This window comes from Scomber scombrus, chromosome 11 (assembly GCF_963691925.1).
Source record: "Scomber scombrus chromosome 11, fScoSco1.1, whole genome shotgun sequence".
Classification (NCBI taxonomy): Eukaryota; Metazoa; Chordata; class Actinopteri; order Scombriformes; family Scombridae; genus Scomber; species Scomber scombrus.
Genome location: NC_084980.1, coordinates 12,914,918 through 13,040,355, shown reverse-complemented (window position 1 = coordinate 13,040,355; position 125,438 = coordinate 12,914,918). Strand labels below are relative to the sequence as shown.

At 40.2% G+C, this 125,438-nt stretch overlaps 10 protein-coding genes across 21 annotated transcripts in view; 4 read left to right on the top strand and 6 right to left on the bottom strand.

Annotated features, from left to right (window-relative positions):
* Positions 1 to 11,276: 11,276 nt before the first annotated feature.
* Positions 11,277 to 18,932, bottom strand: slc25a42 (solute carrier family 25 member 42). The gene is made up of 8 exons (XM_062428961.1): positions 18,566 to 18,932; positions 14,490 to 14,652; positions 13,674 to 13,785; positions 13,464 to 13,489; positions 13,125 to 13,291; positions 12,900 to 13,016; positions 12,260 to 12,411; positions 11,277 to 12,106 (listed from the first exon to the last, which is right to left on the bottom strand). The coding sequence occupies exons 2-8, from the start codon at positions 14,568 to 14,570 to the stop codon at positions 11,781 to 11,783; spliced, it is 981 nt and encodes a 326-aa protein (XP_062284945.1). The 5' UTR covers positions 14,571 to 14,652; positions 18,566 to 18,932; the 3' UTR covers positions 11,277 to 11,780.
* Positions 18,933 to 19,220: 288 nt separating this feature from the next.
* On the bottom strand, positions 19,221 to 24,386 carry armc6 (armadillo repeat containing 6). The gene is made up of 7 exons (XM_062428971.1): positions 24,009 to 24,386; positions 22,173 to 22,258; positions 21,520 to 22,090; positions 21,246 to 21,391; positions 21,027 to 21,158; positions 20,775 to 20,912; positions 19,221 to 20,671 (listed from the first exon to the last, which is right to left on the bottom strand). The coding sequence occupies exons 1-7, from the start codon at positions 24,127 to 24,129 to the stop codon at positions 20,459 to 20,461; spliced, it is 1,407 nt and encodes a 468-aa protein (XP_062284955.1). The 5' UTR covers positions 24,130 to 24,386; the 3' UTR covers positions 19,221 to 20,458.
* Positions 24,387 to 25,179: 793 nt separating this feature from the next.
* mau2 (MAU2 sister chromatid cohesion factor) lies at positions 25,180 to 30,700 on the top strand. The gene is given in 15 exon segments (XM_062429226.1): positions 25,180 to 25,381; positions 25,498 to 25,515; positions 25,695 to 25,760; positions 26,232 to 26,327; positions 26,373 to 26,467; positions 26,563 to 26,590; positions 26,933 to 27,088; positions 27,896 to 28,068; positions 28,301 to 28,391; positions 29,237 to 29,256; positions 29,367 to 29,478; positions 29,582 to 29,672; positions 30,386 to 30,462; positions 30,464 to 30,514; positions 30,626 to 30,700. Coding segments are annotated over 15 exon segments (1,350 nt in total). The 5' UTR covers position 25,180.
* Positions 30,701 to 38,400: 7,700 nt separating this feature from the next.
* Positions 38,401 to 57,613, top strand: LOC133990187 (transcriptional repressor p66-alpha-like). 10 transcript variants are annotated; one of them, XM_062428389.1, is made up of 11 exons: positions 38,401 to 38,529; positions 46,782 to 47,356; positions 49,825 to 49,957; positions 50,219 to 50,347; positions 50,459 to 50,536; positions 50,635 to 50,754; positions 51,252 to 51,404; positions 54,318 to 54,576; positions 55,083 to 55,477; positions 55,566 to 55,818; positions 56,319 to 57,613. In XM_062428389.1, exons 2-11 carry the CDS (start codon positions 46,785 to 46,787, stop codon positions 56,456 to 56,458), a joined length of 2,232 nt encoding a protein of 743 aa, XP_062284373.1. In that variant the 5' UTR covers positions 38,401 to 38,529; positions 46,782 to 46,784; the 3' UTR covers positions 56,459 to 57,613. The 10 variants fall into 10 exon arrangements, with proteins under 10 accessions (XP_062284373.1, XP_062284374.1, XP_062284375.1 ...); XM_062428390.1 differs by lacking the exon at positions 38,401 to 38,529 and adding an exon at positions 38,627 to 38,788; XM_062428391.1 differs by lacking the exon at positions 38,401 to 38,529 and adding an exon at positions 38,805 to 38,950.
* Positions 57,614 to 59,215: 1,602 nt separating this feature from the next.
* ndufa13 (NADH:ubiquinone oxidoreductase subunit A13) lies at positions 59,216 to 62,311 on the top strand. Its single transcript, XM_062428384.1, has 5 exons — positions 59,216 to 59,341; positions 61,037 to 61,115; positions 61,193 to 61,264; positions 61,360 to 61,429; positions 62,067 to 62,311. The coding sequence occupies exons 1-5, from the start codon at positions 59,248 to 59,250 to the stop codon at positions 62,184 to 62,186; spliced, it is 435 nt and encodes a 144-aa protein (XP_062284368.1). The 5' UTR covers positions 59,216 to 59,247; the 3' UTR covers positions 62,187 to 62,311.
* A 2,918-nt stretch (positions 62,312 to 65,229) lies between these two features.
* Positions 65,230 to 68,755, bottom strand: cirbpa (cold inducible RNA binding protein a). 3 transcript variants are annotated; one of them, XM_062428498.1, is made up of 7 exons: positions 68,676 to 68,755; positions 67,855 to 67,965; positions 67,615 to 67,721; positions 67,192 to 67,324; positions 66,950 to 67,097; positions 66,787 to 66,845; positions 65,230 to 66,162 (listed from the first exon to the last, which is right to left on the bottom strand). In XM_062428498.1, exons 2-7 carry the CDS (start codon positions 67,952 to 67,954, stop codon positions 66,149 to 66,151), a joined length of 561 nt encoding a protein of 186 aa, XP_062284482.1. In that variant the 5' UTR covers positions 67,955 to 67,965; positions 68,676 to 68,755; the 3' UTR covers positions 65,230 to 66,148. The 3 variants fall into 3 exon arrangements, with proteins under 3 accessions (XP_062284482.1, XP_062284483.1, XP_062284484.1); XM_062428499.1 differs by having other exon boundaries at positions 65,230 to 65,512; XM_062428500.1 differs by having other exon boundaries at positions 67,213 to 67,324.
* A 3,948-nt stretch (positions 68,756 to 72,703) lies between these two features.
* LOC133990818 (midnolin-like) lies at positions 72,704 to 77,344 on the bottom strand. Its single transcript, XM_062429225.1, has 7 exons — positions 77,112 to 77,344; positions 76,896 to 76,983; positions 76,719 to 76,781; positions 75,932 to 76,444; positions 75,675 to 75,780; positions 74,375 to 74,605; positions 72,704 to 73,452 (listed from the first exon to the last, which is right to left on the bottom strand). The coding sequence occupies exons 1-7, from the start codon at positions 77,342 to 77,344 to the stop codon at positions 73,280 to 73,282; spliced, it is 1,407 nt and encodes a 468-aa protein (XP_062285209.1). The 3' UTR covers positions 72,704 to 73,279.
* An 8,900-nt stretch (positions 77,345 to 86,244) lies between these two features.
* LOC133990817 (uncharacterized) lies at positions 86,245 to 94,982 on the top strand. Its single transcript, XM_062429224.1, has 9 exons — positions 86,245 to 86,361; positions 90,402 to 90,547; positions 90,752 to 90,813; positions 90,917 to 91,079; positions 91,163 to 91,343; positions 91,432 to 91,575; positions 92,551 to 92,749; positions 92,839 to 93,040; positions 93,122 to 94,982. Exons 1-9 carry the CDS (start codon positions 86,245 to 86,247, stop codon positions 94,980 to 94,982), a joined length of 3,075 nt encoding a protein of 1,024 aa, XP_062285208.1.
* Positions 94,983 to 97,045: 2,063 nt separating this feature from the next.
* On the bottom strand, positions 97,046 to 116,046 carry stk11 (serine/threonine kinase 11). The gene is made up of 11 exons (XM_062429332.1): positions 115,795 to 116,046; positions 114,015 to 115,027; positions 105,546 to 105,629; positions 105,172 to 105,261; positions 104,698 to 104,830; positions 104,036 to 104,172; positions 103,662 to 103,789; positions 102,144 to 102,201; positions 101,741 to 101,934; positions 99,353 to 99,603; positions 97,046 to 98,586 (listed from the first exon to the last, which is right to left on the bottom strand). The coding sequence occupies exons 2-10, from the start codon at positions 114,296 to 114,298 to the stop codon at positions 99,395 to 99,397; spliced, it is 1,317 nt and encodes a 438-aa protein (XP_062285316.1). The 5' UTR covers positions 114,299 to 115,027; positions 115,795 to 116,046; the 3' UTR covers positions 97,046 to 98,586; positions 99,353 to 99,394.
* Positions 116,047 to 117,056: 1,010 nt separating this feature from the next.
* Positions 117,057 to 125,438, bottom strand: part of sugp1 (SURP and G patch domain containing 1) — an 8,873-nt gene continuing 491 nt past the window's right edge. Inside the window, exons 2-14 of the mRNA XM_062429092.1 lie at positions 124,691 to 124,862; positions 124,425 to 124,528; positions 123,564 to 123,812; positions 123,288 to 123,411; positions 123,095 to 123,195; positions 121,856 to 121,979; positions 121,411 to 121,739; positions 120,924 to 121,030; positions 120,540 to 120,717; positions 120,329 to 120,435; positions 118,957 to 119,102; positions 118,247 to 118,376; positions 117,057 to 117,606 (exon numbers count right to left, since the gene is read on the bottom strand). Coding sequence (XP_062285076.1) covers positions 117,580 to 117,606; positions 118,247 to 118,376; positions 118,957 to 119,102; positions 120,329 to 120,435; positions 120,540 to 120,717; positions 120,924 to 121,030; positions 121,411 to 121,739; positions 121,856 to 121,979; positions 123,095 to 123,195; positions 123,288 to 123,411; positions 123,564 to 123,812; positions 124,425 to 124,528; positions 124,691 to 124,862 — 1,898 coding nt within the window. The 3' untranslated portion in view covers positions 117,057 to 117,579. The remainder of the gene's footprint in view (positions 117,607 to 118,246; positions 118,377 to 118,956; positions 119,103 to 120,328; positions 120,436 to 120,539; positions 120,718 to 120,923; positions 121,031 to 121,410; positions 121,740 to 121,855; positions 121,980 to 123,094; positions 123,196 to 123,287; positions 123,412 to 123,563; positions 123,813 to 124,424; positions 124,529 to 124,690; positions 124,863 to 125,438) is intronic.

The following is a 125,438-nucleotide window of genomic DNA, read 5'->3' as shown; positions in this document are numbered from 1 at the left end:
GCTGGTAATTAAAACGCTGATTTCAGTCATTAATAGTAATTTAATTGAGATGATATTTGATACTAATAACACTTTCTTTGTTACTCTATTATAAGCAATCAGAAGACTAGGATGAAGTACCTGTAATTTAACTGCAGTGGACAGATTCAACTATTTTTCTATCATTAAAACACTTTCTGACAGACTTGATCTTTAAAGGCCATCTGTGTATAAATGTGACATAATCTGAAGGAAAATATGGAAAAACAAAAGATACAGTGGATGGGAGGTTCTTATCCTTCGAAATAAGTTTGCCATCAGGCAGCGCGCGCAGGCAGCTATCCTACTCGGGGTCCTCATCTTGTGAGGGGGAGAAGACACGTATATACAGTAGGCAAAGGTGCTAGCAGAGATGATTAGCGTGGGCAACCGCCATCGCTTCCTCTGCTCATTGTTGCAGTGCTGCATTAATGAGCCCAGCGTGCATCAGACAATCTGCTCATGATACAAACACGCACATACACAATCTAAACATACAAAGCACAGACACACACATCAACACTTGTCATGTACTTGATGGTGATTGGTTCATTCATTAATTACTGATTTCAAGGAGAGTCCAGGTCATATCTCAGGGGGTTTGAAACTCAGGTGAAAGTAGAGCGAGAGAAACTTTGTGACACCCGCAGAGAAATGCAAGCTTTGACTCAGAAATAGTGAAAGGAAGAGAGATAGAGGCCGACAGAGGAGGAGGAATCAGAGTATTATACTGTGGCCTGGTTTGTGGTTCCAGAGGGATAGAGACACTTTCGCATTTCCCCTGCAAAACGAGATAGGATGAGCTCTTTTAACACACACACATGCGTGCACACACACACGCTCACACACGCACACACACACATGCACACACACACCTTGTTCCCTCCGTCTAAGTGAGCCAGCACTCAGTTCGTGCAGCTTTGTTGTTGAGGCAGCAGGAAACTTATTGCCCCAGATTTAAAGCAAACCTCCTTCACTCATGCAGCAGTTGACTGTTAACACACTTCAACTGAATCCACCTCAAAACAGTTTCAAAACAATATCAGTCACTTTTTTTTACGTGTTTCGTTAATGATCTGAATTAAAAATATCTAGTAAAGTTCATGTGTGTGTATAGATATACATGTGTATGTAACAGACAGCCTGACCTCTGACCTTGTCCTGCTGTGAAGCTTTCATTCCCATAGGCTGGGGGCTGTGGTCGTCTACACACACACACACACACACACACACACACACACACACACACACACACACACTGTTGGCTCTATTGGTATAGCTGTCCCTCGGCCACCCATTCAGGGCTCAGTCACGGCCACTTAGAGCGCAGCAGACTCAGGGATTCAGACGAGCTGTGATCCAATGACATGTATTTATAATGAGGGGGCTGCGGGGACGTCTTTGTTGGATGGACACAATGTCAGTATAAGGGTGTGTGGGTGTTGGGGAGGGGTGTTAAATACAGAAAAAGAGGGGAAGTGGAGGGAGAGAGAGTCCGGTAGACCTTCAATTCAGACTTTTCTTACTTTTCAAACTCTTTCACACACATACACACTTTCTTGCCTTCTTGCCTTCTTGAATCTGTGGAGAAAAAAACCATCTAGTTACCATGACAATATCATTTAAAGACTGACCTCGTCTAGCAGAATTTGTGCAGTTTGTTTTGTTTTTTTGGGAAAGACACAATAAGTTCAGGTTTTCCAAAAGCAAGTCAAAATTCTATACAAGCAAACTGAAAATCGAGATTTTTCAGTATGCTGACTATTAAAATGACTCAGAATTTGAACATGGTTACTGGTTACCATATCTCTTTGAAACACAAAACTAATAATGAAACATTTAAGACGTATGGCTGAGGACTGTTAATTAATGTCCGAATTTCTTTTTAATGTTCTGGGATTTTATACAAGGTCAGAACTTAAATGTGCTTGTTTTCAAGTCCTAAATCAAAGAGAGACCTTAGGGAGTCAAGTGTCACACCAGTCTGGTCTAAGTCAAAGTCTTAAGTTTACAGCTCTGATTAAAATACATTTTGGATAAATGAAGGACATTCAAATTAAAACACATCACGATTCTTCTTCAGTACATCGTAGTTTATTCAACAAATGCTTTCAGCTATCTTGCCTTCATCAAGGTGGTGTTCAAGGTTACAGTCCACCAATCAGTCAAGTGACTTCTAGATCACCATAGATACTAGGTATACAAAATAACACGGCCATCATCTTTTTAAAATAGTTTATGATGTAGGATGAAGGCAAGATGGCCAAAAAATGTTGGAGAATAATGAACAGACGGTGTCTTTTTAATTTTGCTGGATGTACCTGCATCTCACAAGGTGCATGTTTTCATTTAGTATTAGAAATTGATAAATCAACAGCAAAATACATTTTTTGGTGTGTAGAAGAAACAAAAAAATGTTGTCTGATCACAAAGACTCTGTTGTTATTTTAGGATTTAATGAGAACGTACAGAGGAGGGAAGCAGAAAAGGCAGCAGGAGCAATACATTAAAATAAGTCATGTTTGGAAATGGTCCATCCAGTTCTATTGACCTCCTGTATCTGTGTGGCTCTTATTATTCTTATTGTAACACTTTTACATCAGTGAAGGGTCACTTAATCTAATCAGTGCTCTGACCTTTTCACTCCACACTCCCGCTTGATGTTTCACTGAGACAGGAAATAAAACTTAAATATTTAACAGTCTTTGGAAGTTGTTTCTGTGTACTAACAGTGTGCCTGGTGTGGAGACGGGCCTGTAGGTTACCCTCTGCATACATTAGCCAGTTGTCGGGACAGTGTGGGCAGAAGAAGAGCTCTTGAAAGCCCTACAGGCTCAGGAAGGCCCCTCATAATTGCCCAATGTCTGATCTGCTGCATCTATCCAGGGATTACAGTCTAGCTCCTCAATCATGACTGCACCTCTACACCTCCTCACAACCCACACACACCTCGACTCTCGCCATCCATCAGTCTGCACTGTTTGAGTAGAAACTGCCACCTTCAAACCTACAAACCTAAAGTCATTTTAGCTTTTGGTTTTGCTGAATACTTAAAATGTACAGTGGGTCTCGTATGTTGTCGTTTCCTTGTTGCTTTTGCTTTCATTTATGATCATGATTAAAGTCTGGACAAATTAGGATTACCTCCTTTATCACAGCTAGTTGAGTCCTTATCTTGTTCAGTCATGACTGTGCAAAACCAGTGTGTGTGTGTGTGTGTGTGTGTGTGTGTGTGTGTGTGTGTGTGTGTGTGTGTGTGTGTGTGTGTGTGTGTGTGTGTGTGTGTGTGTGTGTGTGTGTGTGTGTGTGTGTGTGCGTGCGCGCGCATGGGGTTCCCTGCTGACTGTGTGTCCTCTTGACGCTCCAGACTCAGAGGTCAGAGGTGGATGAGTGTAGACTCAAACGCAGACAGAATATTGGTAGTCATAAGGAGGGAGTCCCTTCTGTATCTCAACCCCCTTTTTTTTCTATTTGAGTCCAAAACTGCTGTGTCAGTCCTGCAACGTGACGTGATTATATATATATATACACACCTTTAAAGCTCAGGTGCAGTCATATAGCTTTGATGGTGCTGAATGTACAAAAATATATTCTGTCTCTTCATTCTGTGTCCTAGTTCTGTCACTAATTTCCTCTGTCGCCTCTTCTCTCGTTGCAGATTGACGATGTGCCTGAAAACCTCTGATTGGCTGAATAACTTTGGACGCAAAGAGAAAACGATTTCTGGCCCAACTGGACTGGATCCATTTCAGTGATATTTTTTTTGCTGTGCGATTAAAGCTTGAATATTTTGTGATAAACAGTGATTAATGTGGAAACACCAGATAAATGTTTTTCTACCAGCTGTGTCTTAAGATGTGTTTTTGTATCTGGGTCAAGAATCAATTTATTAAAATGTAAAATGTTTTAATGAATGTGTTAATAGATATAAAGCTACATGTGACACTGATTTCTGAATATAGCAATTCAGGCGTCACTGCTGTATTTAAAACTGATACTGAAATCCTCTTAAAAATGAGTGGAAGAGTTCATTTTTTAAACTAAAGAATCAGAGCTATCACCACCAGATTTTGAGGTTTGACTCTGCTGAAAATGCGCTATTATTTGAATCATTTAAGTCTGAATTAAAACAGAAGTAATGTTCAATATGTGTGTCCTAACTGGAATTCTGTGTGTATATATTGTATAAATGTTTATATATATGGTCAATAAAGATAACATTGACTTTAACATCATTCTCTTGTGAATTGATTCAATTTTCATATCAAATATATTTTCAAACACATAAATATCAAACAAGCTCACAACTTTGACATAATGACCTCACTTTGATTACAGTCCATTTATGCAGGACAAATGTTTATTGTCTATTATCTTTTATCTTATTTTAGCTTAGATATTTCAGTTGTAACCATTACATTATAGAGCTAGCAGTGTAGCAGTGTTTACTTTGCAATAAAATGTAATGAAGATAAACATGACATGAAAACAGACACCATTTGCTTTTAAAGAAACAACAAATAATATGTGAACTAGAGACTTCTTACAGTATAATTTCAGGCTTTACTGCTATTACAGCGCCTACATACAGCGGGTATTTATTAATGTTATTTAACCATATATTTTGGCAATCCCCCCATTATTGTGTAAAACAATTAACATTTTTTACCAATCAGAAATATTACAAAACCCAGGAAATCTATCGGTAGGCCATGTATGTCACCATAAAACCAAAAAATCATAATTTTATTAAATATTGAACAAGCCATTAGGGCAACATTGCCATAAAAGTGATGCCTCGTGTTTTAGAATTTTGTTTCCTTTTTTTTTTACATGCACCATGATCTCCTTTTATAGTATAATTTGATGATCAAATTTAGGCCTACATGAAACTGTCCAAAGGCCGACAGCAGATCAGGCTTTAAAAAATGTTTTTTTTTTGTATTTTCGATAAATGAAGAGGGAAATGTTTATCTGCTCTTTTTTGTTAAAATTAGTCTAGTTCTATAGATTAGATTCAAGTATAAATAAAATATTCAAATAAATAATGGGGGGGGGGGGGTCCTCTATAGTCTCTCAAATCAGATTTTGCTGTGTGGCATCATCAGATTAGCAGCCTAATATTAATTTTCACCTGAAGAGCACACGTCATTCTCATCAACCACAGGTTAATGTTATACTGCATTTACATATCAGTTTTACTGGATTTTGTATGAAAATAAAACTAATGAACAAATAATGAATTAAGATCATTCATTTAGTTAAATCATTCAGAATTAAAGATTTTATTGGAAGAAACTATTGTTTTGCTGCATGTGTATAACTATAGGCCTGGAGAGAGAGAGAGAGAGAGAGAGAGAGAGAGAGAGAGAGAGAGAGAGAGAGAGAGAGAGAGAGAGAGAGAGAGAGAGAGAGAGAGAGAGAGAGAGAGAGAGAGAGAGAGAGAGTAGTGCTTAAAGCAGTCATCATCTGAATAAATGCAAATTGGCTCTGCCTCCACCTGGCATCTTGCCAAGTATCTATAGCAACCACATCTTCTGACAGTCTCTCTCCATCCCTCCCTCCTTCACTCACTAATTAGTCCTATATCTTCCCTATGGCTCCTTTCTTCCAGTGCTCTTTTCTTGTTCTTTTTCTCCCCCAACGTTCCCAGAAATCTTTGCACAAAGAGTCGCAGCTTCATGTCTGGTCCAATCAGAAAAAAAACAGGATTACAGTGAATTTCACCCGATTTACAGCCAAAAGCCGTTCAGTGAACACATATGGTAAAATACCCTTCAGATAAATCTAGATTTCATTTCTGGAAAATCTGGATATATGTGAACCTAATATGAAGTACGCTGTGAATTTAATAGACCTAATATAATTCATCTTAATTGGTTTGGTGTGTTATCATTTTTGGATGCTACTGTGTTGCGTTCACGGTCAAGTTCAAAGCGGCTGCACGGTCTCAGAGGAGCATCTGACCCAGCTCACCTCCATGCTCGCCTCCTCCGCTACCTGCGCCGGGCTGCACCGCCAGCTACCGGCCAACGGAGGAACTACAACCCGAGGAACCTCACTCATTTATGGCGATGGAGCCTCCTCTAGCGGCCACTTAATTTCATTACATAAAGTGTGTGTTCAATTTAACAAAGAAACATCGTTGACTGTCAGGGCCATAAAAGAACAGTTCGGAGCCGATCATGGTCTAATTTGCAATTTATACAAGACTATTTAGGTATTTTAACTTTTTTGTGGAAAAATTATATTTGACACAGTTTATTATTCAAAGCAGAGTTATTTATATGTAATAAAATATCTGGATGGGATCTTTAAATGATCTGAGTTAGATAACCATCCCTTATGTACACATTTTCTATTTCTTTGTTTTCCTTTTTTGTTTTAATTGACATTTTGTGCTTGGTTTACTTGATGTATAAATGAACACATACACTGTTATACAGTGGCGTGCACAGACATTTTGGGGGGCAGTTGCTCAGTGAAAAATAAGGGCACTTTGTTCGGCATGTGGAACTGCCGGCTGCCTTATTATAGCAGTGTAAGATTTATCTCCCTCATCTTCCATGCTAGTAGATGGCCTATTGCAGTACATCACACAGCTGCTTTCCTGCTGTAGCTGCCTAGAATAGAATAATAATAGTTTTAATAATAGCTTATTTTTTAAGTTTTAATAATAGCCTATTAAAGTAAAGATTAGTGCTCATTGTAACATAGAAATAACTTCAATAGCTTCATACCTGATTTAGTACCGCCAAACCCCTTTTCGTCGTTAAAATAAAATGTGGACAGCTTTTAAGATATTTCAATAGAATTAGAGGAACAGTTCAACTTTAAAATCTGAGCTTTAAAAGGCCCTAAACAGTTAACATGACTCTGGTCTTGACTCTGACCTTTCATCTTCATCTTCCTCTTCCTCCTTGCTGCTGGTGGATGCTTTTATCCAGGAGAGAAGAGAGCTGCTTCCCTGGGCCGCCTGCTGTAGCTCCCTTTCTTTTTCCTTTCTTACCCTCTCCTTTCTAGGCATTATGCTGCAATAAGTAAATAAAAAGAGACCAAAAGTATGAATAAGACAGCTTGGTGACAACAAGGCAGAAGGCTACTTTTTCTGCAGGAAATTGGGAATTGGGGCGTATATTGGGGCATTATTATCACACGCTTTTAATCGTCAAGTATTTATAGATGATCATGTCAACATGGGCCAGTAGACTGTTAAAAAAAAAAAAAAAAAAACTTTCAAAAGAGCACTTGCTTGGTCCAGAGGGCAAAGGGCAGGTGCTATAGCACCACCTAGTGTCTATCTGTGCACGCCACTGCTGTTATATGTTTTAATCTGGTTCAATTTGAAACGCAAATTCCTCTGCTGCCTTAAAAATGTTTACTGAACTTCAGTTGATAAATTATGGTTATTTAGTGAGTTGTGAAAATGTACAAAAACAAAACAAAAAACCAAGATCACCACAGACAAAAAGTTCAATAAACAAGACAAAAAGTTCAATAAACTAAATTTGCTTTCCTGTTACATTTTCTCAGTTTGAGGAGTCTGTTTTTCATTTGACATAAAACAAACAAAAAAAACTGTCAGGTGAAAATATGCAGACTAAGCACAAAATAAACATGCAGGGCTACTTTTAATCTTGAGTGTACGAGCTCTGAACAGGAAACCAAACCCCAATCCTGGTCCGCATTGTTTTCATCACTATACACAGTAAGTGTCCATAAAAGCATGCCTTCTTTAAACTACAAAATTGTGGTTTTCTCAAACAATGCATGCTGCTCTGCCAACACACTGATCATGTTTCTTTTCAAACTTTATTTAAGGAGTTAAATGAACACTCAGCAGCACATTCAACTCATAATTTCAAGTCTAAAGGCTTCAAGTCAGATAAACTCATGTTTATAAATTCAGAAATGGTCTGACAATGGAATAAAAACATTTGAGTAAGTGACAAAAAATTGGTTGATGCCACTAATGATGTTTTACAGTGTGCTGTGAATCTTAAAGATATGATAAAGATGTAATGGAGGTGTGGTTCTGATGTTTCTGCCACCATGCACACTTAATGTCTGAGTTGTATTTCTAAAGTTACCTCAGAAGCAAACGCTGACATTGTGCAAGTACACAAAAACAAGTATTGCTCTTTTGTCAACATCAAGTTTTATTAGAGAGTGACATTTCAAAACATTCCTACAGATACACCATCATCAATACAGACTGGACGCAGGGTGGGATATTAGTAGGTAGATATACATTCAGTTGGCACAAATCACTAGGATTTACAAAACATTAGGATCATACAAGCCATTGTGTTGCTGCTGCACTGAAACAAACACATACAAGATGATCTATTGTTACCATGCAAATACAGTAGCGTTGTGTCTCTGCATGTCTATGTGGGATTACCCACAAACAGGGTCAAAACAAGTCAATTTTCTTTTCACGATAGCAAATAAATTCACGTTTGTTGTTGTAGTGTTTCAGTATCTCCTCTCACTAAACTGACAGGTTATCAACTGAAATTATTTTGTTTTAAAACAAAACACTTTATTTGGCATTTCATGATTGACAGGGGGTTTTCAAAGTTTATAATAGACTCCCTGTTATAGTGTATTTCATCATGTATCATCAGCTTTGATCTCAATGTTGATCGACAGGGAGACAATAAGACCACGTTACACTTCAAGTTAATCCAATTGAACTGGTTGGAATGGATTCGTAGAGAACCAGGGATCATGTATCTCACCCCAGGCAGCAACACCCTGCAAGGCAGTTTATAATGTTACAAAATGTACATACAAAAACTGGATACATTCAGTCACAATGCCCAAACTTCAAACCATCTGCTGCCCCTTTAAAAATCTGTAACTTCAAGAATGGAGCAAGGCTAGAAAACAGCAGCAACCTTCAAAAAGGTTAGTAAAAGTAGCTCAGTCATAGTAAAAACGTTACTATTCCTTACTAGGCACTTAAAGAGTCGATAACGACACCTTAACTCAGCTTTCAGTGACTCTGCACTTTCACCCAAGTAGAACACCTGCAGGTTTCAAGTTGTCCCTTGATCTAAAATCAGTTACACATATATCTCCCTCCCGCTAAGGCAAGGGGGTAAAGATAACATTTATGTTAAAAAGACTACTGCTTTTACATGCAGCTGAAACGAGACAAAATAGCTGTAAACTGACAGGAAATGAGTGCTGCAAGGCGTCACAATCTGCAAAGCAGAGAGAGAGAGGAAGCAGTACCAGTATCATACATCAGCCTTTTCATTCTGCTGTAAACCAGAATGCATCACGGTCTCATACTGTCTGCTGATGTGGATGTGGTCTGATCAGGTTCTGGTGTGTTTAACCAGAATGCTACGTGTGTCCCGATTGGTTTGACTACGGATCACAATCGAAACATCCATAAACAGAAAGAGAGCTGAATGAGATGATGACGGTCGGACAAGAGCAGGTCACACATCAGCTGTGCGTTTAATGATGGAATAGAGCCGAGTATCAAATCTCTTTTTTAATTTTTGGTATTGAGCCAAGTATCAAGAGCTGACAACAAATTCTTGCTGAGATTTGGAATTTTTCTCATATTTTTGATCAGACAGTCTCGGATGCAAACTATTTTATTTGACCAAAGTTCAAGAACAACTGCTTTTTTTTTAAACAATAATTAACATTTGAACTTTGGCTCCTTTTGTTACTCTCCTCAAATTAGGGTATTAAAAAATGATTGTTGTGGCATTAGTGCAGAAACTCAGGTATCATGTTGGCATTAGTATAGAAATATTTAAAATGATACCAAGCACAAGAGCTGAACTAATCTATCAATAAATCAATTGTGAGATTCACAAATTTAGTTTATAGTTTTAGGTTAATATCATAAAATTGATATTTTGGGGGTTTTTTCTGCATGTCAGAATCATTTTTAAATGAATCAATAAGAAATAATCATCTGTGCAGCTCTAGTAGAGCGTTAAAGATGCACAAGGTATTGTTTATTGTTTATTGGGTTTCAGTTGAGATCTTCAGGCCTGTTTAAACAAAGAAATCTTTATGCTTTATTCTGATGACACTGTCGTGCCCTCTGCTCCACTTGGCTCCGCACTTAGCTGCTCACTCAGCTCAACCGTCCTGCCTGCATTTGTGTGCTCTAAGTATAGAAACTATTGACACTCCTCAACACCTGTAAGCCGACATCAGCACTGTTGAAACGTAACACTGCTTCATGTACATCTAAATGCAAACCAAGTCCTGTTTTGACACAACTCCACATAAAACATTTCATCAACGTTTGCTTGTGTTGAGGTAAGTTAAAATACTGAAAAAACTAAAATTACATCAAACTACCACAGAGAACTCAAATCATCTCCTCACTAGGCATGTGCATATTTCCAGTCAAGTTAATTCATTAACAAAAACTGCTACAACCCTATGATGAGTGTTTAAAGGAAAAATCAAGTAATCAAAGTAAGGAGTTTGTCACAAAAGTTTTAAACACAACAGACATGAATGGCAGCAGTAGACGTCCTGCAGCTACCTCACTGACAGCAAACCGAAGACGATGTTTATGTATCTGTGATTCCATGACTGATTTATATTTGGGGACAGAATATTGGCTAAACTGCACAATATACTGCAATCAAAAACAATAACTCTCAAAAACATACCAGAGCTGAATCAACACCTCTCAGTGTCAGCAACAACATTATAAACTTTGATATGATGAATTGAAGGGCTCTTAGATTATATTATATTGTACTTGTGTTCCTAATGAAATGTTGAATTACTGTAATCTCATGTTTGGAATAACCTGTCTGAACTGTCTGCTGTCAGATTTAGATGCTATTCTCAATTATTATCCTTTGACTGAAATCTGTCTTATAGCCTTTATCAATAATTCATACAAAAAATCAAAATATTTTAAAATGCCCATGATATGATTAGTGAAAACATAGATAAAATAATATGGGCACTCTATACACTCCATTTATGTTGGCACTGGCGTAAAAATGTTGCTCACCTGTAAAATAAAGTTTTTTTAAAATTCAATCTGTAGGAGAACAACAAAAGACCCATAGTGATTTGAATATATTCAACTCCAAAAAAAAACTGACTGTGTGACGGCAGTAACGAGGCTGTTTCCTCGGTACTGGGCAAGAACGTTTGTGCTTAAATATACAAACACCACATATAATCTGCAGCTAGCTCGTATCTTCACCTTTGGTATAATTCCTTAAAACAAACTCAATCACAACAAAACAAAATCTCAAGGGGGCATATTTTACTCTTTTCAAATCTAATGCATTTTAAAAGTTAAATGAGTGGCAACCTGCATTGCATTGGAAGGTGTCAGTTTTAAGCAGATACAAGGCAGTTGGGAGACGTCAGTTTGTGAGTGTGAACCTTCAAACTCTGACTAATGGACACACTCACAGGCCTGGTCCACGAGGGCGGGAGTGTTATAATAAAGTGTACACACATATGCACATAAAATCACTGAGCATATTGCACTTAGATGTCCACGACAACAGTGTGTACAGGTACTTGGTACCATCCAACATTCCTCACATCTACAGGGACTGTACTTCCCCTGCTTCACACAGACAAAGTGGGAGAATACATTAATATTACCCACGCATCCTGAGACAGTGTGTGTTTTTCCTTCAATCCCGCAATCCACACTCATCACTTTTTCATTTTCTCCTTACAGGGTCTAAAGGGATGCTCCTCCTCATCCCGCTATCCCTGTCATCCTCCTTTCCTCGACATTATCGAGCCGTGTAGCCCATCTGGTGTAGCTTCCTCAGGAGAATCTGAGTGAGATCAAAGGTGGTGAAGCTGATCCCCACCGCAATGGGCCCTTTGACCCAGTTCATACTGAGACCTTTGTAGAGTCCGCGGATAATCCCTTCCTCAGACATGATCTCCCTCATGGTGCCCAGGATGGTGCCGTACGTGTGACCTGTGACTCCTGCAGTCTGCATGCGTCGTCGTACCACATCCAGAGGGTAAGATGCCGACTGACCGATGAGACCTGCACAAGCTCCAAAGGCCAGACGTTCATAGGAGTAGGGCTGCGTGCGACCACTTTCCTCTATATGAAAGAGGAGCATTGAAGGTATGAGGTTTGAGGAACAAGTGTTTGTATATATAACAACAAGCCTGGAGGTGACTGTGCATGTGAAGAAAGAAAGTGATTGTAGGGAAATGCATGGATACACAGGACACGGTTATGCTAATGTAGTACCTGCATGTAATTTCTTCAGTGTCTCATAGGTGAAGAAGCTGAGACCAGCATAGGGGATAACACCCAGAATGGTGGGAGTAAAACCTCGATACAATGTCTTCAGTCCCTCTTCTCGAGAAATCCGCACAAACACGTGCAGGATGTTACTGTACCTAAACAAGAAACAAAACCAAAAAATATGAGTATGGACTTACTAATCATCATTTCCCCTTTAATACTAATACAATTTAAAACTAATAATTAGTGGAGGTGGTCAACGCAGTTAACTCATAGATTTGGACTGAATCTGTGCTACACACAGTCTGGCAAAATTTAAGACCAGCAATCAACTCTTTAGCAGTGAATATTGGTTAATTATCAGTACCTAAAATTACAAATGTGTCAGCAACAGAAGCATCGTTCCTAACAGATCTAGGACCTGATAAAAAAATGCTGGCTGCAATGATTGCACTATAACAATTTTATGTCAGAGGGAATCACTGTGTAGCATCATGGCTTCATATTTCATCCTAAACCTGAACGCTGTAGATCCACACTCACACCAATACATACACTCTTGTGTTGCTTTGGTTTAGTTGGTATTGAGGTGTCCTAACCCACCAATAACTGTGTGTGGAGAACTAAAAAAAACTGGCCTTACATTTCCTTTGGCGTTACAGCCATCCTAGCTCGAACCATGTCCAGAGGATACGTCAGCATGGCTGCTGTGGTGCCAGCCATAGACCCGGCCAGTAGCCTTGGAAATGGAGGCAGGACCCTGAAACACAGATGAAGACAATCATCAGCCTTTTAAGTTGTTATTACTCAACATGAAACATTTTAAAAACTATTAAATAAGCAGCATTAGATTCTACCTGACACTTACTTCCCCTGAAAGCCGTAGTAGCCTCCCAGTAACCCTTTGTACTGCTCATGTGCACAGAACTGGATGGCGGCGTACGGGATGACGCGCACCATGGTGGCAGAGTTCCCCCGCCATAGACTGAATAAGCCATCCTTCAGGTAGGTGCGGTAGATCAACCTGTAGGCTTCCTGTAAACATATAAATACTCACAGTCAGACAAAGATGATGTACAGTCTAATGTGAATGTGTAATGGATGTAATGGATGTGTATATGGATAAGAAGTAGACAACTGTTTTATTAAGCAATTGGCAGGAAATATTATGATGAAATATATTGATATGATACCAGATCAAACCTACCTTGGCAGAGAATCTCGCTGAAGACACTGAAAAACAAAACATACATACAACAGAAATTACACATGTGCTGTAGTGTTCACACTGTACTTTAAGGAGTTATAACATGACATAAAGTCAAGATAAAACCAACGTCATCAATGTGGGTCATTTAATCCACAAAAATGTAAAAACTGCTTCCACTTCTACGTCAGCAGAGATCATCCAACTTGCCTTGGAAAATGATTTTAGTCCTGTCCAAAGGGGCGACAGCTGTCTTGGCCACAGCTCCCGCTAAAGCCCCCGAGAAGAGCGAGTTGAGGATAGACCGAGTCTGCCTCAGGCCCTGCGCAGCGATGGAGGAATCACATTTAGTGTCACCAACAAAGTTAATTCTGTTAAGTCTGTAAATACAGCTGTCCTGATGTGAAGAAAGTTGTGTCTGGGTTGCTGTAGATCATTAAACTAGAGTTGCATCAGGATAACAGACAATATCTGACTTACGGGCTCACAAACAAATGTGACCTGATGTCCTTAAATGAACGAAAGAGCTTTGAAGCCACATGGTTTTTCTCAGATAAAACAAACAATGAGATCATTTTTTCATTACTCACTTTTAGCAATGTATTTAAATTCCCTAGAAACAAGCTGATCATAAAAATAAACAATGATAAAATCAAAATAGAACTTTATTTTAATATTGTGGTGATTTAACAGTTAAGTCATCATCTACACACAGAACTCTCTTTTCAATGGTTAAGTGACGTTAAGCTAAAACTGAAAAAATACATTTTGATCCTGAAATACTGGCTGTCTGGGCTCAAACCAACTTTTAGATTTCATTTGTGATAATTCAAACAAACTAGAAAATCACCATGACTACATTGACATCTAAGGAGTTGTTGCATCATTCACTGTTAACTGAGCATCTCATCCATCTCTAGACGAGACAATTGACTAAAATTTACATATTAACTTGAGCTGTGGTGCATTTTGTTTTTTTGTGTGGGAGGAAGTATCGTGTTTAAATGATTTCACATTGTCGCTCACTTCTAACGGAGTGGACGAAGCCTGGGGTAGCACTTCTCCCTGTGTGAGTGATGCCCGCTGTTCCTGGACTCCATTCCCCATCCCCGAGGACTATACACTGCTGTCACGGAGCACGCTCATGAATTCGACCACCAGCGAGGCAGCAAACCGCAGGCTCTGAGAGCTACAGAGGAGAAGGACAGGTCAGAGAGAGAAAGATAGGTCAGTTTTAGCTTCTACTCTTCTTCCATCAGGGAAACTGCATTAGGATTAAGTGTCATGTATAGTATGACTATCAATCATTCAGGGAATCAAATTAATATAATTTGATTTTGCATTCAAGAATATAACCTCATCATGTGGCAATGAGCAGCAAACGGTTCACATCTAGCCCTGTAAACAAAGAAATATCTTCTTGCATTCATCATGCTGACTAAAGTAGTGTCAGGTCAGTATATGACGTTTAACAGAGGATCATTATCTTCAAACTAATACAATATACACCTCTAGTGCAGCGGTTTCCTTTTCGTTTTTTTATTTTTATTTTTTTATAAATGGTAATCCATTAACAGGGATTTTTATTTTTTTTTTAAAGCCATTAGTTGAGTAAGTTTCATTAAACAGGTTGGGGTTTCTTTTTGGTCTGCTAAGGCTCAGTTGCTTCAGACTGTGTTGGGCGCTGACATGTACCAGCATTTCTTCGAGCTCTATATTTACAGTGACAAATCCTTCCACTCCCTTTTACTCTGACAGTAACTATTAAACTGAGGTGCCAGAAAGCATGATGCATCCGGCAGCCATGAGATCTTTTGTCACTTAGCTATAATAATAATAATAATAATAAATCAAACTTATATAGCGCTTTATGCGGTGCTCAAAGACGCTTTACAATTTCCCTATTTCCCTATTTAAAACTATGAAACAAATGTTTATAAGTTATAAAAGGTTAAAAAACAAACAAACAAAAGAAGACAAAAACAAAGGTTAAAACATGACGAGTCCAGTGGGAGCTAGGAGTTGAAGGCTAGTATGAAAAGGTGTGTTTTTAGTGCAGATTTGAAAGAGGAGAGGGTTGGGGAGATTTTGATGTGAGGGGGGAGTGAATTCCATAGGGTGAGGCAAATGTGAAAATGTACAGCAAAAAGAGAATAATCTGACGGCACCCTTAATGCACCCACAGTGTCATGAACCACTGCTCTTGTAAATAGTTACCTGCAGAGTTATCCAGTTAAGTTTCACTGACTGCCCCACCTTTAAAGGATATATAAAGATAGGAAGCAAAGTGGAGCTAAGTAACGCCCAGAAATATCTCTTGAAGGACAAAGTGAGGACTTGTAGGTGAAAGGTGCCCATTGAAGCCTCTCCCATGCTAACGTAATACAAGATTACACAGTGTGCCCACATCTCTGTACAATCAGTACTTTCTGGACAACAAAGTAAACAATCTTCCACGAGATGAACTTTAGAAGGAGGAAAATGATCTGGGGCAATCTAACTACCTTAACAAACAATGATGTCTGCATGCTTTGTAGTGAGCTAATCATTTTACCAGACAATCACTTATTCATGAAACATTCAACCCCCACAGACACTCTGGTTTACTGTTACATAGAAAACACAGCAAATCACTGATCAAACCATCTTAAATTACAATCTGAAGTTGGCAAATAATTGAGCCTGACTGGTAGTAGATTAGCCTGCTGTTTACTTTCAATTAATCATTTTGTCTTTAACGTACAATTTACACAACAGCAAAAATGTCAACAGTATATCACGGCTGACCAGAACTCTCACGTAATATCATTAAATTGTTTATTGTACCTAAATCTAACCTGGACACTGGACACTATGATTTATTCGCTATGATTTAGTTTTTACATAAGAAAATAACATAAAACAATCTAAACTAACCTACCTTTAACATTTCTGTACTGCACTTTTCTGTTATTATTCTGTTACTGATCAGATGTCCTATACACACACTGATGCCAATATATGTACAGGGTCATATCGAGATTTATATCTGATCCACTGTATGAATAACAAAAAGTTATTTTGATACAAATATATGAAGCAGATGAAACAGCAAATCTTCACATTTAATTAACTGGAGCAGAAAATTATTTTTAATTATATATACTGCTGCAACTAACAATTTTTAAAATTTATTTCTGATTAATCTGACAATTCTTAATTAATCAATTAGTTGTTTGGTCTATAAAATGTCAAAAAATAGTTTAAAAAAAAACTATATAAAGTCTATCACGAGTCCGAGGTCACGTTTTAAAATGTCTTCTTTTGTCCTGACCAATAGTCCATAACTCAAAGATTTTTAATTTACTATCACACTAAAGAAAACAAACTATTCACATTTCTGAGCTGGGAAATATTTTTTGCTTTATAAATTACTCAAAACAACAAATCTATTATCAAAATAGTTGGGGATTAATTTGCTGTCAATCGACTAATCGATTAATTGAGTAATCCTTGCAGCTGTAGTTATTTTTAACTGTAAACTATTGAGGAAAATGCAGAGCCACAAGAGGTTTATCAACAGTGAAGAGGATCAAGAAAAACAAGATGGAGAGAGAAAGAAATGAGACAAGAGAGCAGACAGAGGGTGTGCTGCTGAGAAGGGGGGTAGTCATGGGCAACTAACATTGGCATTTGTACAACAGGGCTTCAAGCCAGGTCCTGAAATGAGCAGTTAGACCCCCAATGTGCCCCATTTCACCTCAGTCACTGTCCTTACTCATCGCCTGTAACCTCGCCCCTCCCTACAGCCCCCTTCACTCATATCATTTTACAGTTCCTTGTTCCTCCTGACTGTTAGCTCGTCTGTTTGTTATCCCCTCAGGCTTTGCTGCAGGATTTACTCAGCTGACATCTACAGGCCAGTCCCCCATTCCCATGCTGCACACAGAGTAATGGAGACAGCTGTGTTGATCTGTAGTGCTGTATGTGTGATTAATAGTGATTAATACACAGCAGAATATGCCACATATCAATAATAAATGACTGAAAATGATACTAACTAACAAGAACAACAATTCCTAACAATGAAGGTCAGTATGTATTTTCCCAATTACAGTACTCGTCAGAAAATCATTATTACAATTTACCTGAGACTTAATGTCATAAAATTGTTTGTTTAGTCAGACAGATAATAGTCCAAAACCCAAATAGAAAAATACACGTTTCTACCTACTGCTATCCTATCAGCAACTATAGTACTTGATCTACTAATTGGATTCTTTAATTGTCTGCAGGTTGCACTCAGAGCTTGGTAAAACCACTTTCTCCTTTTTCACACCTTGGGTACAGAAGCAGCTGCAAAGTACTATTAAGTTAAACCCTCTTTCCCTGAACTGTTACTAGACCTTGCGGTGGGAAATTGGCAGACCAGATTTCCCTGAATATTAAACCCTGCTCCCATTCACCCCATGCAGGAAATGTTCCTGAACATTTCAGGGATTGACTGCATGTCCGAATACCTTTAAAAAGGTCTTTTACAAACTTCCCTGAAGAAAACATGTTACCGTTTTACACAACTTTGACTTAAGGTGGAATGTTTTATTGATATCTATGGTGTGGCCTTAATGGTTCTCTTATTTTATTCTTTACTTTGTGCAGCTTTTATGTATTGTATGTTTTATTATGTCCGTTTTTCTTTTGACATGAAACTGACAGGACTCCCTAGAAAGAGAGATCATGTATCTCATTGGGACTTTCTTGACAAAATAAGGGATAAATAGAAATAAAAATGAATGCTCTGTTAGACATTGTTGATGTAGCTAGTTTGTGATGTTGTATTTTGCCTATTTTGTAGCAGCATTTCATCCCACGTTTTCATTGGAAATATTAATTGACGCATCTGGTTCAATATTGACACATCATAACCTTAAACACAATGTGGTATCAATCCTGTGAGGTAATCTTACGTTCATTTAACACACATCACGCTGCTCGTCTTGTGTATCTGAATAATGTAAGTGCACCTCCAGTCTTGTCTAAACTTGTCCACTGACATAACACAGATAGCCTTTGCAGCCAGCTGTCACCGCTTACTAACACTAGCTAACAATTACATATCTTACCTGATAAATTTTGACACCAGCACGAAGAAGTCTGACGTTTTACTGTCGTTCGCCGGGTGCGTTTTTTCCGAGTGGTTAGCAGGTTTTCTCTGAATCTCTGTCCACACCTACATGAAGCAGCAGGTTAGTTAGATAACCACAGCTAGCTGTTAGCTTCCCGCTGCATCAGTCACTACTTAGGCTAACGTAGTTTCGTTAACAGCGTAACGAAAATATTGAGAGTAAACTTGAGTTGATAAAAATGTCTCCCCGTGTTGAAGGCACTGTCCTCCACATATTTCTCACTTTCATCAGTCCTGCAGTGACTTTGAGTGACTGGTGCCGTCCATGCTGTTGTGTTTCTGTCGTTACCGGGGGCAGTTAGCTTGACCAGAGCGAGGTTTGGTTTGACAAGGACGAGTGCAGGGGGATTGTGGGAAATGAAGTCCCGCTGAGGTGGGGCGTGCTTGGATAGGTCAGTTAGAGGGGCGTGAGTAGGAGACAATTGGCAACAAACTGGGTTTACTGTTGTTTCTTCTGAGGTTTTTTCTTGTCCATGAAGAGCACTAAGCATTTCCAGCCGAGTTTAGTCTCATCTTAGCAAATACATTAACACACATAAGACACACTCAAACTGAAGGGTAAAAATATGTTGTTGTCAGTGGTGATTCTTTATTTTCAGAGACTTAAGTTTAACATTGTAATATCGTACATAACAACTAAAAAACAATATTAAAGTAGACAAAAACCGTCCCACTTCAGAGTCCACTTTCAAGCCATGACTGCCAATCCTATCACACACTTCTCTTATTTGTCAGACTACACTGTTAAAAGGTCAGTTAACTTTCATGCATGGCTTTAAAACCAACATGGATGAGAACTGTTAAATAACTATGAATGAAATAGCACAGCTGTTGAACTCACATGTCAACAGATCAATTTTCATGACAACTAGGCCACCTTTTTCTCACTGGTGAAGACTCTGTCATACAGCTGAAAACACAGGAAAGATAATAAGTGAACCTTGACTTGGGACTGTTTTAATGTTCATGAAGAAGAAAAGTGCCAGTAAAAAATAAGACATTCAATAGATGTCAAAATTTGGCTCTGCCAGTATGGGAAGGGAGTCTGCAAAAAAACAGTGAAGTTACACTATTTGCATAGCAGCAAATGCATTTATATTTACCTATGGCTCAAAACACATAAATGTATATTTAACAACTCTTCAACATAAATTTGTTAAGAGATTAAATAACTGTAAAGGAAATAAAACAGTAATACAATATGTAAAACAGGACTGCTGTGACCGTTTAGATTTCAAAAACCTTGAAAAGGATTTATTCAACCGGGAAAAAGTGTTGTGTATGGACCGCTGGCATTGTGCAATGCACAAAAGTAGAGCTGAAATGAATAATCAAACAGTTGTCCAGTTGACCGAACAAGTATCTTGATGATTGATCAGGCGCTTAAGTCATTTTCTACACAAAAATGCACTTCATGGTACCAGTTTCTCACATGTTAGGATTTGTAACTTTTCTCTGTTTTGTGTCAGTAATTTGAAGATAATTGGGTTTTGGAATGTCAGTCGGACAAAGATAGTCGTTGGAAGATGTTGAGATGGGCCTTTTTCACAATTTTAGAGACTGAATGAGTAATCAAGAAAATGATCAACAGATTAATCGCAAATTAAAATATCATTAGTCGCAGCCCTCCTCTGCAACAACTGGACTCTACAAATATGTCTATAGGTATGTGTAGCTCAACACGTGTGCATCTGTTTCAACTACTGGCTATACGTACGAACATCACAAATATTTATGCTCGGATTAAGAAAGTAATGTCTTGCCTGACAAATGCATTTCAGGCAAACTCGTGATACGCATGTTTCGTTTTCAGAGCTGCTCTCCTCCACCTTTAGTTGGTGAGGCTGCCATGTTTGCCGGTCCACAGCTCTCGTAGCTCCACCTTGCATCCCAGATCTCTGAGGGCTGCTTTACCTACATCACCACAGTCTTCATGCATCTTTAGTGCCTGCACTATCAGGAGCTCCGCTCCCATCTCCAGGATCGTCTGATTGAAGTTACGCATACGTGAAACCAGGTTTCTCAACAGCATACAGGCCTGTTTCTGTTTATCAAAGAGGAAAAAAAAACAATAGACAGCGGACCTGTCATGAGGCCTGTTTTTTCCAAGTAGGCATATTAATTATTAATGATTAACAGAATTATACCTGCACAATGGATACATTAGGATGCGTCTTCATAGCCTGCACAGTAGCCAAGGTTCCTCCTTCCTCCATGATGACTTGACAGTTGTTGGGTTTACGTAAAGCAAGGACAGAGAGGCATGCACAGCCCTGCTCACACACCTGCAACAATATGAACATTATCTGTGGATATTTGCTTCATCCGAAAATCTGTAGTAGATATTTGTTCAAACTCTTTCACAGTCACTAAGCATGTAGATATGACCTTTAACTTACAGCAGCATTGCTCATGTGTCTGTTCATGGCTATGACAATGAGCTGGACTCCACCTGCACCAACAACAGCATCTTTCACATCATCATTTCCTGCTATAGCTCGTATGGCGCTCAGGACCTGCCTAACTAACTCCTGCAAGGGGAAAACCAGCTCAGTGAGAATGAACATGGAATTTGAAACTTTTATATCACAATCCCTTGTTTTGTTTTTCTATTCTACCGGTGACTCATAGTTTTCCGCGAGCAGCGTCATCATGAATTTCAGTCCTCCCAGATCACAGATGTCTTGACAGAACTCGTTTCTTACAGCCAGACGAGACAAAGTTGCACACAGCTCACTCAGGACAGGAGTATTGTCAGTGTGAGCTTTGGAGGAGGAGCACAAGAAAAAAAGAAATTACATGAATGAAATCAAAACGCATAATTTAAAAAATCTGATTTAGAAAAAACATGGTAGCTCAACCCAAAATAAATTAGGGATTAGCTGGTTTTACCTTTTGCAGCCTCAATTAAGACCTTCAGTCCATTGTGCTCTAGAACAATGATTTTGGCGTGTTCGTGAGCATGCCCAAATGTGACTCGGACATCGTCGTCAAAGGTCATGACCCTGAGTGCTGCAGAGGCCTCCTTGACCAGCGCAGCACTTCCACTGTGCTGTTTAACCGCACCCGTTAGCAGAGGGAGAACGCCGCATTTCACCAAATCTTGCCTGTTCTGTTCGTGTTTCAGACAGCAGTGACGTACTGCGCAGATAGCAACACACGTCACAGAGGAATCTGCCCGGTACTTGTTAAGGACGTTCAAAAGGAACTGCTGGCCCTCTGCATCTAACAAGTCTGGCTGTCCATCTGTCAGTGCAGCCAGGGCGGACATGGTGGCCAACACAGCTTCCTGCTCCTCCACACTCCTTTTGCAGTAGGAGAGGATGATGGGGTAGGCGTCTTTTTGGGCAGCCAGGAACCTCTGAGCAAATCCAAGTGAGCATTGCTCAGTGAAGCATTTTAGATCTGCGGTCACCTCTGTAACACCAGCAGAGTCTTTTCCAATACGGAGGGCTTCCAACGCCTGCAGGTTGAAAAACATATGAACGAAGATAAACAAATACGTACTTATGCAGTTCATTTTCCTGTTTCAACAAAAGACTCACCTGTAAGACTTCATGTGTTTGCTCCTCTTGTTTATCATCAGTTGACACAGCTGGCACAGCTTTTACTATACAACTGAGATCCACACCTGCATCCGCACATCAGATTAGGGTTAATGTACTAACACACAACAAATCATCAAGTAAAAAACAGAAACTTACAGCATATAGTCTGCATGCAGAGGCCAGCCACACCTGTCTGACCGGCCGCAGAGGTGTGTGTGTGTGTGTGTGTGTGTGTGTGTGTGTGTGTGTGTGTGTGTGTGTGTGTGTGTGTGTGTGTCGGTGTGTGTGTGTGTGTGTGTGTGTGTGTGTGTGTGTGTGTGTGTGTGTGTGTGTGTGTGTGTGTGTGTGTGTGTGTGTGTGTGTGTGTGTGTGTTCCCTTTAACAAAGCAGCACTAAACTACACACTCTGAGGGAGCTGTCATACTGCAGCCTAACTCAGTGTGCAGGATACTGGACAGCTCTTTATAACAGAGGGGTCCACTTTATTGAGAGGAGAGGGAGGTGTGAACATTTTTTAATAATTCGAACTTCCCCTGAAGATACAGAGGTGTTTACATTTGTCTTTATAGAGAGGCATTTTAAAATATCCTCATGTTCATTAGACAGCCCTTGAACATTGAAGCAGTCTGTTTGGATGCTGTAACATTTTGGATGCATCAACACGTTCAGCATTGCACTTTTTTCTTTCCATGTATTTCCTATCCATTATTAAACACTATGCACACCAACCCTCAGACCTTCTGGTTTAAGTGAAATGCCAGCCCTGGCACTGTAGACACGATGTCATGACTTTTGAGACAGTTTTTCTTTACATTTGCATAAATTAGAGATTTTAGCAACCAGAGCATCTGCAGTTTGGGCTGACGGTCATTCAAGAGCTTAAAAAATTCAATCACTATATATCAGAAGTTCTACTTTAACATGAACACCATTGAATTTGGTTTCCTAAATAACTGTGGCCAAGATATGTAGAGAGTGGTCAAAAATAAGCTCTCTGCTAGACAAAGTATACACTGCCTCAACCACATCTCTTTGGCATTTCTTGTTAGTTAGTGGCCAACATACAGACGGGTGACAAATAAAAGAAAAAAACAACATAAAGTGTCTTAATGAGGTGTTGAGCCACCAAGTGCCACCACAACAGCTTCAAGGTGTCTTGGCATTGATTCTACAGTCTGTGAACTCTACTGAAAGGATGAACATCCTTCTTCTGAAAGATATTCACTCATTTGGTGTTTTGATGATGGTGGTGGAGAGCGCTGTCTTACATGTCTAAAATCTACCATAGGTGTTCAACTGGATTAAGATCTGGTGACAGCATATGATTCACTTTGGTTTCATATTCATCAAACTATTCAGTGACCCCTCATGCTCTATGGATGGGGGGCATTGTCATCCTGGAAGAGACCACTCCCATCAGGATAGAACTGTTTCATCATAGGATAAATTTGATCACTTGGAAAAACTGCAGAGAGCCTTTACTCTACGGGTACAAGTAGACCCAAACCACCAATAACCCCCCACAGTATAACAGAGCTAACAGATCCCCTCACTGTAAGGGTCAAGCATTCAGACCTGTACTGGCCTTTCCTTTAATTTGTCACCCATCAGTACTGATGTTAGAGAGGCCAAATTAGAGCCAATAATAGACCGGATATATATTACTGGCTCTAATTTGGCCATTAACAATTCCACTTCTTTCCGTGTGTAAAGTGTACACATTCACTTCTTCATACTCAATTCACTGGCTCAGTTTCTCCACAATAACTTCAATATTCAAGCTCATCATAAGTAATGTACACCACTAAACTACCAGAGAGGTCTTCCTGTTACCTTGAGACTCAAATTGCTCCACAGCCTCCCTCAAAGCCTCATCTGGATCCATCTCAAACTCCACCATGTTCTCCCGGACAGCAGCATCAAAGGTCTCCTGTGTGATCCTCCGCCTCGCCATTTTTGCACGTTATCGTCCACTCTGTAATATAGTGTGATAGTGGTGATGATTCAAATCAATAGCGTTGATTGATTTATCAGCGTTTGATAGCTGATAGATGCTGTTGGTGATGATAACTGTAGAAAATAATGACGCTACCGTGCAGTTAAGCTGCTGTAATGTCGGATGTTCCCGGTTCTAAAAATATATCAACATAAAATACAAAAGTCACATCACCTCTTGATACCACCGCCCAGTGACAGAGAGCTGCTTCACTGTTATGAATGAAACGACCACCGCAGTCTCGATTTACGCAATTTGCGTAGTCGCTCTTTGTTGATAGTAGCAACCAACTCGGGGCGTGAATATTACGGATCTGTATATGTGAATAGCAACACACTAGCCGCCAGAGTGTCCCTCGCTTATATCTGCTCGGTAGGGGCAAATATTCCGATGGTTATAGTTCCACACAAGACTATTTATTTCCCTTATTCTTTATCACTAGGGTCAGTAATTGTGAACAAATGGTCAAATGCAGCAGCTAATATATTTGTTTGGGTTGTTTTTGTTTAATCTTTTTTCTCAATTTCATTGACAACAGTCGAAGTAAAAAAAAACAGACAAAAAACACAGTAAGTATGAAAAGGAAATTAAGGGAATTCAACTATGACTTACAAATAAATTTTGTTGTGCAAGAAGCTTTTTTATATTCAATAAAAGCAAAATAAACAAAGGAGGAAACAATACCTAAGGGGGTACAGATAATCAATCATTTTACATAATTGTTGGGGTCGTTGTTGCTTTTTTATTTTGCAGCTTGACTGGAAGATTAATATAAATAATAAAAAAAAAAAAAGGTCAAGTTTTGTTTTCTATTGGACTATTTCATTTTATGTGTAAACAGTGCTACTAAATGCTACTCTCGTTTAATCTGCGGTACACACTCCGGAGCAGCAGGTGGCGATAATGTGCCACCACAAAAAGAAGAAGGTAAAAATTGACAAGACAGGCCAGCAATGGCTGCAGGATTCAATAGTAAATTGGTATCTTTTTAATTGTTATTTTGACTGAAATGGCAGCGAGCACAGACTCACCGGAGTCCTGGTACCTGGCCCTGCTGGGCTTTGCAGAACATTTCCGCACCTCCAGTCCGCCGAAGATCCGCCTGTGCGTCCACTGTCTGCAGGCAGTGATTCCGTTCAAGCCGCCTCTGTGGTTCGAGGCCCAGACTCACCTCAACAGCGAGCTGGTCCAGACTCACCCGGAGAAGGCGGTGAGTTACAGACCAGAGACACGTCCAGCTGTGTGTGTGTCTGGCGCTGTTTTCATTCACTGCACCATCACCGGTGTTTCTGACACTAATGTAGTGTTTTATTATTGTCTCAACAGTGGTTCATATCTCAACAAGTATCCTTTTTTGAATATGAGTTGAAATGCAAATCCGTACAAGGTTTCATTGCTTCAAGTACCTCAGCTTCATTGCGTCTCCCTCATAATCATACACACATGTTGTAGGAAGATGTTCAGGAGTCATTTTGGCACTAACCTTACAAATTATGGGGCCTTTCCTCAATGGTTTACTGCAGATCTCTCAATTTGAAGACGTCAAGTTTGAAGCAGCAAGTATCCTGTCAGAGTTTTAATGTCAACAGGTAGGTGAGTCCATCTGTTGCAAATCAATCTACAACTATTTTTGACTATTGATGAATTGTCTAATTCATTGATCTTTCAGCACAAATGCCTACCATTCTCATGTTCCAGCTTCTCAGATTTGAGGATTTGCTGCTTTTCTCTGTTTTATCATGAATGTCTTTGAGTTTTGGAGCATTAATGTGACAGAAAATGCATTTTGATGTTCATTGTGGTAGAATAGTTGATAATGAAAGTGACTGGTAGTTGCAGTCTGACTTGCATCCAGTCATCCTGTAACAATAATGTGTTGCAAAAAGTTCACAAAGGTTCACATTTCAGTGGGAAACTGCATTATGTTGTTTCATCAGATAGCAATAATAATTAGGCTTTTACTCAAACACAAAAGTAAAACAATTTCCTGTATTTCTGTAGCGGTTGTTGCTGGTTGTTTTTCTCTCTTCGTTTAACTCATCTTTGTAATTTTTTTTAAGAACTTGGTGGACTCAGCAAAGCCAGTGCTGTGTAAGGCCATCCAGATCTCTCAGCAGACTCCCTACTGACACTGCAGACTGCTTTTTCAACTGGCAGTAAGAAACTAGTCTCAGTCATGTGCAGTACGTTCTCTCTCTCAGCAACTACATGCACTGGAGAAAGATTTGGTATCCGCCTGTGACCTGCTATGAGTCGGAGCAGAGTACGCAAGAGTCATGGGCTCAGAGTACACTAGGTAAATGGGAGCAGATTTATGTTTGAAAACACAGTGGGACTCCACATTGATTTGTGTTTTAATGATCATTTAGTTTTCTTTTCTTTTTCTTTCAGAGCTTTATTCTTATTAAGTAAAGGAATGGTGAGTTCACATCATACTCTGCAAATTAAAGGTGTAGTATGTAGGATTTAGTGGCATAATGTAGAGACATGGTGGTGCAACATGGTTAGCTCTCTGGATGTGGACCTGCCCCCTATGTTGATACAAGAGCTCATTCTAAGCTAATGAAAACACAATAATTCTTAGTTTAAGGTGATTATACACTAATTAAAACATACTTATTAATATTATATTACATTTCTGCCAAGTCTGTTGCATTAGATGCCTCTACATTTTTCACACTGCACATTCAAATGTGCGTTATATGCTATTAGTGTCAAGATCTAACTCTGTAAACTGCATGTGCCTTTGTGGGGTTTGCAGCTGTTGCTGATGGAGAGGAAGCTGAGCGAAGTGCACCCTCTGCTGACGCTGTGCGGGACTATTGTAGAGAACTGGCAGGGAAACGCCATTCAGAAGGAGTCCCTCAGAGTTTTCTTCTTGGTGCTGCAGGTTACACACTACCTGGATGCTGGACAGGTACAGATGTATCTATTCATTATATCTCACTGTGGTTATCCAATATCATGTAAATGCCAGACTCAGATACAATATTAAATGGGGTATCTTCCCAATCTTAAAATCTCATTACTAACATATGATGGGTCTTTACATTTTTCACACAAACATTTGAAATGTAAAATGAAAGCTTATTCAATGAATGATTTTCACCCTAACCCTAAACTAGCTGTAAAAGCTGTTGTTGATTAAATTAATGAACAGGAATGTAAACTGGTGTCTGCTGAGACCTGAAGTTTAACACTTGTAGTCAATATTGGGACAAACAGCAACATCTTTCTTCTTGGTTTCGAGTTCATGGTGTAAAATTTAAAGGAATTCATGATGAGATACAGAGCTGCAACGATAAGTCGATTAATATATTAATTGATCGACAGAAAATGAATTGGCACCTAATTTTGACTGCACTCATGTAGCGCCTTTGAAGGCTCATGCGCACACACACACACACACACACACACACACTTGCAAAAAATATTGCTGGTTCCATCTTCTCAAATCTCAAATGTGAGGATTTTTAACACTTTTTTGTGTCATAAATGTTTGTAGACTAAAGAATTTTGGATTTGAACTGCTGATCAGACAGTACAAAATATCTAAAGACATCACCATGGTCTCTAAAACCAGCATCTTCACTATTTTCCTACATTTATATAGACAAGAAGACACATTAAGAATTGGTAATAAAATAATAATTAGTTGCAGCTCTAATGGGATATGATGCCAAAAGTGACAAAGTCAAACTGTTGATCTACATGTTGGGTTTAGGTAAAGAGCGTGAAGCTGTGTCTGAAGCAGCTTCAGCAGTGTATCCAGACCATCTCCACTCTCCACGACGATGAGATCCTTCCCTCTAATCCAGCCGCTCTCTTCCACTGGCTGCCCAAGGAACATATGTGTGTACTTGTGTACCTGGTGAGATTCTGTCACACACACAGAGGGTCATGCTTTTAAGTGACTGAAATATCATGTTTTGTTAAAAGGTGACGGTGATGCACTCGATGCAGGCGGACTATTTAGAGAAGGCGCAGAAGTACACGGACAAAGCTCTCATGCAGCTAGAGAAGCTGAAGAGTAAGTTTGTTTGAATACTTGCTGTTTATTTCCTCCTCAGTGACAGAGATGTCAATTAACCCTGAGCCGTCTGTTTCTGTTCAAAGTGTTGGACAACAGGCCCATCCTGTCTACGTTCCAAGTCATCCTACTGGAGCACATCATCATGTGTCGGCTGGTCACTGGACACAAAGCTGCAGCATTACAAGAGGTGAGTCACCAGCTTTATGTTTTTATTTTTATTTAAAGCTTTAGAAATCAGGGACAATGCACATTAATAAAACATTTTAACAAAATGTAAACATGCCAGAATTAGCCAAAAGGCTATTTTACATCTGCTGTCCCTGGACTGATGTTAAATAGTCACCCTAAAAGAATATAAAAATATTTAGTTTTAGGAATACAAATAATACGTTGAAAAATAAGAAGACTAAATCTGACTAAAGACTAAAAAGCAAAAAACAATGCAAAAATCCATACATACACACGCAAGCTAACAAAGACTCAGCTCAAACAGCAGACAGTTGCTACAGACAAAAACAAGAACAACATTAAGCAGCAACACCAACATCAACACAATTGATTACACCAGACACAATAACAAACTAGCAGGCCACAAGCAAGCAAGACATAGACAATAGACACATTATAAAAAGCCATGCACAAAAAGCAACAATAATGCTAGACAATTAATAAGCTGACAGACAACATGACGGATGGCATCAGAAAGCACCGACAGGCAGAGCAGGAAACATGGAGGAAAATTAAGCATTCAAATTTAATGTTGACAGCTTTGACCACTAATTAACCACTTTTTTTTATTATTTAAAAGCAGCATAATTTGAAAGATTTCTAATGTGAGTTGGAATGGAGTTCCACTCACGAGAAGCCCTGATTGAAAAAACAGACTGGCTAAAAGCGCTTTTTCTAACATCATATTATGTTTGTTCCATGTTTAGTTCAAGTCCTTTAAAATAATATGTCTTTGACTTCTTCAGCTCTCATTGTCTACGAGCTGCAGCCTTTTACATCAGGGGACTCCTGTCTTTTTTCCAGGGACGTTACAATGAGGCCAAGTAAGAACGCCTTCTGTTTCATTTTAATAAGCGCAAACTTACATTCGGTTTTGATGTTTTGTCTTTGTATTTAAAGCAAATAAGCTTAACATGTAAATTTGCACCAACAGAAGATTTTTAAGGGAGACTCTAAAAATGTCGAATGCTGAGGATCTAAACAAGCTGACTGCCTGCTCACTAGTCCTACTGGGTCATATCTTCTTCGTTCTGTTGAATCACAGGGTGAGTATACATCTCTACCATCTCATGTATTAGATCACATGCAGTAATATATTAGGGCTGCAATTTGATCATGAGTGCCTTTCTGGTTCCATATTTTCTCCAGGAAAGTAACAATATGGTGGTTCCTGCCATGCAGCTGGCCAGCAAGATCCCAGACATGTCTGTGCAGCTCTGGTCCTCTGCTCTTCTCAAAGGTACTGCCAACCTTACCTCACACTGAAGTCAGTGATAGGTTTCATGGTGATGCTTTGCTTTGATACAGCACATATTTTCCAAAAATTAATTTATATATTTATATCTATTTAAACAAAACCTTGACTCCCCTATAAGCTAAAATGTTCACTACACACAACAATTAAAATTAGATAATACGTTATTGATCCTAAGTAGGTTGATAAACAGATTGAATTTCATTCTTACTGGCTAAAATAATCTGAGATGTAGGTGGCAATTCAGAGGTTGGGTTTAAGTTTACAATTTGGCCTGATGGGGGTGCAAGAGGGAAGTTCATGGTGTGTCCAAAATGTAAAAGCTTCATCCTATAGAGCACATACTGTACAGTAGGTGTGGTCAATACATTTCACTGCAATATTCCCATTAGATAGGTATATTTCGGGTAGGCAAATCTCTAAAACGACAAAAAAGGTTATTGATAAAAAACAGTTGAATGAATATATTTTACATTAGAATCAAACAGAAGGTATTTCTTTTCAACTCACCATTCTGCACTGATGTTCAGCAGTCACGGAGAAGAGGGAGAAAGTCCTTGTAGATGATGCAGAGATTTCTCAAGCAGTTATAGCACAAAGCAATGAAGCCACAACTAAATTAGAAGTGTGCAGGGCTCATTCAGAGACGAAGGATCATGATGTGGTCATCAGTACTCACATAGATGTGTTCCCAGCAGATCTGAACAAGGCTTGTGGAAACACCATGGATGCCCACGAGGCAGCCCAGATGCATCAAAACTTCTCCAAGCAAGTCCCGGCAGGACCACATCGCAGCCTGCAGCCTCCCCGAGCACAATCTCATCAGTGTAAGCACAGCATATATCAGTCCACATACTGTCAGTCTACCTAGATACAGCGAATCAGTCCACTCTCCTCAGATTTTGAAAGAAATCATTGTGTAATGTGCTGTGCTCCAGTGGACAGACGGCCTCCCCCCCGTGCAGTTTCAGCCTCAGAACGGACCTACAACCAGCCTGGCCAGCCTGCTCTGAGGGCAAGTCCTCAGCCTGGCAGGGGAGAGGGGAGCACAGGAGCAATGGCTAGAAAATGGCATAAAAAGTATATATAGTAATAGTTGAAAAGTTAAGAGGAAGGAGGGCAGATAATGAAATGATAAACTGCACTGTGTCATTTGACAGGCGTCTGGTGGATGCATTCTTTCACTTGTTTGGGGATCACGACTGGATCTGAAGTTTTTTAGAAAACATTAAGTGCCACTTTTGGAGTAGTTATAATAGTTTGTTTTACCTGCTCGAGAAAAATTAAATATAAAAAGTTAGAAAAGTTAAATTCAACTCAACTCCTCTCCTAAGATCATCATGGAAGTGTGTTTTTATCTCAGATGAAGTTAGCTTGTAAGATCCATCCACTGGCTGAACAAACAGAGCCAAACTGGACTCACTCTGTTGCTGTGTATGAATTCATTATCTAAACTATCAAAGCACTTTTCTGACACACAGTATTAGTTAGCCTACATTTAGATATACACTATATATCTGAAATGATCATAATGTAGTGTAGTGGTATGTTTGATATGTGCTTGGTGGTTGAGTGGACAGCTGCATATGTAGTTTATTCACTGAAGGACAACGGGATTCATTTTGTTTTTTGTGCAGAGATTGGAGATAATTTCAAATCTGACTCACAAGAACTTGGAACCAGCTGAAGATTTTATACACAGTTAATGCAGCAATTGGCTTGCTTTTTATGCAGTAGTATTTATTAATGTATGAAAAGTGTACTTAACATGTGTTTTGAGATGCAACAAAAAGTATTTGGTTCATTTCCGACACTGAAATTTAGTCGACTTGTTGTCTGACTACTTTCCTTTAGACTTTTACCACCTCACTCCCACTGTGCTGTACTTGTGTCTGCTGTGCACATTTTGCCTGGAGTCAAGAAACCAGTAATTTAATATTTATACTGAATAAGACTGAGTGTTAAATGTTTGCACATATGTTGTTTCATGATGAAACTCACATTTTTATCTTTTCCATGTTAACATTTTGGAGTAATTGTTTTTTATCACTCCTATTTTTCTTTTTTTATATATGCTGTTCAATGTGTTTCTTCCAGATGATGGTGGTATAAATCTGTGTTTAAATAACTTATTTATTTAATGTTGCCTTTAAATATACCCAATACATTACCAGATACTGTTCAGGTTAATTATACTAATATGTTTTAAAGTTGGGAACATAATAGTTTACTTTATTTATTAGCACAAAGTGATCAAAAGTGACAGCAGGGATTGTGCAGGAGAGGTAAGAAACCCAAAAGGGCTTATAGTAAACAACAAATAACCCCTCTTCTGGGAGTTACAATTTATCCTAATACTATGGATATTTGTTTCCTTAACATTATGAGATTACATTTTCTTTTCAAGTTAGTTACTGCAATAAAAATTACAGTATGGATGGATTTATTTAATGTATGAGTTTTTATAAATTAGTAGGATTACTTGACCATTCTTATGAAATAATCCTTCAAAATTTGTTTTACCAACATCATGCAAAAAGAGAGGAGATAAAGACAATGAATGTAGAGAAGTGTTATACTCTGTACTGTACTGCTTGGTGTCACGAATGTGTGAAATAAAACACTTGGTCATTCAAACTGATGGTATGTGTGGCACGTGGCAGAACATGTGATTGTATGAGGGTATATGCATACAAAAACTGCAAACTTATGCTTAAATATTATGTAATCCATCACACAAAACATAATATCTGCATTAATAATTATCATAGTAATGAGGTTATGCGGTGCAAACTTCAAATCAGCCTGCACTTAAACATTGTAATGGGTTTCCTGGAGCAAAAAGGAAAATTAAAAAGAGGGCCTGCCCTCTTTTAAAGGTTCAAAGGTTAAAGTTTTAGTCCGGGGTTATTTAATCATCAACAACTAATTAACATCCATGAGTTGCCAAAAAGGAAACTCCTGGATGGTTTCATGTGCTCTGTGCATGACAGTGTCTGTGCTTGTACAAAGACAGTTAACTCAAGAAATAGACGACACTGTGTTTGTTATAATACTAGACAGTGCAAAGTGAACTCAGTTAAGTTCAATAATACCAACAGAGTCTAAAAGGTTAATAATAGCTAAGGTTCATAATCAACACAACAATAATAAATGTGTCATGTGAAAAACACTCATAGACTGTGTAGTTGTGGAGATAATTGCTGTGCATATAAGCTATAAAGGAACTGACCTGAGCACACAGCAGAAAAAAAACATGACAAAACCAGAAAGACCTGTGGGGAGGGTAAGGATCAGGTCACCTGTTCTGAGAAGGGTCATCAAAAGGCCTTAAAGTTACATGTGCTGATATCCAACTGTCCGAGAGATTATTCATGGCATGTTTTATTAATATGGAGTAAATGAATGCAAAATTTAGAGAGAAGCAACTGCTGAGTAGAACTATCTCTGGAGGAGATGTGGTGTATGTAACATATTCGAACCTCAATAGCTGACATGGCCAACTAGACCGTTGCTGTTTGAACACAGGATAATCAATAAGGCTGATCAAAATATTGTCACCAATCATTTAGGATGATATATTTGCTCGTCTGTGATACAATATTTAATATTTCGCAGCACTTAAGTTAAATATCTACTTCTGTCTTGGAGAGATGGACCGGGTGGACTGCAATGATCCTGCAGGGCCAACTGAGGGTTTTAGTCTTCATCAGAGCCAGACTGGGGAACACAAGTCACACCTACTACAAGTGTCTGCATGTATTTTACCATTTTTATTATACTGATTAGATGTAACTTCTGTTACAGATACTGCGACAAATGCAAATGCTAAAACCACAGGCCCAACAGTAGACTTGAGCCAACCGACAATATGACCACTCCTAATGAAAGCCTTCAACATGTAGCTTCAGTGTTATCTAAAAGGACAACTGTAATACATTACACTTGATGTACAAATAGCAATTACACATAGGTTAAGAGAGATGATTTGAGAAGTATTTTGAAGTTTGTTTTTATATGACAAAAACTATAAAGGTGTTTATAGCACCCAGGTATTAAAATTAACATTCTCAATGGGATGTCTGAAGTTTGTGGAGGCAAAGTGGCTTAAACATTTGAGTATTGACTGAATCTGAATCCTTGATCATTATAGAACAGGTAGACATTTATTTAATATTAAATAAATATGGCTTACACTGAAAAATGTTGGATTGGAGTGTATTTTAATTTGTTTTTTAAGCAGTCAAGGAATTCATACACATTTTCTTTTTAGCTTTCTATTGAGTGATTGAATGCCTGGTGTTGAAACTAAGAAGATTGCTGTTCTGTGTTCTGAAAGCTAGCTGCTGTAGTGAACATGCGATTTCCATATATACATAAGGCCACAAAAATGACGAACATGCGCACTTTTAATCGAGAAAGGACGCTTGAAAATCCTCAACATGAAACCAAATGTAATATAAAAACAGCGTATATCAAAACAAACTGATTATTTACTGAAATAATCAGCTGCTTCCATTCACATTCAGAAAACAAATTATTGTGAAATTTAATACACAGTCGCGTTTCTTTTGCAGTATGAACATTCAAGCAGCTCATTACCAGGAGCTCATCTCCTCCTTTTTAATGTGAATGTTCATATTTCTCATTTCCTCCTTTGTTTCTTCATGACTGGAAACTGTCTTCGGGAGGTGGAGAGAATCAGTGTGAAGTGAAAACTTTTGGGACGCTTTTAGGTGTCTTAGACGCAGCTGAACGGAGCCGTTTCCTGCCAAATAGTGAGCCCGTCTAATCGTGACTGCAGCAGCTACTTCCTGCATTGTTACAGTACTTAATGAGGATTAAGTTGACGCTGTCATGTTGTAACGGGCGGCCATTAGGCTGCTCCACACGCAGAGAGAGAGAGAGGCTGGAGTCTGACCTTACCTCAGTTTAATTATTATCAGAGCTGATCTTTTTATCTGCTCACTCACTCACTGACCTGTCAAACTGTACATACATGCAGCCCATATTCAAATCATCACCTTAATTCACTGCCCAGAATGCCAACATATCAATTCATGAAAAACACTTCTTCTTTTTTTCATTTAAAATCAGTCTACATTTGTCACATTTCATTATTTTCATGATCTACAGGTTTAGGCCCATTGTGTATGATCATAAGAAAGAAAGAGAATAAAAACACACTGTTCTTAAATAGATAATATAGACAAAGTAATATCACTCAATACAAGGCAAGGCAAATTGATTTATTTATATGGGCTAACACTTTTCTAACAAAGAAGGAAATCAATGTGCTTTATAAAGTTAATGCGCAAAAAACAGAATTTAAACACAAAAACGAACAATCAAAAGCACACAGAATAACAACAATAAAAACATACAAACAAATACATTTGACAGAAAAATAGATCAATTTGTACAAGCAGGCCAAATCATAAGGTGGTGGGTAATCAGTCATTATGCACATATATAAAATTGTAGATTGGACCACACAAAATAAAGAACATTACACAATTAATTTAAAGCAGTGGCATACAGGTAGGTCTTTAGCATTGTCTCAAGTCTGGGTTCTTGTGACAGTTTGCTCCACATTTGAGCAACATAGAAACTAAAGGCTGCTTCACCATGTTTAGTTTTTACTTCTCAGAACAACAAGAAATCCAGAACCAGCTGACCTGAGAGGTCTGCAGGGTTCGTACTGGGTCAGGAGATCTGATATGTATATATGACCTAAACCATTTTATCAACAAGTGATAGCGTTTTAAAGTTCATTCTCTGAGAGACTGGTAACCAATGTAGTGATGTGAGAACTAGAGTTATATGCTGAGCGTTTTTACTCCATGTTACAACCCTGACAGCAGCAACAACACCACAAAATGTGGCCTAAAAACTCACCAATTATCAATCATCAGTTTGAATAATAACTCTGATACCTACCTGAAAACTTAACATTATTACCACACACACTATATTGGCAGTTGTTCCTGTCATTTAATTACTGTAGTGTAAAACCTTTTTTTAAATGATGTACTATTGTTTGCAGGCGCATGGCTTGAATTTTGAGGTAATTAGTCCAATTGTTATCCTTTATCTCCTGCCAGAAAAACTATTAGATTTCTAATGTTAGATATTTAATTGTTTCATTATCATATTTGTTCATATTTGTCAACATAAGTTATTTTTCAAGCAGTAAAGTTGCTCCTATAGGACACACAACTATAATTTGGCTGGGAGCAACAACAGCAGAGACTTCAGGAAGTTAGCTACTGCTTCCAGCCAAGAAATAGTTGTGCGCATAACTCAACATAAAACTACAACTTGGCATTTTTATACTGGGATTTTTGGAAAGAGTAAACAAACCAGATATGAGGTCTTCATTAGTGAGCTTTAGAAGTTCTGAAAGGCAGATTGTGTTATTTTTAGAGCAAGCTGTTTGCACCATTTCCAATGGTCGGCTTCATATTTACAGTACAAAGATGCTGCTGTGCCAGTTGCTAAAACTCATAAATTCCCAGGAAAATACAGAAGACGTGACCTCCCCTATGGTATACGACCCACATTGTTTGTTTGCTGTTGTTACTGATGTAACAGTTACTTTTCCCAGGGTTCACAGGAATATTTATAGAGAGATTCATCATTAAACTCTCGAGTGCTATTTCATCTTCATATAATCTTTGCTTTGGGCAGGGTGATTATGTGATGATGGCCTCTTGGTGCCGATTTGATTGCGTTTATACGAGACAATCTGTAGCCTCAGGAGATGGAGTGGTGGGATGAGAGGACGGAAACAATCAGACCTGATGACACAGCATCATCAAGAGGGGGCTTTTTTTGTCATTTAAAGAACGGCAGAATGAAGCTGACAAAGCACTCAAACACCCCAACCCCCACCTGTTAGAGGATAGCACCCCTTCCCTCTCTAGTCTTTGTGGACGACTACTTCTCTGACTTGTATCACAGCATTTCAAAGGAGTGTATGTGTGTGTACATGTGTATGGGTGTTTGTGGATGAGAGAGGATTAGTTCAGTTCACAGAGATGCTCTGAGGGGAGTGTGGGCTGTGCACTTGCATGCATGGATCTGATTTCAACTCTAGATGACTGGTCCCTCATCTTAATCCCCATGTAAAATGAGAGGTAAATAGGTGGGTTCATGGCACATGAACACACATCCTGAGATGCTAAGGACCTAGTAATATGAATCAGGAGATATTTGAGGATGGATGCTGGAATGGGAAATTTTTTGAGTGTATACAGGATGGTTGGGGATGATGGTTTATAACTTTATGTAGACAAATTATATGAAACAGATGGTAGTGGTACATTTGGATAGAGAGGCAAATGTGAAGCTGGTGTCTGCCAAGAGCCTGGAGGTAAAGATGAAGCTGAGGTGCCTGGTGTAAGACAAATAAGTTAGTTTGGGGGATAATATAATGCTGCATTTGGTTGATTGTTGAGAGAAAAATGCATTTTATTTCCTAGTTGTGGAGTAACTGGACTTCCTGGCATGGCCCAACAAACATAGTTGGAGGCCCTGGGGCAAAAATCTGCTGTTGAGCCCCCTTATAAGCCTCTACCTTCAATTGTTGGCCTCTGTCGCTTCAAAGTTCCCATCAAGTGGCCTACAGTAGACTATTTATGGCCTCAGGTGTACTGTGCATTAGTTAATGATGGTAACTGGATTAATCACAACTTTATTTATGAATATGTGCCTCATGAGCACAATATAAACTAATATAATTAGGATGTTAAAACTAGATTTAGAGACAGCCCCATCCACAAGGGCCCAGATTAGCTGATTTTATGCTTGAGTGGTGCAAGTTCCCTGATATATTTGCAGTTAATCAGATTACCAAAAATCAATTGACCTGTAGCAAATCTGGGACTTTTGGGGTCCTTGGGGGGTCTGGGTCTGGATTGGTAGCTTTGACGGGTGTGCAATCTAGCCTTGCTTCCTGGCTGTCTTACACAGTAAGCTATAGCGTCCTGCAAAGTCACACAGTACTTTGCAGGACGCTATTTGACCACTTTTTACTCTGTACATTGATAGTCTTCTGTATATTGTTACTCATTGTCACATGTTTGATGCTTTTTGGTAAAAACAGTTCCATGATCATCATTAGATTAGATTCATTCTTTCATTCATTGTCATTTAACAAGTACAAGTACATAATAATGAGATGCAGTTGGCATCTAACCAAAATGCAATTTAAGCATAAAGTGCTGACGTGCATGATATAAATTACTATGAGCAGCTTACAGGATATACAAGATGTAGATATATGGATGTGCAGTGATGCAGTATGTTATATAAAGTGATGTTGTGGTGAGTAAATAGTACAATTTGTTAGGGTTTGTGATGGATCATGATGAACACAGGCTCATCATATCAACCTGTGGTTGCTAGTTCAGGTGCCCATTGAATATTATGGAGGCTGGTGAGTATTTTGTGTGATATGATGCTTTTCAGTAGGTCCTTATTGTAACATGGTGTGTATTTGTGTGTGAAGCTGTATGAGTGTGTGTTAGATGTTGATGCTACAGTCATGGGTCAACCCGAAGATCCCGGGGCCCCGGGCATAGTCGTGTTGCCTTGGCCCTTGGTGGTCAATGGCTTACATGATGTGATCCGGTCGCCGAGGTGCGCATGCCCACTAAGAGGACGCAGCGGCTCCATGTGTGTTGAGGCGCATTATTTGGCAACAGACGCGGCAGCGGGGAGGGCCGAAAAAAAGAGGATATCCCCTGGATTTCAAAAAAGCAACGATTTATCGAGGTTAACTGCAGATTAAACATTCCTTGGTCGACCATCGGTGAAGAACGGGCGACAAAGCGACCGAGTAAGTTGACTGAGGTGAAGCTGAAGTTTTGTAGTAAGTGGATCGAGGGGAGCCTTTTATTCGGACTCGTCGAGAGGATCCAGGTTTTCCTCCACCTATCTGTGACGATAAAGAAGCTGATGGGCTGTTGAAAAGTAACACTTCTCCGCAGAGCCAAAGGTTGAGCACTGCTGAAGGGGAGGAGGAGGAGGAGTAGGGGGGGAGACTCGCTCAGCCAAACATTTATTTCATTTTTACATTTTCTAAAGCGTGCCACCTTGTAAGTATGATCCCTGGACTTGGTGTTTGTCCGGTAGAAGTAACGCTAAACGAGGTGAGGATTAAAACGTGAACATCGCCAGCAGCGGCTCATTCCGTTGGGCCGGTCGATGAAATTTATGAGTTCCGACTCGAAGGCTTTTCCTCGGGAGGGGACACCCAGGTAAACCGTCCCGGTGAGACACACACAGCCTCACTTTTTTAAGGGCTGTATGTTGAAAGTTTGTGTCCCCTTTTATTGAGCTGATGCTTGTCCCGCATCGGTCGTGTACCCGGGCTCGGTTCTGGTGTCCGTGTTGACGAGCAGCTGGAGGACTTTGACTACTTTGACTGTCTCTTAAACGAGCCGTTGACGTAGAGAAACGAGCCGTTAATGTAACGACGTCCTCCGGATCCGTTTGTTGTTTTTGTTTGTTTTTTTGTTTGTGCGATGTAGCTAATGTTAGCCCGCTAAGTAGTTACACGCTCACCTCCACTGAGGCGGTGTCAATAATATAAAAAAAGCCGGCTAGTTGCACATGTATAGTGTGGGCTGGGTTTAGTTTTTTAAAGGGCCGACTTTTTTGGTTTGGTTGGTGTAACGTTTTTGGGTGGTGTAACGTTAAATGGTGGACGCCGTTGCCCGCTCGTAAAGCCCCCGTGGCACCAGTGTTGGTTCTGCTATCTGGTAGCTAATCTTCCTACTTCTCTCTGTGACAACCGTAGTCTTCCTCCTCTTAAAGCTGAACACACACACATACACACACTCTGACACACACCGCACACACTCCCTCTCTCAGCCAGACAGCACACACACAGATACACACACACATAGAGCCAGTTTGCAGCGCTTTCTTCGGGACAAAGCTGTGGCTCGGGATCTCTGCTTTAACGCCACTTTATACATTTTCACTGTTGTCTTCTTGTTCGGACACCCTCTGATTAATTTAAAAAGAAGGTATTTAATAATTTAATATGACGGGAGCCGGTATGTGTCTATGGTATGTTGACAAAACCACACGCAGCATTTCACGACCAGGCTATTCAACTTCAGCTTTGATAGTTTAACACTTTAAAAAGGGAAAGCTACAACTGTACTTCTGATGAAGTAGCATCGTCTTATTACATAATACCTTATATCATTAGAGAGGTTATATCTACTGCTGTCATAAAAATAATCATAAGTAAACGAATATTGTGGTCTACAACTTTGAATTTAAGTAATCAGTCTAATAAAAAAGTGATTAATGTAGTGAATGAATAAGTTATTGTAATGTTACAGAACACATTATTCTTTTGGTTAGGCTCACAATTAACAATTATTTTCAATATCACTCAATCTAATAATTTTCCATATTTTTTATCCTTTAGTTTATAAACTTGTGACAAATTTGCCTCCAGTTTATCCAGACTCTGATGTCTTGTTTTTGTCCGATTAACAGTTTTTATATATATATATATATATATATATATATATATATATATATATATATATATATATTATTGAAGGATTTTTGCATTTTCCCCCCCTCAAAACACTTTAGTTTCTCAATATAGTTGATCAGTGGATATATATATGTATATATATATACATATATATATTATTGAAGGATTTTTGCATTTTCCCCCCCTCAAAACACTTTAGTTTCTCAATATAGTTGATCAGTGGATTGATTTATTTTCTGTCAATTTGTCAATCAACCCATCGTTGCTGCTCTACTTTTTGTCAAACATGGATATGTCACTCCGACCAGTAATCATTAGTTAATTAGTAGTGCTGCAACACAACACAGCCACTTGAAGGTACTGTGTGTGCCGTGTAGACTGGGGATGGCATGATGGTAAAGTGACCTGCCATAAGGAGACTTTATTGCCTCTTTGTAGGAGATCTGGAATGAACACTCAGTTGTTCATGTGGACAAAGGCCCTGTAAAGTGTTATTTGCATGTAAACAATCTGTTGCATGGTTGCATTGTTTATGAACTGTCACTGTGAACAAATGCAGGATGTCCTTAGTGAATGGAGTTGTTCAACAGCATAAAGAAGAGAGGAGAATGCTTTGCTTTGACACACCAGGACCAGTGAACCACCCGTCACGACGTACACTGCCAAAATAGTGCATCTACAGCACGATGCATGACGTCCTGTCCACCTCGGAGTAATTGTATTCCCAGTATTGAAATTACAAGACTGAGCGAATCAGAAACTGCTCCGAAGTTTCAGGATTGTTGTTCCAGTGACTGATCCAGAGTAGTTGTGTAAACGGCCACTGTTCTGGAAAGGGTCGTCTGCTGGCAACATTTTAAGCTGCTGCACATGACTGCCGGGTCACAGGGCAGCTGTTTGGTCAAGCTTTTATGACTTGATCAAATGTATAGCCCGCAGTCTGCTCTCTTAATTGCTCTTTTCTGCTCATTTGGTTTAGATGGCCGTGTTAGCTGCTGCATAAAGCTCTGACGTGTTCACAGGTTAAGTTTTTTTTAATTGAGCAAATCATTGACCCACGCAGGATAGCTTTGACTGTAACCAGCTCCAAAGCTAAACTGTTCAATTTACATAAGTTACATTTGTTTCAAGTTTATATTGGCTGGAAACCATCTGTCTTATCATGTGTTATTTTGATTGATGCAACCAGATAATTGATATGAATTTTATGCTTCAGCAGCAGATTAACGTGGTAAATAGAGCTGATAGTTTGCACAGTTTTTTTAAAACTGCGTGCTGTGCAGAAATATGTTTTCACAGGGTAAAGGTCTATCAGTGGGTAAATAAAATGCTGTATGTGCAGCCCCACATCGATGATGGTTGAGAGTGAGTGTGCCAGCGTGAACGAAGGATGATTGAGTGACAGGTGGTGGACATGATCCACGACTGACTAGTTAAATAACCACCTCAGGGCAGGAAGTAAAGACACACAGCAGAAAACAAGACAGGTGAAGATAAACTGTACATTCTGGTGAGCGCCGCCCTGATAACAACCTGATACCAGATTAAAGTGCCCACATTCTGCGTTGGTGAAAGCCACACTCGCCAAGAGTCAAGTACCTGTACAGTGCAACTTGATAATGTGACTGCGATCATTTGTGATTTAATTACACTGTAAATGTTAATGTGTTTGATTATTGACTCAGATAAACCCTTTAAAAAAGTCGTTGTACTGTACAGTTAACATGCTACTGGGACCACAGTTGGTTAAGAGATCTTACGTGTTTATAAAAAGCCTGATTAACACTCATTAATTAACATATCCTGATGACAGGATGATGATGATGAAATGCTTATTACAGGGTGAGCTGTGTGGTCATTTTGTTAGTGTCGCCTGATTGATGAGGACTGAATGATTATGAGAAAAATCATAATCCTGTTTATTTATCTGAATGATTATTGATCATGTGATTATTATCTAGTATTTGTCGATGCACTTTGGCACCCTAACATATATATTTTTTCACTGAAGCTATTTTACAAAACAGCAACAGCAGCTAGAAACTCTTTCTTTCATTGTGTTTGATAATCAAAGTTATACTTACATAAATATATACCGTTTAGTAATTTGGGCCAGGTGCAAATGTTTTATTTTTGTCCACTGGCCAGATAGCTGGTGAATGTTCAGATTTGACCAGCTGTTAAATATGTTACCATTGTTTTATTTTGGCTGGTGAGTGAAGCTGATCTGCCAGCCACTTGCATATTTTACATTTGGCTGGTGCTAATTTTGTGCTCTGCTAGCGAGTGTAGCAGCAAGACTCATATGGAAAATCCCCCAACATATACATATAAGGGCTCAGTTCATCTTTGTCTACAGTTAAGACATGTCGGTCTTTCTTTGTTAAAGCTGCCTGCTTCTCCATCTCAGTTGGTAAATACTAAATCGACAGAAAGAGATTTAGAAATGCAGGTATAATTTATTTTTTACAAGGGGGATTTCTTTTACACACTACGGTCTAATGCTGGGTAGCGTGGCTTAAAATTGATAACACAATATGTACAGAACCAGTGAAATGATTGGACACACTTTTTCATTTGGGTGAATAGGACGGTGTGTCTAAACTATTGACTGGTGCTGTATTTGTGTTACGGTTACGATGACAGCTCCACCGGCTAATACACAGTGAGTTGTGCTGATGTTCGTGGTGGCTCATGTGTCCACTAGTGTGCTATTTGTACCCAATATACAGAAATGTCCCCCACCCTGATTATGAACTCAAAAGCATGCAGGGAAATGCATGTTGGAGAAGGTTGAAGAAAAAAGACCCAAGTTAACTTTTTTCCCTGTCAAAATTCTTCCCAAGTGTATCGATACTTCAGTTTTATAAGAAGTGATGGAAAGTTCTTAGTCTGTGAAAACGAACTCAAGGACACTTCTCTACGAGCACCACCTCCTCACACTAGAGTGAAGTCTTTAACAGTGTGTTAAATGCTTGTTGTAGGCTTGTCCTCTTATTTGAATAATCATCAGGATGATATTGTACAATGGGATCATTCTGACAATCATAGCATGAAACTCTCATGACCACAAATGGCTGTGAACAGTACCGACTTGGACAGAGAAGTCTGTTATCCTGATGTGTGTGTTGGCGACCAGATGGCTAACTTTGTTTATGTAGCATGAGTTTGTTTTGTCAGACGTGTAAAGTTGAGTTTTCCTTTCAGTTTTAGTTGCCTTCTGAGGTTTTGCACTGGTTGCATGCGATGTCAAGTTCTTGGGTGGGTAGGGGGTTTGATCTGCCGTGTGTGTGTGTGTGTGTGTGTGTGTGTGTGTGTGTGTGTGTGTGTGTGTGTGTGTGTGTGTGTGTGTGTGTGTGTGTGTGTGTGTGTGTGTGTGTGTGTGTGTGTGTGTGTGTGTGTGTGTGTGTGTGTGTGTGTGTGTGTGTGTGTGTGTGTGTGTGTGCTTGAAATGTGTGTGTGTAAACTGCCACGGAGATGAAATGTGAAACCTGTCAGCCATTCAGATCCCCCATTACAGGTCAGTGTCTGTATAGGGTTGTTGGGGGGGGGGGGGGGGGGTCAGGGGGGTTCATGTGTGTTACTTTTGCCACCAGCATCAATTCACAGCTTTGTGCATCAGATTTGATAAAACCACCACAACACACACACACACCACACACATACACACACACTGTATAATGGCCGTCAGTGTGGAAGCCCTGCATCTGCTCCGGCACCTGAAGGGTTAAAACTAGCTTCGGCTTCTCTCTCAGTCATACACACACACACACACACACACACACACACACTAGCCAACCGGTTTAAACCGGTTCTCAGGAAAAGTGCTTTGTGTGTCCCACTGAATCCTGGGAAGGGTCATGTCATGTGTGTCTCAGTGATGTAAGAGTATATTTTAAAAAAACTTAGTCGGCTCTGTTATCAGATGATTGGTCTGCACACTGCGTTGTGACTGTGTGTGTGTTGTATAGGTACATCATGGGTACACTGAGTCTGCTTTATGCTCGCCGCCATAACCTCCCTGAGAACAGGAAGGAGAGGAGAGGGGGGGGCTCGGAGTGTGTCACATAGAAATACCCAGGTTGTAAGGGTTAATTGTTGTCCCCCCCCCCCCACACACCCCCAAAACCCCTCCTAAAACCACAGCTTCCTGTAGTGCGTTGCTGGGAAGACAGAGGGCCTCGGCACACTTGGCAGGATTGGGTCGCTGAATGTGACTGAACGGTGTTTCGTGTTTGCGGTCGGCCAGTAAAAAGCAACGGATCCAAGTGTGACTGTCACTTTCTGTTTGAGACTGTGTGAACTTTGAGCCGACGTCATCTTCCTGCTGATCGCTGTATGGGTCGGCACGTGTTTGTCTTTAACAAACTCTGATAGTGACCAGGGTAATTTCAACGGGTGCCAGCACATGCATGTTAGAGTCCCGATCTTTATCTTACTGGATTTACAGATATGACGTTCACATAGTTCTGATAATTTGCTCAGCTGCATCTTTTCTCCTCTGACTTGAGTTGAGGATGAACCCACTTTGGGTCTGTCTGTCTCTAAATTTCGCTTCTCTGTCTTAAAATGACACAATTTAGGATGTGTTGTATTACAGAAGTTAATCTACATTTCAGCGTGTTGATCATCGTCACATCAACTGGCATGATGTTTTTTTATTTACCGTCACCACCAAGAAACACGAACTGAAGACACTCCTAAACTCAAGACGGAATGATTAGAAAACTGAATATGGTTTTACATGCCACAGGATCAAGTTTCCAGTTTGAGTTCGAAAAGGTTTCGATGGGTCGTTATACAACTGTAAAAGTAAGCTTGTCCTGGTCCATGTGATCTATCGTCTCCTCGTGTCTCCTCTCTAAATTCTGACCGGACACTGAGAGATTCACAGCAGCTACTGAGCGGATAATGTGTGCCTGATGCACATCTGTGAGCGCACACTGCAACGTCTTATCTGTCTGACGGGACGAGCAGCTGTACGTCTCCACTACTACCGGCATGTCAACATCTGGTAGGAGATCAGACGGTAATGGATCCGGTGTTCCTCGTTGCCTGACACAGAGAAAGAATGATTATGTAAAGGGAAATCTTTTAGTGTGTGAAGACATGAATGAAAAAATCATTTGACTTGCACACATCAATTACTAAACTACTTCATGGGTCATAATGAATATTTTTAAAAATCACATTCCAGTTAATTTCAAATATTCCCAGAGTCCCTTTCAGGTCTGATTTGAGTACAAAGTTACCTTGTTGTTCCAGCTGTTGAAATGTATCGGTGCACATTTTGACGAACGTTCACTCCATCTTTTTTTCTTTTTTTTCAGTTTTGTTTTGTGGTTTAGATTGAAATGTGGATAATTGGATGTTTTAGATTTAAACTTGCCTTAACATCGTAATCATCTGACCATAATAATCCAACTTGTTTTGTCAGCTGTTTTTATTCATCTTGCGTCCCCAGCTGATGATTCAAGGTCAGTTTTGTCTACCAAACTTCTGAATGATGGCTTCACAATCACCTTTTACACTGAGTAAAACTTAAGTTATTACTGGGTAACAACTCTGCACTGTAGGTTTGTTAGATCGTGTTAACATTACACTAAATCCACTCAGAAGATTCAGTGCAGCTGAGAAGGTCTAAATGACTAATAAAACAGCATTTTGAGCCAAATTTATTATGTCATTAATGTCGCTAACAAACATGAATTAACTTCATATTTCCTTCATACCTTCCTCGGTTACTGAGAGCTATTCAAAACAAGAGACTTTAGGTGAGCGGGTACACGGACAGTTTTTAGCTGCTTTCAGCTCTTCTACTTCAACTTTCAGGGTTTCAGCTTGAATGGATACTTCATTATCAACTGAAACTGCAACTCCAGTCCAACATTTCACATACAGCTGCAAATTCAGAGCATGTTCAACTACGTCACCTGACACTTAAATTATTTACAGAACATGCCTGAACTTTAACATTGTCATCAGTACTACCGTCTGGCAGTTCAGCTGTTTGCAGGCCAACGTGCTCTGGTGCCACGCTGAGACGTTCGTATACTTCTACACTAGGTCGAACGTTTCTGTTTCTTCTGTTTTCATTTCGGCCTCCAGACTGCAATTTAATCCAGCAAAGAACTTCTTCAACAGGCAGGTCCACATGTTGAGATTTGGAGGGCATGAATGTCTGCTCCTCTGCATGCCATGTGACCAACGGTTACCCATAATACCCTTCTCTGAAATTTCTACTGCTTTCAACAATTAAGATTTTAAGATTGTTTACAGAAATAAAAATGTGCCAGTTTTTTGATAATGCAGACTCGCCTCATTGAGACTTATCTATTTATTTAGTTAGTGTTTGATTTTGTCCATTTTGACCATTTCTGCCAGCTGTGGTTTGGGTGGAACGCTTGGCTGTTGTGATGAGATGTGATGCGTCATGCTTTATTCAACGCTGGTACTGGCGAAGGCTTACATAATGAACATCTGTACTTGTTGGATTTGACCTGTAACTTTGATCCTGTTTGAATATCCAACAATCCAGATAATGAAGTTATTTCTTCTTGTATGTGCAGGGGATGTCTGAGGAGGCGGTCCGCCAGACTCGTAGCCAGAAGAGGGCGCTGGAGAGGGACACTACTCCCCAGTCCGTAGAACCCTCCAATTCTGACAATGAAAGCAAAAAGCCTAAATTGGACCCATCTGAACCTTTAGAACAGGAACAAACTAGTCCTAAACCTGACCCCGTACTGGCACAGGACGGTCAGAGCCAGGCTGGGTCGGGATCAGAGAAGGAGCCGGAGCAAGAGCAAGAGCAGGAGCAGGAGCAGGAGCAGGAGCAGGAGCAGGAGCAGGAGCAGGAGCAGGCTCGGCTGGCCTTACCTTTAGTGTCACCTTTGGCCTCTGAGCAGGATGATCTGAAGCGGAGCCAGACAAAGCAGGTTGAATGCAGCTCAGACAATCGGACTGACTGCAATGACAGAACCAGCATGGGAGTGAAGACAGAGCAGACTCTGGATACAAAGAGCCAGGTCCAACTGATGGAGCCCAAGGCGACCGGCGGCATGCTGGCTGCAGGCGAGGTGAAGGCCACCATTAAAGTGGAAGTCCAGACGGTAGAGCAGCCTGTGGACATGAGCACTTCCAGAGGGTGAGAAACAGTTTTTAGTGAACTCTCTCCAGCTGTTAAAACCACATAACCTGTCAGACAAGTGATGGTGTGAATATGTCTTTATGAGCTGCAGGCTTCTTTTTTTTAATTACAAACCCCCCTTGGGATTGTTGTTAGAAAAAAAAAAAGCGATAAGATAGATCTTAAGAGGCTAAAAATGTTAAAAGTTACATTCAAGGCCCATAACGTTCTTAAAATGAGAGTCTAGGAGCGAGGGGGGGTGGGGGGTGGGGGGTGGGGGGTGGGGGGGGGGGGGGGGGGGGGGGTCTGTGCTCAGAGGTGATGTTTAACTTTATCCTTTGGTCTACCTCCATTTTCCCCCTACTCACCACCTGAACCCTAAAAACTCCCCTCAAACAAAATGAAGCTGTGTGTCACAAACCGGTTCCAGCCGGTTGTTGCCATGGTTTCCACAGTGGAAGGAGCAGCGAGGGGAGGGGGGTGTGGGGTGGGAGGAAAAGTGAGTGTGTCACGTGATGATGACTTTGAGGTCATGTGACTTCTTTGGAAGAGTAGTGATTAATCCACAGGAAGTGATGATGGCGCTAAGCCCTGAGGAGAGACTAATGCACACATACACACACACACACACACACACACACAAGGAGGACGGCCAGGAAAGACAGGCCTCATGATGTCATTTGTTGACTTTAATGACTCTTTATGCTCCAAAGAAATGTATAATCTGTGTAATCGCAAGTCCATCCTTGTTTTTTAGAGGAACATTACTCATTTTCTTTGTACCCATTTTCAGTTTTTCAGCACCACTAGTCAAAAAAAGGTAGGTCGTCAGCTCTACAACTCGCATATAGCCTGCAGTTAAACTAGTCACTTTTCATGTTCACGTCAATCCAAACTGTCCCTCCTCGCTCCAAAATCCTTGTTGTTCTTTGTATGACGTATGTAGCCGTATACAGATCACCCCCAATTGCCTCAAACGCCTATTATGCTCTGCCACAATATCCTGTTTCAACAGGAAATTTGTGCTCTCAAACAGCCATTTCATTGTGACTTTAAGACCTTTACTTCAGCTTTAAGTCCCACCTTGCCCCTCCTTGGCGTTTATGACTGCTCCCCTGTTGTTGAAATCACATCAAGATGAAGAGACGCTGCCTAAAGACGTCTGGACTTGCAAGATTACAGTGGATCAGATCAACAGACGGTCATAAATTATAATTTGGGCTGCGAGTTGAATTGTACCTCATTTTTCTTAAAATGGGCTACAGCTACCATCGTGGACAAAAGTAAAAAATATTTGATAATTTTGAACAAACTGATGCAATTGAGATTATATATATATATATATACATATATATCCAAACAAACAGCTCTGTCACAAAAGCAGAAAGAAAATCATAAGTTGTTTTCATTTTTTTTTAAACAAAAAACTCTTTAATTTGGTATCAAAATATGGCACATGTAGCAGGAAAATGAAGTAATTATCACTATAAACCTGAGCTCTGTTGTAAGCACACGTCCTCTCAAAGATGACATTTATGTGACGAGGCACAGATCAGATCCTACAGTATGAAATATGGCAATATCACATCATCATTTATCCTGTCCTCAAACTTTATTGTCATAACTGCATAAGTCAGTACAAACTGTACACACAGTTACAAAAAGTGAAATCTCAAAGTCAGAAAATAATAACCTTTAGTAATATCTTATTTATTTATATTTAGGTGTACATGATATGAAATGAATAAATGCAGTGATTCAAAACGATCAAATATTCAATGAGATGAATGAGAATGGATGATAAAAGGGTTACACCAGGCCATGTGATGCAATCCACAACATTTCTCTGCATCTGCTTCTAGTGTCAACAAATCCTAGCCTGTAATAGCACCCTATTTTTACTTTGGTGTACATTAAATCATTATATAATCACTCCAAACAATCAAAACACTCAGTGAGAAATGCATGTTCGAAGAAGAAAAAGTAACTTCAATTTAATTTTCTAACAAATATGTGATCCACATTTTTCTCTGTCTGCTTCCCGAGTCAACATCTAGAGTCTAACAAAACAGATCCTTCATTGGATAATTCTCCGCAAACTAGTATGGAAAAAAATCACTGAATTTATGCGAGGAAAAGTTGCTGCAACCTGGTCAGTCCTCCCTACCCACTCTTTGGCGGAGCCAGATACTGCTGTTCACAGCTGTTTAATGACGGTGATTATGTAATTTCGGGGGGGGGGGGGGTAGTTCAACTTAAAGTATCTACACATCAAAACTCATGACTTTTTTCCCCTTTTCGATACACTGGAAATAATTTTAAAATGACGGGCGCTCTAAGGAGCTACAGTACAGTGAAATATAGAATAGGTGCTGCGGGGCACTACAGGAATAATCCTGTTTTGTGTTCCCAACATGCAGCATCCGTGATCAGTTTCAAATGTACTGAAAAATTCATTTGAATGTCATCCTCCTTCTTGTGTGCAGCAGTATAAAAAGGGAGAAGCGCCCTCCGTCCCCTGACGACGACGATGTCATCATCCTGTCAGATAATGACTCGCCCAGTCCACCGATGAATGGCCTGAGCCACTTCAAGGAGCTCGACACAGATCTGCTCATGGTGAGACACTCAAACACAAAGCTACGTGTCATGCTGCTGTCCTCCTGAGACTGAACTATTATTTAGTACCTTCAAAGATTTTCCACCGCGTATGGACAGAGCAACTTAAAATGAACGAGCAGTTAAATGTTTGGAGACTCACGTTGACAGGATGCATGACTGTTAATTGACACGATTGGACCTGCTGAGGTATTTCAGTCACTGGACTGGGGTTTTCATGATGCGAGTAGTCTAAGTGATGTTGTAATCTGTCGAGTGTAGAAAAGCAGCCCAACGGAGAGGGAGCGCATCATTAAGCAACTGAAGGAGGAGCTGAGACTGCAGGAAGCCAAGCTGGTGCTGCTGAAGAAACTCCGACAGAGCCAGATACAGAGGGACACTCTCCAGAAGGTAAATCACAGCTATAACCCACATTAACACAAAGTCACACATAGAGTCTCAAACCCTTCCAAATCCAAACTCCTTCATTGTGTAATATTTTGCACCGCTTCTCTTTCTCAGCCCTCAGGTCTGTCTGGCGCCTCTGCTCCTCCTCCTCTAATCCGAGGAACAATTGCAGGCAACAAAGGCTCACAGCAGGTTAATAATCTAATAACACACATGCATTTGTGCCCACAGGCAGCATGTCAGTGTGATAACACCTTCATACTGTTACTGATGGTGTTTTCCTTTTTCAGATTTTGACTGGCAGGAGTTCGGGCACAGTTATCCCTCCACCACTGGTGCGAGGAGGGCAGCAGTTGTCGTCTAAACATGGCTCCCAGATCATCATGCCGCCTCTGGTCAGAGGGGCACAGGTGAGTCATAGCATAGATATTATTAGCATGCTAAGATATTAATATGTCATGTTTCATATATTTAAATCTTTGGCAGGGCAATGATAACCGCAGATACTCTGTCTTACTGCTGTCTTTCACTCTCTGAGACAAACTGCAAGGAAATAATTTCACTTAAATTTAGGACTTATCTGTTTGCACCTCTCTCTCTCTGTGTGTGTGTGTGTGTGTGTGTGTGTGTGTGTGTGTGTGTGTGTGTGTGTGTGTGTGTGTGTGTGTGTGTGTGTGTGTGTGTGTGTGTGTGTGTGTGTGTGTGTGTGTGTGTGTGTGTGTGTGTGTGTGTGTGTGTGTGTGTGTGTGTGTGTGTGTGTGTGTGTGTGTGTGTGTGTGTGTGTGTGGTGCCCCTTTGCCTTGGTGCCTGTGATGTCCCTCCCTTGGTCTCCACTACCTGTGGCCGCGGTGCCCCTCTGTGTCGTCCCTCTCATTGTCTTGTTTAGCCCATCTCTGTATCTTCACAGCAGATCCAGGCTCTCCGCCAGCAACAGCAGCAGCAGCAGTTGGTCGCCTCAGGAGGCGGAAGCTCAGGACCCCCTCCTCTGCTGCTGGGCCCCAGGACCTCAGTCCCTACAGCCCAGGGCCAGAGAGGCATGATCCAATCAGGCCTCATCAGAGTAAGCAGTAGTATTAGTACGTTGGTCAGTGCCGCACAAGTGCTTCCAAGTGGTGGAAAAATACTAAAATATCCACTTCAAGTGGAGGTGTTTTTAGTTGGCCCTGAATTTTATTTTTATGCAGGTAGAAGTACTGGTGTTCACATTGAAACACAAACAAAATAAATTAAATTTCATTTGTACTATAGTTTAAAGTTGTTCATGGGATTATAATATCACATATTTAAGTCCAGTGGTGGAAGAAGTATTCAGATCCTTTACTTAAGTAAAAGTACCAATACAGCAGTGTAAAAATCTTAAACAAGGTGTAACGCTGTCAAATAAATGTAGTGAAGTGGAAATATAAAGTAGCATTAAATGGAAATACTCGAAGTACAATTACCTCATAATTGTACTTCAGTGCAGGACTTGAGTAAATGTACTTAGTTACTTTCCAAACTGTTTCATTCCACATTTATACATCTTTGAAATCTTTAAAATACACTTAGACACATACACAAACTATCATAATAACCATTACTCCCATACTTGATTAACATTTTGCAATTCAAATTTGCCAAATTACCATATTTTCTTTGATGGAGGAGGTGTGAGAAAGGTAGAACTGCAACGATTAGTGAATTAATTAGTTGATTGAAAACGAATTGACCACAAGTTTTAGTCATATGTTTAAACCAAAATGCCAAATATTTTATGGTTGCAATTTCTCAAACTCCTACATGAAAGAAAACCATTTATCTGACTTGTGGACTGTTGGTCAGACTAAGACATGTGAAGATGAACCTGTAAGAAATCATGAATGAGAGAAACAAAACGTTTGATATGGTGTTGGAAGAAAACACAGGCATCGTCCATCTATTTGCGCGATTTATTTACAAATGATATGTGTGTAGCCCCCTCACTCAATTCCTATTTTTTGAACACAACCATTATGATTACACACTCTATACTTTAACCACCTTCTGGCATGGGAGAGGAATAGGTGATGGCTACACATTTAAAACCGGGAAGTGTGTACACAGATATGATTCAAAATCAAGGTGCCAAGAGGCCAAGTTAGCTTATAATATAGTTATACTGTATGTGTGAGTTTTAACTCCCATGCTTCATACTTACTCAACTATAGCCCTTTAATGTTCCACACAAATCAGATTATCATACAATGAATGACGTACATAACTATTAACCATGAATCACCCTCAAACACACAGATGGAGTGCAAAAATATCACAGCATTTATTTCAAACCCCCAAACAAATAAAATAAAACAATTAAACAAAGAATACCCGGGATTTTATAACTCCGTTTATGGTACCATGTTCGTTGGCGCTCTGTCCACGTGCAGGAAGTCCCTGGCAGCGGCAAGTCCTGAGCACCTCTATTGCAGCAACATGAGTGACAATGTCCGAAGCACACTAACATTAAAAATCAAAATTTCTCAAATCAATACACGGTTGGAAAACCATAAATGGGACTAGCGTTTATTTGTCCACAGAGGATGGCTTTCACCAGTCTTTCTTGAAGGCTGAAAGCTGACACTGAGCACATCTGTCCGTAGTCAAAGTGAGATGAGATATTTGTGATGTGATATTTACTAACGTTACAACACCGGACACGGTGTTTTCACACCTGCACTATTTAGCCCGGTTAGTCCAGTTCGTTTTCTCCCTGGCTGAGGTTCGTTTGGGCGGGTCCGGACCAAAACAGACCCTTGAGAGAAGGTGGACTCGGTCCGGTTCCAGGCCAACTCTGGAGCAGTTCGTTTGTAGTGGTAATGTGATCCGACTACTAGACGTACTCTGCAGGCAGGTGTGCTTTGAATACGGGGGTAAGGAGGAGTGAACAGTTAGCCGGAGAGTGACTCGAGGTCGGACATGGACTAATGCAACGTAGTGCTTTGTGTTTGACCTGTGGAGATCCTTCACGACCTTCTTCCTGTATTTACCTTCTTGGTCCCGCCTCAAACGCACCTGACCAATGCGTGAAGTGAAAGGTGTCACATGTTGTAGCGCTGCATTCTGGCTCGTTTGGACATTTCTCTGTGACAATAAACTGAATTGAGTTTACAATCTCATAAACTGATTTGGACCAGAATAAATGACTACAGGTGTGAAAACATTTTACCGTCATGTTTTGTTTGTCCAAGGACCGCCAGGAGTCCCTTTCTGACAAAGTGATAGTTTAGAGAGTAACATTGTGGGTCAACCTGCCGACCTACACACAGACCAGCCAATCAAACATGAGCTGTTATCTTAGTGCGTAATCAAATTTACTCAGTATTTTCTACTCCTGGTTTAAGCTTTCTGTAAACATGACACAACCACACATAACCAACTTTTTTCGTAGAACTGATGGGCAAAAAGTGAAGGTAACTTTACAGTGTGAAACATCGTAAAGCTACTGACTAAAGACGTGACTTTGCTAGCTGTCGTCTGGTTGACAAAGCAGGTGGTTAGTTAACTTAGGTAGCATTAGATAGCAGCGTGACCGTGCATTAAATAATGAGATGACAGTCGATTTTAATGCTTACTATTTCATAAAGAGTTGCCATATAAGTCACATGAAGGCATACTTCATTATAACTTATGATTAGACACGACAGGAAGCTGCACTAAAAACAGCACTGGGTCATAGATGTAAATGTATTATAACCTATAATAATCATATAGTGATTCTTACTTAGTGATGTTACATTTGTGCCTAGCAGTATCATGCTTTTAAACTTGACAACATCTTGAAATAGGAACCAATTTGATCTTTAAGCACTTTGGTTTGATTGTATTTATTGTATTGATTTACAGCCAATTGTTAATTAATATTTTGCTCAAACAATCAAATACATTTTGTTTGTGATTGAATGTTTCAATTGTGCTTATGTTTGTGTTTCTTCCTTTCTTTGCTTGTTTTTGAAAGTCCTCACCATCCAGTTTAAAGGGCTCCTCAGGAAGCAGCGGAGTGTCTTCACATGGCGTGAACGACTCTCCAGCAAGCCGCCAAGCTGCAGCTAAACTTGCCCTGCGGAAACAACTGGAGAAGACCCTCCTGGAGATTCCACCACCCAAGCCCCCTGCCCCGGAGTTTAACTTCTTGCCCTCAGCAGCCAATAATGAGTTCATCTACTTGGTGGGACTGGAAGAAGTGGTACAGAATCTGCTGGATACCATCCACAGAGGTGTGTTGGTTTTATGTGTTGATGACATTTGTTTAGTTGTTAGATCTGCTTCTAACAAGTGATGGTAGCTGGTCTGCCATTTTTTATTGAATTAAAATACTGATCATACAGAATCCCCACTACCACAGTATATCTGTCCACCTGCATCTACTTTTTTCTAATTGTTATCTTTCAGCAGGCCATACAAATATAACTGAACCAACTATACTGATAATTGATTCATTATTAAAACTTCTAAATTATGAGGATCTGCCACTTGTATTCTCTCTATATGAAAGGAAATTGAAAATCTTTACACTTTTAAGACACAGTTGGAAATTAGGAAATTGTGATGGGCATTGTTAATTTATTTTATTACTGTTTTTTGACATTGTATACACCAAACAAGTGGATTTATGCATTTGTCTACCTCTGTCAGTTTCTTCTAATGATCACTTTGACACCATACAAAACCTTCTGTCTGTTTTGAATCAATGCCACTTGGTTTCTCATCTCTCTCTATCCAGGAAAGACAGGTGTAGCACTGTCCAAGTCCATAGCCAGAGAACCGTTCATCTGCACCAAGTGTCATACTGACTTCACCTGCCGGTGGAGGCACGACAAGACTAAAGTCCTCTGTGAAGACTGCATGTCATCCAATCAGAAAAAGTCTTTGAAAGCTGAGCACACCAACAGGCTGAAAGCTGCGTTTGTCAAAGCGCTGCAACAAGAGCAGGAAATAGAGCAGCGTATCCTTCAGCAGACGGCCTCGTCAGTCTCTCACAGTAGCTCTTCGTCTCTGAAGGCAGAGCAGTTGGTGTCTCAGCAGCTGAAGCAGGCTCATGCCAGAGCGTCTTCCCTCCAGCACCACCACCAGGCCAGTCGAGGAGCCAACATTGTTCACCATCACTCCAGCAAGCAGGTTGGTGTTAGTTTTTTTAAGTGAAAGATTTGTGCAGCTGTTGGAACTGTAACTTAAACCGCTCTCTGTGTCTCTTGCCTCCCCTCAGAGCCAGCTGTCCCATGGCAGTGTCTCATCACTGGGGGTGAGGGGCGTCCCCCACTCCTTTTCTTCCTCCTCCCAGCTGCAGAGTGCAGTGGCGGCCGCAGCTTTGGTCAGCCGGCCAGGTAAGCACGCCCATGTTTCCCACCGCTCTGTCCAGAGTTCAAAGGTGAGCAGCAGTGGAATCGTCGGCGGCAGGAATGTCAGCGGAGGTAGTGCCTCATCCACTGCATGGAAGAAGCAGAGCAGCGGCAACACAGGTAGACTCACATGAATAGCAGCCCGACTCTGGCGCCTGACATCTGCTCTTTCAAATTCCTGTCTGGTCCAAAAGCAATCCTTGACGATTTGGTCTACATTCTACCAGTGTTAGGAAACCTTTGCAGCGGTTGCTATGTAGTATAATCTCACACACTCCGAAAAAGTGAAATACAGTTAAAACACGTCCAGGAGGAAATGTTTTCGGACAAGGCAAACCCACTCTCCAATTCTCTCCCTGCCAGTGATTTCAGTCTTCCTACTGTAATCCCTCAGTTCGGTGGTGTAGTATTTTTTTTCCTGGGTTTCATTACAGTATAAGTAGCAATTCTGTCATTTCTCCTTTGTGTTTGTCAGTGTGTTGTGGGGACACGGGTAGCTAATATATTCAGGTGTTTCAGCAAATCATACCACTTTTCCCCTGTTCAACTCTGAAAGCATTAAACGAATAGCAGGCAGCCTGCTCTGTTCCCTAACCTGGTGCTCTGTTGCATGTTCACAGGAGTGACTATGGCCTACGTCAACCCCAGCCTGACAGGTCACAAGACATCAGCCACCGTCGACGCTCGCCAGAGGGAGTACCTGCTGGACATGATCCCCTCTCGCTCATCGATCTCGCAGACAGCAAACACATGGAAATAATTGAAACAATACTCAACTATTCATTATTAGTTTTTTGTCCAAGTTTACTCAGCTCCAATATTACGGTCAACATCACCCCCTGGAGGACTGTTAAGAAAATGCAATCTGTCAAAGTGAAGAAGCATTCTTTCCTTACCTTTGTATGATTGTTATTTTAGTTTTCTTCTTTTCTGTTGTTTATTTTAAGGTTTGCTGTTCTTTGGTAATTGTGCAGAAACCATTTTGATTTGATTGGGGCAAAGAAAAAACAAATACTTGACTTCCCCTGGGTACTTCTGTCCTCCAGACTGGGTAGTTAAATGATGCCGTGATAAGAGTTTATGTCTGCATTGAGTACTTTGGTAAGAATGAGTACTCTGTTTTTTGGGCACATGTGCCCCTTTTGCCATGATGTGGGTCAAACTGACCCAACTATTGACACTTGAATGGTTATAGTCATACCCAAGAGTTCACATTCAACAACGTACACATTTATTTTAAGCAGAAACAAGATAACTTTGGTTAGTTGTAAAATGTTCAGTACATCACCCCTGTAGTTAAAGGTTTGAATTTATTTTGTATTTACAGTAAGTTATTTTGTTGTTTTTTTGTTTTTGTTTGTTTTGACTGATGTTAAAAATCACTCTGTATATTGTGGTTTCCACAAATGAAGAGTTTATTCTAGCTTTGTTTTTGTTTTTTTCTGTTTAACAGCATGCCTACCCTTACCCACTGTTCATTCTGCACCTTAGCTAAAGAAGCATGGTGTTGTTGCTTAATTAATCTGTAATTACCATCTGTAATTTGCTCATTTTATATTAACGTCAACATTGTAAGATTATTTTGAGTATTATGTCATCGCTGAGAAAATGCAAAAACTCTGACGGAGCTGAACTTGTCACACTGGTACCAGAGATCTCGCCTCCAGTTTGTTCAACAATAATCCATCAAACATGCAGCGTTTATGGAGCCCTGAATCAGTTCTTAAAGGAATTATCTCCTCAGCCACAAAGACCCTGGAATGCACAAGACCAACTTTTATCTTGCACCTCGTCATCATATTGCATAATTTCTCTGCTACCCGATCTTAACTGCATTGTACAAACTTATGTTCAAATTTATTTGGTTTACTTTTTTCCTAGCTCCTAAAGAAATAATAAAAATATACATTTTAAACACCCATTGTCATTTGTTCTGTGTAGATCAGATGACACTAGGATGATGGCATCTTCATCGCTCCGACTTCTTCATGTGATCAGGACAAGGATTGTTAGATTTATTCCTCAATATTTGCTGTTTCATCTTGATGAATTTTAACCAGTGCAGTGAAGTTACTCCTTCACTGAGTTAATGAGTCACAAGAGGAGAGTGGAAATATCAGTGTCCACAGGCTGATATGAAAACATGAGCAGTAGAGATTGAATACAGGAAAGACGAGTTGGTTAAATCCGTCTTCGTTAGGAAGTGTCAAACAAGACTTTACATAACTGTTGAAAGGCAAATAGCTGTCTTGTAGCCACATCCACTACATTCAAGTACAAAAGAAAAATTAAAAACTTATATTCAATTGTGAAATATAATTAGGTACATTGTACTTAGTTAAAGTTAAGTTTATCTAGAGATACTTTATAATTCTAATCTACTACATTACAGAGGAAATTATTGGAATTTTACTCTATATGGACATTTAAAACATATGATCAGCTTTTAACATATGACTGTTCCCACAATGATATAGAGTAGTTTGCTCCACCTTGAGCAACAACATATTAAAATGTTACACGTTAGTGCGTTTTGACAAGAGGTGATATTGTGTACTATTACTCAAGTAAAAGATCTGAACACTTTCATCACTGCTTTTATGTGCAACATTGAGATAATATGTGACTATCATCAATCACAACAGACTATATCTGCTTTGCATGCTTATTTAAGACGGTCAGCGATTGGTTTTGAAAAGTTTACACTTCATTGACACAGAATGTTAAAAAAATACTTTCACAAGCAAATATTATGCATCTCTGAAGGGTAATATTAAAGGATAGCTTCACAATTTTTAAAACACAGGGAGGTTTATTTGCTGTAATCATTCCTCCTGTTTATAATGGCTATTTAAAGATCCCCTTTCAATGTAAGTGATGGGGGCAAAAAAATTTGAACATAAATGCCCCTTTAAAAAATGTCTGAAGCTTATATGAGATTTCAGCCACATTTAGTCTTTTTAGCATCATATTCCTCTTACAGCTTAGGTGGAAGTATAGTAACAAAAAGAGGGACTTTGGCACCAAAAAGACTAACTTTGAAAGATATATATTTGATTCGACTAAGACAACTGAGGCTTCATATAGCTTTAAATATACTTTGAAATACATTTTTGCACAAAAGGAATCTTGTGGATTTTGCATCACTTACATTGTCAGGGCAGTATGAAAGGATCTTCTAATGGCCATAATGAACATCAGGAATTATTACAACAAGAAAACGCCATTTCAGTTTTCATTTGGGCTCCTGAATATTGTTTTAAGACAGACTTGAAAATATGTGAATGCGTCCTGAAATACTGATGCATTTATGAATAGAAACTAGTGGCACTCATTATAATATTCAAAACAGCGGTACTTAATGAAAAATACAGATCCCGTTTTTATAAATGGGTGAAAATAGAAAAACAACGCGGTAACCTTTGTTCATTATTAACCATAAACCCCCCAGACAGGTGGGGGCAGTAGAGCCACTGAAGCTGTGACGTAAGCGAGATAGAGGGGTTTTGGGTGTGACGTCACCAACTTGTTGTGGAGAGCTAGAGGAAGATGGCGTCGTCCAAGGTGAAGCAGGACATGCCTCCTCCGGGAGGCTATGCCCCGTTTGACTATAAGAGAAATCTACCGAAACGAGGACTGTCGGGTACATGCATGAAACACTCTTCTTGCTACACACGTAGATTCATACACGAATCGTTAAATATGTAACCAAGGTGACACGATGTTCAGCTGCTAATGGTAATTAGCGGCTAATGCTAACAGCCAGAACTAATCAGAATAATGAAAATGTTTAAACTTAAAGTGCCTCCTAAATTACTGCCTCTTATATGAAGAACTGACGTCTTTGTCTGTTAACATGGGTACTAAATTATTTGTTTAATAACGGTTTTATGCGAGTTAATGATGTCAGGATGATAGCAACTTGCTAACTAGCGAGCATTTTTTAAGTCAAATATTGTTATATTCTTCTAAAATAGCAAAAACACTTATGTTATTTAATGCATGTCATTCAAACACTTTTAATCAAGCATAGGAAGCTCAGTGAAAATACTGAATTAATGGATTATGATGAAGTGAGTGGGTGTTGCAACCAAATATTCGACCCTTCAGATTTTGTGCCTCTATGAATGTGAAATATTGTCTAATGTTTATTGTCGTTTTAGACAAATTAACACTACTGGACACAAACTTCTGCTTTTACAGTTTGAAAAGTTATGACTCTTGCTTAATAAGGTCACGTTATTCTAGCTGTTACTATCACCTGTTAAATACTATGTGACCATATTTAATACTTTAAAGGTAACATAGGACAATAGAGCTGAAATCAGGTAACTCTGTGTGATGGGTCACAGAATAATATTCTGTGACCCATCACACAGAGTTACCATATACATATTATCAGGCATATTATGTCTTAACACTGGCAGCTGTAATAGTCAATGTTATTAAACACTGGGGCTGCTGTGAGTTCATTTTACACTTACAAGAAAATCTGCCAGTTTTTTTCAGATCAACAGTCTAAAAACCAAAGATATTCAGTTTACTGTGGTGTGTGACCAGAAAAGCTACAAAATCTTACCTCACACAAGTTGCAAGTAATTGTATGCATTTTCACTTCAATGATCAAAAATAGTTGCTAATTATTTTCCTGCCAAATAATTTAATCAATTATTGCTGGACAAAAAATATGCATCTACCTGCGACAAAAGAACAGAAGTAAAAAAAACAAACATTAAAAAAAACATTTAAAAAAACTTCAAAGATGATTTTCTATTGGCCAAAAAGGTGTCAGCTCAAACTGCTTTAAATACTTTTTGTCTATTCATTTAATAATTTCCGTCTTAAATTACAAGAGCCTGTAGTGATATCATCTGAGTATCAGCACTTAACTTCTTGTACTTTTGGTTCAACCCAAAGCTACAAGCTCATGATAAATACCCAAATTAAATAAAAATGTATAGAAACAAGTGGCACGGGTGCAGTGACCAATGGCCATATAAAGAGTCTAAATCTTTTTGGTCCTGTTCAAGATCAACACTGCACATTTGATCAGCTGTCAGTATCGATATGCCCGATTACATCAAACACACAGCAGTGCAGATCATTTTATTTTTTCATTCATCTTTTTAACTTTAGAGAAAAGAAACTGAAGCACAAGTTGTTCGTTTGCCTCCTCTGTTAATTTTACTGCTTATCTAAACAAATACAATAGTTTTAGCAGTGATGTCGGCGTCTAAACTGAACTGAGAAAATAGTCGATATGTCCTTTAAAACCCAACACTAACTAATCTAAATGCAGCATTGCCTGAAACTGACGTATGAATTATTTAATCAACAGGATACAGCATGTTCGGCATTGGCATAGGCATCATGATGTTCGGTTACTGGAGGCTTTTTAAGTGGAACAGGGAGAGGAGGTAAGTATGTTTTTTTTGTTGTTCACAGTCAAAACAGCCTGACACTAGTATTAATGTTGTGTGTTTGTCTAACGCAGACGCTTGCAGATTGAGGATATGGAGGCCAGGATAGCTCTGATGCCTCTGCTGCAGGCGGAGAACGACCGCAGGTGACAATAAAACACAAGGACACACTCATGCTGAGTTTCTAAATTTACCCGCAGGTCAATGATTTATGTAACAGTTGAATCTCTCGTCTGCCCAGGACCTTACGGATGCTGAGGGAAAATTTAGAAGAGGAGGCGATTATCATGAAGGATGTTCCAGGCTGGAAGGTAAAGAAATGCTGCAATTCTTTATTTGAAAGGATTTTACATGTTCATGTGTGTCAAAAATAACACTGCTGGTCTGTTTTTAACTTCTTTTTTTTCAGGCCTTCTTCAAGAAACTTGTTTTAATTATCTCTCATTATTTATTTTTTTAAATGTTGGTCTTTTGATTTTTAAGATAATTTTGTAAATTAATGTAATACTTTGACTCTTCACAAGAGGGTAAAAAAAACGTTTTTAATTGAAATGTATAGTAACTGTTCATCTGTATTAACTAAATAGGACACACTGCACAATACATCTCATCTATCAGCCACAGTTTACGCAAAGACAATTTTACATTTGATCATTTATATCACAATCACCTGTCTTTTTATGATCACATTAGCCTGCTTCATGTCTGAAAATCTATAAAATGGTACACTTTTAAAAGCATATCCAAAACAGTATTTGTCTTTTTTACCATCAGTATAATCTGGTGTTTGCCCATAAATGGATATTTGAACTACATAAAATGTAATTAAATCTTAAATAATATAAATTAAATTGACAATAGATCAGTCTTAATTTTCTGCAGCATTTTGTTTTTGTAAAATCTGCGAAGTTCCTTAACTGTTTGTCTCTTCATACTTCACTCATGCAGGTTGGTGAGAGCGTCTTCCACACAGACCGCTGGGTCGCCCCTCTGACAGAGGAAGTGTTCAACCTCCGGCCCCGTGAAGAGCTCTTGAACAAGCGTTTCGGCTTCTTGGCGTACGTGTAAAACCACCAAGACAGACATTGTCCCCAGTCACACCACCTTCCGCAACCAGAACCACGTGTACCTGAGCTGGCGCTTAATCCAGATTGTAAATGTTCAATATTAAAGTTCTTTTTTTCTGTACCTTATCCTGGTTTACATGCTTGTTTTTTCAGTTTGGACTCGTCCAGTGGTTCAAAGTGGACCTCAGTTACTGTTGATCAGTGTAGTTTTACTTTATATTTTTCTTTCTCAAGTATATTAGTAGTTATAATGACCAGTTACTTTGCAGATAGACATTTTCACCTGAAGCTTATGAGTTGATGTGGAATGTCAAGAATTAAACTATCCACTCCACTTTATTTATATAGCACGATTTTAACAAACAAGGTTTCCAAAGTGCTGCACAACAAGATAAAACAAAAAGATGAATTACAAAATACAGAAAGATAAAAGCAATAAAATGCGCTGCCAGCACAGGATAAAAATATGCATGTATACAAATAAAATCAACACTACGAGGTGTCAAAAGCCAAAGAAACGAGGTGGGTTTTAAGTAAAGTTTTAAGATGAGACTGAGGAGGCCTGTCTAATGTGCAGCGGCAATTCATTCCAAAGTTTTGGAGCTGCTAGATCCCTTCTGAACTTAAGCCTAGCTTTAGGCACCGTCAGGAGCAGCTGGTCAGCTGACCTGAGATCAGCTGGCAGTGTAGGGGTGCAACAGTTTAGAGAGGTAAGATGGGGCAAGACCATTCAAGGCTTTAAAAGCAAATAAAATAATTTTAAAATGGATGGGCAGCCAGTGGAGTGAAGCTAAAATAGGTGACGTGCTCATACTTGCTTGTGCCAGTTAAAAGACATGCAGCAGCATTTTGTACCAGTTGAAGACGAGCCAAGGAGGACCCACTAACCCCAATATAAAGTGCATTACAGTAATCCAGCCGAGTGGTCACAAAGGCGTGGATTACTATCTCAAAGTGCTGTCTGAAGGACTGGTTTAATTTTTGCCAGCTGCCTTAATTTGAAAAAGCTAGACTTCACCACAGCTTTAATCTGACTTGTCAAATTTAAGGTAACTGGCAATTGGCTTGCAATACTGTGCCAAAGAACCCAGATCAACTAGGGGGGTCACAGAAGTCTTTTCATTAAAATTCAGAAAAAAGAAAAAGACATCCAAGCTTTAAGGTTGTGTAAACACTAGCAGTGGGTTAACAGTAGGAATCTTTTGAGGGGGCACAAAAGTATATAAAGTAGATAAAACTAGCTTCAACATTAAATATGCTTCATGTCAACAACTGATCTACAGTAAGACATGAAGCGTCACTATCCTGCAGTATTTGTGCTTAGTTTGGTTCTCACGTGTTTATGGGTTCATTCAATTTGAAATCCAGGTTAATCTGATTTACGTACACATTTAACCAGATCCTCCTCCAAATGGTTACCTCACACCTATTTTATTCACCAATATCAAAATAATCTGAGTATTAAAATTTTATAAAAATGTACAGAGGTATGAAGTTTTAGTTCAACAATTATTTTATTTTTTTAAATTGCAATACAATTGCAAACAAGTGATCATGTTTCTTTTGAATTAAGCTAACAGGAAAATCGCATTAGACAAAAGAGAAAACGGTCTTGTCATCCTGGCCTTAAGTCCAGTTTGTTTTACTTAAACTGGACATCCAAAAAGGACTTTAGCAGCAGTTCTACATTATGACAAACTGTTCTCAGGCAAGCCAACATTCAAAGTGTTTCACAAAGGCTTCCTCCATGTGGCCACCGCCTACAGCTGCCCCACTGCTGCCGCACGTTGGACCTGAAACAAGACCGTAAGTAGTGTTACAATCAGGCAGAGATGATCAAAAAACAACATGAAAACTTGTTTCAATCGTAGATCTGTACCTGATAACTGCATCTGCCTTGGCCTCTGCCATCTAAGGCCCGACACTTCAGCTGTGAAGAGATCAGTGAAGACTCTGACCATCAGATCAACCTAGAGAAAAAGATTTAAGAGATGATTAAGTCTTGTCACTTCATGTTTGGAATAACAAAAAAGACAACAGTAATTTGCATGCAACACTATTCATGAGTCTGAAACTCACCACTTATTATGTAAGGGTACAAAAAGAGACAACTGAATACAGTCTAGACACCTTACACATCAATTAGGACTGCTGTGGGACATTACTGGAGCGAATTAAAGGACTAATGCAGTGAACAGAAGTGGACTGTGCACAATATTACCCATGACTCAGAGGGCAATGCTTTTTTTGGTGGACTCAGGAAGGTGGAGCACTATAATCCAGAGGAGCTTCAAAGAAACATTTTTCCTCAATGAACTTTTAAGAATCAGAATCGGGGGGGGGGGGGGAGAGGCCATGGCATGTTTGTGGGCGACATCTGAAGCAGAGGACTATAAACAGCGACTAACTTGAAGGTATTCATGGAAACAATGAGAACTGAGTTTGAAGGATGTGAGCAAAGCAAAAGGAGATTTTTACCTCACGTGCATTGGCCTACTTTCTCCACATATGACCTAGGCAAGAGAGCAGCTTTCATCTCTGATGAGCACTTGTTGGTAGGCGCAACACTTCATTCTCCAAGGACTTGTAGGTTTTTGAAGTAGCTGACCTCTTGAACGTAATGAAGCATTAACATGACCAGACACCAGCTGATGTTTTCCCAGCAGTTCATATGCCACTTTTAGGGGCATCTCAAGTCAAAACTCACTAGAGCTTTGACAATACACTACAGTTGCCTGTCAAAATACATTTGCCTAATCAGTGTTTTAGACAACAGGATTCATTGAGCCAAATAACACCTTTAGTTTCCAAATTTGAAAAGACCAGACAGGCAGCTGTTGAAATTAAGTGGACTTTTAATAAACCCAATTACTTCTTATCCCTCTTTAGTCATATCTCAAATCTAAGGTCCGATCTAAAACTGGCCTCCAATGAAATCCACGTCTTGTTTGTTTGGTTTTTTTAATGATTTTTCTTCCACGCAACATTACAGTGATATCAGCTTAACTCCCCCATGCGTTTTTTGAAAGGCAAAAGAATCAAGATTATTTTCCACAGTCTGTTTAATAGGCTCCATGAAGCCAAACTGACAAAGAAAAAAAAATGTTGATCATACAAACATAAAGTACAAAACTGTTCCCGGTTGAAATATTACTCTGGGGAAACGAAGTTACATTTTTCGATCACTTAACAAGATTAGTCCATTTTACAGCACATTTAAAATGCAGATGTTGAGCAGAGCACAGAAGATACCTTGGACAGACTGTAGCATGCTGCAATTTGCAACTTCATGAACAGCCGGCCACTTCGGATGTGTAGTTCACCAGTCTGAAAGGAATTCACTCTTTTGGGAAATTGAACACACAGGAGCCCCAGCTAAACTAAGTGTTTAATAGTAAAAAGGAATTTAGCATAAAATCCCCCAAAAAGTCTATTTAAAGTGTACATGGATCTGTTCCCTCACTCAGTTTAAAACCTGGCATGAGGTAGGTCAGTCACAAAAGACCGTGAGGGGAAATAAAGGAAAAAAACAAGCCCCATCAGATATCAATATAAAAAAAACATTACTAAATAAGGAATCAAATCAGGAAACACTTCAACGTGCTGGACAAAAACTATAGCGATAGTAGTGGCTGATCAATGAAAAGCCATGTGGAGAGGTGTTGTTGGGTCCCCTAAATTGGGCCTTACAATATTGATCAGATTACACAGATGCCTTTTAGTGAACAGACGGCTGATGCCCAATCAAGCAAGATAAAGAGTCCTGAACTGCAATTTGTTTTAACATGGTTCGTTAGGAATGACCAAAACTTCATGGCTACATTTTTTTTTTTTTAAAGATGCTTGAGCTACTACAACAGAACTACAAAACTAAAGGTCAGCAATAACACGTGGACATTTTTCTTGAGGAGCGCATCTTTGAAATACAGCCAGCCAAGTGATGATCTTGAATCAGGGAGATGCTTACTCGTGTGTAGCTGAGGATAAGAAGTGGGCACACAGGTAAAGACACTGAAAGTTCCAACACTGGAGTTTCACAACATCCCACTCAACCCACCAGACAGTCCAAAACCCCTCCCTCATTTTTTTCCCTTCTTCTTTGCAAAAGGGGTTCCATCGGCCAAGCTACGAGCAATAACTATTTGACAGAATGAGTAACTTTAGTGTTACAAATTGCTTGCCAGCCTCTATCAGAGTGGGGCGGTGGGGCTAGCAAAAATCGGTACAGTAAGAGGCATCAACTTGATCTCAACTACAAAACTGAGGGGCATACATGAGTCATGTTTCTTCATATGTTGGGGCTGTGACATCGTCTTTATTAAAAGTCAATGCTATGCACTATCTAGAGTGATACAATGTTTACAAGACTCAGTATAAACGCAGCCAAAGAGACCCTCTATAGTCACTGGCTTAAATAATACTTAAGGCAAGTTAATCATCATTTTACAGACACAACGGAAACAGGTCCAAGACTCCAGCCTGACAGTGTTGAAATGTGGTATTTTTAAGCTATAATGTGTGGTCAAACCTAGCAAGAGTGTGATAATGACAGCCCCAACATAAGTCTACATACAGTGCAGATGCACATTATTCATGCTTACCATAGCTGTCATATCCATCGCGGTAGGATCCAGAGCGGTCACCATATCCACCCTGTCCCCTGAAAATTAGGCAAACAATATTTTAAGAGCTTTTTAATAATTAATTTAAAATTTTACTAGTCAATATAAAAAGGCACAACTATGATTACACAGGACATCTTACCTATTTTCTCTGTATCCGCTTGAAGAGTATCCTCCACTCCTGTATCCGCCACCGCCGCCGCCGCCACCAAAGCTCCTGTCTCCACCTCCAAAGCTCCTATCCCCATAACTCCTCTCACCATAACCCCTGTCTCCATTGTATCCGCCGCCTCCAATATAGAATTTAGAGATAGATTTTGAGATAAAGGGAGGGATTAAAGCAAACAATAATAAATACCACACAGTCACATCGATAGTGATCACCTCTTGAGTAACCTCGCCCACCTCTCCCCCGGGAACCGCTGAATCTTCCTCCACGGGGTCCTGAGCTAAAACCTCCTCTGGAGCGTCCTCCCTTTCCAGCTTCATCCACGCGAATAGCCCGTCCATCTAGAGTCTGCAAACAAATTAGCAAACGTTAACTCTCTCAACACAACCAGTCAATGCCAAGTGCTTGCTCATGGAGGTCTAGGATTAGGGATTAAGATTGGCACTATATAAAAAAATTGATATAATGAATTTAAATCAATCAATTCAAATCAATATTATTATCTTAAATTACAATTACAAGATTATGAGAACAAATTAGTATTTTGGAACAAAAGACTATTTAACCATTAAAATATATATATAATAAAAGTAAAGTTAAACAAAAGGTAAAATGTAAATATAACACTGTGAACTGACCTTGCCGTTCATGGCCTCCAAGGCATCTTTAGCATCTTCTGCGTTATCGTATTTCACAAAGCCGAAACCACGAGACCGTCCTGTCTCTTTGTCTCTGATCACATCCACTAGTGGGGGAGGGAGGACATGGAAATTCATTAAAATGAAAAAAAAGACGACGTTCAACGCGCTCTATGTGAGCATGCTGGTGATTTAAAATGGAGACTACAAATGAAAACGAGGCCTTGGCGGGGGATCTACCTTTTTCAATGGTTCCGTATTTGCCGAAGGCCGCAGCCAGAGACTCCTCGTTGGTCTCGAAGCTCAGTCCTCCGATGAATAGTTTACCTTCGTCCGACATCTTGAGTCCAACTGGAAAACAAAAAAGGGAAAAAATATATGCATAAAATGTGTAAATATGTGAACCCTAACATATGCTTGAATGTTGTAACTATCGTGTTTAATGGCGATCGGTCATGAGCGCCATGGCTGCTGCAGCACGCACTGAGAAAACTAGGTCAATGGTCTATTACATCAGAGGCCTCCACAACCTGCGTATTTATATCAAACATACATTTAGCGTAATTTACAATGTATTTAATTAGATCTAAGCTAAAACTTGGGTTAATTCATCAAACTCGGTTGCCGCCGTTTTTGCGGCGCAGGTCGGACTAGGCCTCAACCACACCAGCGTGCTGCCGCTAAGCTTTTTTCTTTTCAGCGCCATTTTACACACTGCTCCTCACTTTTGTTCCGTTGAGCAGCTTCAAGATGCGACGACGAGCTTCGTGCTCATGTTATCACAATCCCTCGAAAAATACCACGTTTTAATGTCTAAAATAGAATTTAAATACTAACAACCTTAATATTAACCGAGTGGATTACATCGTGTCAATATAACAGATTAAAATATATGCGGTCGTGTTAACAATGTAACGTGATATTTTAATAAAAAAATGTGGTTAAATATTTTAAGCAAATGCACATAAATCACAAACATGGTAGTAACAACTTGAAAACGTACATGAATGTTGAATTTACCACAAATACACGGTGAAAAGCCGTGAATAAGCGTGTCTTACCTGCTCTCTGTGTGTCTCAAATGGCTGCTGTGAGGCTGTGGGGCGAATAGGGGGAGCAGAACACGAGCACTCGCCTTTTAGAGCCGCGCGCTCGTCTCTTCTTCTGCGTAATGAGGGGGGCGTGACGTAACGACACGTGGGGCCTGCAGCGCCACCTGTAGGAACTGGAGCAGGATGGAGTGACCCTCTCTACCTCTGCATGGCTACTGCTCGTTTCTTTTTTTTGGAGATCAAATCAATCAATCATAAATAAGATTGACAATATTATGACAATACAATTCTAATATTACAAGAATAAAGTCAAAATATTAAGCCTACCAGAAGAAAAATCACAATATTACGAGAATAAATTAGTTTAGACTAGTATGGACTTTGAAACAACTGTGTCTAGGGTTAACTAACTAGGTTAATCTAAAGGGAGAACCAAACAGTCTCTTTTGAGGAGGAGGCAATAACTGGAATTGCTTGTCTGCAGAACATTTTGAAGGTGGACAATCAGAAACTGAAATAAGTGAATTAAACTCTTCAGAATAAGCTCTCCATGTCCAGTGAAAGGCGGCTGAGCACAAAGAGACTTTAAAAGGTGTGAGAGAGAAGGGTAAGACAAATCTCTGTCCCTCAGGCAACTCTATGTTTTCAGGTGCATGCACCAAAAAAAGGACAAAAGACATTGAGAAAAAGGAAAAAGGCAGGTTAAAAGTAATTATTGGAGAAGACTGGAAAGGGACTTTGAGTGAAAGGAAAGTTGCCACAGAATAAGTGGAGCCATTGTTGGGAGCAGCTGAAAGACAAAGACCAAGACCACATGAGGGTAGGAAAAACTTCTGGAAGCCCGCAAAAAGCAAAAACTGCAAAATGGAGTAAAGAAAGACAATCAAATGTGAACTTCTGGAGTGAAGCTTAAAAAAAGAGGTGGCTGTAGAGAAGAAGAACAGCTTTGTCTGAAGAACTTAAAAATGGATCCCTCCTTCATGGAGAGGAGCTTCAACATAGAAGGCCAACAAGGAGCGAATTAGAAAGGACCTCTCTTAGAAGGAGAGCTGGAGCAAGAGGACTCCATGACTTGAAAAAGAAAAGAAAAGAAAAGAACAGAAGGAGAGATGGCTCCAGAAAAAAGCAGGGCTGTATGCAACAGTAGAAGATAGTAGAAGAAGGTGCCTCCTCTGAAGAGGCCTCAGGTGATTGTGTCACCTTGGAATAAGAGCTGAATTGTTTCAGCATTGACTTTTAGTATTGAAATGAGAGTAAACTGTCTTTCTCTTGTTGGAAAACAAGAAAGAAAAGGTACTTTTGTTTGTCAGGAGAAGATGGCTGTTGCATGGCTACTGCTCATTTCTTTCTTTTGGAGATCAAATCAATCAATCATTAATAAGATTGACAATATTATGACAATACAATTCTAATATTACAAGAATAAAGTCAAAATATTAAGCCTACCAGAAGAAAAATCACAATATTACGAGAATAAATTAGTTTAGACTAGTATGGACTTTGAAACAACTGTGTCTATTCTAAAGGGAGAACCAAACCAAACAGTCTCTTTTGAGGAGGAGGCAATAACTGGAATTGCTTGTCTGCAGAACATTTTGAAGGTGGACAATCAGAAACTGAAAGAAGTGAATTAAACTCTTCAGAATAAGCTCTCCATGGCCAGTGAAAGGAGGCTGAGCACAAAGAGACTTTAAAAGGTGTGAGAGAGAAGGGTAAGACAAATCTCTGTCCCTCAGGCAACTCTATGTTTTCAGGTGCATGCACCAAAAAATGGACCAAAGACATTGATGAAAAGGAAAAAGGCAGGTTGAAAGAAATTATTGGAGAAGACTGGAAAGGGACTTTGAGTGAAAGGAAAGTTGCCACAGAATAAGTGGAGCCATTGTTGGGAGCAGCTGAAAGACAAAGACCAAGACCACATGAGGGTAGGAAAAACTTCTGGAAGCCCGCAAAAAGCAAAAACTGCAAAATGGAGTAAAGAAAGACAATCAAATGTGAACTTCTGGAGTGAAGCTTAAAAAAAGAGGTGGCTGTAGAGAAGAAGATTTTTGAAGAGGTGGAGAAAGAGCTTTGTCTGAAGAACTTAAAAATGGATCCCTCCTTCATGGAGAGGAGCTTCAACATAGAAGGCCAACATGGAGCGAATTAGAAAGGACCTCTCTTAGAAGGAGAGCTGGAGCAAGAGGACTCCACGACTTGAAAAAGAAAAGAAAAGAAAAGAACAGAAGGAGAGATGGCTCCAGAAAAAAGCAGGGCTGTATGCAACAGTAGAAGATAGTAGAAGAAGGTGCCTCCTCTGAAGAGGCCTCAGGTGATTGTGTCACCTTGGAATAAGAGCTGAATTGTTTCAGCATTGACTTTTAGTAGTGAAATGAGAGTAAACTGTCTTTCTCTTGTTGGAAAACAAGAAAGAAAAGGTACTTTTGTTTGTCAGGAGAAGATGGCTGTTGCATGGCTACTGCTCATTTCTTTCTTTTGGAGATCAAATCAATCAATCATTAATAAGATTGACAATATTATGACAATACAATTCTAATATTACAAGAATAAAGTCAAAATATTAAGCCTACCAGAAGAAAAATCACAATATTACGAGAATAAATTAGTTTAGACTAGTATGGACTTTGAAACAACTGTGTCTATTCTAAAGGGAGAACCAAACCAAACAGTCTCTTTTGAGGAGGAGGCAATAACTGGAATTGCTTGTCTGCAGAACATTTTGAAGGTGGACAATCAGAAACTGAAATAAGTGAATTAAACTCTTCAGAATAAGCTCTCCATGTCCAGTGAAAGGAGGCTGAGCACAAAGAGACTTTAAAAGGTGTGAGAGAGAAGGGTAAGACAAATCTCTGTCCCTCAGGCAACTCTATGTTTTCAGGTGCATGCACCAAAAAAAGGACAAAAGACATTGAGAAAAAGGAAAAAGGCAGGTTAAAAGTAATTATTGGAGAAGACTGGAAAGGGACTTTGAGTGAAAGGAAAGTTGCCACAGAATAAGTGGAGCCATTGTTGGGAGCAGCTGAAAGACAAAGACCAAGACCACATGAGGGTAGGAAAAACTTCTGGAAGCCCGCAAAAAGCAAAAACTGCAAAATGGAGTAAAGAAAGACAATCAAATGTGAACTTCTGGAGTGAAGCTTAAAAAAAGAGGTGGCTGTAGAGAAGAAGAACAGCTTTGTCTGAAGAACTTAAAAATGGATCCCTCCTTCATGGAGAGGAGCTTCAACATAGAAGGCCAACAAGGAGCGAATTAGAAAGGACCTCTCTTAGAAGGAGAGCTGGAGCAAGAGGACTCCATGACTTGAAAAAGAAAAGAAAAGAAAAGAACAGAAGGAGAGATGGCTCCAGAAAAAAGCAGGGCTGTATGCAACAGTAGAAGATAGTAGAAGAAGGTGCCTCCTCTGAAGAGGCCTCAGGTGATTGTGTCACCTTGGAATAAGAGCTGAATTGTTTCAGCATTGACTTTTAGTATTGAAATGAGAGTAAACTGTCTTTCTCTTGTTGGAAAACAAGAAAGACAAGGTACTTTTGTTTGTCAGGGGAAGATGGCTGTTGCTGTTTAAATGGCCGGCATTTGATTGTCCTCAATGACATCAACCCAACCCCCCATGCCACCCCACCACACACACTACATCCCATCACCCCCAAAATACCTCATTAACCTTTCTTATGCAACCCATCCCCCAGGACCCAAACAGCTTTGTTTGCCTAAAAAAAGAATCAGCTCCCACTGCTCAGACTTTATCTCCAGTTTGACTTCAGTTCTGAGAGAATATTTCAAAGCCAGAGGTGCCTGAACACTCGCTTTGACTAATACCTCATCATCAGATGCTGGGGTATATTTCTGTAGTCTTGTCTGTCCAGTAAAGCTGCTTCCATTGTTTTTGAAGAAAACATTTAACCTCACTGCAGAGATCCCAGATAAAGCCTTCTTTGTTTATCTTGGAGCTACCCATTCAAAGCTAGAAACCGTCGAATGGTTGTGCACATTATGAAATTCAGAACTCAGGTTTTTTTATTTTTTCCTTTTATTGATTGATATTTTTGCATTATTTTGCATTTACATTTTAATATTGCATAAGTAAAACATTCCAGAGGAACATCCTCTGCACAGAACAAAACTTAACAGGTTGACTACATTCAAGACAGTTAAGGCATTTGAATACATGAACTAACATTTTACACTTAACAGGTCTTTGTACAAACATCAAGATGTGTAACATGAAAATGTACACTGGAACCTGTTGTGAAGTGTGCTACATACTGTTGTTAGGACCATTGTAAGGACAGATGCACATGAAGTAATATGCTCAGTACAGTGACAGCCAGAGGAACCAGACTCCTTGGATCTTTTAGGCTTACATGTTTCAGAAACGCACTCATAGCTTAAAATAGCAACAAAGTCTTTCCTCAGAGGTAGGTGTCCTCTCTCTCAGACGCACTTTGAACTTTAAGTGCTCTGTATTGCTCGCTCTTTCACACAACTCCACAAGGTCAGAGGTCAGCTCTAGTTTCCATGATGATTCCTCAGTGACCTGCAGTTTCTGTCGTCTGCCATCGCTCCCTTGTGAAAACTGCCTTTGTTATGAGAGTGTTTTTACTTGTCTGGGAGACTAGGGGCGATGGTGACAGTGCTGGTATGGGTGAGAAGTTTGTGTGAGATGCGAGCTCTTGCGAGTCCGTCTGCGAAGACGCCTCTGATGCATCAAAAACTGCAGGTGCTCCAGCTTACAGTGCAATGTTTGATTCTCTTCTGTGGATGAAGTGGTGGGATGACTCTCCTCAGCTGTCAGAGAAAGAAGAAACATTGTGAATCATATAATTATATGGGGCAGATGTTTGACAAATGGAAATATAATGACATTAAAAGGAGCACATGGGTTTTGTCATGCATACACACATGGGAAATACAGTCCAAAGAAGGGCTACAGTTACTGATAATTCCCTTTACTGATTAATCTGCCAATTAGTTTTCCAGTTATTGATCCATTATTTGTTTCATAAAATGTTGGAGAAAAAAAAGCACAGTGGCCGAGAGAGCTTACCACACAGCACCTTAAGAAAAGATGGTCATATATGTGTTTTCTTAAAGTGCAGTGCACAGACACAAGAGATAAATGTCTATCACAATATCTGAAGCCCAAACTGATGTCCTCTAATATCTTGTTTTGTTTGAAAAAAAGATCCTAAAAACTTCAATTCACTGATACTGATAACAACACAGCTAAAAACACAAGAATCTCCACAATAGCAACATATAATTCAAACTGGACATAAATCAATATATAGAAATGCAATTCAGTATAACAAAAAAAGGAGATAAAAGAGTAAAGATTGAAAATTGACTGTAGCCCAAGTCATATACTCCCTACAAACACATACACACACATAAGTCTTAAGTTCATGAAACTAGGCAAAGTGTTTTCAAGCTTCATCAGTGACCCAGAAGCTAAATATGGCCTTCAAGTAAAGCACAAAATGTTTGGTCAGTGTCATTCAAGCCAGTTGGAATCGTATTATGAGCCAGCGCTTTCGTATCTATTTTGAATGTGGCTCACACACTTTGAGTTTATATTCCCACTCATTTCTTGTCCTTTAAATAGAAAATAGGATTCAGTCTACTTTAACTCGTAGAATTACTCCCCCAGTTTGCAAGTGTGTAATATCACATTCTTCCTGTATACACAATAAAATGTATTTAATCTCACCTGGGGCTTTAATCAGGTGGTCTGGCCTCTGAGTCACTATGGGTTTGGTTGTTGTTTTGCTAGGCTGGCTGACTGGAGGGTTTGACGCAGGACAGTGGAGGTGAGGTTGGGTGGGTGAAGCCCCCTGGTGGTGGTGGGCAGCTCTCAGCAGGTCATTTAGGATCTGGAGAATGATGGCGATGCCACGTCGTGGATGGCTGATGCTGCTCTGACTGCACGGAGCCAGTGTGCCTGATGGGATGAGAAGAGATAAGGAACCAGTTGCTGCAACAATTAATCAAATGACGGATCAAATGTTAAATTAATCAGCAACTAATAGATTCATTGTTTTAGTAATTTTTCAAGCAAAAATCTCCACAAATATCAATATCTTTGGGTTTCGCTGATAGTCGATGGTCAGTAATGAAAAGAACAGTTTCTGCCCTGTAGCCCTACAACTCATAACTGCAACTACAGTGTATATTTGATATAAATATAAAAGATTATGGTCTCATCTTAAGTCTAAATTTCCTTTTTATTTTAACCTATTTAGTGTATTTTAGATTGATAGACTTTATTTATATTGAACCTTTCATTCAGGTGGTATAGCTCAAAGTTCTTTACAATAAAATAAAGAAACAAGAGAGTTAATAAAAACAGGCAAATTAAAACAAGTACAAATACTGAATGATAAAACCAAGCACTCAAATCAAGAAGACAAAAGAGGCAGTAAATAGCAAGAACAGGTATGCTAAGAACAATACAATATATAAAAGATAATAAAACAAAGGGAGAGTTACAGTTAAAAGCAATGTTGAATAAATAAGTTTACAACTGTCATTTAAAAATGTTCACAGAGCTTGCATCTGTTATATCCTTGATGAATAAAGTTTCAGTGCATAGTTAAAAAAGGCTGAGCTGCTTACTATAGTAGTAGCTCTCTTTTTGTTTGAGGACCCCACTAATAAAATTCCTGTTTTGTCACCATTTAATTTTAAAAAGTTGGTCTGCATCCATTTGTTCACTGCAGACATACCAGTTGTTAAACTGCAAAGGGTTTGGTCATCACCTGGGTTTGAAGAAATATAACCTGTGTGTCATCAGAATTAAGCTTATGTTCCCTGATAATAGCTATAACTTGAAGGAAGCATGTACAATAATAAGTCCTAATTATCTATCTATCTATCTATCTATCTATCTATCTATCTATCTATCTATCTATCTATCTATCTATCTATCTATCTATCTATCTATCTATCTATCTATCTATCTTTAGAGTCAGGTTTAGGCCTTTGTTGCTCACACGCTGAGGAAGACTTACCAGAGAAAGTCCCGGAGAAGACTCCTGGAGAGTGGCTCACAAAACTCTCTATGACTGCTCCTGGTTGCTTGCACAGATCAGTAGAAGAGGAGGAATTAACATTACTCTGTAAAACAAGAAAGAAAATATTATTGCTTAATATCTCTTTTTGCCATTCCGCACAAAATGGACGAAGACAGAAAGTTGACTTGTTATATATATGTTTTACACTGTTTTGAGCCCAGGAGAACGGTCATGTATGACTTTGTATAGCTAACCTCTTTGAAGGTTGAGGCTGGCACTGGGCTTGGGGGTCCAGGACTGGGGCCAGGTGGACAGACTGGTGTGGTTGCTTGTCGTGGACAGCTGGGATGAGGGTTACAAGAGGACAAGGAAGAGGTCGACAGAGTAGTGGCAGATGTCTGCATGGAGCAGGGGGGACAGGGTTGATGTGAGGATGAGTGGTGATGGCAGTTCACAGCAGGGACAGTGGTGGGTCTTTGGGTCCTAAGCTGGACTGGGAATGTAGAGTCTGGAGTGTCTGGGGCTGGAGTGGAGGTTTGTGAAGTCAGTGAGGTAGTGGTGGACTCTGTTGTGTTAGTGGAGGAGCAGGCCGAGGTTTCTGCCGGCAGGCCGGTTTGCATCTTGCTGCTGCTTCGAGCTCTCGAGTCCCAGTCCTGCTGCAGCTCCACCACATCCTGCGCTGACAGTTGGAGCTGCACGTACATCATGTGGGCACCAACTCCCAGGTTAACGGTGAGAGGCGAGCGCCCAGACAGGAAGTCACTGATCTGCCGGATTATAAGGAAAGAAACACTTCAGATTTAAATAAACTTTCGTCCACTGAACTGTACTTTAACCTACTTTACCAGAAGCATGCTTCTGTGACTGATGTGCAATCATGCTCGATTGTGTATTGATAAAAACACTGAAACAAGAATGTGTGGGTTGTTGAACAGTTCAGTGACACATACAGCATAACACACAGATGGCTTATTAAATCCTACTCCACAAAATATAAGAAAGAAGAACAGCATATAGATGCAATTCCTCTGAAACTCTTACTTGAACTTCTGTTAAACTTTCCAAAACATCCATCATGGTCCTCTCAGCCCTGGTAGTTGAACACTGTGGCGATAAAAGATAAAACAAAACAGCTCTCAGTGAAGTGATGTGCTATTAGGCTAAATGTGTGTGAATATGTGAATTCCTGGGTAAGATGTGTATTAATGGTTTACTCACTACTAGACCAGCTTCAATCACAGGTACCAGAGTTAATTTGCTGCCATCTGCTACACCCAGATCCAGCAGTTTGCCTGCAGTCAGCTGCCTGTTTCATAAGCCATGTGGGATAAAAAGATTCTTAGTCACTCTTTGCAATTTTAAAAGGCACATACTTCTTATTTAGTTACCATGACACAAAATGCAGTGTAAAAACATCTCATTTAGCAGGCTCACCTGTCTTTATGCAGGAGGACGATTCTGTCCCTTTGCAGTCTAAGCTTTTGGGAGATTCGTGTCCTCAGTCCCTCCACAGTCTCTCCTCGGGGGACAGTGAGCTCCACTGGGCTGCCGGTGGTCGATGTGATTGATAGACGCATGGTGGTCGGACCGGTGGAGATCCCAGTCCCGCAGCTTGCAGTCCGACCCGAGGTGAAGCTACAGAAACCTCTTTGCGGCTGCTGCTCCATTCAGCGGAGCGAAGATAAAAGCACCAGTTTAAAACCAGCTAACTGATGCGTAATGTAGCAATGTTGTTGTTTTTTTTAAATTATCTTTAGTCCCGCTCTTCATTCCTCAGTGGAGAGCATGAAGTATCTTAAACGTTTGAAAACGAAAATAAATGCTCTGTTTAACCACAACAGCTCCTGTGTGGTTCGTTTCTCTCGCTGTGACGGATGCGGCTGTACCAAGCGTAAAACTCCCCAATCCTGTCAGAGAAGTCCCCGCCCATCTGGACCGCATAGCCCATCAGTGAGAAGACCGGCGTTATTGTCCAATCAGAATGGCGTATTGTCACACGGCTCCGCCCTGTTCGGTGCCTGCTCGTCATTCATAAAGTAAATGATGCAATCCTCAAAGCACTCCAACGTTTTGTACAGGATATCATCTTGTCAAAACGTCTAGACTACATTTTAATCATTGTTCACATTGTTTAAAGCGTTCCAGAGAGAAATCACAATAATTCTGAGCTGGTCCTATATGATTAACCTCCATTAATAAGAGATCCACTTGTGCTCCATCTCAAAGTGCATAGTACATAGTAATAATAAAATAAAACAGCAATAAATGTACCTATATACACAAACATACACACCATGACATTGACTTAGTATTTACATGGCCGACAAGCACAGTATCACTTATAATTAACCTAAAACTACAATCCTGGATGATAAGCAGTTTGAAAAATTATTCTTAATGTCTTTAAAAAAATTGAAAAATATATATATTTGTAAATCCTCATTTAAAGTCTAATTATTGGATATCAATATGATGCAAGCTCTAAAGCCTTCTGGTGCTACTTTTTGATTTTGAGCTACATAATCAAAATGTATTTGACTTTTCAGTACATTCCTGGACTTGTATGGTCAGAAAATTAATAATAATAATAATAATAATGCTATTCTGTTTTGGATATTTAATTGTAGAAATTGTTGTTCAGTTCATAATTTCCTGCAGCTTAAAATTAAATAGGCTACTTAAAGAAATAATTATTTTTCCATCCTCCTTTTTTTCATTTACAAGGTGACAAGGGCTCCAAATTGTCTGCAAGCATGCACTTGGCTGAAAGCAGGGAAACACCCTGATCTGTGGATGTTGTATGATTTCACTGTTCAGTCAGTGGGTGGAGATGCACAAAGAAAGCTTTTCGTATCCTGCAGCCTTTCCCATCTTCTGCTGTTTGGTATTCGTGTCCCACCTCTATTTCACAGCAGACTGTTGGGCTGCACCTGCCACATGATGTACGGAGGAGAGGACTGGCTTGGAGTAAAATGACGTAAGAAGGCAGGGAGGGCAGGGCAGAGCAATGCAGTTAATATGTGTCTCCTCACGACCGCTAAAAATAGCTGCACCCACAACACCCCCGCTTTATCCAGCCTGCGTCACTCCACTCCCATATCACCTACCTCCCTTCCTCACCTCACCCCCACACAGTTCTCTCCTCTAAATGCACAAACATGGTTTGTTTTTTCTTTGTCTCATCACCCCTGCTTACCTTTATAAAAAACAACGAACCTCTGCAGCATGTAAAAAAGCCTGCATCCATCCTAATCCTCATTTTATTCTTCTTTTCTATCCTGTTCTTGCTCCCTTTGCACGGCTGCCTCGACATATTTTTTTTTTTTTTTTTTATAAATGTGAGAGATATCCTTGTCATTTTTGTTGATATCCACTATCACATATTCACACAAATCAAATGTACGCCCCTGACTCCACCTTAACCTTTGTTGAACTTGAAAAGGAATCCCACACTGATCACTTCTTGGTCTTTTCTCTTTATAAGTGCCTTAATGAACTTGATCTCCTGGTAAGATTTTGATGGAGATCCTGCCCCCCTAGCCCTCTCTCCTCCCTCTCCTCCCTGATATTTCTATGGCGGCGTAGCATGTCACTGCAACACTGAACCGAGACGAGCGAGGAAGGAGAGTTTGCTGCTTTACATTCTTAGGGCCGATTCCACAGGATGTCCTGCTCTCCAGAGCATGCACAGACGCAGCTCTGACGTCAACACCAGGAACACACACCCACCCACCCACACACAGACAAAGACACACACACACACACACACACACACACACACACACACACACACACACACACACACACACACACACACACACACACACACACACACACACACACGCTGCTTTCCTCGTCTCCTTCACATTCCTCCCACCCCTACATGGCCTCTCCTGGCATCATTTCCCAGATGTTTCAATTCTCTGGCATGTTACACCTCAGTACCTGGAATGATGAGATAAAAAACAATTGGATGTTAGAAAGCCGCACTTCTGAATATTTCAACAAGAATCTGGATAGACCTAGAAAACAAGCAAATGGCCAACGCTATATTGTAAGTCCTGAACACATATGAATAGGAGCATTTATGACTCTTCGGTGATCTTAAATGTTGGTTTCAATCATGCTTTGCTAGAGTATAGCAGACCTCAAGAAATCATTTATTTATTTCATGTTTATTTCTTCATAGGAAAGTATTTATCATGCACCAGTGCCACATACTGTAGTATTTATAGCCTCAATTAGATTGACTGTCTCTATTTTAGTTTTAACTTGAATTTAAAGTAATCCTATTCATCATCCATTTTCTGTGGGTTTGGACTTACTGAAATGATCAAACTTAATAGTTTCTTAAGAAGATGGCAGTGGTGGGATCTAATGAGTTTCCTATCTGAAGTTTTTAATTGCACAATGATAATCATCTCAAAATGTTTGTTTGTTGTGGAGGCTGCTTGGAGCTTCACAATAACTTTCATGTGAAAAGATCATGATTGCATAAAGCAGTTTTCAGCATTAAATGGTAGACAGTCTCTATAATGAGTCCAAATGTAAGTTTTTCAAATGGATGGAAATATTTACAGAAGACTGAGATTTTGACTTTAGAAATCTGTTCAACACATTGTCCACCTACCTTGATCTAGCCCAGAGACTCGAGCCATTATGGCAACATTTGTTTCCTCTGAAGTGGAAAAACTGCAAATACAGAGTGCGGATGTGAAAATCATGATGTGCTGAAAATCCTTGAAAACCATATGCTGTGTTTATGTTTCAAATGTTTAAGGAGGCCTCTCAGGCTTTTTGCTTGTAGAATAAACTAAGTAGGGAGAGCAGGGAGTTGGGGATCTTAAAATGTCCCAAAATATCCTGGAATGTAAGACATTGGCCGAGAAGACACAAGAGGTCATGAAAGTTAACACGGACATGGTCACATTCCTCAATTGAAAGCATCTCTGCTGGGTCCTCCCCAAAAAATGTGACCCCTCCGTCCTCCAACAGACTTCATTATGTCAGAAAGCTTCAATGAGGAGGTAATTTTGCTGTCTCTCCAGTCGAATCAAAGTAATTCTTGTGCATGTGTGTTGTTATTTCTGTCACTCAACTAGCTGCTCCAGCTTTGAGCCAGTTTAATAAAGTTTGGGGGGAAAAGTTTCTTTTCAGAGGCAAAAAAAACAGAGTTCTTCAGATGTCTAACTGGCTGCTTTGCTGCTTCAGAGCCACCGTCCTACTGCTTTCTGTTATCATACAGGCACAGATTAGACCTCTTGCCACTTTGCTACTGAGGCATTTTTCTATTTGTGCAACTCCTTCCATTTGTACATCACACAAGAGCACACACTGCGGATGGTGTGAATGCAGGGGAGCATTTTTGGATTTGAGTTTGACTGCAAATGGAGTTTGGCTGATGGAAAAATGACTTAATGAACAAAAATATAATACAAAAGGGGACCAAAGAAATAATAGACAAAATTTAAACACATAAATACCTCATGGAAAAGGACTTATGCTCTGAATTTGGCTCGATACAAACACTGCCATAATAAAGTTGCACAGAGCCCAAATCATCTGTGCACAAACAGACAAACTACATCTATAGAGGAGTCCCAAGATAAGACTTAGTCAACTGGACAGAAATCTTAAGTAGTCAGGGTTAGAGGTTGATCAATGCTGCTAACAACCATGCAAACCAATACGAGCCATTTCTGCAGCTCTGTGCTCTCTGGAAATTTGATTTAAGGGGTGGGCCTGACGAGCACGATTTGAGATATCACAACTAAGTTTGAATCCAATCCTGGTCTGGTATTCAATTTACATAAGTGTGATTGGAAATTTGAGACCTGACAATAGATTTTTCAGTGCAGGAGGAGACATCTGGTGTCCTGCAGTGCAACTTCTGAGATGAAATATAGTATAGCCTATATGTTTATTTTAGGAGATACCATTTTAAGGATTCTATACTTTATTTTGTGGAAAAACAGTATGAGGCACACATTATTGTTTCAAGCACAGTATCTTTGTTTGTTTTTTGTCTTTTGATTGGAGGGGATCTTTAAATAACATTTGAATGCATAATTTATACTTATAATGGAGTAGGGTTTTTAAAATTGTAGTATTACTGCTTTTACTTAAGTAAAATACCTTCCTACTGTCTTTATAACTATTTGTCTTATGACCCATACACTATTGACATTCATGTGGTCCATTTGCATTTTTTATGTGACTGGTTTTCATTTAGCACTAAATTTAATAGCTTATTTGTCCATCTCCCTGTTTTCAGTATGACACACAAAAAACTACAAATACATTTTAACAGTTTTTTTCAGTTTGCTGGGGGTCCTCCTTACATTCATGGAGGGAGGGTCTGGACTGGATCTAGCCTAACTGAGCCCTCCTGCATGCCAGCAGTTCAACGTCGCCACCATGTGGTGAAACGTGAGACTTCCAAAGCGTCTCCAACACTCATTCTTCGTGCATCCTTGCCTCTAAAAAACAAGAACTGCAGATTTCAACACAGAAAAATACTGATATTAAAACACTGATTTAGAGCGTCATCGATAACAAATCAATCAGATAGATCACCAATCAATCGGTCTCACAGCCGCTGCCATTCATGAGCTGTGATGTGAATGAGGACGGGTTTTCTCCTCCATCTCACATCATCACCACCATCATCATCACCAGTGCGGGTCACGTGGTGCGTCAGGGAGCGGGCGGTGGGTGTGTCTAATCGCGTGTGGTTTCATTCATAACTACAGTCCTCATCTGAAGCCCGAATTAAAGTATGCAGACGGGGCAGGCAGCCTGCGGACCGCTTCTCACGGAGTCTACAGCTGGGTGAGTCCGATCTTTTCATCAGTCAGCGGATCCGCAGGCGTGCTCACGGTGTTTAATGTGGCACTATTTCATTATGTAAGTTGAGGGATTTGTGACACAGCCGGCTCTGGAGCATCACAGCAGCATTTGATTTAGTGAGAGATGCTCGGACCGCACAGGAAAGGCTCCAGTGTGTGTGTGTGTGTGTATATATATGTGTGTGTGTGTGTGTGTGTGTGTGTGTGTGTGTGTGTGTGTGTGTGTGTGTGTGTGTGTGTGTGTGTGTGTGTGTGTGTGTGAGAGAGAGAGACCGGTCGTGATTGATTTATCATTGCCCGCAGGCTGAGAGTTCAAGACGCAGAGATGTGGGACAGCCCTGACCGGCGAGTTTTCGGAGTAGAGAGGAAGATGACGCTCCCGCTGCTGATTCTGAGGCTGCTGCTGCTGCTGCTGAGCGCCACCGGCTGCAGCGGCTCGCTGTAGGGAAGCTGCTCCAACACCGCCCGTATAGACCGTAAGATAGCCTGCTGCACATCTGGAGAGCATCCGCATCCAGTCACGCGTCAGGATGATAGATGCAGTCAGTGCCATCCCTCCATCCTCCCCTTCATATGTACTGCTGACGCTGTTTATGAGGGTTTGAACACCGTCAGCATCATTACAGCACACTGATGGAATGAACTAGAAAGTGTGTGTCTGTCCTGATGTATAGCCTGCAGTTAAAACCAGATGATGATGACAGAATGTAACATGTCATTAGACCCTAGGAACTAACACGCACGCACACGCACACACACACATAATGTGGATTTTTTTCCCCTCTGCCAGTCGGGGTCAGTGTTCAGTTTTTCTCTGGTTACTGTCAATATTTACTGGCAATCAAAGGATGGAGCTATAAGTCATTATAGCTCACCATTACCAGGATACATTTTTTTTAGTGAAGTAAAAAAAAAAAGAAGTGAAGTGCAACAATAACAACAACAACAATAACAGTAATACTAAATCAAAGGATATATATATTCTATAATAATTATAATAATCATGATAATATAACAAACAAAAAATAAAATTTAAAATCAGCATAGCCTAGTTTTATTTCCCTGTCAGTAGATTTAAGGGTAGATGATCTTATTCCACACTGTCTGATTCTATAACACATACTCATGTAGTGTGCACTTGCAAATAAGCTCTTTTAAAAATGCATTAGGGCTGAAACGCATCCGTGTCCTTCTGCTGCTGTGCATTATTAAAAGTGCTATACTTATTTGGGAGTGCTGACAACTTCATTTGCCATTTTTGCACTTTTTGGGTGGACACCCATCATACTCTGCAGACATTTAAGTCAAACATACATATTGTGAAGGCTATTGTGCACGACATATCCAAACTCAAGACTCGTACTGCTGTCATGTGCATCATTTTATTCATATTTCAACAAAAATCAGCTTGTTGTAACTTTGGAAACTTTAGGCCTTCCACTATTTAATGCTTTGTGGGTTTGTAGTGTTTGTAATTACTGACACACACATTGCAGTGTGGCTTCATTTAGATTGTCTTAATTGCTGCTTCATTGTTGTAGCACTGATGCAGCGAATGCGTTTGATTGAAAGAATGTGTAGATCTTCATTTTCAGTCCAAATTCATCAACTGCTGAACAGCTTATTTCTTGTCGTTAATAGTAAAATTGATTTTAAAGGGCTTCTGATTTAAAATTTTGTTTAAAAAATGTAAGACTTCAAGGAAGGACTTTTTTTGAGGACTTTCAATAGTATGTTGCCCAAGATCAAGACATTTCATGCTTCTGAAAAGCAGCTTTATACAATCTTAACTGTTTGTTATTCAGTCAGCAAAGAGACAGATGTGCTCAGCCGTTCTATCTTTAGGGAGACCTTGACAGTGTCTAAAGAAAAATCAGGCAGAATCTTGTTCTGGCAGCGACTTTCTGAAATCACAGTATTTTTCTTTGATTGAAACTGAGCATTAACCTGTATCACTGGAGATCATGAACCAGAGCAAGCATTGAATGTATGAAGCTGTGCATGTGTGTGTGTTCAGATCTTCACGTTTTTTACATTTTGATCAGAGAAGCATTCTCTTTCTGGTTACCTTGAGCTGTTTCTATGAGTGAGATATTACATAAAAATGACTCTCACATGATGTGGGAATGTGCGGCTGTGTTACTAGCCTGTGTGAGGAACGCAATACTGATGTTACACAAGCTGTGCTCGGTGTAAATAATTATGTGCTGTCAGCTCTTCTGTCTTTTTCTGTCCCTTAAAGCGCTTCTCGATCTGTCTCTGTCTCACTTGGACACACACACACACACACACACACACACACACACACACACACACACACACACACACACACACACACACACACACACACACACACACACACACACACACACACACACAATGAGAAAACGTCATTTTACAGAGATGAGACTACAGGCGAGAGATGAAAATAAGAGTGGAGGATCTTTGGTTATTGTGCCATTAATAGTCCGTCTTCAGAGGATGTCAGACAGTGTATCTATAAACACATTTGTACTCAAACCAGAACCTACCCAATCTACCCAACAGCTGGGTTTACATTATTCCAGGATGTTAAAGGGGAATTAAACTGATTTTATATGGTATGCTCACTCAGCCTTTGAATGCTTTCTGTGGCTCTGCAGGAAGCTACCGAAAAAAATAACCACAGTGATGTCATTAGGGTTATCATGGTTTAGGATACAAGACTTTAAATGTTGAACAGACAGCCTGCATTACAAACTGGACCATGGAGTTTGATAGACGTGGGCATTTACCAGGCAGGGAGGGTCTGACGAAAGATACAACTGAGCTGCATTACAGAAGCCTGACCCAGATTAGGCACTAAAAATCTGAATATCTTGGCTGCAAGGGTGCAGTACTTAATTGCTGGAGTACCTCCAGAAATACTCCAAACTCCAAACATGACCTCAGTCCTCTAAAATGTTTGACACATTTTTCAGATTATATTATTTGATGTCGCCACATGATCTAAATAGTTTAAAATAATTCTCCACATTCCCAGGAAGATCATTCTGACGTCTTTTAGTTTAATTTTTTATGACTAAAAAATTCGAAGATAATGCCTTGAAAGAACATCAGAATAATCTTTAAAAACATTGTGTGTAATTTGCCTAGAAATTCTATTACTAACCCTAACCCTATTATTAAAATACCCCAATGCAAGACATCTACAGCCCTGCCCTCAGTTAATATATATGTCCCTCTAGTGATTGTGACACAAAAAGGATCACAATCCAATCAACAAGGACTGCCAGGTCCCCCTGCACTTTGGCATCATTAGTTAAGCAGGAAACAGCCTCTCTGAGAGTATAAATCTCCCTTTTTTAAACACAGAGGTTACAAAACATAAACAGAATTATAATGAATAAATAAATATAAAAAGAATCAAGGATCAAGCAGGATTGATAAAGAATATAACAGCTATAATAAACTATACTTACAGATATTACAGTTGATCACAATAAATCCTAATATTCCAACCAAATGTTAGTTTAGCAGCACTGACAGGCAGATTGGCTTGCTGCCACTTCATAGAGAATTAAAGGCTTACAGTACATACAGCCTACTTACATACAATTGGTTACTCAAGTTTTATTTCTGCGTAACATTTTCCCATCAGAGGGAGCAGCGTACATGAAGGCTTATTTCCTCTCAATCAGTACGCACAATAACAGAAACCATTATTGTCTCAAAAGAAAATGGCAGGTCTGTCTGACGTTCTTCACTTTTGTCATCCTCTGCAGGGTTCACCCACGCTGACCTGGACCATGAGCAATGATTTGCCTGTTCTGACAAGTCTGACTGAGAACTCCACTGTGAGTACCGCTGCGTCCACCCCTCCCTCTCTGTCCAACACCATCAACACATACCGCTCACACCTTCAGATCCATCTGTAGTCTGTTGTATGATGACTTCACCTTTGAAAATAAAACAGAGCAGGTTGAGGTCCAGGTTTTTGGATACCAAATAGAAAAAAAAAAGACAGAGTGGGCAGTGTGGGTGATACCACTGTGTTCCAGTCACATGAATTGTATCTCAGGTGCAGCAGTAGTGGAGGGCAGCCTGATCTGTTTCCAAAGCGGATTTGACTCAAAAACCGGATTGAGTATGCTGCTGGCTTTGTGTGCCATGTAGTCTCTGGAGGACAGGGTGGAGGGGATATCTGAGATCTGAGCCAGCAGTGGTGATTACCCGACAGTTAAAGCTGTCCCCGTGTAGACAGAGAGCTGACTGTTGTTTGCCTCTACAGTGTGTGTTACAAACATGGCCTGAAGACTGCCACGAGGCTCCGCTGCTGCAGCTGATTGATTGTGTTGCTCTTAATGTTTGGCTGAGCTTGTAAAAACAGCAGATTTCATTAAGCTACAGACAAACTCTCCCTCAGTGTGTGTGAATGTGTGTGTGGTGTGTGTGTGTGTGTGTGTGTGTGTGTGTGTGTGTGTGTGTGTGTGTGTGTGTGTGTGTGTGTGACAGACTGCTCATTTTAGCAAGTTCTGGCCTGAAGCTGGTTTGGGGTTGAATGGAAATGGAGAAGTTTTCTTGTGTGCCAACACACATAACTTACATTCTTTTCTTTTTTTGAAAGCTTTTTCTAATCAGACAGATTTATGTTTTGTCTTGTGGGAACAGAAAACCAACTGTTTTTGCTCTTTCTCACACCAACACACCTCCGCCTCTGCTATCTTTTTGTCTTGCTCCATCCTCCACTGCATGTCTGTATGTTCAGTCAGCAGCAGGCTTTTGGTTTTAAGACTTATTTAATAATGACCATCATCTAAAAGGTTGGACTATACTTTGTGAGGAGCTTCCCATCCTCTTGCCATTATCACTCAATGCACGGTTTCCCTCAAAGCTATGTGCATCCACCTTTCATATTTTCATACATTACGCTAAATGTTGCAATGGATGAATATTCCATAATTGTGGGTGAAAAGTACCCAATTATTTCCACTTTCTTTTTTAACTGTGACATCAGAAAAGAGCCAGGAAAGTCTGGTGTGGGGATTGCTCATGTGCGTCTGCATCCTCCTCCTCCTCTTCATCCTCCTCCTCTGATTTCCATTTTTAGCCTGCGGAGGCCTCATTTCCCCCTCATTGAGAAGAGCTGGGAAATTGAATTAAGGCTCTCGCTGACGTTTCGATTAGCATCCCCAGGCTCACTCAGCCAAGACTGAGAGTATTAATCAGAGAGGAGAACAGTTGTGCTGTCTCTCTCTCTGTATGTGTGTTCATGAGCAGGCGGGATGTATATGAGTTTGTCCGTTGATAAAAATTATTGTGAGGAGGCAGGGACATAAGATGGTCTTTCAGTGTTAATTCCACTTCTTATTAAATATTACAGCGCCTTAGCTGCCAGCGTAATGTGACAAAGAGATTCCTCATTGCTCCAAATCTCAAAGGGAGAAGAATCAATTACTGTCCCAGCAGGACTTATGCAGCCACCGAGCTCACAAGAACACACATGACAACAGAGATATGTAAGCATCTGTGTTATTGTCCCATTAAAGGAATGAGTTATGAGCTCCAATACTGTCATATGAATACAAGCAATGGGAATCAAATTAATGTTGTACAACACAAACAATGACAGAGTACGGTGAGTAGCAGGGTTTGTCTCATGTGAGTTTTGGCTGATACTTCGTGACACATTTAATATTTTCCATCAGTATCAAATGTTGTTCTTGTCAGTGAGGAAAAGCTGTGCTCTATTTTTATCTCTTAAGTTAATATATGGCCTCATTTCAGTATATCTTTTTCTTAAAAACTATTAGAGAGGAAGTAGTCTAGGATTATGAAGACTGATTGGTGTTTGTATGTGTGTGTGTGTGTGTGTGTGTGTGTGTGTGTGTGTGTGGATGTTGAGGTTTTATGGCTAAGTGACGTGAGAGAAGGGAGTATTTTTATTTCTTCTTTCTTGGAGAGAAGTACATCTTTAATGACCCTGTGCAGCATTCAACAAACAATGACTACAAAAAAAACATCCTTTTTAATCTATGTCCGTGATTAGGTTGGCATGAAATGACTGAGATCAGTAGGTGAAGTGGGACTGTTTTGCTCTTTTTTCTTGTTGCCTTTTACTTGTGTACTTTTTATAATTATTAGGTATGGAAGAAATTATATGTATTTGCATGTACTGTACAATATTTTGAGCTGCACTGCACCAAATTTCAATCAACATGTTAAAATGGCAACAAAGTATTGAATTGAAGTATACAAGGACACAGGTTAATGCTGACATCACTACTACAGTACCAAAAACATCCTGAGAAAGAATCATGAATAAAACTTCCACTCTGAGGGAAGTAAAGTAAATAAGGGTAAGTAAATTAAACTCACTGTTTAAAGTGAAGTGCCCCGTTTCTGGGTTTCTGCATGAACCTGACTTAATACAAGTAACAAATATTAAAGTAACACCAGCTGCTTTATGAAACAACTTCTTATTGGTATGTTGATTTTTTTGCTGGACAGCTACACATGCTGTGTGGTATGATGATAGAAGACTATAAAACTAAGGACATTTTAAAAAGGAAAGAAAATCCTCAAAAATAGCATGTAGGCTTTAATGTGACAGTAAATAGGACAAACTGTGTGCGTTCATTATCTCCACCTTCAGATCAAGACTTAATTTAGGCAACACATAATCAAATAATTTAATTCTTAAAGTGGTATTACAGATTTTCCATCTTTATACGGTAAAGGATGAAGACGTGGAAGAAGAACTCAATGTAAAACGTAGAATAACTCAATGGAAATACAAAAACACAAAGTTAGTGAAAATAGCTGGCGAGTATAGTGGAGCATCTAGTGTCAAAACAATCTGATATTATCCTCGGAAGTGGAGACCAACACAAAGATAAAAGTTAATGTTGGACTTACATTCCTCAGATGGACACAAACACGATTCCAAACAGATGCTGCTGTTACTTATGTCTGCTGGATAAGTAAATCAGCAACTGTTTTCTAACACACTACATTCATCGGGTGATAAATAATATCTGACTGTGTTTATAGCTTGGATAACAAAATCTATTAATGTAGTTTTAAGATAAAGTATGATTAACAAAATGTACTTGAGCTTCAAAAGTAATAGCAGTCAATATGAAAAACGAACCCTCTCAGATTGTTACTTTATACATTATATTTTAATATCTGATTATTATTACTGATGCATAGATATGTAAGCAGCATTTTGATGCTATATCTAATGCACCACATTTTATGAGTTGATTGTATGTAAAATCTTTAAGGACAGGTTAAAATGTCCCTTCTTAATGTGCTTATGAACAGAAGTGATGGAGCACAAAGTCCAAAGTCCTCGTTTTGAGAAAAAAAATTGAAAGTTTATCTGATGATAATATGAGGCTTCAGCTGTCTAAGCTAGTTAACAGGGGTTTCCATTTTAGCTGCAGTGTAAAAGGGAATTTGGCACAGAAAACTAACTTTGAAAGATATATATGTGATTTGATTAATTCAGACAGCTTAAGCTTCATATTAGCTTCAAATAAACTTTTAAATACATTTTTGCACTGTAGGAGGGCTATCACTTTGTCCCCCATCACTTACATTGAAAGTGCATTATGAAAAGATCTTCTTATGGCCAGTATGAACAGGAGGAATGATTAAAGAAGAGAAAAAAGTGTCAGTGTTCATTAGGACAGACTTATACATTTGTGAACCCACCCTTAAACTGTAGCAAGTAGCAACTATAGCATCAAATTAATGTGGTGGAGTTAATGTAGTGAGTATACAGCTGCATAAAGTGTAAATACTCAAATAAAGTACTTCCAAATTGTAGTCAAGGCATAGTATACTTGCTGCGGGGTCCTAACCTCTGTTCTTGGTTGCAACCTTTCAGGATGTGCCTCTGTCGGCGGGCCAGGTGGAGAACTATGTGCTGCTATTGGTGCTGCTGAGTGTTTTCGCCGGGGGGACGCTGGTCCTGCTCTCCCTGCTGCTGCTCTTCTGTCACCGCTGCTGCATGGGTGGACGACGCTACTCCAGGTACGCACAGAAAGTGACACACTGTGTGCGACTGGCAGGTCAAGTTCATCTGCAAACACCCGGGGATTACAGGAGCCGGCGTGATTTTGACAGAAGTGGATTAAAGCTGTAATGAATATGAAATTGAAAGCTGTGATAAGTGTGACGAGCCATTTTTGTTTCCGTGAACGAGCATAAAGAGTAAAACGAATTTCCTCCTTTCAGAGCGAGCGATGACCCTGAAAAGACAAACACCACTTACGCTGAAGATTCTCAGCCCACCCAAGGTCAGAGCTGTGTTTTCTTTTTAGGCCATATATTCTGGCCCAGTGTTTTTTACTAACTTCATCATTTCTCTCCCTGTTTGTCCTTGTCCTCTTTGTCACTTAGAGATCACCATTCGTCTGGATGAATCAGACGCTCTCTCAGCTTCGAGCTGTCACGATGGAGAGTCGGAGCGATTCGTCTCCACTGGGTCTACTGGCCGCAGAGTCTCCTTCAATGAATCTGCACTTTATGAACAGGAGAAGACGACGCAGGACAAAGGACGCAGGTACAGTTCAACTGAGCTGAGGTGAATTTTTGTGCCTGTGTCGAATTAGATTTGATGAGTCGTCCTCCTCTCCTCTTCTTCAGGTACACTCTCACTGAGGGAGACTTTCACCACCTGAAAAAGGCTCGGCTGACCCACCTCCACCTGCCTCCGGCCCCATGTGACCTGAAGATCCTCACCATAATGGAGTGTGACTCAACAGAGAGCAGCACCCTAAACATCAGCGAGACTCGAGCTCCCAAACTGCCTCTCACCATCTACCAGGTGACTCGATTCTGGGTGTAATTTATCTTTCATATCTGATTCAATCAGTTGTTTATTTTCTCTAACCTGCGTTGTTTTCTCTCTCCAGCCCACTGAGAGAAGAGTCCCTGACTGGATGGTACAGAGTCTCAGTGGAGGTCTGCCCGGAGACCCACACCACTCCATCATCCTGGACCAGGGACCCATACAGCCCTCATCAGCCATGAAAACACAGCGCACACGCTCTCAGACAGTAAATTTTTTACAGTTTTTAGTTGACTTTCCATCTCTAAAATGTAAACATTTTTGACCCCATACTGACTTTGGTGTTCACCTCACTTCTCCCCTCGCATCACTAAAACCACAAATGAAAATTGGTAGATAAATTTGATCCAGACATTCATGTGACCCTTTGGTTATTAATCATTACTAATCATTATGATTAGTTTTTCTTTAGCGTCATTATCAGGTCAAAAATTCAATATGTTCAATACTGGATAACAAAATACCTGCAAAATGCTAAAGTAAAATGGTAAATAGTAATATGGCAAATATCATACCTGTTAACATCAGCATGTTAGCATGCTCATATTAGCATTTAGCTCAAAGTATCACTGTGCCTGACCTCAAAGATCCACCAGCATGGCGGACTCCTGTTCTTTTTATCCTTCCTCAATATGGAATGAGATACTGTTTTGTTGTGTTTTTTTTTTGTTCTAAGGACAAAACCAACATTTTATTTGGTAGACTTGCCTCAAATAAAACTGCAGCATTTCAGGGTTAAACTCTCAGGAATGCCTGTGAGAAAAGCTTCAAGTCATAATTGACATTTTTCTCATGTTTTAGGTTGTGCTTGAAAGAACATTTTCATGTAGATAACAAATCTGTCAACCAGTAATTGCTTTTTATAGTCACATTTAAAGCTCGGTAAACCTGCATTCATGCATTTTAGCCAGAAACACGTTTGCACGGAGAGCTTCTTCAGTGCAGATTGATCCATTTGTTTCACACATAAACAGAGCTGTGAAAAGCAGCTGCCACCGGCTCAAACCTACTGATGCTCTCTGACATCAGTCATCACTGCAACAGAGTGACAATATGACAAACTGCTGTCCCCTGAGGGCTTTGCCTCTGCCCGTCACGATTCATCTCAGATCCTCTGCCTCAACCGCTCCTTAATGTCTCATCACCTCTCTCCTTCCTCCTCTCCCTTCATCTCTCCTGTCAGATAGAGGCTATCGGGGACAGGGCAGAGGCTGAGAGTGAACAGGGAATGGGAGGAGAGTTGACTCAAGCTCCAGGCCAGACTTCAGTTCTACATTTCTTCTCTAAACTGCGGCGCCATGCGAGTCTGGAGGGGGCCGGGCCTTACTTCAGGAGGTGGAAGTTCGACAGCAGCCACCGGGCTGCCAGTCTAGATGCCAAAGGTTCGTACATCTGTGTTGAGATTGAATTTTAAAAACCTGCAAGGAAAATGGTATTAAACCAGTTATTATGTATGATTTTCTTGCACCAGGATCCCCCAAGAGAAGGCCCTTCCAGAGACAGAGAGCAGCAAGTGAAACAACTGATCACACTGAAGACGACTCTTCTCCTCTGAAAGATGACATTGAGTCTTTCCCACACACTCCCATCCAAACCAGTGGCCTCCAGTCCCTGTCTGCAGAGTCTCTGTCTCACCCCGCCAATGCATCGACATCCTCAGTCTTCCTCAGCAGGTACATCCCTTCCCATAATCTTAAGGCTTGCACTGAAGTTTTTAAACTATTATTGATTAACAAACTGCTTCTTCTGTTCAGGCTACAGCTGGAGGCCATGGTGGAGGTAGGTACCAGGAAAGAGGAACCTGGTTTGCCAACAGATGATTGTCATGTCCAAAGACAAGAGGAAGCCATGCACAATGGATCAAGAGTAGAGAAAGAAACAACGTTAGGTGCAGTTCAAAGGACAGAAGCCGCAGTCTGGCTTGAATCTCTAGAAGATGACTTGTTTGGGCCACAACGAGAAGCTGACATTCAGGAAAGGTTTGAAGACACAAAGACAGACGATGTGACATCAGATGTGAGGAAAAAGAGTGAGACGGAGGTAGATGAAGGAGATGAGGTAGTGTTGGGAGCTGAGGCCAGACGAAGGACGGATTCAGGTTCTTGTCTTTCCTTCATGATCCGCCAGGAGAGCATGGAGGCCCCTCCCTCCCTTTACAGAGACATTTGGAGCTTGCGAGCCTCTCTGGAGCAATACGCCTCCTCAGACCAGAGCAGTACGGACCGGGAGTCCATCCGCAGTGATGCAGACAGTGTGTCGTCCATAGGGGGTGCAGGAGCACGCTCTGGCCTGGACAGCTGCTTGTCCCAAGACCTGGATGATGAGCCTGAAGGTGAAGGGGATGGAGAGGTGTTGGTGGGAGGCATTAGAGGAGCGTCAGGAGGGGACAGTGAAATGGGAAGTGGAGTTGGAGGAGAAGGTGAGGCGGAAACAGGAAACCGGAAACTGCTTCAGATGGACAGTGGCTACGCCTCCATTGAAGCACCAACCAGAGCACCAGAGGAGATGCGCATTTTCGGGACTCCTGGAGCCCCTCGAGGGAAGACGGCATCTGAGAGGAGGATGTTCTTCACCAGCTCGGGGAGGAAAGGTTCAGTGTGTGAGAGCATCGACACCCGGCTGTTTCAGGAGGAGCTGGAGGATGAGATGGCGGACAGCACAGACAAAGGAGACAAACTAAAGGAGAGACCTCAAACTGGCAGCCAGTCGCTCACCCTCCAAGAACCATATCAACTCATGAAATCCCTTCATCCTCAGAAACCTCCAGAATCACAATCAACGCTAATGTCACCGCTGATTAAGCCAGTCCCTCAGACCTCTAGTCCTCACCGACCTCGCCTCCGCCGCCGTGACTACAGCATCGATGAGAAGACGGATGATCTTTTCAACGAGTTTCTCCGTCATGATCCACGGTTCGACCAGCAGGACTCGCCGCTGCGTTCCAGGCACCGATCCAGAGTTCACCTCCGGAAGCAGTGGCAGAGACACAAGCAATACAGTGACCCAGGGTCAGGCGCAGGGGGTAGGTACTCCCCATCTTTGGAGAGGCAGAGGTTTACTCCACTGCGGAGAGGGGACAGCGCCGGGTACCCACTGGACACCAGATATCACAGCACACTCTCACGTATAGCAAGCGCTGCTGATGAAGAAGCCAGCGAAGTTGCGGCTTGTGAGGAAGCAGCCAAAGAAAACGCAGAGAACAAAGACTCATCAGGTGAAGGAGTTACCGGGGGAGCCTCCGATAATACAGCCAACACAACCTCTGAAGGCACCAACGCGACAAAGAGTGGTGCAGAGTTGGACTGTGAGGCCGATGGTTGCCAAGTTTCTACAAATATAGACACAAAAAGCACAAGCAGCCAGTCGCCAACCACTGTGACTGCACAGCCAGGCCACATGGATCCAAAAGTAGACAACAGAAACAACAACAGTAGTCAAGCTATCCTATCAGAGGTTTCCCTGCAGGCAGAGAGCAGCCTGACAGACAAACTGGTGGCATCAGTGGAAGAAAGGCTTTACGGCGGCCTGCGGAGTGCAGAGAAGCTCAGCCAGGGAGGAACGGAGCATGTGATTACCGTGTCTCACACAGCCTCGCCTGGCTTCAGTCCCTCATAACTTGTAAATGACGCCATCTCCGTCATCAACTTTATTTCACATCCGTCATGTCGTCTATAGACCTTGGATTTGCAGATTTGAACAAAATGGTGTATAGCACTTTAAACATCCTCATGTGCTAGACACTTGATCAATATTCAGATTAATGAAATAGTCCGACACATCATCACAGACATATTCTAAAGGACAGCAGTACCTTATTGATGGCCAGTCTCTTCCAGCATTTCCATATAGACCTTAATTTCCACTGTGACGCAATGTGCTGTGCCATGTGATGCCCCTTTTTATCTTCTACAACTCAAATGCATTCATTACATAGCTTTGAAAATATAGAGCCATACTTTGGGTCCATCTTTAGAGAAATCTAAATATTTTCAGACATAACTGTGAATTTTGAGCATGCTAATGTATGTCTAAACAATGTGTATGTGAATACTGTACAGTTTTAACTCTAAAACAAAAAGCACTTTGATGGGAAGAAGGAATTTTGATGGAGTTTCTGTCACCCATTTCTCTCATTTAAACTCATATCCTCCTCAAGTGTCCTTCTTGTCTCCATCACCATGAGGGTAAATGTCTCTCAGAGCTGTTGAGTCTGCATACCATGTCAAAAAACAAAAACAGAATTCTTCAGTGCTTGCAGCCCCCTCTCATTAACACCATATCAGCAGATTGGGCTCGTCATAAAGTGAAAACAGATGGGATGCTCAAACTATACAGCAACACTGTGGTTGAAAATACGAGCATCAATCATTTTTATATTCATATTTCATCTATTTTTATAGGATTTTTGAAAATCATCTGTTCCCTGTTTTCATAATTATGGAGGTGGAGTCTGGGAGCTCTGTGGGCTCGAGCTGAGAGTTGTGTCACCTCTAGGGAGACTGACAGATATTTAAAGTGACACAGGAGCCCCTCAGGCTTTTATAGAGATGGTCCAGTCACAGAGTTGAGACTGTGAGTGAAGGTTTAAACTGTATACCAGTGGCATTGGTCACTCCCAAATCCCACCAGAGTGGAATACAATGAGACTGTATTAACAATTACATGATAAGGCAGGTGACATTCGATAGGAGTCTTAATGTTAAATAGCAAAAACGAATGAATCGATCTGTTAAGAACTACCTGTATAACCCAAGTCAAATAGGCTATATCTTACTCCTCTGTGCTACAAACTTCCACTGTTGTCTTAAAACTATTAAAAAACATGATCCTTCATTACCAGAAACACAGCTACTTCAGTTTATTTTGAACGAATCCCAAAAAAACACATTCCTGCTGCCATAAATACTCACTAATGCACCAAATGTGTAGTCATCTACAGCTTAAAATAGTCCTCCACATTTTACTCCAGTTTGAGACATTTTTGCTAAAAACCACAGTGCTTATTATTATTATTATTATTATTTAGACTTTAAAAATGATAATACATTTACAGAATCATGTGTTGAATAGGAACCAAATGGCCTGGAAGTCAAAAACTACCGAGAGTAGATGTCAGAGGTTTTGTTGAAATTAAGAAAAACACAATATATTAAATAATATTCTGCAGATATAGTTTACATGTCAAGGTTGCAACAATTATTCTGCTGATATTCTGTTCACACTCAATTTGAGAATGTCCTATTATGTCAAATCAGTTTCAAGATATTTATGATGTAAAACAGAGAAAAGCAGCAAATCCTCACTGGGGAAGCTCCAACTAAAGAATGATCAGATTAACTGAAATGATTTATCCATCATCAAATCAATTGAAGATTAATTTTTTGTTGATTGACTAATTAATTAATCTGCTAATCTTTGCAGCTCTAATCTAGAGCTCATTTCAGTGTCATTTAATCTGACAGATTGAACAGATTTCATTACAATTTATATCTTCCAGTATGAATGGATGTAAAATCTAATTCATTTAACTTTCATGTTAAACTTCATCTCTCTCAACATGAGCGTTGCTGCATGTTATGTCGTCACCTGGGAAACTGACGGTAGGTATGGTGTGCCTACGACCTGCAGAACAGCTTGCCCTTTTTCCTTTCACACAGACCTGGGTTTGAGCAGTATGTGTATAACAGTGTGTGTATATCTTATGAAACTCATGTCTTTGTCCATGTTCATGGTGAACCATCTGCTTTTATAGTGAGATGAGTCATGCAGAAAATTCAAATGTCTTTCAGCCTTGACAAAGATTAGACCTTGTGGGACCAACTGAGGCACATATTCATTTTTGGTCTTAACATATTTCTGAATAAAAAGAGTGGAAAAATATAGTGGCTCCCTCCGATTGATGATTTTATATGATGTGAATCATGTGAGCTGATGTATGTCTATAAACTGTCAAAACAGCAAAATCATCACCCTGAGAACAGAAATGTCAGAAATAAATCTCCCCTCACATACTAATCATACTCATCACCTTCACCCTGCTGCTCCTTGTACGTATTCTTGAATGGAGAACCTCTCTGTCGACCTTGCTGACGTAGGAAGCTCTTCATTCTCCCTCCCTCAGTAGTGACTCACCTGCTCCCTTGATCTATTCCCAGCGAGGGGCTGATGATGGGCCGATGATGGGCCTGGCTGCGTAAGAGGGGGGTGGGGCTCCCGCTTATGTGGTCGGCACAACAAAGAGCATCGCTGGAAAATAGGCGGCTGGGCACAGCGCCTGCAGCTGAGCGGCAAACGGCTCTTGATATTCTAGGATTTGACTACAAAACTGGCCAACATCAGAGAAAGATGCACCTATCAAAAATAATAATAAAACAAAAACAAGGACGTAAACCATTGAGCTGTATTGCATAATAAAAATATGCTCAACAACAAGAAGGATCATCCAACAAAACAGCCTGTTTGGGACATATTTTATATAAATAATAATTAAAAAATATTCATTGGAAAAAAGAAAAAGAGAAAAACCTAAATGGAAATCAAAAATCCCCAACAGGTCAATGGTGGATTTCAAGGCTTCAGTCTGTCCACAAACCAAGCACTTTCCCTTTCTTCCAGCTCTGTACAGCATGCAGTTTTTATGTTGGTGGTAGTAGAGTACTATCATAATTATTCGCATCATAGATTTAAATATAGAATTATTCATAACTTTTGTTCTGTTTTTTCCTCTTTAATTTTTTTTTTTTTTTTTTTTTTTTACACATCACAATGTGTCTTAAAAACTGCCATTAGGGTTCTGTAAAAACAAAAGGTAGTCAAAAGAAACAAAGGGTGGAGAGGTGAGAACAGTGGTGATGGTGTTCTGTAACGTCCGGTGCAACACTTGGTCCTCCGAAGAGGATGACAGGAAGGATGGAGGGGGAGGGGGAGGGGGTGGGGGGGGTGACTAGATGACAGACTGGATGACAGGAGCTGAAGGAGCCAAAATATGTGAGGAAAGAAAACACCATCTTCACATCCAGTGCCTCAGTCTCAGAGCATATAGAACATTTCATGCTGTCCTCCTCCCCGTCACTCATACCGCATCTTTAAAAAAAGACTCTGCAGGCCGGTGGTCCAAGGAGGGGGTGGGGGGTGGGGGTTGGTGGTGGGGCATTAACTTCAGCAGGTTTCTCTCACAACCGTGAGGACTCCAGACACAGAAGGACGGGGACAGATCAACCTGAGAGAGACAGAGAGACAGAGGACAGAGTAAGACTGACGGACGATCCAGAGATAAAACGTCACAGTATCAAAAGAATTATAACAACAATTAAATCGGTGCCGTCGACACAGAAAGACTCATCTGCAGAGAAAAAGAGTGACAAACATCACACAGCCCACTTTATCTCATTCAGGGTGAGTCATCGCCTGAACAAATTAATACACAGCATCTTCTCTGCACTGCACCCATGACAAACAGCCTCATGCAGCGAGCGGCTTGTATGTGCGAGAGATTGAAAGAGCAAACTGCGGGTGGTAACTGGAAAGAGAGGTGGACAACCTGTTAAATTGGTGTGTGCGCTCACAGCATAAATCTTGCCCACTTATTGGGATGAATGAGGGCCACTGAAGGCTATAATCGAGACGAACCGTAACAGGAACAGAACAGCGTTGCGTTGAGACCGAACCAGTCAAGATCTAGTTTTTGTGACTGTATATGAAACTGCCTGTGTGTTAGCCTGGGGAGTGGTGGTGAGTCAGACCACTGCTCGCTGCATATCAACACAGATTCTCTCTCTCTCCCCCCTCCCACTCCTCATCCTCCACCTGCCTGATACTCATCTCTGCGTCTGTCTGTTCTTAGGTGTCTGTCCTATCTTTTTATCTGCATCTGCTGCATCTGTTTATCTTAATCTTTTCTCTTTTTACTGTATGAAAAGGCGTCCTCCAAGCAGGACGACTTTTGAAGCACGGTTCGGTGAAAACTGAGCAGTCTACGCACTCACCAGGTGGGCTGTTGCCGAGGGAGGATGGTCACGGTGGGGGGGTCATTGCTGTTTGCAGGTGGAGAGCTTGCGGATCTTGCTGGCTGTGGAGACTCCTTTACGTGAAGGGTTGGATGAGGAGGAGGATCGACGTTCGGCTTTGGCCTTGCTGTTCAGGGAGCCCCCCTCTGTCCCGTTCACACAAACTGGCTTGGCTACAGCTGGACTGTGGTCTGCATTCCCCTGATCCTGATCTTCTTCGGCCACTTGTCCTTAAAATCCACACACACACATATCAGGACCAAGACAATCCATCACTCCTCCACACAAGTGCTGAGTGACCACAGTTTAATTGACCACGTGTGAGTTAATAGCACAAGTGTGCACAATGTGAAACCACCGCAGACCTGCTGCTGTAAAAACTAACCATGTTGGGTTTTTTTTAAAGTGGGGAACTTTAAATAAACTCATGTGTCAGCAGAACCAGCAAAATGTCAGAACCGATAACCATGAGAAATAGAAATGTACAACAACAGGAAATCTGCAGAGTGAAAGAGGGCATAACCTTAATGTGAAGTCATTTCAAGTGCTGTGGTGTGTGAGATAAGCTTTAAATGAGTTCCCACCCTGCAAAAACTGACACTGAGGAGCATATCAGAAGCTGCGAGATGTATAGATATGTTCAAACTGCTCCACACACACACACACACACACACACACACACACACACACACACACACACACACACACACACACACACACACACACACACACACACACACACACACACACACACACACACACACACACACACACACACACACACACACACACACACACACACACACACGACAGTTTTCTACATGTGTGGGAGTAAACCCTGGAAAAACCATTCATACTCCCACACCAGAACCATTTCAACTGGACTATTTTTAGACCACTTCATTCACATTCTGCAGCTCCGTTTGGTTTTTATGTGGGGCACCACTTCAAGATACCCGACACAGACTACTGCATTTATTATTGCTGGCTGTTGCCTAGCAACTGATAAAGGATTTGAAATTTGTGGTTAAAAAAAAAAAAAAGCAAGAAAAGAGTTGAGGAACAAATCAAATAAAAAGAAGTTGTCATCATCTGTTCATCCCAAAGTGAGTTAGTTTGTACACACAGGTTACTATCGGATACATGTCAGCATCAGAGCAGTAAACAGGATTTGTTTCCATAAAGGTCCACAAAGGACATTGAAGAGCAACCTGGTTTCAGACCTCTGAACTATTGAGCATTTCCATCAGTCGGAGAAACAGTTGACCAATCAGAGCTCAGCAAGCAGGATAAAAAAAAAAGAGGACTTCATCTTCCTACACAGCTAGCTCACTAACAAGCTAAATTCATTCACTCTTTGATCAATATGAAAGACATTAATTTAACGGCTCAGAGCTATGACTGCTTCTGTGTCAACTTGAGATTACAGGTAGGACGGTTATATCTGCAAATCTACAAACCAAACTGACCTCGCTCCAGACAAGAAAACTGCTGCCAGGCTGAATAAATGAAGTGACATTAAACTGCAGTTTAGTCTCATTATCAGAGTGATGATTATGATGTGGGACTGAAAATAAAACAATTTTTAAAAGGACTTATCTAGTGTATTTATGTTTTATGTTTTTCAACAACATTGAGCAACACTGGGAAAAAGTTAAATAATAAGTGAAATGAGAGAATAAATAATGTTAGCTTCATTAATACAAATTCATCAATTTCTGTTGCTGCACTTGACTTTCCAGTGAGGTCTAGTATGCACGGTATCTATGGCTTTTAGTCACAGGGTTCAGATTACTGCGAGTTAGTGAGAAGTTGTTTTTGTTTTTTTAAAACCACATTTGCGACACACAAAACTGGCTTAGAGTAGAGCTGCAGTTGAAGTTTGGGAACTTGAAACCCCACAGTGGGATCAATGTTGCTTTACAAGAAGAGGAAGAAGATAAAAATGACAGATGACTACAGACAATCATCTTCTTATCAGCAAATGACAACAAACAAAAATTATATTATTTCAGAGCAGTGTGTGCTCACACACACACACCTGGCACTAGGGCTGGGTGATATGGACAAAATCAAGTATCACGATATATTTGACCAAATACCTTGATATCGATATTGCAACGATAATGTAGAGATGACTCTTGATGCTTTCACAAAATATTTCCACGATGAAATGTTTGATAAATAATCATCGGTAATGTGGATATAATGACAAACTGGGTAAAAGGTTAATAACAGAACAGCTAGAACAGTCTGGTAAGTTCAGAAAATTACATATATTTACAGTAATGCAACATTTAAAAGCAGGAAAAGACAACCCTGATCACGATATTACGATATCCTAAATATCCTAAAACCCAGCCCTACCTGGCACTGTGAAGTCCTGAGTGTATATGATCTCATCCTCTCCATCGTAGAGCTCGTCATCGTCCTCCTCGGTGTAGCCATGCAGGTCCTCCAGGTAGGGCACCACCGTCATACTCCGCCAAGGGTCCCTGCTCTCTGCGCTGGCAGGGATGGGCACAGGGAGCTCAGATGGTGGGTGTTTCTTACGCACCCAGCTGGCAGGGGACAGGTAGAGAAAAAAAATAGGTATATAAGTGACAAATGCACTATCAGTAAGTTTCCTTAACGCCTCTTATCAGGAATCTCACACATTTTAAAAATCTGCATGCAATTTATTTTATTGCATTTGATGGTAAAATGACTACAAGCTGCCTTTTAAAGACACCAACAAATGAACATATGTGGTTCACAATAAATCACTCACTTGTGTTGTCTTATGTTCTGTATGGAAAACCTCTTTGCAGGGTCATACTCAAGCATTCCTGTCAACACACATTGGCAAAAGGTCAATTTAAACACAACAACAAGTTCTCCGCTCGCATCTCTTTCAGTGGAGTGTTTATCATAAACTGTTGGGACGCCTCAGCAGTGAGGGGAGAGCTTACGGCGGACAGATGATAAAGTCGTTCAGGGAACATTAATTAATGCAAGTAACAATCTCATTCATCACTGTGTGTCCAGAGATCCTGCAAATCTTAAGGAGTCAATGAGGTACAGTAAAGAATATGAATACTTTAACAGCTGTACAAGTGTAATGAAGATTTGTCCCCTTAATTATCATAATGTGGACTGAATATGTTGGAAAAGCAGAAATGTCAGGATAATAAGGCAGCAGTGATGCAGCGCCGATCCAGACCCAATAATGTAATTGTCTCCCAGTAGGCAGAGAAGGGCAGCATGCCGACTGCTGATAGTAGTGCTGTGCCTGCTGAAGGACACCTTTTGTGGCACTGGGCTTATTTTAGACCATGTAATTATGGACCGACTATCTCTTAGGTGCTGCGTCATCACACACAGACGTCACACGCTCACACAAAATGGGGGATGGAAGCCCGATGAGTTATACCAGCAGAGGAATGTGGCTGTTTTTCTCTCTCCTTGTTCAGGGATAACATTTGATACAGCGGCCACAGCGTCATCGGTCAAAATACCCCCATGTGACACCTCAAGTCATTTCTAATGTAGTTACTGCGACCATGAAAAGTGGGATCATTTCAATAACAGGACACAGAGTGCAAAGCTGGATAACAGGCTACAATACTATTAGTGTCACACTGAATGGCCTCGTTAGGCGGTACAAACATAATCTTCCCAACATTCTTCTGGATTTTAGAGGCGTTTTTCTGTGCCATTCAGCCGATTTCAAGTTTCACTACAAAAGACTCTTGACTCTTATTTATTTTTACGGGGGAGCAGAAGGATTGCAGCTTTGCACTCGGGAGAAGCAATGCACGACTACGAAGCATTTAATATTCTGCTGCTGGCTCCACATCAATGGAAACTACGTCAACAGCTGGAGGGTTTCTACAGTTAGGAAGGAGCCTCGCATGCTGAGGAGGTACAGTGACTCTCAATGTCACGGCACCACCTGCTGGACACACACAGGGAAGATCACAGAACACCTCGCAGCGACTTTCTTGTGATTGATCTCAAACGTGCCTCACCAATCACATCAATGATTTTTCTCTCAGTATTCTCCTTTTCTGTGATGCTACACATTTTAATCTAGAAAGCTATCACCAGCGCAAACCTTTTGCTACCACTGTTATAACAAATGTTGCTTGATGACGCTCGATACATACAGCAGAGCTACATACAGCAGAGCTACTACTGTCAAAGGACAAATGTTACTCTGTAGCATGAATCACCCACTACAGCAAAGTTATGTAACCACGCTGACATCCTGATGCGTTAATGTAATTTTGATGTAAACAACACCAACCTCGCAGCAGGTCCGACAGGAGGGGTCCACACTCCTCAGGAATAGTGTAGTCTCCTTTTCCAATGTTCTCAAATAGCTTATAGATGTTGTCCCCCTCGAACGGATACAGGCTTGTTGTAATGTTGTATCTGAATGGGAGGAACAGATACTGTAAGTGTATCGTAAACAGACTGTCTCAGTTCGCTGGTGTTATTTTGACTTAAATAATTAAAATTGGTTATTACAATACTACGATAATAGTTCTGGCTGTTTGTCACAGTTTAACATGTCTACATACAGTACACCATGACTTGTCAATCATCTCTGTACCTTGTAGGCAGTGTGTCTTACACCACTGACCACAGAACTTACAGTAGTGCACAGTGATTACTCACAGTGTTACTCCAGCAGACCAAATGTCCACTTTAAACCCTGAAAAGGTGTCCAGTCCGTTGGCAATCTCTGGAGGCTGAAAGGCCGGAGAGCCCTGACTGGTGCGACATGTGTCATCCTCCGCAAATGGGTGAAGGGCCTGAAATACAGAGAGTGAATTACATTTATATCAATAAAAATGTGTCAGCTACAGACACAATTACAGAGGCAAAATAGAGCTCACACTCATCCACTATTGCACATACAGAAGAATCTAGAGCAAAAAGACAAAATCTGATAACAGAGTCCAGGTGTAAATACTGGACTCTGTAAGTACTAATTCGAAGTAAAATAACCCAACATAGAAACAGTTTCTACACTAAGAATATTCAATGCACTGAAGTTTAATAAAAAAAGAAAAAGATAAGCACGACTTGAGTGAGTGATTCGATTTTTCTGTATATTTGAGCTGGCTGTGTCCACATGATGAGAACTTTTAGACAGAAAGTAATTCATATAATAGTGCATAGTTACATTACATACTTCAAAACTATCACTATGTGTGAAAATCAAATGAAATTTTAAATAATAAAAAAAAAAAGGTAGTAATTAAATTTGTCAGTGACAGTAAAAAGCTAAACAAACTCCTGAATCGTTACAACATGAAGCTTCAGGTGATGCTCACCTCTGCTACTCCCAGGTCGGAGATTTTAAGAGCCCCGTCTGTGGTCAGCAGCAGATTCCCTGGTTTAATGTCTTTGTGAACTATTCCCTGGCTGTGCAAATATTCAAGGCCATCTAAGAGTTGGCAAAAGTACCTGGAAAAAAACAGGGGGGGTTGATAGATCGAATCAAAAGGGCGAGTGAAAGTGTGCCATAGTGCGACATGTGGAAAAACATGACTAACATATCAAACAACTTATCACTGCGGACAGATGAACCTTCATCACTTTGTACTATAACTTCTGTGGTGTTTTCCGGCTGTGAGCAGACATTCACACAATCTACTCCCAGTTATTTCAACAGTAGAGGCCTGCAGTCCTGGATCTAAACTTAGGCCTGAAGCAATCGTTGCAGAGAGGCTCAGACTAAATATAGCAGAAAGATTGACAGAAAGACGAGGGGGAGGGAGGAGAGAGAAGAAGAGAGAGAGACTTACCCGTGAGCTTGAAATACTGGAAACCTTTTCTCAGGGACGCTGTCCAGCATTTCTTGCATCCCACAAACGCAATACTCCATCACCATATACGTAAGTTAGGAGTCAAGGGGATTTGCCAAACCAAACAAATAGATCCTTTAATACAGCGAGTCATTTAGAAAGCTGAGAACTAACGAACAAATGAGGACACAATAATCCACACGAACATCATCGTTTACAGTCTAAAATCATCACTTTTAAAAGTCAACTCAGAGAAAGAGTGAATAGTTTATATAAGATACATATGCTACACAGAAAAAAACAAAAGCAGTACATACTGTTCAGTTGTGTTTGCATAACAGAAATTCTACACACTCTGAGAAATATAAGGATATATTTTCTGCTTCTCTTCGTTGTAGAGCACATCCACCAACTGAATCACATTCTTGTGTTGGAGTCTTCTTAGCAGCTGAATCTCCCTAAAAATTCAAACAAAAACAAACAATGGAGAAAAACAATTTATAATTTACACATGTTTAAGGCCAGGAGCAAAAAACCGTTGCATATTATTTGTATCGAATCAGTTTGATGATTTTCAAAGGATGTTGGAGAAATGTTGGTTTAACAGTGAATTATTTCATTTCACAATTTAGTCATCTCAGTTTTTGCTAATTATTATTCGAATTTGTAACCATCAATCATCCATGTGCCCGTCAATTATATTAAGTTGGAAAATAAAAATTAGACACTTGTAATAAAGCCAAAAATAAAAATATGATAATTTAATACTAGACTTATTATCAAAGATTTGAATTACTATCTGCTGAGCTAATGAGTCAAAATAATGTAATGTGTGATGTTTTTGGTAATAGCTGAGCTTACATGAACACATACCACCACAAACAGACCGGTGGACGAGTGCAGAGGCAGTCAATTACACCGGTCTCATTATAAAGACGGATAACTTGACAGTTCACTTTGCTGCCCGAAGAGAAGAAGTTTAAATCACCACCACGGCAAAACCCCCCGAGAGACTCTACATTCACCAGAGAGCTGTGAGGGGGGACAGTAATGAATCTGAAGAGGAAGAGCGCAAAGAGCAAACCACAGACTTCGATTACACTCTGTGATCAATTGCACTTAGATTCAACGTATCAATTATAAATTCAATAAAAGTGCTATTACTTGTGTCCGTGCAAATATTTATGTAGAAATATTACTGCTTGCCTCGTTCCACTCCAATAAGTGCAGAAATGTTTCAAATTACGGCGGTTACCATAACTTTAAAGTACACACACATTTTCTACCTTATTTGTAACGAGTTAGCTTAAGGGCCAGATGTTTTATTTTGCAGCAGACTAAAAAAAAAAAACCTGAATGGATCCTGCTCCTGAATTACTGCACAGTGCAGCAAAGTAAGAGCCTGACAATTGAGCCCTTAAAAGCTCATCTGACCTTCTAATGAAACTTTGACTTCTGTTTTTAACAATTCCATCAACATAGTATATTAAGTAATTAAAAATATTGATGCTGTCCCACATAAACAAAGAACTGTTGTTGCTGCTGTGACTATTTGTTGTAGCAGATTGCAGATTCTTGATTAGATGTTTTTGTCCCTCATCTCTCTCACACACACACACACACACACACACACACACACACACACACACACACACACACACACACACACACACACACACACACACACACACACACACACACACACACACACACACACACACACACACACACACACACACACACACACACACACACACACACACACACACACACACACACACACACAAAGGGCCTTTGCCAAAAATAAATAAAATTGTCATGCGCCTACGGTACTGAGGAAACATTCATCTTTTTTTACTCTCGCACAATCTCACAAAAAAACACTCTGGATCTTATCCGTCCCACATCAGCCTCAGTTTACGAGCTGTGTCCTCTGCTTAATAATCAGTCTTACTCCTGATAGATGCAGATTCTGGACCAAGACTCTCGCCTGCACTCACAGTTACTGCCGTATCACTGCACTGGTAAAAATACACCCCCGTCTCATGTAGTCGTAAAAGCAAACCTATGATTAAAATAGGGTATAGCTTCATAAATAGCAGAATTTCAAGCTGTAGCATCATCTCTGCTCTTCAAGCTGTAGATTACACGTCTGAAATGTAGCAAACCAGCACAGGATCTGCATCAGCACTCGTTTCCATAAAACAAATGATGAGGCAGAGCCAGCGCTGCCACCTCAGGCACAGTGACTACTGCAGTCCATCTGCAGTCTCTGTTCTGATGTGTACTGATGGACCTGGTGTGTTGAAGGCCTGCGGGCTGCAGAGCTGAAAGGATTCCAACACTCTGTGATGTGAAGCAACTCCGGCACAGAGCAGCGACATAAACAACTCATCAAACTGTGTGTCTACACACACTGGTCTGGAGTCTGGGTCTGGTTAGGGGTTTGTGTGTGCGTCCATGTGTGCTCCTGTCGTTCCAAATAAGGACAGGCATTCTTGGGGCATTGTCGTAGTAACAGGAGTGGCATTGCTCAATCAATACCAGTATGAGCATGCCCATCTCCATAGCAACCCTGTAAAAGCAGGAAGAGTTTGGCAGACAGGAATGCTAAACAGGCCCTGAATGGGGAGACTGGGGGCTACTATGGCATCCACACACAGACGGGCCTTTACAGGCTTGAGGATCAGGCGTCCTCAGGCTGGAAAACGTCAGGCCTCCACCGTCTGAGGCAGACGTAGAAACGAAAAAAAAGCAGAGGTATCACAGAGAAACCACTTTCACACATCAAGACACATTGCTGAAGTCCTGTTAGCAAAGTGACACAACCACGGCTGCAGCTTTACCCTGAAAATATTTGCCTGAATTAAAAAATGTATTAAAAAAGTGAATATGACTGCAGAGTAACCATCCTGTCCTACAGAAGATTCAAATGTTTAGAGTAAGAAATATTTGGGGCAACGTTTTTTATTAAATGAATAAAAAGCTAAAAAAAACAATGCGAGTTCAATGCAAGTAGCTTTCCCTCTGCAGTGCAATGCTTTGTATTCAAATGTTTGTTTGATATTCATATTTTTTAAACTTTGTTTTGACAGTGTAGAGACAGGAGGGAGTCGAGCCTGTGCTTTAACCATTAAGCCACCAGACACCAACTCATTAATCAGTAATTTCTCCTTTCTAATTGACTAGAAAAAGACTGTCGAAACTAAAATATATCTGTACAAATTGATCTCAAATAATGTGGCAGCAGTTAGAGCTAGGGATGTCCCGATCCGATATTTGGATCGGATCGGCCGCCGATATTAGCAAAAAAATGCATATCAATATCGGATCGGCCTGCACGGGAAAATCCCAATCCGGACTCCCGATCCAGTTTGTTTTCAAAACTCCGGTCCGTGTTTTCCAGTGCACTGATGTAGGTAATCCATTCCAGTTTTTTTAAGCTTTTCCCCCCAAATCCGGTCCGCGTTTTTCAGCACACCTAGCGACCTGTCCAGCATCCCACTATTTATTTTCTACTCAGCTTTTTTGTGTGTTTTGCTTTTTTCATACAGTTTACAATATTGTTTGCACTGATGGCTTTTTAAGCCTTGGTTTACACTCTTGTTGTTCAAGAGCAGAGCACTGATGCCAATTCAGTTTGTGTGGTTAATTGACTATTTATTATTTTGTCTATTTTGTGTTTATTTAACCCTGTTAAGAATAAACAGGTCAGCTTCTTATTACCAACCATTGTGGATTATTCAAACTAACCTAATTAAGTTGGCTAGTTGTTCTTAAGAGTAAAACCCTTTTCAACATGAGTATAACAACAAAATAAGTAAATATCTTTAATACATGCTTGGATCGGCCGGTATCGGTATCGGCCGATGCTAAAAGCTACAATATCGGTATCGGATCGGAAGTGCAAAAAGCTGGATCGGGACATCCCTAGTTAGAGCCTCGACTATGTTACACAGATCTGTGTCTGCTTCGTAGTTTTTAATCCTGTGTGGCTTGAGCTTTATATTTGGACACTTACTAAACTGTCGTATAACATAGAAGTGATATGGCTCAAAAATAATATGACTATATTTCTGCAAAAATGATTCTTGACGAGATAACAAAATACTTCTCTCCGGATATTTGGCTCTCCTTGTGTTTGACTGTGTGCTTCTGCTTGAGGTGGTGAAATAAGATTGTTGTATTGCCTCATTTTGTCCTATATCACACAGTTTTTATAATCAAACCACTTCCTCGCCACTGAAGTATTAACGCCTCGATCGTGGAGCCAGTAGCAGTGTTACTTTTACTTTAAGCCATGTTTGTTGTTGCTGTGCTTAAACGGTATGACACCACTGGATATTATCATGATATGAATTTTTCATATTAAAAAAATATACAGACAAAATTGTGAACAATACGGTTCAGTCCTAGTATGTCCTATCAGACCCGTCCTATCAGACATGTCCTATTAACCCAGGCAACAGCTGCTGGATGCAGTTTAAACCACCTCAGCGAACTCTGCGGCCCTCAGAGATGCTACAGGCCTCTTTGTAGCTCTCAAGGACATTTTTTATGACTGGTCTTTCAAGAATAATGAAATGTGATTTCATCAGCCAAAGCGCAACATGCTTAAGCACATTCCTCGGATTACTTTGTGACGTCAACTGAGTAGTTCTACTGTTTATCGCTTGAATGTTGAGATGAAAGATAAAATAGTTGCTGTCGTGATAACTTGTTGTAAAGTCCTGTCTCTGAGATTTATAACTGTTGAACAGTGTTTTGGCATCTGATCCTTCATACACATACATCTTTTATTATCCAACCTGACTTGTATTTCACCATGTCATCTGGAACACCACCCCCACATGTATGCTGCCTCCTGAAATGTTTTTAACACAGGACTGTTTTCAGTGGGAATTAGGGCTGGATAAAAAACAACAACTAAGAACAAATTGATCTTCATTTACATTTTCCAAGACTGTTTCATAGTCTTTTCCTGTGGATATGAAATCTAAAATGAACCTTCGGTGCCTTTGAGATCCAGACATGGTGGGAGCTGCCCTACTGAAGGCATCACTGAGCCTGTTGTACAAAACCTTTGTGAGACAATCACAGCAAAGTGTTTTCCTGAGGTAGTAGTGATGTTTACATTACAGCAGATATGTTTATTGCCAACTTATTTACAGCGGCTTCCTGGTGACTCCATTTAAAATCTAAGCTGCACTAAAGCACTTATCTGCTCACTCAGTACTCACCGACAGTAGAGTACTACTGTAGTGTATTCATGGTAAATAAGAAGTACATTAATGTTACTGCTTTGAGATCAATTCTTAATGTAAACATTAATATTTTAATAAAGCACCAGGTCGACTGGTCCTCGTACAATTTGCAGCATTAGCTCTCTGAGAAGCTCTTTCATATCAAAGCAAAACGGGCATTTTAACTGAAAAATCACCGAACAATATTGAATCAATACTCATTGCTGGTCTGAACGCCCACTTAAAGCTTTGGTTCAAGTCAAGGCTGAGGATCAAAGCTTTAAGACGTCATACCCACCTCTCTCTCTCTCTTCATTTCCTGTCAACTCTATTGTCTACTGTACTAAAGGCATTATTAAAGAGCTTTTTATTACTTTGTACAGTATTGAAGCATTTCAAATCACATCTTAGTCATTTGTCTCAGTTAGTGTGAACAGTTACACCTATAATCACTTTTAGTAAATGTCACACTTCACACCAGTGTGTAGGTGTCAAATTCACACAATACGATCCCAGGAGTCATTTCAAGCTCAAAGTTTTTATCTCTGTTACACGTAACACACGGTGGATTCGACTGCTAGTGATCTAAAAACTGTTTAAAGTGTGCAGCAGTACTGTTGGTGAGGGGACTCAATGTGGACACTGACGGAGAACTGCTGCTGACCTACGAAGTCCCAACTAACTGAAAACCGATATAGTTCAAGAATAAGGCTCGCCTGATTGCCCCGGGGCAACTAAAATGCCATGTTGGGCTAGTAAGTCTTGCAGCTAAAAAAAAAGAAAGTAAAAAAGTATCGATCATTTTTTTGGATCATCATCGTATCGTAAATTATGTTTTCGTTCTCTGGCACACAGCACAGCCCCCTCCCCTTGCACGTGTCAGAGAATATTAGCACGCCCCGATGACCAATAAGAATCAAGTCAACTAGAAACGAGAAGCAAACATCCCTCAGGATGATGTAAATGCTGTCAAACAGGAATCAGTGGAGCGTGTAATATTTCACTGCCATACTGTCGAGATCGAGAGTCGTTAAAGAGGGAAATCAGGAAGATTGCAATGGAAGAAATGATTCTAAGAAAATGTATCGTATGTATGCCGTTGGGTTAGAAGGTTTATTTGATTATTTGAAAGAAACGGGGCTGATCAAAAGGATTTGGTACTGCGTTAAATAAAGAGGATCAGTCATCTCATTTTTAATATGAAAGAACTTCTGTTGCTTTGCATCTGTTACACTGTGTCCTCATTCTCTGTCATTTACTTAAAGATTAAACATGACAAGCCAATTAACTTCAGTCTCTGTTATTATGTGATATCTACTAATAAATAAAACTATGAGTATAGAGGGCAAGTAAAAATTGATTTTGGTCAGGTAGATTTCTGATCCATTTGCCCGACCATTAACACTGAACCCTGACAGGAAATTTGGTGCATAAAGCTGTCCTGAGCTGACTGCTGTCATGTAGATTTATATTTAATTGTATGTATGTGTTATTACTATCAGGCCTCTGAATATTTCTGTGGCAACCTTTCCAAACTCTTGCCTTTTAAAAAGTCCATCCCTTCATTATTTCTCTCCCGGATGTCAAGTATTATTTGAGAAGTAAATTTAACAGTAAATGCAAAAAAGGCTGTCATATGTGACGTGATCATTTTAACTGCAGAGCAGTAAACACTATTTTATGACAGTTCTAGGAGAGTCAAGTTAGATTAATACAAATTAATACGATCCAAACAAAATGACTTTTCCTGAGCTGTCAACACAGGCTTTTCATCTTTCTTCTGCTTCCGCCTAAAACACGCCATCTTGAAGATTTTCTTTCTCTCTGTGTGTGTGAACTCATTTGACAGCTTTCTAAAGCTTCCTCTATAATTAGCACAGGCCCGCAGCGAAGGGCTAGAGCAATACTTAATAAACTACTGTGTGATTAAAACCTCAGATACTCATCAGGAAACGGGGGATGAAGGAATAAAAGTTTGAATACACAGACATGACAGCTAAATCACAGAAGCAGTAAGACAAAAAAAGGGAGACGGAGAGTCAGGAAGAGATGGAAAGAACTAAGCTACTAAGATACTGTAAAAATCCATCCAATAGCTTTAAAAACGTCTGTCTATTTTAAATATCTATTTAAACAGCATGTTACTATGAGCCATGCAGCTGCAAAATCTGGTTTCTATGCTGTATTCTACATAATGATATTTGAGGTTGGGCAAATAATCCAGCCATTTTCTTAATATATTCTAACTAACACAATACATTATAGAAATGATTGACTTCAAAAAAGGTAATTTCATAGTTCTCGAGTTGCGCAGATGGAGCATATTTGGGTAATAATGACTCCATTTAAACAATAAACCATGTTACTGAGAGAAATCTGGATCAATGTGCTCTGCTCTCTACATACAGATCACTTTAACCAGTTTTCTCTTCTTCCTTCACCTCGATTACAGCAGCCATGTTTCCTGTGTACGATATATTTACAAGATTGGGTTTTTGCAAATAGCTGACGATGACCTATTTACTGAAGTTCATGTAACACCAGCGGATGAACCAGAAGCAAATCTTTCCTGTCCCTCCTTTATTGTGGACATTTTAACTCTGGGTCTGTTCTTATTTATTTGTGCTTATTGTTAAGATTATGACTGCTGCATGTTTAAATGAGGTCAAAGTTTTGCACGTTAGTCTGTGTGTTTAAAGGCTGAGACGCTGTGCATGTTGTCTCATCTGTCTGGCTAGGTATCGAACCTCAACGCTTTCTGTGCACTGACCGAGGTGCGGCAGCTGTGATGTCCTGGTCATCAACACTGACACAGAATTAAAGTTTTCTTCTCTTTTGTGTCTGATATTTCCAAAGTTCAAATCATATTGTTGTTGATTTATTTTGTGAAGTATTTTATTTCAACAAAGTTCTCGAAACGACAGCTGAAAATCCTGTTTTGTTCTGGCCTCTAGCAGCATCAATCCAGACATAAACCTTCAGCAAGAAGAAGTCCGAATAAATGCTGTATGAAGATTCAAAAACTTTATAGGAGCGCCCTGATTACTGCGAGTGCTACATAACTGCAACGTCGCTGGTTCATTTCCAGCCAGGGACCTTCATTGCACGTCATACCCATCTTTCTCTCCTTGTTTCCTGTCTGCCACTTCACTATCTTCAATCCAATAAATGCCAACATGCACTGATGTATTGGATAAATTATGCTTATTATACTACACAAGAAAAAAACATTTAGAAAGCCATGTTTTTATTCTGCAAAGTAAGTAACTGAAAAAATTATCATTTTAGTATTGGTACTGACGTGTGGGTAGCTTAACTGCTTTTTCAAAAAGACAAACTACATGTGTCAGATAGTTGTTGGCTCTGAGTAAAACATTAATTTTGCCAATGGAAATGTATCTCAGGACAACTGACGGGTCCATCACTGCTAAGACCCTGTTCTTCTGAACTGTACACAGTGAGTTATACTTATGGACATAAGTATAACTCGCTGTGTACAGTTCAGAGGTCGGTGACGTTGGTATTATGGCTCAAATTATAAGAATACATGAAAGAGAAGGGGTCAAACGAAGTGGGCAGACAAACCCAAACAACACTCACTTTTTCACATTGGCTTCTCCGTTAGGAATCCTCCGCAGCTTCTTCTTCTTCAGTATCTTGACAGCCCTGCGACAAAGTGTCTCTGAGTCCAGCATCTCTTTCACTTTGCCATAAGATCCCTCCCCCAGCAGATCCCCCATCAAGTACTTTCCTATCAGCTTTGCCCTCTTCCTCCGTGGCTGGTAGATCACCTCTGTAGAGTCAATGCGGTGGATGAAGGTATCCATCTCCATCAGTTCATTTTCATTTAGATAGTCAAGATGATGTATATCCCCGGTACTCATGACTGACAGTTTTGCAGCCACAGCGCTTAAGCCTCCTGTGCAAAAATATTTGCTAACAGCTACAACTGCTGCTGGAGCGTTATCCACTGGTAACCTTTCAGCTCTAAGCCGAGTATTTTTAATTCCACAAGATGGAATATAGATGAATTACAAAATACTGAACATGGGTGAGAGAGTAATCAGGCCTGAGAGTTGAGGGAGAAAGTGGGGATCAATCCCAATTTGTAAACATTAGGGCTCTTTTTACTCAAGAGTCGCGACAGAGGTGAAGAACCTGTTGGGTCCAGTGCTGAGTTAGTGCTTTATACTGTGCATTTTGTACTGCGTATGTGACAAGTGCAGTTGAACTGAAAAACAAAAAGAAAAACAAAACAAAACAAAACAAAATAACAGTTGTTTACAACTGTTATTTTTCTCTCCTGAACTCTAGGTCACCTATATATGAATTTAACACCATACAGCCTTAGGTAGAGGCAACCAGTCCTGGTTCAAGGCCATGCAGCACAACATTTCTGTCAAAGGTCCATGCTGCATGGCATAGTCTGCCTCAGGACACATAAGTGTGTACAACTGGAACCGACCCAAGCACAGACCTACAGCCAAACGCATGCAGCAGTATCAGCCCAAACTGTGGTGTCAGTCCGGCTGGTGGAGGTCGACTGAGCCATCCAATGTGTCCACCTGGCCTTAGGTGTCCTCCATGCCACCAGGGCTCCTACTGTCTGGTGCCTGAAAACAAGAATACATTCAGAAACATTAATGAAAACACACACATACAGCTTTCACTCGCTTCTGAACTAAGTCAACCCTCTTTGGTAAACAATCTGTCCAGACATCAACACTTGAACAATAAACCTGACTGTGAGGCTCACAACAGACATGAAAACAATGAACCTTAATATTAGTTCACATTCAGCATCCTACTTTAATTAAAACGGTGTATGTGAGTTACACTTGACAGTGAATTTTGCTGGCTTACAATCAACCTGATTAATAGGTGTTAACAGTCAGCTAGCAAGCAGAGCTACCATAGCATGTCTGCTTGAATGAACTAGCTAGACCAACACGAACTCTCACTTTAAGGCTCCTGGACGTGCACACCTTCAGCTGAAACTGCAACATTTAATGGAGACGTTTGCTCCCAAAAAGAGTAGCAACTAATTAAATGTAAATGAGGGCTGCCGGTGAAGAAGTAACCGGGGATAACCGAAACGTCGTCACACAACTGTAGCTAACGGTGACATGCAGCTCCGGCGTCAGCTAGCCAACTTTGACTGACGTTACCAGCGTTAAGCCAACTTCACCTCATTTATATTCACAACGAGCATCATTAACCGGTTGTGCTGCATCACGCCCAACCAGCCGCATAACAAATATCAGCTTTGACATCTACACTGGCAACCGGCACCGGAGAAAACCGTCCAGATACGTCCAGCTAACGCGAGCTAACCGAAGGCTAGCTAACATGCTAACTAACTCTTATTATCGGCTCTCACCTAAATCCACATGAATCGTGTTTCCTTCGCGGCTTTTACTTGCTTTTTTGGGCGTTTTGTCCGTCCTTGGCGCAGCAAATGTTTCACTCGGGTCTAGTTGGGTATCAGTTGAAAATTTTCTGACTCTTCGTGTTACTCTTGCCACTCAGGTTGTCGCCATCTTGTTTACCTCCCCCCCGCTAACGTTAATGCGTCAAATCAAAGTTTTTCCTTCCTCGCAGTGAAGGACTGACACCCGGCACACAGCACAGCGTTCAGCCACAATTCATTCATTTCAGCCTCATCGAGCAGTCTGAAGCCAATAATATGTCCGTATATTTATTAGCTTTATTCCCACACACACACAGCTAAACAACTGCAGTTTATAATGTTTGTGAGCACTGATAATAATCACCACTTTCCCTCCCTTTATGGACACTCCCCCTAATTTACAACTGTGCTGGAGCATCCAACCAGAGCCAAAACTATACCTCAATTAAATTGATTTACAAAAAAATAATTGGCAACTATATTGATTGTCGACTAATTCTTATTTTCCAAGCAAAAAAAAATGCAACGTTTCAGCTTCTTAAATGTGCTCCTTTTGTTTGTTTTATAAGAGATTGAGGCCAGCCACTTAGTAATTACTTGAGACATTTTCTAGACCAAACTATTAACCTGTTAATGGATACGTCAGCCTTGCTGGCTTTATTTTCAGGATTACTTACACTCATTCTGACTGTTTGATTGTAAAATTTACCTTTTAAAAAAGACCAGTTATGACTGTAATCAAAAGCGTGGAAGAAGAGTAACCTTCTTATTTTGAGGTGTCTGGTTTGAGGTGAATCCATGTTGAAAATACCTCTACATCCAACTATGAGCTTCCCTATGCCAATCACCTCTGCCTGGTTAACCTTGTAGTGTGGCTTAAGTTGCCACTGATTGATTCTGTTGCCAACACCAGTGACTCTTGCTTAGCTGGGATTTCAAAGTTATATTTATCCCGTGTAAACCCCTAGGGAAATGGCAAACTTAAGGTCTGATTTCACTGATCTGGCATCCTCCTCACCACTGGCCGCTTGAGACTTGTCAACCCCCCTACTGCTGCTGTCCAAAGCCACACAGAAATTAATACTGATCGTAATTATCAACATGAATACATGTCTACCTTAAACTGACAGTGAATTAATTTTAACTTGTGTGTATTTGGTAATAAACAAGTACTGCAGTTATAGAGTACAACATTTGTTTGTAGACACATCTTTGACAACTCCACATTTCAGTAAGAGGCCATTTTTATTGTGAACACTGAAGCATAAAATGAAAAGAAGCAAAAATGTATTATAGCGAGGAACCTTGAGGAAAATGATTCAACTTAAAAATGATACAGAGGATCATGTAATATACAGAGCTGTGTCATTTAAATGGGAATGCAAAGTCAGGGTTTGAAAGTGAACACAAACTTAAGAGTGAAATCATTAGGGACGTCAGGCATTGTAATTCTTTATATATTTCAAGGTGTTACAGTATTAAACTTAAAAGTAACAAAACAGGCAATCAATTATGTAAAAGAAACAGTTGTGATGTTTAAACCTGAATTAAACTTTAAATATGAGGGTGCATCTATTCACCTAACTAATGTTCTCCAACCTTGCTGTCCTCCTGCACACACACACTTCAAATTTTAAGGTTTCTACTGTGCAACAGTGTCCATTTTCACAAGTGAGCAGAGCTGTAGCAACCAGCTTTTAAGTTATGATGAACAAGAACAAGTAAAAACGAACAGCGAAAGAACAGTCCTCTTTGTCAGTAATATGGCCTCCGTGGATTATTCTGTAAGGAGAAAAATAAGGAGAAACACTTGATTAAATTCCATTATTATTGCAAAACATGCTTGACCCTTGTAGGAGAAAAAAAAATAACAGACTGTGATGGAAATTTACTGAGCTGCTGAAGTTGTGTACTGAGATGCAGAGTCTCTGTTAGGCCAGGGTCATTTAAGACACTCATAACTGTGTTTTTCCTGGTATACTTCAACGGGCCCCAGCCGTAAAGATAAGATGTGTCCTTGCAGGGTATCAGTGTGTACTGTATGGTCAGGCTGTCTCCAGGGTGGGAGATTAAGGGGAATCATTGCCTTGTTAAACAATGAGTTTGTTGCTTGTGTGTCTGTATAAAGTGTGAGTGAGAAGCATCCTGTATGTTCAACTCTGCTCTCAGGGCCCTGAATAAATGCTTTCTTATAAGAGACTTGACCCGAGAGTTTTTTCTACATCAAACCTCAAGTGGACCAACCGCACAGTAAATACAATGAAAGTGTGAAAATATGTACAGGCAGTTATAGTAGCAGCAGTAGTGAGTGTTAATATCTATGCATGCATTTACAAATTAGCCAACATAACCATAATGTTACAGTAAACTGATACACATTCGAAGTGTTTTGGTGCAGAAAACAACATCAAACAGGAGATACCAGTGGGTTGGGCCTGAAGCGGTAAGCAAGCATCATCCTCTTTCTGAAAGCGTCATATTCATCATCACTTTTCGAGAGCTCAGCTGGACGGTCAACTCCAAATCCTGCTCCGTTCATAGCTGTAGTTCCCCTAGAGAGAGGAGAATGAACACAGTATATGTTGTTACTTACATCGACAGTTAGAGTACATCTATAAACCTTGAACGTTAAACTTTTTAAAGTCTAAGTTTCCCTGGAGCCAGCAAGATTGTTTTTTTTATTTACTGTGACACAGTTGTCATGTTGGTCCTGTATATTTACATTTTGCAAAAGTTATGTGACGTGCATTTTTAAAATCACAAGGAAAACTGCCTTTATGAGTGCTACTTGCTGACTTAAGCATTTTGTATTTGTAATGTGTTCAAATCAGGTGTTTGTATGACAATAATATCAGGAGAGGGATCATTCATTAGTATAAACCAATGGATGAACAGGAACAAGATAGTAGGGACAAACAAGTTGGATTCAACAAAATACATTATGTTTTTGGCATGGTGTAAACTCTAAAAATAAACTAGTCTAATGGATTTATGATATATAAAATACAAGAAAGGGCTAGTTTGGTATCAGGTATATATCATGAAATAGAAAACTATGCAACATGATCAAAGTGAGTGTTACTACTACTGTGGCCTCAAAGAAAAGTAAATATAAAGAAGACGAATGCTCACTTGTTTACAGGAGCCTTGATGCCCTGTCCATCACTGCCGAGGCCATCACCCTCCTTCCAGCCCATCTTCATCAGCATTCGGAAACCAAGATTCTCTACAGTCAATTTAAACTCTTTGTATTCTGAGTAGTCTGGGTCCCGGCCCTCCTGCAAGTCAAGAAGACTGAAGTTGTGCATCAATGCAACCCAAACACACAAATAAAGGGACTCTCATGTTCCAGAAATACTGCACTGACATCGACAGACAAAGGTTTGTTTGTTATGTTTGTTTGTGAGTTGCTTGTGTTTTGTGCTGCTTTGTCTGTACTTTGTTGTTGAGTTTCATGTTGCATGTGTATGCATATGTATTGTTGAGTGTTGCACTTAAATACATGTATATGTATTGTCAAGTCTTGTGCAGTTTTACATGTTTTTTACTGTTGAGTTTTATGTATTTTAAAAGCCTATCTAGGGACGGGCATTGCAAACTAGCTAAGGCTATGAATGCTGTGATATGTGGCATAAGTTCATGCTATGTACTTCATACACTTCTTCCCTACACAAATAAATTCAAGTGAATAAAAAGGGCAAATTATTGATTACTAATTTAGCAAAAGTGAGGAAAGATTTTCTTCTACTATTTTCTTGATGGGAAAGAATGAAATCAATGACAAACATCTCATCCCACAGTATCAGTCCCTCACTCAGATTCCACACCATGTGGCATTGAAAAGTTTGATCTGGGTCTTATGTGACTGCTGACTTTCCAACAACTTTCCATGACTTTAGCAGGGAATTTCCATTACATAAAAAAATCTCTGCTGACAAACCTATGTTGTTTGAAACTTTTGAAGGGTTAAAAAGTGTGATTTTTACATCAGTGCCAAATCGGGCCAACCAGAGTGTCAAATAAACAAGTGCCAATTATCCTTTTCTCAGGAGGAGCTACAGAAATTATCTGGGAAAAGGAACGTCTGGGCAGCTCGTCAGGCTGTTACCACAGTGCCCTGACCTGGATACGCAGCTTGAAAACAGAGGCATGGATGGATGATTACGATCTGTTTACAGACATTTCAAGTTGACCCTGGTCCGACTTAATGCTAGATGGCCTTACAGTGGAACAGAAGATATTTAATAACAGCCAAAACAAAATACAATATAGGTGTATGAAAAATCCAGGTCCTGGTGTTAAATAATTTGAAATGGATTCATGTGTAATAAAAAAAAAAAAAGGTCTATAGTTTAAAGAGAAAATGAAGAACCAATGGGGTGCCTTAGAAACAATTATTTACATGAGTTTAGTGAGGTTCATGGATAAAGGCAATCCTAATAGTTATAAAACAGCTACATTCTTCCTTGATAGACTAACTAAGTGAATTCAGAGGAAATCTGACCTTAAGTGCCTTGAAGGTCTCCATAAACTTTTCCAGCTCCTCAGGAGGCAGGAAGTCACCAATAAAGTGTTTCCCTTTACCCATGTCTGTCAGAGATTCTGCCCACTCTGGAAAACAAAAACTCTTTTTTCAGCAAGGCTTCAACTCATCAAATTGATAAACATTGACAGCTGATCATGTTGCAGAAGCCAACATTGACAGTCAGCCTTACCACGGGTTTTCTCCATTTCCATCTTTCGTAGCTGATGCTCCCAGGTGCCCGCCATCTGATCCACCTCCTCATCGCTGTCATATTCGTGTTGGTGGTCTCTCATGGCCTTCTCCCACATCACCTGCATCTCTGCCATTGCACGCTTGTGCTTCATGATCATCTCGTACATCTCTTGCATCTACAGGGTGTGAGAAAACACAACATACCAGCATATTGATAATAGGTCACAGGGACAAATGACCTTATGACTCCTCTACAAGCTACAATAAATTTAAAACAACGCACAGTGAGTGCGTTTATTATTGTTGTGGGTGGAGTTAGGTACAGTAAAAAAAATCCAGTCTCCTTTTCACTTAATGAATATATCCACTCAGTATTTTGTACCTCTTGTTGTTCTTTGATCTGTCTCTTCTGGTCCTCAGATAGTTCTGTCACTCCTACAAGACCATGAGGTTTCCCCTTCTTATAACCGAGACCTCTCAGCTCCTGAGCTAAAACAGAAATCACAACAACCCTTTAGATTCATCAGTCATCCTTTGGAGATGATGACAGTGAGGCAAACATAACAGATTAGGATATGAACCCAAAAAATATGGTGATTTAATCTACATTTGGTGCCTTTTATCAACAAATATGACAACAGTTGAAGCACTTGATAATAATACCCTGAGAGAGTTACAGTTATTTATTTTCTATATCATCTATTTATCAGACCATTCATAGTAGTATCTGCATGTATGTGTCGGAAAATGTTTTATGATTGTGTCAGCTACAAGAACGCATCAAATAAAGGTTTTATGTTGATTCATGCCTCACAGGGACAAAATACCATAATGTGTATGCACAGTATCTAAAACAAAAGTCTTAATACCAGAGAGAGTGGGTGTGTTTGGGTCTGGAACATTATTCTCCTGTGGGACAACGATGGCAGGTACAGACAACTCGACTTTGTCATCTTCAGCCCCCCATCTGCTCTTCCTCTTTCGTTTGACAGGTGGGGTTTCTGCCTCCTGATTGTGGGGCTGAGATGCTGGGCTAAGTGATGGAGGGATCCCTAGTAATGGAGGAGCAGCTGGTCGCTGCAGATCTATCCTGGACTCTGCTGCTGGTGATGAAGAGGTCTGAGAGGCTGTAGCACGAAACTCCTGTAGTTTCTCTTTGTAGAAGTGGTATGCAGGACTTTGGTGGTTGTATAAAAAACTTAAAGAGGAACAGAGTAAGTTTTGTGTGAAACTGAATCCAAGTAAAACCAGGCTTTAAAAGAAAATGCATGTCACACAATGTGCAGGAAAGGCAAAGATATTAAAATGACTGACCTGAACGCAGGATTGTCCTGGTTGCGCTCCGCAGCGATGGTTTCCACCTCGGGGCCGCCCTCCGCCACAAACCTGGCCAGCTTCTCAGCCACCTGCTGGGTTTCCACGTCCACTGGGGGGGAGACTTTAAGCAGCCTATCAGTACTGGGGCTCAATTCACACTCTACTACTGTAAGGTACTCAACTGGCCCTCACACACCACCAGTCTAGAGCCAATAGGGGGATAAGAAGAGGAAGGAGGGAGGAGGAGCAGGGGGGACAGGGGTGGTGAATGGGGAACTGAATGGACGTGAGGCTTTTGATGTAACAAATGAAGAATATATAAAGCCCAGAGAGACTCCATCACATTTACCTACACTTTGCAGCTTTTATCTGTGTGTATGTTGTACATGTTCAGTTAAAGAGAGGAAGCTTTACTACATCTTTAAAATCTTGATATGCTTCTTGCACAACAAGGTGCAGCTTGATGAACAGTATAGACAAATTATTGTATGTCACAAGTTGCTGGCAAATCTACAGTACTCAACTAGCACCTTAAAACCAAAAACTGGTTTATTAAACATAAGGCAATAACAAACACATACACTATTACCTGTAATGTGTATGAACAGCCAAAAGCAAAAGGCGGTTTGGTTGCGAGTTAGTTTCGTACTTTGACCAGTAACTATTTTTGTATGAGGGTCTAAAAGCCTGCATGCAAATATGTTTCCCTTTCTAAAGTGCAACTTAATGCATGTCAGTAATACAGTTGTGCTCAAATCTGACAATATAATGAAATCACATGGGAGTGTTATTGCAAAAAGACAATAAGGGACTCTACCACGACAGACACAACCAGATAAAAAGTCCCCAGTTAACAGGGAGAGTTGAACCAGTTCCCTTCCTCCTGCTACAGTAGTCCTGTAGTGAAACACTACTAATGTCACATTTACCCTCATTGGAGACACTGCACTCTGTTATTAAGACACTTCAGTGTAAAACAGGTCACCTTAACTGGCAGTCGTTGGTGAACTTTATTATAGTAATGAACCTGTGATGTGAGGGTTTGAGGAAAACTATTTTAGCAATGAGGTAATTTAAGGGGTTATAATTCATAACGTCTATGGGTGTCCTTGTGAACTCTTTAACTGTAACTCTTTAAAGCCTGTAACTGTCAACCTCCTGTGTGATTACATTTTAGTATTTCTGAGAGGAAAGATGAGAAAACAGAGACAAAACTGTGAGAAAAAGTACTCTTACCATTATTCAAGGTGTTCTCAGGTTTGAGCAAATCCTTTCTCATTTCTGCCACTCTCTTTTTGTAGTAGAGATAATCCATGCTGCTCTTATCATATAAAAACCTGAAAGGCAAGAACAGTTGAAAGCACATGAGTTTGAAAATATTTGATGAGTTAAATAAACCTAGAGGAGCGACAACGCCCTTCAGACTTACGAGAAAACAGGATTGTCTTTGTAGTCTTCCTTGGCCTTCCTCTCCAGTTCAGGTCCCCCCTCCGCCACAAAAGAGGCCATCTTGTCGATAATGAGTCTGGTGTCTGAATCCTCTGGGGGAGAGACTTTAAGCAGGCTATGAGTACATTTACTCTATGGGCACCTATGACAAAATGCCAGTCACAAGGCAACTGTGCCACTGAAGCACAGGTGCATTGATATGTCCAAGCCATCGAGTTGTCCAGAGATAAAGTGAAAAACACAGGCCTTGATTTACCTTTCATCTCTAAGAATTTGTAGTAATCAGCTTCTTCTTCCTCATCTTCATCATCTGGAGAACAAAACACGCTTGGCCTCTGGCTGAGAACTGGACTCTTCTTGGACTGCGAGTAGCTCTTGAACTGACTAAGCATGCTGCTGACTCCGAGACCAGGCCGCTTGCCGACAAGGATGCTCTTTTTTTGCGATGTGTTTCCTCCTGGTGATGATATTGAAGTTGAGGGAGTTTTGGCATCACTGGTGGAACCTAGAGAGAGAATGAATGAGCAAAAAAAGTATAGTACCAGCATTCGGCTAAATGCAAACAGAGAGTGAAGCCGATGGTTAATATTCCTCCAGAACATCTGGCAGGTAAGTATCACTACGATGTCATGTTGAAATATCTTATTCTAAACAAAGAGATACTTGCAGAGTCAAAAAACAACCAAAACAGAGCAAGCTGACAAAAACAAAGTTAAATGGCGTTTGTCATGGTCCCCATTATAAACCAGCTTTCTTGAGACAGGATGCCCTCCTGAACCACAGTCAGATTCATAATTAGGACATGATCTCACAATCCCTGAAGTTTTAGCACACTTCCTGCCAGAGTATGAATTTTCCCGGCTGTGACCACTGAGAGAAGCAAACCCTCGACACATCATCAATTGTGTACCTCAACTTCATCGAGTGTTTCTGCCTTTTATCACAATACACCCTCAACTGTCACAGACATATTACTATATATATATACTACATTAGCCTTGACTCCTGTGTGTTTCAGTGCTATAGTTGCTGTGCAAAATATTGATGTACTCTTCTGACATGGACATGAGAATGACTGTAATCCTTTGACAAAAGCTGTGCAGATGAAGGTACTAACCAGGCGCACTGATGGACTTCTCCTTCTGCATCCTTATAAATTGCTGTAAGAAGCTCCCATCATTTACAAACTTGTTTGAGGAGGGTCCTTGGAGAATTGGGGAACTAATGGGGTCAGAACAGACGAGATGCATGTCATATTCACTTCTGTTTATGTATTCATGTGTAACAATATTTATTTATATATTTATATTTATAATTGAAAGATGAACTGGTTCTCATGTGTTTAATATGTCATATTATCAGGTCACATGGGTATGTAGTTACCTTGGAGGCAGAGGCTTGTTAGTAGGGATTTCAACACTCTTTTTTGCTTGCTCTGCCATTTTGGCCTCAATTTCCTTCTTCTTCTGGGCTATCAGCTTCTCTTGGCGGAGAATATTCATGTTCATCTTATTTTTCTGCGGCTGCATATTTTTGGACTTCCATCCCCCTCGTCCTGTAAAATTAACAGATTTCAGGGGAAATGCAATGTATGACAACAATAAACAGTTTTACTAAATAATACATTCAGTGACATTAATTGTTAAAGATAGATAATTATATGCTAAATGCAATATTACAACTGTCATGGAAATGGTCTGAAAACACTAAACACAAATATGTCATAATTCACAAAACACTGCAGGGTTGTTAAACAATTATTATTGTACAATAAGGAGACAGCACACACACAAAGCAAAACTGTCTCATTATACAAAGCCAAACTAACCTCTTATATTGTTATCAGACAAAGAAACCATCACTAATTGATCAACTATATCATCATTGTACTCAAAAGTCATGTAACCACGGGACACAGGAAAGTGGGACCTTTAAACCCTAAATGATTTGCTGGCACTTCACCAAGTCCTGCCTATTCAAAGACCCTAAGTCTTTACCTTATTTGGACACAAGCCAACAACCCACTGACCACCAGACCCCTTAATATTATCAATGGGAGCATTCTTCGGGATACAAACAACTACAGGGTCAGGGCAGTGGTCATACATCCACAATCATATATTGAGATGTT

What these genes read in the sequence shown, in the direction of transcription:
- slc25a42 (XM_062428961.1), bottom strand. Translation starts at nt 14,570, where the DNA reads ATGGGGAATGGAGTCCAGGAACAGCGGGCATCACTCACACAGGGAGAA. An exon ending in CTTCGTCCACTCCGTTAGAA is followed by an intron (nt 13,786 to 14,489) that starts GTGAGCGACAAT and finishes ATCGCTGCGCAG; the next exon opens with GGCCTGAGGCAGACTCGGTC. An exon ending in CAGCGAGATTCTCTGCCAAG is followed by an intron (nt 13,292 to 13,463) that starts GTAGGTTTGATC and finishes ATATGTTTACAG; the next exon opens with GAAGCCTACAGGTTGATCTA.
- armc6 (XM_062428971.1), bottom strand. Translation starts at nt 24,129, where the DNA reads ATGGCGAGGCGGAGGATCACACAGGAGACCTTTGATGCTGCTGTCCGG. An exon ending in AAACACATGAAGTCTTACAG is followed by an intron (nt 22,091 to 22,172) that starts GTGAGTCTTTTG and finishes TTCAACCTGCAG; the next exon opens with GCGTTGGAAGCCCTCCGTAT. An exon ending in GACACATGAGCAATGCTGCT is followed by an intron (nt 20,913 to 21,026) that starts GTAAGTTAAAGG and finishes ATATTGTTGCAG; the next exon opens with GTGTGTGAGCAGGGCTGTGC.
- LOC133990187 (XM_062428385.1), top strand. An exon ending in GACATGAGCACTTCCAGAGG is followed by an intron (nt 47,357 to 49,824) that starts GTGAGAAACAGT and finishes TCTTGTGTGCAG; the next exon opens with CAGTATAAAAAGGGAGAAGC. An exon ending in CTCTGGTCAGAGGGGCACAG is followed by an intron (nt 50,755 to 51,251) that starts GTGAGTCATAGC and finishes GTATCTTCACAG; the next exon opens with CAGATCCAGGCTCTCCGCCA.
- ndufa13 (XM_062428384.1), top strand. Translation starts at nt 59,248, where the DNA reads ATGGCGTCGTCCAAGGTGAAGCAGGACATGCCTCCTCCGGGAGGCTAT. An exon ending in CAGGCGGAGAACGACCGCAG is followed by an intron (nt 61,265 to 61,359) that starts GTGACAATAAAA and finishes TCGTCTGCCCAG; the next exon opens with GACCTTACGGATGCTGAGGG. An exon ending in AGGATGTTCCAGGCTGGAAG is followed by an intron (nt 61,430 to 62,066) that starts GTAAAGAAATGC and finishes TCACTCATGCAG; the next exon opens with GTTGGTGAGAGCGTCTTCCA.
- cirbpa (XM_062428498.1), bottom strand. Translation starts at nt 67,954, where the DNA reads ATGTCGGACGAAGGTAAACTATTCATCGGAGGACTGAGCTTCGAGACC. An exon ending in ATACGGAACCATTGAAAAAG is followed by an intron (nt 67,722 to 67,854) that starts GTAGATCCCCCG and finishes CTCCCCCACTAG; the next exon opens with TGGATGTGATCAGAGACAAA. An exon ending in TGGGCGAGGTTACTCAAGAG is followed by an intron (nt 67,098 to 67,191) that starts GTGATCACTATC and finishes TCTATATTGGAG; the next exon opens with GCGGCGGATACAATGGAGAC.
- LOC133990818 (XM_062429225.1), bottom strand. Translation starts at nt 77,344, where the DNA reads ATGGAGCAGCAGCCGCAAAGAGGTTTCTGTAGCTTCACCTCGGGTCGG. An exon ending in TGATTGAAGCTGGTCTAGTA is followed by an intron (nt 76,782 to 76,895) that starts GTGAGTAAACCA and finishes TTATCGCCACAG; the next exon opens with TGTTCAACTACCAGGGCTGA. An exon ending in CAGCCTCAACCTTCAAAGAG is followed by an intron (nt 75,781 to 75,931) that starts GTTAGCTATACA and finishes CTTGTTTTACAG; the next exon opens with AGTAATGTTAATTCCTCCTC.
- LOC133990817 (XM_062429224.1), top strand. Translation starts at nt 86,245, where the DNA reads ATGGCAGGTCTGTCTGACGTTCTTCACTTTTGTCATCCTCTGCAGGGT. An exon ending in ACGCAGGACAAAGGACGCAG is followed by an intron (nt 91,080 to 91,162) that starts GTACAGTTCAAC and finishes CCTCTTCTTCAG; the next exon opens with GTACACTCTCACTGAGGGAG. An exon ending in TGCCAGTCTAGATGCCAAAG is followed by an intron (nt 92,750 to 92,838) that starts GTTCGTACATCT and finishes TTCTTGCACCAG; the next exon opens with GATCCCCCAAGAGAAGGCCC.
- stk11 (XM_062429332.1), bottom strand. Translation starts at nt 114,298, where the DNA reads ATGAGTACCGGGGATATACATCATCTTGACTATCTAAATGAAAATGAA. An exon ending in AACGAAGAGAAGCAGAAAAT is followed by an intron (nt 105,262 to 105,545) that starts ATATCCTTATAT and finishes CTCCTAACTTAC; the next exon opens with GTATATGGTGATGGAGTATT. An exon ending in CAGAACATAAGACAACACAA is followed by an intron (nt 101,935 to 102,143) that starts GTGAGTGATTTA and finishes GTCCCCTGCCAG; the next exon opens with CTGGGTGCGTAAGAAACACC.